Source organism: Delphinus delphis, chromosome 6 (assembly GCF_949987515.2).
Source record: "Delphinus delphis chromosome 6, mDelDel1.2, whole genome shotgun sequence".
In the NCBI taxonomy this organism is placed as follows: domain Eukaryota; kingdom Metazoa; phylum Chordata; class Mammalia; order Artiodactyla; family Delphinidae; genus Delphinus; species Delphinus delphis.
Genome location: NC_082688.1, coordinates 1,623,181 through 1,762,835, shown reverse-complemented (window position 1 = coordinate 1,762,835; position 139,655 = coordinate 1,623,181). Strand labels below are relative to the sequence as shown.

At 59.1% G+C, this 139,655-nt stretch overlaps 3 protein-coding genes and 1 long non-coding RNA gene across 7 annotated transcripts in view; all 4 read right to left on the bottom strand.

The window, feature by feature from the left end:
- Positions 1-15,728, bottom strand: part of UBAC1 (UBA domain containing 1) — a 19,684-nt gene extending 3,956 nt beyond the window's left edge. Inside the window, exons 1-9 of the mRNA XM_060013791.1 lie at positions 15,402-15,728; positions 11,202-11,322; positions 10,316-10,389; positions 6,484-6,591; positions 5,435-5,537; positions 5,050-5,158; positions 4,160-4,379; positions 1,157-1,243; positions 298-436 (exon numbers count right to left, since the gene is read on the bottom strand). Coding sequence (XP_059869774.1) covers positions 298-436; positions 1,157-1,243; positions 4,160-4,379; positions 5,050-5,158; positions 5,435-5,537; positions 6,484-6,591; positions 10,316-10,389; positions 11,202-11,322; positions 15,402-15,539 — 1,099 coding nt within the window. The 5' untranslated portion in view covers positions 15,540-15,728. The remainder of the gene's footprint in view (positions 1-297; positions 437-1,156; positions 1,244-4,159; positions 4,380-5,049; positions 5,159-5,434; positions 5,538-6,483; positions 6,592-10,315; positions 10,390-11,201; positions 11,323-15,401) is intronic.
- Positions 15,729-48,470: 32,742 nt separating this feature from the next.
- NACC2 (NACC family member 2) lies at positions 48,471-118,260 on the bottom strand. 3 transcript variants are annotated; one of them, XM_060013790.1, is made up of 7 exons: positions 80,018-80,140; positions 78,284-78,712; positions 77,764-77,938; positions 54,544-54,708; positions 52,294-52,399; positions 51,901-51,998; positions 48,471-50,436 (listed from the first exon to the last, which is right to left on the bottom strand). In XM_060013790.1, exons 2-7 carry the CDS (start codon positions 78,647-78,649, stop codon positions 49,931-49,933), a joined length of 1,416 nt encoding a protein of 471 aa, XP_059869773.1. In that variant the 5' UTR covers positions 78,650-78,712; positions 80,018-80,140; the 3' UTR covers positions 48,471-49,930. The 3 variants fall into 3 exon arrangements, with proteins under 3 accessions (XP_059869773.1, XP_059869772.1, XP_059869771.1); XM_060013789.1 differs by lacking the exon at positions 80,018-80,140 and adding an exon at positions 118,194-118,260 and having other exon boundaries at positions 77,764-78,712; XM_060013788.1 differs by having other exon boundaries at positions 77,764-78,712.
- A 2,060-nt stretch (positions 118,261-120,320) lies between these two features.
- On the bottom strand, positions 120,321-122,219 carry LOC132426464 (uncharacterized). The gene is made up of 3 exons (XR_011246496.1): positions 122,149-122,219; positions 120,771-121,065; positions 120,321-120,698 (listed from the first exon to the last, which is right to left on the bottom strand). It is a non-coding gene; the product is annotated as an uncharacterized lncRNA (long non-coding RNA).
- Positions 122,220-134,918: 12,699 nt separating this feature from the next.
- TMEM250 (transmembrane protein 250) lies at positions 134,919-139,609 on the bottom strand. 2 transcript variants are annotated; one of them, XM_060013786.1, is made up of 3 exons: positions 139,308-139,609; positions 137,336-137,918; positions 134,919-136,046 (listed from the first exon to the last, which is right to left on the bottom strand). In XM_060013786.1, the coding sequence occupies exon 2, from the start codon at positions 137,857-137,859 to the stop codon at positions 137,416-137,418; it is 444 nt and encodes a 147-aa protein (XP_059869769.1). In that variant the 5' UTR covers positions 137,860-137,918; positions 139,308-139,609; the 3' UTR covers positions 134,919-136,046; positions 137,336-137,415. The 2 variants fall into 2 exon arrangements, with proteins under 2 accessions (XP_059869769.1, XP_059869770.1); XM_060013787.1 differs by lacking the exon at positions 139,308-139,609 and adding an exon at positions 138,241-139,237.
- Positions 139,610-139,655: the final 46 nt, after the last annotated feature.

Genomic DNA, 139,655 nt, shown 5'->3' with positions numbered 1-139,655 from the left:
CGACAATCAGCCAGCAGCCGCTCACACACGGCCCTGTAACCTGCTGGGCGCTGGCCGCGCTCTCCCAGACTAGATAACCCGCTTTAACTGGTTTTTCACACCTTGAACGGAGTCACCGCACAGGAGGCTGTCACACCACGAGCACGCCCTGATTTCCGGGCCCTACAGTGACTCAGGCTGCAGCCGCCCGGGACCCTGCAGGGGCAGCTGCTGGGGCGTGGTGGCTGTGGTATCATCCGGCAACATCTGTGTGGCAGGCAGGGCCCGCCCTTGCACAAGCAGAAAGAAGGCACACACCTAGTAAGATTTTAGGGTTGGTCAGGCCCAGCTGCACCACGGGGTTATCCAGGATGGCCTGAAACAGAGGGCTGTCGGGGTCGATGCCCTTGTCCAGCTCCTCAGGAGAGGGCCTGCGGTCTCCCAGCAGCCACTCGCACTGCGAACACAAGAGCAACAGCTGTTAGCGCCCTCCAGACCCCATCAACCCAAACACTGCAGCCAGGGCTCCTGGTCAGCTCCCAGGGCTGCCCTGACCGGCAGGGGCCTTGACAGAAAAGCCAGCCCAGCCCGGACTCAGCTGCTACACACGCCAGGACGGGCCGCACACAGGAAGCACCAGCCTGGCTTTGCTGGCAGATCCTGGCACCGCAGCAACGTAACGGCTGCAGCTTCTCCAGGCCCTGAACCGGGCGCCAGCTTCACCCGCCCGAGCGTTGGGAGAAGAGGTTAAGACACACACTGCACACCTGGGCTCTGTCGCGGGAAGCGGCCCCGGGCGTGAGCGAGCGCCTCTCGGCTCATCAGTGAGTGAGGAACGGCTAAAGCACAGGCCCACCTCGCCTCCCTGGTTCCTGTGGGCCAGGCTGGCTCTATTCCCGCAAGTGCACCAAGCTGTCGCCCCCAGCCCCTCCCCAGGCAGCTCTCCATCGGCCGCGGGCCGTGTGCACAGGGTGTCACATAGTCACCCACAGGACATGTACGTTTTTCTGAAAGGCAAAGCCCAGAATTTTCTCAATATTTAAAAACTTGCATACTGTTTGAACCATCTACCCATTGTTTCACTTCAGAAGCAAAGTAACGGACCTCACGGGAAGGTGACCCAACACACAGCGCTCAGGACACACGTGGCGTCCCCGGGGCGCGGCCTGGTACTCACGGCGGCGTTCTGCTGGTTGCTGTTCACTCTGAGGGCGTCTATCACTTCCTTTTCATCGAATCCCATCTCCATCAGGGAAACGACGGCCTAGAGGAGAAGCCACAGGCCTCAGTGCCGTGCTCACGGGGGCCCCGGCAGCAAGGCTGTGGGGCTGAGCCGCGTCTCACGGGCAGCACCTTGGCAGGGGATGTCTTAAAGCAACGCCGTGGGGTTTTCTCTCTCAAAACGCCGTTTCCCTACAGCTCTACTGAAACACTTCTTGGTTTTCTGAACGACGGAGGGACGGAGCGGGAGGTGGAAGGCGCACCTGCTCTTGGCCAGAGGCTCGCCTTCCCACCCCAGGTCCTTCTAGGGGTGTCCCCGTGACTGTCTGGGTAGACCTGTCCTCACAACCTCACCAGCCTATTCCAGAGGGCTCGTCATCCAGGACGAGCGTGTCAGAGAAAGGTCACATCAGCAGTTCCCATTTGAGCGGAGACAAGAATGTCAGTGACTTGTGACACACTTTATCTTTAAAAAAAAATGAAACTAAAATTAATTCTGAACGTGTTTAACAAAATTTAAGCTGCAAGTTCAACACATGCTGCTTTCTGGAGGGAACACCTTTAGGACAGAAGTCACATAACGACACATTTCTTCACTTTATCCTTGACTTTTACTCTACAACCTTTGAAAGGCTCAACTCTGCCCAAAAAGGTACAGGCTCCATCCAAGTTTCAAAGGATTCTCTTAATTCCCGGAAGGTCGGACCGTGCCCTTTAAGGGCCTGACGTCATCTTCCCCCAGCTGTCGCACGGATGTCGGCTGGCCTCACGCCGCCGGCCCCTCGGGCCACCATGTGATGCTCGCGCGGCCCCGGCACTCTCTGGCCTCGTGGACACCACCGTGCACTGTGCAGTCAGTCTGGACTGTTTCAAAGCGAGCCCAACAGGAGCAGCAGCAGCTGCGGGCGGATCAGGAAGGGCGTTCAGCTGGAGCGAACGGCGTGCAGTGAGCTCTTCACAGTCAGCACTTTCTGCTTAGGATCCACTTCCTCTGCCTTCCGGGGCCACTTCCTGTCTCCAGGGCCCCGTGAGCAATCGCTGGGCGCAGAGCCCACCAGGCGGTAGTATTTTGATATCAAGGTCACATAAAATCGCCCGGAACCTACTCTGAAACCCAAGGATAGGACGGCCTTTGCCACTGGTTTCAATAAAAACCATCCTCTCTCCAGACTACTGTCTCAGCCCAGGAAATGATGCCCCAGGACATCTGGGGGTGATTCCAGATGCTCCGCCCGCCTGTCTTCCCAGCACTGGGAGAGGGAACCTGCGCCCACAGGCCCTGCACGGTCACTGTCCTGCCTACAGCTGGGGGGGTGCTGGGGGTGGGTGTTAGGAGCAGGGGGTGCAAGGCAGCAAAACGTCTGTTTGGGTCTCAAGTCCAAGCCCTGCTGTCCGGTCCAGTCTCCCCAGGATCTAAACTAACGTCTGGATCCTTACCGGCCCCTCCCCCTGACTGGGACAGGATCAAAGGCCCTACAGCCCCTCAAGCCTCGACACCCTCTTGGGAAGATGAGCACGTTAAGATGGTCAAGAACGACACCCGGAGGGGAAAGGCCTTTAAGTCGGTGACCAAGACCGTGAACTACCCGGCAGCAGCCCTGACGAGGCCCACGCAGGACCTCCACGGGAGAAAGCATGGAGCCCGACAGCACAAGGACCTACCCACGAAGAGGCTGCCCTTCCCGAACAGGGGCCCAAGCGCCAGCCCTGGGCTGGGTTCCCCAAAAGACTAAGCCCACGAGATACACTTCCTTCAGGACCGGGAAACTCGGGACTAAAGTAACACAGGTACTTCTGAACACACAGCAGAACTCAAAAAGGGAAAATCCCGAAGAACCAGGAAAAAGGAACAACAAACTAGCCTCCCAGAGGGTGTGCCCTGGGGGGATGGCGAGCACAGGCCTCATCAGGGCCGGGCTGGGGCCTAACATCACACACAGGACTCCGACCTTGGGTCCATGCAAGGCAGGGGGCTGGAGCTTCAAACCAGGACCCTGAGCAGGGTCTGCATCCCCAGAGAGAGGGGCAGGGGAAGACCCACACCCCAGCGCCGTGGGTCACACTCCGCATGGCCCAGGAGCCCTGCCGGATGCTTAGCACGAAAGCTGGCCCCTGGCTCGGGGTCCCGCTCAACCCCGCAGAAGCAAACTCTGAATCAACCACACAGGGCACCCCACGGCCCGGCCACTGGGGAGTCCCACGGAAACACAAGCCCACAGGTGAGCCCACGATGAGGCATCGCACCCTGAGAAAACCAGGCCACAGGCAGAGTCAGCAGGAACAAAGAACCGGAGCCCTAACGCCTGGAGCAGACAGAGCTGTGATCTGAAAAAAACAGAACAGCCTCGAAATACGAGAAACAGCCAAGAAGGTTCAATTAAAGTTGAACCTAATGACAGAAGAGACAGTGACAAAGAACAGGGCGACGCGAAAGCATCAAACACGAGGTGATGGTGAAGAGGAGGCCGTACAGATGCACTACGGGCAGCTGGCCAAGGACAGCCAGAGGCACCGGGACCCCGGGCCCCTGAACCCCACAGACGCCGGGTTACCTGGTGGCCGGCAGCCTGACCAGCCTCCCCGCTCACAAGACGGTCCCCGAGGTGGGCAGGTGACCCTCCAGTCTCTGGGCAGCACCCCCGACCAACCCTTCAGCTCGAGGTCACTTATAATACGGACAGGACCCGATCGCGAGTTCTTCAGAAGATGCCAGGTGTGTGGACTAACTGTTCAGAGGAAAACACAGCCACCTGGATGCCAGTGAGGAAAACTTCAAGCTGAACCCGGGGACTCAAGGGGCCCCAGGCCTGTCTGCAGACTCCTCCCCCCGCCTCGCTTCCTACAGGGCCGGCGGCGCAGCCTGCGGTTGCCAACGTGGCGGCAGCTTCCTCTGCACGACGTGGCCTCGGGAGCCCGACCAGCACCTCTGCCTGCCCGACCCAGGCCCGTCAACACGTACCCGGGCATCTGCGCGGAACTCCCTTTTCCTCCGGATCTTCTTGAAGATCTCCGTCAGCTCGTCTCTGTCCTCCTCACCCTCTGCGCTGGTCCCGGCGGCAGCGGCGGGGGCGGCCTCGGCGCCCGCCTCTCCCTGCAAGGCCGGGCCTGGAAGCGGCGTGTCTATGGTGGGGTCTTCCGCGTGCTCGATTAGCCACTCCATGGCCTGGGGCACCGACATGCTGCAAGGTAAGATGGGCTCTGTGCAGCACCCCCAGGCCAGGGAACCAGGGCCTTTGTTTCCCCAAGAAAAGCCTCTCGGACTTCATGGCTTCCCTACCACGAGCTGCCGACCCCTGTAATGAGAATCTGGCATGTCTGGAGCCCTGGCCCTGCCCCAGACTGCCCTGAGGCCCCGGCCAGAACACGGAAACCCACGGGCAAAGTAAAGGGAACCAAACCCGGGAGGTACACCCGAGAGTTTGGGTCCAAAGCAAAGAACACAGCCCACTGACCATCCGTCAGTTACAGATGATTTATTTCAGATCTGAACATAAACGAAGGGCAAGTAACTAGGACAGGAAACGACAGGGGACTGTTGAGGACACCGCCACATAAACTTCAGGAGTCGACCACGGCCCTGCTGCGAGCAGGCTTCGACTTGAGTTCCCATAAAACAACAGCCCAGTGAAACGCCCAGAACCATCATCATACGTCACGTTCCCAGTACGTGAGTCGATTTCCAACTGCCCTGAAACACCTGGAGATGCCCAGTCACGTTACTTCCGGGACATGCATTTCAGGTCCTCTTTAAACACTCACACGTATTGGAAACAATTCAATCAAAGGGTTTGGGTCCCACGGGGGACCCCACAAGACCAAGCCTGCCGCGTGTGGCGAGGGAGCACGTACTGGTTCAGCCGCAGGGCCTTCACGGCTCTGCTCTCGGGAAAGCCCATCTCTGTGAGCTGCCGCAGGGCCGCCTCGTCCACACGGCCGTCCTCGTCCTCGTCCAGCATGGCTGCGGGCAAGACACGGCACCGTGAAGGCCTCAGGCAGCGCCCGGCCGCGCGAGGGGTGCTCGCCCGAGCCCCTTGGGGGGCCGCCGCAGTGTCTGAGCACCAGGCGTTTGCAGCAAGTCTCTCACAGCTCAGAAAAGCCGCGAGGGGACCATCGGCTGTCACCTGTGTCAACACGGGACGGCGAGGAGAGCGGTTCACCAAGCCTCCACCCACTGGCCCTTTCCAGGTGCAGGGAACGGCCGAGGGTGAGCGTCCACCCTGGGGCTCGCTCCTACCGTTTGCCTTCTTAAATAATTCCACCGCGTCCGGGTTCAGCGCCAGCAACTTCTGTGCCACCTCGATGAGAGACACCAAGATCTTCCGGAGCTCCGTCTGGAACTGCAGAGAGAGGAAAAGATGCCCAACACAGCTACTTGGATCTGAGATGACATGCCCTGTCCTAAAATTCCAGATCTGTGAGTCACACGATGTCCAGATAACTGAGGAGAACAGGAACGAAGTGTCTCAGGAGGGCGGGAAGGAGAGGCTCTGGCTGGCACAGAGTGACACGGCCTCCCGCCGGTGACACAGACACACCAACACCTGGTGATGTCACTCAGCCCTCCAGCCCACGAGGAAGGCGTCTGGCCCACTGGTCACTAAGTGAGCTGAGAGCCCTCCTTTGGCTTCACTGAAGAAAGGTGACTGATTCCACGGGCTCCCCAGACGCAGGTCTCTAATTTTCACCTGCAGCCGATTCATCTTCTCAAAAAGCGGGGCTGCTGGGACTGTCATTAGAACCCCCCCCCGCCAGCTCCCTCCCCCAACCCCCATAAGTGTCGGCCATCGTGAGAGACACACACACACACAGGCTGGGAAGAGACAGGTGTGCCCGGGTTCCAATGCCCTGATCAACGAGGAACTCTCTGGAAGAGACCCCGGAGAGGGGTGTTCCTGAAGCGAACCAGCGTGAGGCAGAGATGCCCGACTGGCCCTCGGTCCCGGGGGCGGCCGCCCCGCTCCTGCCCGGCCCTCCTTCCGGAGCACTGGAAACACCCAGCCTTGCTAACACAGAACTTTCCGACCCAAGATAAACAAGAGTCAGATTTCCCTCTGGAAGCTTTTTACCAAACTCAGGACAAAACTAACGTTTTTCCCATAGTATCTATCCTTCCAGTCCTGCCTTTCAACGTCTTTTCAAACTTTTTATTTTGAATTAACTTGTTTACAAGAAGCTCCAAAACAGTGCACAGAGCTCCTGTGTCCCCTTCCCCAGCTCCCCAGGGCCTTCGGGAACTCCCGCAGCCCCACGCGGCGGGTGGCCACAGGCCCTGCGGGCACTCACGTCTCTCGCGCTGGTCTGCACCACGGCCCGGTCCATGTCGCAGGAGGGCAGGTTGGCGGTGGCTCGGAGGATAGCATCTCTATCCGGGGCTCTCTGCGCTTGTTTTTTCTGACACAGAAAAGTAATTGGAAAGTCGGAAATGAGTAAAGAGCAGCAAAAGGCCAGACCATGTCTGCTGAGTAAAGAGCTCTAGCCAGGGGAAGCACGAGCGTCCTTGGGAGCTGGAGCCATATACCCCCTGATGAGCAGGGAGGCTTCTGGAGAGTTCTGTGCACGGCCTCAGGGACACACAGGGGACACAGTCGCGGCCCGCTGGCGCTGGAGCGTGGCCGTGCGCGACACAGGGAAGACAGACAGTGTCTCCTGTGGCACAGAATGACCATCACATGGGAGTGGCGGCCGGGCGGGCGACTGCAGAGGACCACGCAGGCTGGCCGGAAACACGCACTCACCTCTGCTCCTTCGGGAAGCCCCGCATGCGACGACAGAAACAAAAAGAACAAAGGAAATACAACTGGGAGAGACAGCACCGAATGCTCAGAGGACGGCACACAGCTGGAAGGACAGCTGGAAGGATGAGGCCGAGTGCGGGGAGGGGGCGGGGCAGGGAGGGGAGCGAGCCGCTGGAGCCGAGAAGCCCAAGGCGAGGAGCCGAGGAGCAGGGCCGCTGTCCTGGCCCCACGCCCTTGGCTCCCGGGACGCTGGGCACGAGGGGCGGCCACGACCCGCCAGGCACAGAGCAGCCTCCCAGGGCCGCTGACGGGGACGTGAGGAAAGCCTGCGACGTGAACGACAGAGACCGAAACAGAAGCCGGAAAAGTAAGAGAGGGTGAAGGAAGGAGAGGAGCTTGAAAAGAGAGAGCCCTGTAACACGGCCCTCGGAGGGCCAGGAGCACAACAGGACGCCGCGACGGGTAACCTGAGAACAGGCGTCTAGCTGGGAAATTTAAACATCTCTCAGAAAGCAGGTCCGACAGCCAACAGGAGGTCCAGAAAGAGAAAAGACAAAACGCGGGGGGGAAATCGACCAAAACAATCCAGAAAACTTCCAGAAACTCCAGCTTCCACGTGCCAGGCACAGCGAATGGGGAAAGACGTGCATCAAAGCGAGCCGTGAAATTCCAGATGGAATCAGGGAGGAGGAAACAGACCACGCAGAGGAAGGAAGAGTAGCGCTGACCGGCTCCCACCCGCCACACAGACACCCTGGAGACGGGGCCAAGACCTCCATCGCGCACGCGGCTGGCGCTCGCTCAGCAGCCACCGAACGCTGGACGCAGGGCCTCCAGACCTCCTGCCCTTCCTTGAGGCTGGAGGGGGTCTGGTCCCAGCGAACCAAGAATAAGTCAAGAGCAAGATGCTCAGCCCCACGGCAGGCACGAGGTGGAGACGACGCTCAGCCCCACGGCAGGCACGAGGCGGAGACGACGCTCAGCCCCACAGGCGGCACGAGGCGGAGACGACGCTCAGCCCCACGGCAGGCACGAGGTGGAGACGACGCTCAGCCCCATGGCAGGCAGAGGCGGAGACGACGCTCAGCCCCACGGCAGGCAGAGGCGGAGACGACGCTCAGCCCCACGGCAGGCACGAGGCGGAGACGGCTCCAAGACACCCCACGGCCCTGCCCCTGGCAATCACGGTTGCACGACCCTGGGCCTGTGGTGGGTGGATTTCACTCTGGGGTTAGGTCACATCACACAGTACGGCGACCTGAAGGACGTGACCCTCGGTGGGCCTGACCTAATCAGGCGAGCCCTGAATCAGGACGGGGCTAACTCTGGCCATCAAGTTTCAAAGCAAGAGGGATCCAACGCGTGAGACCGCCCGCGGCTGGCTCTGAAGACGCCCTCCAGGAGCCGAGGGTGGCGCCGGCTCACAGCCAGCAGGAAAACAGGGCCCCAGCCCTCCAAACCACAGGAACTGGATTCCGCCAAACCCCTGAAAGAGCTGGAAGCAGAGCCTCCACAGAGACTCCAGAGAGGGAAGCAGACCTGACAGCAACTCCCAAGCTCAGGGCCCAGCTGAGCCCACCCGCCGTGGACCCAGTGAGCAGTGCACCACCCGGGGCTGCTCCGAGCTGGCAGGCCTGCGGTCAGGGAACACGCAGACACGGGGGATGCAGGAGGACCCGCACAGAGGGAGGCAGGCCAGCCCGGGCTGCACAACTGATGCGGGTGGACGGACGGAAGGATCTGAGGGGCATCTTCCAGGAAGTGGGAGCGGCAGATGGCCTCACACTTGTGACCCTGTTTTCAGAGGGGTTTATCAATTTTGGTGCAGAATCTGAAATACCAGCGATAAGCCTACAGAGAACAAACAAAACAAGGAAGCAATTACTGACTCCAGGAAAAACAAAATTCTACGTAAAGAAAGGACAGCTAACCTTAGCAAACTGCTCACTGCAGAAGGCAACACTTACATGATAGTAACAACAACGGGGACTCTGAATCTTTGACCAACGTTATGATCTGCCACTCGTGGCAAGAGCTAGGGGGGAGGCTGGGGGAGGGGCTACCCAGACCACCAAGAAGCAGCCAATAGCGTCTAAAGTTGAGAATCCAAGAAATAACAATAAGACGTGTTATTTAGAAATCAGAAAGAGAATCACAGGGGAAAGAATTACAAGTGGTTGCCTTTCGAGTGCGTGACTCAGGACGGACAGGAGGCTACTGACTTTTATTAGAACATCTGTAGTATTATTTGACGTTCTAAATACACGTGCTACTTTGACTTTAAAAATTAATAAATCACAAAAACGGACATTAACATTTTACAATATTACATTTTACAAACACGCACAGAAAAAAAGGTGAGGGCCACAGCCCTGCAAGTTACCCAGAGCCGTGGGGGTGATGGGAACCCGCTGTTCACGGTCACCAAGGTTCACATTGTTGCCAACGACCAAAATGGTAACCCGAGAACCGGATCCACCCAGCAGTTCTGGGAAACAGGGCTGACTCAGGGGCAGGCCCCGACGGAGTGGGCAGCCGTGCCCGCAGCCTGCCATGCCGAGGCAGGTGTGGCTGCAGATAAGAAGGGCCTCCTCCCGGCCGCCTGTCCCAAAGGAGACCCAAAATAGCTCGTTCCGCCACCAGGCCCGGGGCCCGGCCCAGAGTCTGGCCTGTTTTCTCTGGGGTGAATGCTCCCGGGCGTTCTGAAGCGTAAGTAAGAAACTCTACCCTTGGAGCCAAGGAAAGATGGGCGTTCACGTGGCTGCCCCCCAGCACGGCACTGCTCTGTCCCGGGCATCTGGCCTCAGAGCAGAAAGAGGCCTGTTGACAGAGTAAATCTTCCACGTACACATGAGCCTCCCAAACCAGGCTTTCTGCGGAGCGAGCTTCCGGGGCGGCCACTACACAGGCCACAAGCGGCACAGTCTCCCCAGGGCGCCTGCGTCAGAGGGAAGACTCAGCCACGTGGCAGCTCCAAGGACTGACTCCGCGACGGCCGCTGCTCCCAGAGCCTTCGCTGCCGCCCCTGCACCTGCATTCCTTGTTTTGTGGGTGGTCTTTAGCGACTTCCTAACTTTCTTCTGTCAGGACTTGCTTGAGGAGAGGAGGGACGGGAGCTCAAGATTAAACCCGACCCCGAGAACGTGCCGCGATCTCCTCTCTGCAGCCCCCAAAGCAGAGCCGGTCATCAGACCAGCCACCAGGAAAGGCGTCGGTCAACTGGCCAACCGGCCACAACAGAAAACCCCGTGACCGTGCCTCCTGTGACCACGGGACCGGCAGGGTCCACAGACAACCAGCGTACAGATGTTTCTGTTCACGTCTTCAGTGTGGGAGACCTCCCCGCACAGCGACATCCGCTTCCCAGCTCTGACACTCACCTTCTCTTCTGCGGAGACGTCAGCCATCTTGGGGAGCGGGGCTGGAGCGCGCTTCTTGATCAGCAGTAAGACATCTGGGAAAAAAGCGCGCCGCGCTGGTTATTACCTCACATCCACAAAAGCGGCATAAAGGGCGCCAGGTGACCCAAGGACCGAAAAGCAGGGGTCCCCTCTGGGCCCCTCCTCCACGGAGCGTCCACACAAGCCGCAGCCTCCCTCCGGCTCCCACGTCCGCCGGCCCTGCTCACCTCCAGGCTCAGGCCTGGCGAGAACCTGGCTGAGGGTCACCAGAGGGACCCGGCATTCTCGTTTTAAGGGCTTTTCTGTTTTGAAAGTCTGTGAGGTCAGAGCATCTGGTCTCACCCTCAGAGCTAAGCACCTGGGGTGCGGTGAGGCCACAGTCCACATGTGGTCAGCGCCCAGCTGGCTCTGGGCTTGCCAACCAGACGCTAGGGAGGTCTGCAAACGATATTCCAGTATTTCCAGAACAGATTACTTAAGGGAATCCCACAATGAAAATCGTGCTTGCCTCCACACACAAACCTCCGAGTGAATAAATGGATGTGTGTACGTTAGAGCATCTTCCTAGATGTCTGAAACGACCGCCACAGCTGTACTTTCCAGCCCCCAAAATAAAGCCTGCAGCAGCTCTGGGGACCTTGGTTTTGCTTGGAAACAGAATTAATAACAAAGTTCAATTTGGTTTCTCAGACGCGCGCTGCTCGTGCAGCCTCAGGGTCTGCTGTTTTCTTCCAGGGCGCACACTTGTCTCCATAAAGAAAATGAAGCCGTGTCACCGACGCGTCTCCCTGCTCAGCCCCACTCGGGACGTCCTCGCTGCGGGTGCCACGCCCTTGCCCACTCCCGGCCCGCGAGGCGCCCTTACCTTCGTCCTGGACGTTCTCCTCCAGGAGGGTCTTGGTGTCACTCAGCACCCTCTCCGAAGCGGCGTGGATTAATTTGTGGTGGGTCACGCTCTTGGGGTCCTCTAAGCTCCCATGAGCGCACTGAAGAAAAAAACATAGACACTGTTTCAAGACAGCAGGTCAATTAATCACGACAGTAATAACACAGGACCTGACACCCGAAGCCGCACCAGGAATTTACCGGTTTTCTTACTAGCTGAGAAATTAAAGCAGAGGTGACACCAGAGAATCCCTGGCAACGGTGGAAGCCAAAGGAAACGCCACAGCCCCTGGTCCCCGAGGCCAGCACTCGGCCCCCGACCCGCCAAGTGCTCGCCAACAGGCTCACAGCTCCGACGCAGAATGCCCTGTCGGCCATTAGTGGCTACCCGAATTGCTTCCTTAGTCTAGAAATATCTGGAGAGTGATTTAAAAGTGAAGATAGCAGCGCCGTCGTCTCCCAAGAACCTAAAGATTTAAGCATGATTTGTGCGCTTGTTTCCCTCCTTCCAAGGTAAGCGAGAGAGAGCTGAGAGAGACACAGCAGAGAGAGGAGGCCGGTCCCCGGGGGCAAGAATAGGGGCCTGGACACTTAGACACCCACAAAACCCCGAGGAGACACGACTAGCCTCGGCGCGGCCCCCAGCTCACAAAGCGACGGCCAGAGACCTAAAGCAAGCTACAGACGTGGCTGGGGGCCCCTCCTGGGAGCCCGAAGGGGCTCACCTGGCACGTGGCTGTGTCCCACTGCTCAGCGGCCCACAAACCCCAGAACACACACTGAGGGGGCGATGCTGACGCCCATGCTGGAGGGAGGCTGCTGCGACGCTGGGGACACGCCCACCCCAGGGCCCCGGTGCCAGGGTCCTCACAGCCCTCCTCAGCTAAGCGGGGCCGCCTTAGCACCTCTGTCACCAAAGGTACCCTGCACACGTCACTGCTCACCCAGAGAGGAGCTAAGCCTGTGCTTCAGCTCTCAACAACGGCGTTTTAGAGCAACTGGAGTTTTCAGCAATCTAACACTGGAAACAGGAAAAGCGGATCGTAAGGGCTGAGGGCAGTCACAGATGCACACAAAACTGGGGCTGGGGGGGGTTGGGGACAAAAGTGGAATCCAGCCAATAGTAGGACACACTCTGACCATTTATGACAGAGAACACCCCCCGCCCTGGAATCTCACAATGGCTCTGCTCCCAGAAGTACTGCGTGTGCTGCTTCTAATTCTAAAATTTGCAGGCTGGCTGATCTGCCAAGTTCATAATACAGTCTATGAAACACAATTTTCCAAAATAATCCTCATGCTGGTTCCTGAAAAAAACTGTGCTCTGCAGCGCGTCAACAGGCGCCAGGAACAGAGCACAAGCATGAGTCACCCATACGACGCGTGATGACTTCATTCTTTGTTCTCAGCAGAAGCAATGGAGCGAGCGGGGCTGTGACAGCAGAAGAGCCCCAGCAGAGCCCATCGCTGGGGGGGAGGCTCTGACACCCACCCAGTGAAGCGCTTCCTCCCCAGAAGAGCGGAGACTAGTTTCTCTTACCCTTGATGTCACGTGTCATTTGAAGATACACCTTCATGTGATCTAAGAAACGTTCACAGCCGTGCTAGCAGGTTACGTACTGGCCATTTCATGCAGGTTTGCCACACAGAAAACACCTACCACCTCGCAGATGTAACTCTCTTAAAATCATGAACCTCCTGTTACACAAGATGGTTTACTTTGCCCCTTTCTCCAAGCTTGGGCTAGAGACCACCATGGTGGTCCCAATCTATATGATACCAAGAAGGGGAAGGCGACAATAGCAGTCCATTTCTGTAAGAGTTATGATAATAAACCTTCAATAATAAAGCAACTTTATTAATTAAAAATACAAACATAATAAAAAAGTACAAAAAATAATAAAACTCCCAGGAGTACTGTGGGGGGAAGAAACGCACAGTGTCCTCTCAAGGTAGAGGGGAAGGAGGAAGGAAAAAAGAAGGCAGCAGGGGAAAACCGGGAAGGAGGGACAGAAGCGAAGCAGCGACACCACTCAGGGACTGGTTTCCAGGGTGACATTCAAGTCCACAACTTGAGAACTCTCTTTCCTAACTGAAGCCTGCTGATTGGCTCACGGGGCAGCGAACGCTGCCCGCAGAATGGGATGAGCACGGAGGTGGGAGTACTTTCTGACAGCTCTGCTCTGAGTCCCATAATTTATGTCGGCTCTTTGGTTGTGAAACTCCCCTGCTGCTCGGGTCTCTGTACCTGGAGAGATCGCACAGTGGATAAAATTTCAGGTCAAAGCAGGGTAATGCCAGAAAACATCCCAAATGATACATCCCAACAGCAACGGGAATAACCAGTATCGGGAACATAATAATTAGCACCACGTGGAGACTGGCTGTCTCATTAACCCTGAGTGTGCTCCTGAAACCCCTCGGCAAGTGTCCGTGAATCAGAGTTCTCCCTTCGTGCCCCTCCATAAATCAACGTCAGGACAGTTACGCCAATCCTTTACCATCAGTGAGTTTAACTCGGCGCCACACCGATTTACCCACTCGCTTCTCCTGGCCTGACTCGGCAAGTGACACGCCACAGCCACGCGCTTCTGGACTGACAATCTACTTCCGTTTACAGGCATGCCTCGTTTTATCGTGCCTTGCTTTACGTCGCTTCACAGATACTGTGTTTTCTACAAACTAAAGGTTTGTGGCAACCTTGTGCTGAACAAGTCTACTGGTGCCATTTTTCCCAAGGCATTATTTTTTAGTTAAGGTATGTGCATTGCTTTTTTAGTCATAATGCTATTGCACACATAATGGTCTATAGTGTAAACATAACTTTTATATGCACTGGGAAAGCAAAAACTTCGTGCAATTCGCTTTATCGTGCTAGTCGCTTTGTTGTGGTGGTCTGGAGCTGAGCCCGCAGTACCTCAGCAGCGTGCTGGTATGAATGCACACGTTTGTTATGGGCCCACCAAGAGCCTGGTCCTGGCGTGTGAACACAAATCCAGCCCTCAAGGAGCTTCCGTCCTGAGTGGGTGAGACGCAGCGTCTCAGGGAGGTTTTTAAAAAATGTACTGGACAAGCAACGAGCCTGGCTCTAAGCACCTGCGTGCTCGTGGGGCTCCCAGCCTTGCAGCTCACTGCTGTCGCGGTGGTTTTCTAGACGGTGCAGTCACCTGACTGGCTCAGAAGTCAAAGAAGAAAGCAGCCAAGTGTGCGAGCCTGGATCCCCCTCCCCCCTGATGTGAGACTGAGACCGTTATTCACGTCCAGCGTGTTCCAGAAGGGGACTGCCAACCAGAACGCTCCCTGGCCTGTCGTCTGACAGTTACAGAACACCTCCACAGAACCATACTCCCAAGAGGGGCCCAACAGTATTTTATAGACAGTCACTAGAGCAGTCACTGTACGCTTATTCTTGGAGACCACACTAATAGATACATCACTTCTCGCATGGAATGTACACTAAGAGGCTGTGGCCTCTTGGTCCTAAATTCCGACATGGAGACACTAGACGGTGCAAAGGATCGAGTTTCCTTAGGCAGCCAGTTAGATAGATGTCTTGGCCTGCCATACGGAGTCGAGAAGCTTACAGAGGCGAAGCCAAGAACTAGTTCCAAAAACTAGCAACCTAAGGAACTGGACAAGGAATACCTCGTGGGAACAAACTTTAGAAAGTGGCCCTCTCGGCGAGAAGCCCCTTCTCCCGGACCTACCCACGCAATCGCTGTAAAGGCCGCCGGGAAGCAGGGGCGCAGGGACGAGTCCCGCGGCCTCACTGTTTTAAGTGATTCCAGCTACGGAGCACCAGTGGCCAGGGCCAGGCCCCGGCCCCCATGCCAGCCCCGGGAAGCAGCTCCAAGCAGCCGGCTCCGCAGGTCAGGAGAAGGCGCCTCTCCCGTGCGTCCCTACTTCCTCGGGCACTAATTCCCAGCTCCGGGAACCGCACCGCGGCAGCAAGCGCGGATGCTGGAAACGCTAGAGGCCTCGCTCCGGCGGCGACTTCGCCTCTCCCAGCCTGCGCTCCCGACGCGCCCCGCCGCCCGGGCTGTCGTCGGAGTTAAACCAGAGGAGAGCGTAAAACGTCCAGCCTGGGACCCGGCTCGCGGAGGCGCGTGCAGAGGGTGTCGGGGGCGGCCGGGAAAAGGGGCGGAGGGAGGGGGAGGCCTGGAGCCGCGGTCGGCCTTACGTGCTTAAGGCAGCGCTCCTTGAGCTTCTCCACCGAGGTGTCCTCAGTCGCCTCCTCCAGCCACTCGGCGCCGTCGGACGCGCAGACGTGCAGCCGCAGAACCTTGCCCGCGAAGATCTTCTCCTCCTGCACGAACATCGCGCCGCCGTCGCCGCCGCCGGGGCCTGCGCCCGCCGCCCGGACCCTGAAGGTCACCGGGGCGGGCCGGGGGCGGGGCCAGGCCGCCCGCGCGCTCCCTCGCTGGCCGCCGCCGCCGCCCCGCCCCGGCTCCCGTCGGCCGGCCGCCCGCCACTCGCCGCGACCCGAACCGTCGCTGCGCCCCGCCGCCTAGCCGCCGGGGGCGCGCTGTCGCCGCCGCGCAGGAAGTGCGTCACAGGGTGCGTCCGGAGCACGCCGGGAAGTGTGGTTTTCCGGCGGCCGCTTCGGCGTCGCCGCCGCGCAGGAAGTGCGTCACGGAACTTGCCCGGAGCGTGCCGGGAGGTGTAGTTCTCGGGCCGCTTCCTTCGTCCCGCACCTGCGTGCGATTTGCGGTGCAGGCCGGCAGCCACGCGGGAGCCGGGAGCTTGCGAGTCCGTTTTGAGACGGGATCTTAGTGTAAAATACACCCGGATCTTGAACAGTTGGGAGGAAAAGAATATGAAAAATACCTCAACAATGTTTATCTATTGGCTACATGTGGAAATAATAGGATGTATAGGGTTAAATAAAGTATATTGAAATCGATTTCACCTGTTTCTTTTCCCTTTTTAAAGCTCTGGCTACCAGAAGATTTTAGATTGTCTATGGCTGCTGTTGTGTTTCTTTTGGACTGTATTGCCCTAAAGCAGAGTCTCTCTTGAGAGTGGCCCCCAGACCAGCAGCACCTGGGAGCTTGTTAGAAATGCGGGGTCTCCCGTCCCACCCCATTCCCGCTATCAGGGACTCCAGGGTGCTGCCCAGCGCTCAGGCTGCAGAACTGCAGAGGCACACTCAGACGGGCTCGCGAGCACCCACATGGAAGGAAGCTGACCTGTGCACTCAGTACACTCATTTCTGTGGGGTGACAAATATGAACGCTGCAGTTTGGGCCAGACCTAGACCAGGTGACTGACCTGCACTCTCCCATCTCACTCATTCAAGAACGTTTGCTGAGCAGAGATGGATACAGCACAGTTCCTGTTCTCGGAGGCTGGTGGTCCCAGCACCTCACGCCTTCAGCATTTTAGACACACCTCATTTCCCCTATGACCATTGCGACCCTGTCCAAATTCCTTCTGTCCAGTTTAGCCTCCAAGAGCCAAACCCTCTGCTGCTCACCGAAAACATAGTCATGATTAAGGCTAGAGACCAGGATATAGCCTGGGAATGGGCATTCTCACGCAGCAGATACAAGTGCTGGCTGTGGTGCCGACACGGTCTCAAAAGACAGGAGACCATGGGGGCAAGCAGGGCCTGGTGGGGTAGCACCAGGGGAGCTTATGGGACACAATGGCATGTGAGGGCTGAGGAGGAGGAGAGGAGAATAATAGGATGGGCAGAGCCCGAGGAGTGTGCTGGAACGGAAGGGAATGGGCTGAGGGGAGGAGACGGGAGGACGGGAAGGATGGGGCAGGGGGCAAGTGGAGCCGGGTCAGCAGAAGCTCTGCGGAAGCATCTGGCCTTGGTCGTGGGGCTGTGGGGAGCGGCAGTGTGGATGGTGGTGACCGAGCGAGGTGGGGTCGGAGGAGGGCAGGAGGGGGCCTGGAGGCAGGAGGCAGTCAGGAAGCTCCCACGTGCTTGCAGAGGAGTGATGCGGCGTGGGGGTGGGGTCTGAACGGCGCAGGGAAGACAGTGGCAGGAGGACGCGAGGTGAGCCTTGACGGGGCGGGGGCAGCTGTAAACAAGAACAGGGTGAAGAACGACAGGAATGCTTCCAGCTTGGGTCACAGGGTGCAGCCGTGCCACCTCCTGGACGAGGGGGCGCCGCTGAGAAGGGGGTCGAGCACAGCCTTGCACCTGCTGACCTGGGTGCGCAGGGGGACTTCCAGGTGGAGGTGGCCAGGGGCAGCTGAGTGTGCAGGGCTGGAGTCAAGGGCAGCTGTCAGCTCGAGGGCAGTGGCTGAGACTGTGGTCCCCCCCGCCCCGCCTCCACTTTACACAGAGTAGTCTGTGGAGAAAACTGAGGGATAAGGACAACTTAAAGCTCTGGTTGTGGCCCCATGGAGTCCAAAGGGGGGATTTCCAGGAGAAAATGAAAGCCTGTGGGAGAACTGGCGATGCCACCCATGGACTCAGAGAGACTGTCTTGGGGGCCAGGTTTAGCTCCGACTGCTGGGGCGATGGGGGCTCCTCGACAGTGGGGTGTCCCAGCTCTTGTTGGCATCAGTGGCCTCTTTTGTTCCAAAGTCATCTTTTTGCGTGTGTGGGATGAAGGCCTTGGGAGCCCACTTCCTTTCACTATGTCAGTAATAAACGGCCCGGATCCATCAGCAGCTCACGGGGCCTTTATCAGCTGAATCGGCCGGGATTTGCGTGCCCAGCACCCTTCATCCGATGAGTCTCCACCGACTTACCGATTCCTGACCTTGCAGCCTGTGCAAACCCAGCCCTTTCCCTAGAATGCAGGACCTCCTCCCTCAGGAAGACCGCCCCGGTTGCACCTCCTCTGGGGCACCACCTAGCATGCTGTGAGTTGCCCACCCATCTAATGGCTGACCCCGTTGCCAGGGCAGACCCCTGTAGGCTGGACGTCCTTAGTGATGTGTGGACAAAATATTCCTGAGGAGCCTGGGTGTAAATAAGTGTTCTCCCATCAGTGGCACCTCCTCCCCAGAGGAGAGGCCGGTCAGTGATGATTCTCCCCTTGGGGGTGCAGCGGCGGGCCTGAGGCAGGGCTCCCCTCCCAGCTGCACACTCCCCAACCGCATCCACTGGGAGCAGTGATGGGTGATGTCCTAGGACTCCCTGGACATCCTCGGTGGGTTCCTCCTGTTCTGAGCCTCCAACTCCTCTAGTACATAAGGATCAGGCTTCCATGTGTACACGGACAGGGCCCCCTTCAAGGAAGGCCCAGCTGCCCAGCTTCGGGGAGCGGTCAGCAGACGCCGGGCCTTGTGAGGTCACGGCCCCCCCGAGTGGCTGGCCTAAGCAGCGTGTAAAGACCCAGACTCTTCCCGTGAAGGGGAGGACCCGGCCCAGAGCCGGCCTAACCCTGCAGCCTCCCCGCCCCATCCAACAGGTGCTGGTCCCTAAAGCACGTCGTGCACCTGAACTCAGCCTTGCTTCCCAAGACCCCACCTGGCGCACTCACCTGGCTGCCTAGCATGTGTTTATTTAGCGTCTGCTGTGTGCTGTGTGCCACTTCAGGGACTGGGGGTGCAGCAGGAATAGGCAGAGAGAGAGAGAGAGAGCCCACACCTTCGCCCCTTCTGGGAGGTTCTCAAGATCACTGTCGCTCTCAGAAACAAGAAAGGTCGAGTGGTCTGAGCGTGTCCGGCCCAGGCCCAGCCAGGAGTCAGCGAGCGCCAAGGGTTTCCCTGAGTGGGGCAGAGCCAGCCCTGGCTGCCGGGCCCGGTTTGAGCTGGCAGGGCCCAGCCCGCTGTCCCAGCCCGGCCCTGGGTCCCGCCCCGCACTGACAGTCCCCGGGAGTGGCCCGAGCTGCCCTGGCTGGAGGCAGCCAAGCGGATGACCGCATCCCTCCCTGGTCTTCCTACCCCTGCCAACTCCTGCCTGGACTCAGCCCCTGGACCCCGAGCAGGCGTGCCTGGGCCACAAAGCCTGGGGAGGGTCTCCCAGCAAAGAGGGCTCCAAGTCTGGCCGAGAGGGGCGTGCACCCTGGCGTTCTGCTCACCCCAGGGCCGCCCACCCCTGTGAGGCCCAAACCTACAGCCTGGGCTGCCCGGCGCTACCTCGAGGTGGCCACTAGAGGGCGGGGTGAGCCGTGGTCCCGCGAGCAGGTGGACGGCCGGTTCCTGGGGGTCCCCCTCAAGGCCCCTGCAGAGAGCCTGTGGCAGAGGAGTGACTTCTGAGGACACAGCCGCTTGGTCACCATCCTCTCCCCCAGCCCCGGGAGGGTTATAGAACGGGGCCGTGAGGGAGGACTAAAAGCTCTCCAGGCAGCAAAAGGGAGGAAGCAGGGGTGGGGGGAGGAAACTGAGGTGCTCCTACAAGAAGAAACAGCCCCCACTGCCCCTGTGGGTGCACGGGGAGCCCAGTTTGAAAAGCACAGCTCTGGCCCAGCCCCCTGCAGCAGGAGACCCCAGGCCCAGAGAGAGGAGGGGCCCTGCAATGACCAGCTGCAAAGGCCACCTCCAGCACCTCCCAACCGGATGCAGGTGGGTCAGAGGGGGGCAGGGGAGTCTCAAACAACAACAGGAATTCAGGAATTTACCAGCTCCCAGCTCCGGAAGCCACAAGTGCGAGCTCCAGGTGCCAGCAGGGCTGGTTCCCTCCGAGGCCCTTTGGGAGGACGTTCCAGGCCTCTCTCCAGCTTCTGGCCTCGCCAGAAATCCCCGTGGTTCCTTGGCTGGGAAGCACCTCCCTCCAGTTGCTGCCCCTGCCTGCATGGGGGCCCCTCGTTCCAAATCTCCCTCTTGTCTTTGTGTCGCTGCGTCTCTCCTCTTCTCAGAGGACACGAGTCCTAAACCCCGGACTGAGGATCCACCCTAAATCCAGGATGACCCTTGACTGGTTACGTCTGCAAAGACCTGATTTCCAGATAAAGTCATTCTGCGCTTCCAGGTGGATGTGAGTTTGGGGGGGACTCAACCCCCAACTGAGAAGTTGTCCAGAGCTGCCCACCAGCCTCACCAGCTTCGGCTCCACCTGGAGGTCGGTTCTGTCTGGCTGCACCCGCCCTTGAGGCGCGGAGGCCTCAGCCTCCTGGGAAATGTGAGTGGTCCCAAGGTTAATTAATTAGTACATTAAAAATGCGCCTGTGGGGCTTCCCTGGTGGAGCAGTGGTTGGGAGTCCGCCTGCCGATGCAGGGGACACGGGTTTGTGCCCCGGTCCGGGAAGATCCCACGTGCCACGGAGCGGCTGGGCCCGTGAGCCATGGCCGCTGAGCCTGCGCGTCCGGAGGCTGTGCTCCGCGACGGGAGAGGCCACAACAGTGAGAGGCCCGCATACTGCGAAAAAAAAAAAAAAGCGCCTGTTAAGGGTCCGCGCAGACAGGAACGCATTCATCACCCATTTCCTCCGAGTGACAAGTGCATCTCCCTCAATTCCTCAGCTGCTGACTTAACCAAACGATCACCCCCGGCTCTGCCGTCTCCCATGATGTCACAGCTCATGAATATTCTGGTGTCGCAATTTGCTTCCTGAAAGGACAGACTTATTATTTCATCTTTAAGTTTACTGTCATGAATAGTAATTTTCTGGGCCCTAAAATAATGAAATGGTGGTGACAGTTCTGGTTAGCCAGACAGTTCCCGGGGGCCGGTCCCTGCCCCGTAGGGGTCGGGGGGCGGGCGTCAGGCCTTCCTGCCAGTGGCTGCAGATGTGCAGTCAGCCCAGGAGACCATCGCTGAATGATGTTAATGGGCTGCACCCTCCGCTCCTCTGCTTGGCAGTTCACAGTCTCTAAGCAGGCCCACCCTTCTGCTCCATGTCTCTGCGGCCACTCCGTGTGCTGGGCCGCAGGTGCGTCACTGTCTGTGAGCCAGGTAAGAGGGTGGGAAGCTTAGCTGTGGAGTCGGAGTCAGACACATGCCAGTTCAAATCCTGATGCTGTGCGGTCTTAGGCGAGTTACTTCACCTCTCTGGGCCTCAATTTCCTCATCTGTGAAATGGGAGTCTTGAGCTGGGATTTGGCCCCAGGCTAATGGCAGAGCCTGTGTTCTCCTGCCCCTCTCTGCCTCCTCAGGTCTGGAGAGACGGTGACCAGGGAGGGCTGGTCTGAAGTCTGGATCTCCTCTGCATGTAGCAGAGACAGTGACAACCCAGAGATGAACGGGGGGCAGTGCCGCCCAGCAGCTTCCCCGGGAGCGTCCTCCCAGTGCGATTTCTGTCGCTTGATGCAATTATAGGCCATTCCAAGCGCCCAATAAACCGTAGCAATTCACCAAGCACATGTTTAAGTGGAAGATCGGATGTCCTGACTCCCTTCCCTAATTTTTCTGTAGAAGGAGCGCCTCTTCAGAGCTGGGGTGACAGCCGGCGGGTAGGCTCTCTTCAGAGCCGGCTCCTCTCCATCGCCAGCCTCCCTGCCCCCGGCCTGTCATCAGACGGACCCCCAGAGGCCCCCACCACAGCCGACCCTGCCGATTGAGGGGTGCCTCCTCCAGGCTGGCCACCAAGGAGGCCCAGCCCTGCACCCCAGGCCCATCTCCTCACCACCCTGGGCTTTCTCACCCTCTGCCCCGCAGAGCCCCCTCCCCAGCTTCTCCGGCCCCTAAGACTCAACTCCAGCATCCTGGCTGGCCCCCACCAGGCTGGGGTTCGGGCCCTGTGGGTGTCCTCCCCCCAGCTCATGTCCTCTGGGATCAGAGCTCAGGTCTCCTGTGTCCCCACATTTACTTCTGCCCCTGTCCCCTGAGGACAGGTCATCTTGCTTCCGGGACCCCAGCCCCTTAATCAGTACTCCTGTGAGATCAGGTGCTCGCCAAGTTTCTGTTTGTTTTGAATGAAAGAAAGAAAGAATGAATGAATGAACTCGTATCGGAGGGTTCACCCTGACAGAGGTAAATACTGTGGTTTACAAGTGTGGTCCACTAATAGAACGCCTGCCTCATGGAGAATTGTGTCGCAATCGCTATGCAGAACAGTGATACAGACAACGGGTAAGGAAGTGGGATTTGACCTCCAGGGACCCATGGTGCCTTCTGCCGGCCACCAAGGTGTTGCCACGCAGGCCCGGGGGCGGGGCTAACGCGTAAGGTCAACACCCTGTGGGTTGGCCGCTTCTACGGGGCTCAGACGGTGGTGCTCTCACCCTCCCCGTGCGAAGCACAGCCCGCTGTGGGCAAGCACGAGCCGACGGGTGGACAGCTGCGCACACACGTGGCAGCAATGACGCCCCCGCGAAAACCGCTGAATCAGGACCGGAGGCGTTTTACTGTAACCGGACGTCTTTAACTGTCCCTGGGAATCTTGTCACCGAGGATCTGAGTGGCTGAGTCCGCCACACGCCCCGCCCCCGAGGCTCAGCTTCCGGAAGGCTGGGTGCTCTTTGCCGAAACGGCATTTGCGAGACTTGCAGCTGGGTTTTCACGCGGGCACCGGCAGCCCTGTAGGGGAGGGGCTGTCCTTCAGGGGGCGGAGCTGGCTCACACGTGTGGTCAGTAGCGTACCCCTCGTCCCCTGTGACAAGAGCAGTGAGCTCCCAGGGGGCCTGGGGGCCACACCATCCCCGGCGAGAATGTTGGTGTAAGGGGGTCTCGGGCCAGGCGCACACAAGAAAAGAGACCCGACCTCCCCTCCCCCCTGTCCTGCCCTCGTCACGGGCGGACCCCCGGTCCCAAGAAGCCCCGGTGGCCGAGGGTGGAGTCAGTCAGGAGGGGCAGAGGGGGGCCGGAGGCTTCCCAAGGTCACCGCGGTCGGCGCTGAGCGATGGAACCCGGCCCCCTGAGGGCTTCTCCAGCACCCCTTTCCCCACGAGGAGCTGGAGCCGCCCTCCCGAGCGCAGCCTCAGGAAGAGACACCTCCCCACCCCTTCCCAGGGGAGCCCTGTGGAGCCAGAGGCGTCTCATTCTGCCTATTTCCACCAGAGCAAGGAGCAGGCTGCCTGCAGAAGGGGCCCAGCACCTTCTGCTCCTGGACCCAGTCCAGAGGTTCCCTCCCGGCAGTCCAGGTGCGGGGTCTCTCTCCGAGGTGCTGAAACACTCCCATGGCGCCGGCCGCCCTCCTGGCCGCCGTTGTCCCTTTGACCACAGGCTGCCTGTCTCACCATCACTCCTCTTCAGCCACACTCTTCACCATCTTTATCTTCTTTTCATTTATTTTTTAAATTGTGGTAAAATACACGTAACATAAAATTTACCGTCGTAACCATTTTCTAGGGCACAGTTAAGTGGCGTTAAGTTCGTTCACCGTCCACCTCCAGGACTTCCTCGTCTCCCGAGACTGACACTGTGTCCTCATTAAACGCTCACCCTCCCTCCCCTCACCCGGCCCCTGGGCCCCATCATCTACTTTCTGTCTCTATGGGTTTGACTCCTTTAGGGCCCTCACATGAGTGGAATCACACAGTGTTTGTCCTCCTGTGTTGGGCTCATTTCACTGAGCATAAGGTCCTCAAGGTTCATCCATGTTGTAGCCTGTGTCAGGGTTTCCTTCCTTTCAAGGCTGAATAATTTCCCTTGTACGGATGGACCACATTTTGCTTATCTATTCCTCCTTCAGTGGACACTTGGGTGCTTCCACTTTTGGCTATGGTGAATAACGCTGCTCTGGACATCAGTGTACAAATATCTCTCCAAGCCCTGCTTTCAAGTCTCTTGGGTACCTACCCAGAGGTGGGACTGCTGGGTCATATGGTAACTCTTTGTGAGATTTTTTTTTTTTTTTTTTTTTTTTGCGGTGCGCGGGCCTCTCACTGTCGTGGCCTCTCCCGTTGCGGAGCACAGGCTCCGGACGTGCAGGCTCAGCGGCCATGGCTCACGGGCCCAGTCACTCCGCGACATGTGGGAACTTCCTGGACCGGGGCACGAACCCACGTCCCCTGCATCGGCAGGCAGACTCTCAACCACGGCGCCACCAGGGAAGCCCTCTTTGTGCAATTTTTTGAGGACCTTCCATACTGTTTGCCACAGCGGCTGCACCCTTTTCCGTTCCCAGCGGCAGCGCACGAGGTTGCCAGCTTCTCCACATCTGTTTTCTGTCTGTTTGACAGAAGCCATCCCAACGGGCACATCCTCATCTTCTCCCCCACCTGGTGTTTTTTTGTTTTGCTTCGTCTTGTGTTTTTGCAGCAGGAACTGCTCCGAGGCAGGCAGGAAGATGGCTGAGAGCACAGTTTTGGAGCCAGAAAGGTCTGGATCCAAATCCTCACCTCGATGCTCAGCAGCTACGGGGTCTGAGATGGCGGCCAGGGTGAAACGAGAGATGGTCGCCTGCAAGGAGCCCAGCAAAGTGCGAGTGTGAGAGCTGTCGGCATTAGTACTGGGCGGCTCGCACAGGTGGCCAGGAGCCGGGAAGGCGTGGGGCGGCCAGCCCACCGGAGGCCGGCAGTGCTCAAGACTCTACCAGCCACCCGTGTCCTCTGAAGACAAACACGGGGGCCCAGGGGTTGGTCCCTCCACGTGAGCCGGGATCACGGGGGCGGCTGGTGGGAGGCCCGGGAGCCAGAGAGCACGCGGCTACGTGGAGGGGGCCGTGGCCGCTGCCCCGGGAGCGCCTCATTTCCCTCTCCCGGCACCCACACTAGGCGATGATCTAACACTTCCCAGTCCTGAGATAATAGCCTCTGAAGACACACAAAAGCGCTGACGCTTGGGCGCCCCTGAGGCAGGAAGCATCCGGCACCGCTTCTGGGAACACGAGACGTTTAAGCGACTTCCTTGCTGAATATTTCATGATTTATATTAATGGCTTTCTGGTGTTTTTCATAACAAAACTGTCCACAGGTTGATGGGTTAAAATGTGGTTATTCCGGTCACTCTCTCTCCGGACGCCCTTCTGAGCGCCAGCCCACTCTGCCCTCCGTCTGCCTGACTCTTCTCCCTGAAGGCCCGAAAACGCCACGTGTCCTAAACGAGGTTGCCCTCCACCGTGATGGACGCCACCCACTCGTTCACGGTCCTGCACGCCACAGAGCCTCAGACACACAGATGGAGGTGTGCGTGACAGCCCTGGGCCACAGGGAGGATGGTGGGTGGGGAGGCTGCCCTGCCCCCCACCTGCGCAGTGTCCTGGGGTCTGGGGCTGGAGGGACCTGCACAGGCCCTGGTCCAGGCGTCCAGCCTTTGAGGCCACGACTCGCCCAAGGTCACATCTTACCCGAGAGCTGCCTGGCACTCCCCAGGAATACATTTTTTTAAATGAACTGAAGTCCATCCTCTATCAGGTTTCCTCAGTTTTCCCCTAAGTCCCTGTCCTGTCCCAGGACCCGCGTGGCAGTTGGTCCTCGTGTCTCCTGGGGCTCCTCTGGGCTGTGACGGTTTCTCAGGCCTCAGCAGCATTTGATGACCTTGACTGGCCGAGGACTGGACAGAGACCCCGTAGACTGCCTCTCCGTCAGGCTCTGTCTGATGTTTTGACCGGACTGGGGTGGTGGTGACTGGGGAGACCTCGGAGGTGAGGTGCCCTTCTCACGCCATGGAACCAGGGGTGCAGGCCATCACCATGCCCTGTCACTGCCGAGGTGACCCTGGTCACCGGCTGAGCTGTAGTCAGGTTTCTCCCCGTACATCGCTCCTTCCCTCCCCCTGCATGTTTTATCCTCTGGAAGGAGTCTGCGCACAGCCCACTCCTGGGGGGGTATCCTGCCCCCCAGCGTGTCTGCACGTATTACCTGGGGCTCTGCACGGAGGGCTGCCCCTGGTCTCCCCTTTCTGTGTCTGTTCAGCCGTTTCTCTACGGCCGTGTGCTCACGCGGACTCTGGCTTTGCACTTTGGAGTACACACTGCATTGCCTTCCACTTCACTGTCCCAGCCTTGGCCCCGGGGGGTGGGGTGCGGCTTTCAGGGCTCCTGTGTCCTTTACCATACTCCACCGACGTGGGTCCTTTTCTCTCCCCTGGGAATTTTTTAAATATATATTTAACATTGTGGTAAAGTACACATGACAAGATTGACCGTGTTTAGGGTCCAGGTCTCCTGCGTTAAGCACGTTTCTCACTGTTGTGCCGTCATCCCCACATCCGTCTCCGGAACTTTCTCATCTTCCAAAACGGACACTCTGTCCCCCCTAGACGCTCACTCCCCATCACCCCCCGCACCGAGCCCCGGCCCCGCCCCCTCCTTTCTGTCTCTGTGGATGCGACTCCTCTAGGGCTTCCTGTGAGCGGATCCTACAGGACCTGTCCTGCTGTGCTGGGCTCACTTCACTCGGCACGACATCCTCCAGGTCCATCCATGCTCCACGGCGTCAGGATTCCCTCCCTTCTAATGTGGAATTGTCTGCACCCTCACTGACCACCACGGGATCTGTCACTTCCCAGGAAGGCACCCTACCCTTGGGGGAGGGGGGCAAGCCTGAGATGCAGGCGGAGGGGGCCGTCCCGGACCCTCTGATCCCCCAGGAGAGCCCGGGCTGACCTGCTCCGCACACAGCTGTCATCAGCTCAGCACAGGTGTCGCTGAGGGGGGCTGGGCCTGGGGATGGGGCCACTGAGGAGACTCCTGCACCCTCATCCGGGGCTCTCAGGGCGGGTGGTAGTGGCCAGGCCCCAGCTCTCAGGCTCCGGGGACCCCATACCAGCCTTGGCCCCGTGCCCCCCCGGAGCAGCCCCTAGCCCCCATGGTGCCTTAGCGTGTCTGGAAAGTTTCCAAACCCCTATCGTAACATCCCACAAACCAGAGCTTTTGAGAGCCCCTGAGAGGCACCATGCAGATACACCGCCGGCAGGCATGATTTGAACGAAACAAAATTAATTTCTTTCCGGGAATGAACGACCTCTTCCAGAGGCGTCTCCCCACAGGGGCTCGCCTGCCCGAGAGGTGCCCTGGGTCGCCCCCCGCCTCCGCGGCTGAGACCCCAGAGACCCCAGCCTGGCTCTGCAGCGTCATCGCCACGCACCCCTTGCGAGAAACTCAGGCTTGAAGGTCTGGCCCGAGGACACACTGAGGGTGACCAAGGAGAGCCAGCATGCTGCCTCCGCCACCTCGGCTGACACACAGGCGGCCTCAGGCCAAGCTGGGCGTCCCCAGGGGCTCTCGGCCACCAGGTAAGGGACTCGAACACAGTCCTCGTGCTGGTTGTCCCCCCTCCCCACCCCCCGGGGCCAACGTACACTCAGGGTGGCCCTCCAGGGGTCTGCCCTCCACAGAGGGCTCACCTCTGACAGAGGCGCCTGGACCGGAGGCCGCAGGGGCCGAGCCCCGCCAGCCGATGCCTCTCTCCGCCCAGACTTTTGTCTCCCCACCTTTTAACTAGAGATGAGCCTGGCCCCGCCTCCCCGGCAGGCTGTGGGTGGGGGCGGATCCCAGGAGAAGGATGCGGGTGCGCCTTGGAAAGGGCAGAACGTCTCACAACGTGAAATCAAAACTGAGCGAAGGCCCAGGCCACCAGCCCTTGTCCCGCACCAGAGCCTTTGGGGTGCGCCGGCACTCAGGCTGGGTGGGGCTTGAAGTGAGGCCGTCCCTGCACGCGGGGGCCCCCTGTGACGTGGGGTGCGAGAGTGGAGCAAGTCTGTGCAAGACCAGGGCGCCCCCCTGCCACGTCTGTCCAGGTGGACAGTGAGCTGGAAACTGGGGGCAGGGCGGGCAGAGTGCCGTGACCTCGTGACCTCGGGCCCACACGCGCAGCTGCACCCACAAATCCCTGCCACTCACGCGGCACCACTCCTGCCTCGGGGGCCAGGCCACTAAGAGGGGGGGAAACTGAAGCACAGAGGGGGGCTCCTTAAGATGAACTGGCTAACCTCCCGCCCCTACTCGCCCCCGGTTCCTCCAGCAACACCAGAACTTTCAGGGAGGGGCGGGTTTCTGAGAGGCCCCACCTCAGTCAGATGATTCTGCCATGAGGGGCGCCCCTGCCCCTCGGAACAGTCACGAACGAGCCCACAGCCAACCCCATTCTCCCTCCCCTCCCCCGCCCCGGCATCCCTGGAGTCCGGCCACTGCGGACCACACGCGCTGCATTGAGAAGGGTCCCCGCCGAGGAGGCACTGGGAACACGGCGTTCCCTTGGTGCCCGGCCAGGCAGCCCGCCTGCCCTCCCTCTCCGCAGCCCCCGGGAGGGCCCTTGCAGCAGGAGCCGCTGAGTTCTCGGGCACTGCCCACCTCCAGACACGCTCCGTGCGTGGCGCAGGCCCCGAGGACGCCCGGCCTGCCTGTGAGCCGAGGAGGTGATGGAGGTGGCTCCCACCTGCCCTGGACAGCGGGGCGCCAGGAGCCCACCCAGCCGCCTGGGCTGCACTGGGCGGTGGTTCCAGGTCACCCCTCCTTCCTCTGGGTCTGGCCAGCTCGGGTCTCAGGGCTGACCCCGGTTTGGTGCTGGCTCTGCCCCCTTCTGCACGTCTCAGGTTCTCGCGGGGACACTGGTCATTTTGAGTGTCCAGTGCTGGGCACCCGCATGTAACCATCCCCAGGCCGTGCTTGGTAAGCGCTGTGGGGTTGTTCCTCCCGCACGGGGCTCCTCAGGCAGCTGCGGGCCCAGCACAACCCCGCGTGCCGAGGTCTCTTCCATCTGCCCCTCCCAGGGCTCCTCTCCATCTTGCTCCCAACCCCCCAGTCCTTGCATCCCCCCTGCAGGCTTGTTCCTTCCCCGGCCCTGGCTCATGGGCACAGAGCCTTCTCCACAGCACCTCCTCCATGAAGCCTCCCCAGATTGCTCCTCCAGCATCACCTGGCCGAGGTGGACCTGGCTTGTCCTTCCAGGGCTTAGAGGACAGGGCTGCCTCCCAGAAGCTCACCCTACCTGTACTCACCACGACCCGCAGCAGCACTGCCAGGACAGAAGGTGCGTGTGGAGGTTGTGGTGTGGGCTTGTCTGAGGTCACCAGACCCTGGCTGGCAGAACTGGGACCTGACCCAAGCCTTACTCAGGCCCTGAATGTGGGGTCAGTCGGCCTGACCTCTGTAGGGAGGATTCAGGGCCGGAGACCGGAGGGCCCCCGGCTGCAGCCAGCCAGGGGACCCGCAGGCGAGGGCTGCCAGGCCTCCTCGTACTTGGGGTGGGCTGGGAGGCGAGGGTGCGGTGGCTGGACAGGAAGGGCCCAGGCGTTGGGGAGAGCGGCTGCGGCTCCGTCGTGGCCCGCGAGCAGCAGGCAGCGTCGCGGTCTCGGCCCGAGTCCCCTCGGCATCCCGCCCGGGCCGTGGAGCAGACGCCTCCTGACGCCCCCAGAGACATTTGAACTCCCTTCCAGCCTGGGAGACCCTTGGAGTCCCTTCAGGCCCCGGCCCAGCCACCACCCCTCACAGACGCCACCCTGAGCTGGGACGGACCAAGATCTGCACCCCATCCAAGAGCAGGCAGCCCGCAGGCCCCCTAGGAAGGGTCCCTACCCTTGTGCTCTTGTCAAAGCCTGAGCCGCCAGAAGCACAGCTGACCACCCCCCGGGGAGCGAGCGAGGCTTGGGGGGTGGACGGAGGACACGTGGGTCGGGGCCGAGGGACCACCGCCTCCTACAGCTTCCCAGCAAGGTGACCCTCCCGGCTCCGGCTGGGTGCACAGCAGAGGCTGGAAAAAAACTTTCCAGCGAGAAATTGCCTGTGCGGGTGACCCCAGCCAGTCCACTCTCACCCAGGCCCCTCACCACGGTGGGAGGACAGGCAAGCCCAGCCCAGGCCAACCAGGAAGGGGGATCGGGCTGGAGCTGGAGGGACCCCACCCTGGCTGTCTCCAGCCCTGGGACCAGGGTCCCCCGCTGCAGCTGACCCTTGGCCTGTCTTCCACCTCACGCCCAGGTGGCCTCCGTGGTCTCTTGGGCCCCAAACACCTGCTGGGAGCTGCCCGGGCCGACGCCTCTCCCGGAGCCCCCGAGACCCCCCCGAAAGGGCCCTCCTGCCCCAGCTGACGCCTGCAAGTGACACCGGAGTAGTAATTCCCGGTTAAATAGGCACAAAACTGAGGACTGCGGAGCGATTACCCAAACGGACTGGGTATTGAAAACAAACACCCGGTTAGCACCACTTCTGCCGGGTGCACGTGGCCATACACGGGGACAGGGCGGCCACTGGGCCATGAATGTGGAAACCTGCTTCCTTGGGGTTGCGGGCTCTTCAACGAGGCTGCGTCTCAGAGCCAGCAGAGGGGAGAGGACGGCTCCATGCCTGATTTATCGACAGGAAGGCTTTGCAGTCCTCCAGATTAATAAAAATATTTAATAAAGAATCAGGATGGTTTATCTGTCATGCAAAGAGAATCACATTGCCTATATTTTTATTACTGCAAACTTGGAAGCGGGAAGAACTGATGATATAACCTACTGTATAAATGGCAAAAATACCCATTCTGGTTATGGGCTCCGCTCCACAGTCTCCCTCTGCCCTATAGACATAACGTATTCGCTTGCCTCTTCCGGCTGATTTCCGCGTTGTACCGTTTAATATCACCCTGCTCTCAGCAGCACAGGGAAGTGATTAAATAAGAAATAAATTTGGCTGTCATTGCGTTCAAAATCAAATCAAGGATCATTTGTTACCCCAAATGAACCAGTTCTCCTTCCCTGCCCATAAGTAGGCTGCTGTTTGCCGAACCATTTAGAAAAGTATATATAGTCAGCTCGGCGCATAACGGCTTGTACTATAATATGATCTTCACGGGGCCGCCTCGCTGAGCTGCTGGGAGAACACATAAACAGCTTTTTTAGTTTAAAGTTATAGGCCTGAGACTTTGCAGGCTCACCTCAGATCCATCTGAGTCTCGCTGGGAGAAGCCCATGGCAAATCCTGGGGGCCCCCGGGACCCCCTCTCCACTCGTACCACCTGCCCTGGGAGGGAGGAGGGGCCGAAGCAGGTCCTGGGTGTGCACAGCCTCACCCGAAGCCACCCTAGTGGGGAGGAGGGGCCTGGGTGCTGCTTTGGGAAGCAGGGCCTGGACAGGGGAGCTTGCCTCAGGGCTCCCGACGGGGAGTGCCGGAGATGTGAGGTGAAGGGCTGGCCCACACCCGGGACACTTTCTCGGGCTGAGTTAGGTCTCTGGCTTGGGCGCCCACCCGTGGCTGAGGAACAGAGGGGGCTGCAGGACACAGACGGAGGGGCCGAGGGGCTGGAACTTGGGCCTGCCCCATGGTGACCTGTCCATGGTGCTCAGTGGGCCCTCCTGCGCAGGCAGGGCACCAGGAGGCGGCTTTTAGAAGGGCTTCCAACAGAAACAGTTTCCCAGGGTCTAGTGTTGAGGGACCAAGTTTCAGGAAATGCACTAAGCCCTACTGCTGCGTCTCCAACCCGACGATGGCAGAGAAGAACCGCGTGAGGGTGGCTGCAGTGCACCTCGGGCGGTGGGCGTCCCTCCCACCTAGGCCCAGAGGACTTGTCCAAAGGCCAAGAAACCCGGCCAGGAGCAGGCCTGTCCCCCAGCCCAGACCACGATACCCGGGCTGCCCTCTTGGTTAAACTGTGTCTGATCTCAAGTCGAGGCCGTCTGCTGCTCAGGCATCAGAGGGTCTGAGACACCATCACCCGTGCGGCCGTGAGACGCTCACTCACACCCCTTTTCCTGGCACCCCGGCCCCTCCGAGGGAAAGCCGGGCACAGAGCCTGCGGAGGGAGCATCGGGTGTACCTGAGGGGCAGCGAGGCTAGGGAAGGTCCCCTGCGGCCCCCACCTTGGCCCCCGGGGCCCCCTGAGCTGTAGTGGGAGTAGCGTCCCTGCCTCGGCCAATGACAGCAGCAGGTAAAGGTGGGAGAGGACCCCCAGGTGGGGGGGACTGAGGCCCAGAGATAGGCAGGAGTGCTGGCCCTGCCGCGTGACCTTGAGCCCAGCACAGCATGGGGAAGGCGGGGCGATGGGAGGAGGCATTCCAAGATGGGAGGAGGCTCCCCCTCCCTCCCGCGCCAGGACGTTAGCTGTGTGGGTCCCGGGGCCTGGGCAGTGTCCCAGCGGGCCAGGGCACTGCGGCTCCGGGCAACAGGTCAGCGACAGGACCCTGGCAGGGGCCTGCCAGCCTGCCTCTGACCTCCGACCTGACCTCTGACCCCTCCCCAGACTGAGCCCTGCATCCCACTGGACCCTCGCCTGTGTCTATCGAGCTGCCGGACACGCAGTGACAGGAAGGTCTGGGCAGCCCACCCAACCCCGTCCTCTGCCTCCCGGGGCTCGGGGACCCGCCGGCCAGGCCGGGCGCCGGGGGGAGTCTGGTGCTGGGCCCGTCTGGAGAGTGTCCGCGGCTCTTTGCCAAGTACAGGGAGGTTAATGCCTGCACCTCGTTAATGGCTCGCTGTGCTATAATGTTCAGCATAAACTTAAAAATTAATTGCCTCACCTTCCGAGGCATCTTTAACTGCTCCTGAAAGGAGATATGGCTAATACATCGCTTTAAAGTCAATTCTCGTTAGAAGATGATGTTGGACCAAATTTCTTTTGCTGGCTCATTATTTCACACTTTCCCCTCCCTTGCAAAAACCTCTGTACGCGCGTTTTGGCCTAATTTTTTAAATGCTCAAAGGAGAACAGCCAAGCCCTGGGCCTGGGGCTGGATCTGCGGGTGTGGGACGGGCCGTGGGCTCAGACCCCTGCCGGCCTCGGCCCGGACGAGAGTGTCGGGGGCAGACTGACTAATGTCAGCCCCCGGGGACCCTCCTCCTTTCCAGGGCCCCGTGGAGTCCGTGAGGGTGTTGAGGCATGACCCCTAGGTCGTGGGACCGGCAGCCGCCTCCTATGGCTCTGGCGCCCAGGCAGGGTCCGCCTGTCTCCCCCAGGACCTGAGCGCCACGTCCAGCTCCTCTGGGCCTCACTGTCCGACACTTGCAAAAACTAACGGGCACATCCTCTCCTGGCTGGGAGCGGGGGGGCTCTGCAATCGTCCTGTGCTGGACACACAGGAGACGTGGGCCTCAGTGGACCCTGCGGGGTGGCTCCCCAGTGACCTGGCTCACAAACCAGGGGCCCCAGGAGGCGGGCGCCCAGACACACTCAGGGAGGGACTGCAGGACCAGGCAAGGTGGCCCTGGCCCCGAGTGCCTGGCCAGTGGCTGGAAGTGCTACAGGGTCCACTGTGCGGGGGCGGGGCACATCACTGGCTCCTCCCGCCATTGGGCAGAACCCCCTCCGTCCCTCCCACCCAGGAGACGGGATAGGGTGATCGTCACCCCATTTCTGATGGTGGAGAAACTAAGGCCCAAGTGGGGCTCCTGATGGAAGAGCCAAGACTAACAGGCCCAGGACCCCCATCTGCACCTCACCTGCAGCACCTCCCCCAGCCCCAAAAGCCACCCTCCTGTCTTTTTTTTTTTTTTTAAACTTTTAAAATTATTTTTTGCGCCGCGCGGCATGTAGGATCTTAGCTCCCCGACCAGGGATTGAACCCGTGCCCCCAGCAGTGGAAGCGTGCAGTCCTAACCACTGGACCGCCAGGGAAGTCCCTGCCTTTCCGTCCTAATATGACCTGTTCCCACACATGTGCACAGTCGGGGGCACACCTGGAGCCACCCACACTCTCTCGTTGAACCCTGAGCCCCTGCAGTTCCCCACCCCCTGCTCCTCGCTCTGCCTGTCAGCCCCCAAATGTCACCTCGGAGCCAAGGCCGAGGGTCCCCCGGCCAGAGAGGTGGGCACCGGCCCCTCCTCTGGGCTCCTGGCTGCAGCTGGGGGCGAGGGTACCAGCTGCCCCAGGTTCCTGCCTAAAGCAGGTTGATTTTTATTACCCAGAGAGCAACAAATCACTCTCTGACAATAATCGGGATGAACAGACACTTAATTATGAGGCCACGAGACAGCACGATTATTAATTTTAAATTGTGCAACTCATTTCTGAAGACTGAGCCTGAGAGCTGCCACGGGGCTCCTGGGGGACTGGGAGCAGCTCGGAGGCTGGGGGGCTCCAGTGGGGCCCCAAAGCTCCTGCCAGCAGAGGGTCTGAGGAGACGGGGTCTGCAGGACCAGGTGTGGTCTGGGCACCGGGGGAGCCAGTGGGGCCTGGGCTCTGGGCCCCCAGAGGCTGCCCTGCCAGCAAGTACCTGGGTCCAACTGGGGCGTGGAGGCTGCACCTTTCCCAAAAGGATGGGGAAAGCCCCTTCAGCACAGGAGTGGTCGGCCTGAGCTCCCAATGAGAAGGGCCCCGGGACTGCACCCCTTCCTCTGGCCAAAGTGGGTCCTGGTATCAGTGTCTGCACAGGGAAAGGGACACCCCAGAGAACCCCAGGCGCTTGTGACCCTGATTGGCCACCAGGGGCCAGTGGAGGGGACCCGAGAGCAGACCAGGGCTGCCGGAGGGCCCGGGGCCCTGGCGCAGGGCTGACCTCAAGAGGCAGCCTGTCCCCAAGGCTCGGTGACACCTGCCCCTCAGCGCTTCCCAGATTTACCGTCTCCCCAGAGCTCTGGAATTCCCCCTACGGTGTCTCCCGGCGAGGGGGTGGTCCCAGATTCCTCCTGGGCCTGTGGGGCCTTAAGGACTGCAGAGGCCCCTGGGGGGACCCGGGGGGGCTGGAGCTCCGTCACGAGGCTGCAGGGCCCCGAGTGCTGTGGGGCCAGCCCCCCCAGCCAGCTCCCCAGGGAGCCCGGCGGGAGCCCGGTGCCAGGCCGGCAGCTTGCGTGAGCCGGCTGTGAGCCAAGCTGGCGGCTGGCAGCGCTTGGCGGGCGGCACGGAGGAGCGGGAAGGGTTGTTTGCAGACTGCGGACGACAGTTTCCCAGCTGAAACCTCGCTGGTTAAACAGAAGAAGGGAGCAGTGCCCACAGCAGATCCCCGCAGGCAGAGACAGAGGGCGGGGCCAGCCTGGGCTGCGGGCCGGGCATCACCGTGGGAACCTGGGAGAGATCTGGGGGCCTTGGAGCCCTGTGGCGGGGTTCCCCCAGGTGGACTCCCTGGCGGGGGTGGGCTGACCACCCCGTCCTGGGAAGGAATTAGAGCAGGAATTAGACCCCTTTCCTTCTGGGTCCCAGGAGCGGCCCCCATGGCGCTGCACGGTGGGTGGGTGGGTGCCCGTTGACCCCCCCACCCTACGCAGGGGAGGGGGGTGCCTGGGGGCCTCAGTCTCCCTGAGTGTTCCAGCCCCTGTGTGTGTGTGTGTGTGTGTGTCCAGGTGTGGAGTGGCTCTGCTGCACTCAGACTGCCTGGGATCCCGTCCGAGCACTAACCTCCTTGGCAATGTTGGGGGGATGGGAGACCCCCTGAAGCTCCCTGGGGAGCCCAGAGGGTGTGGGACTCCAATGTGGGGTGGGGGGTGGAGTGTGGAGCAGAGGAGGAGGCTGGGAGGCCAGACCACAGGGAGTGAAGGGTTAGCAGCACAGACGGGCGTTCCTGCCCAGGAGGAGCCAGATAAAATACAGAAGACCCAGTTAAATCCGAATTTCAAATAAGCAATGATTTTTTAAAGTATAAAGTATAGGTACGTCCCAAAACTGCGTAGGACCTACTTATTCTAAAACAATTATTTCCTGTGAGTGTGAAATTCAGTTTTAACAAGGTGTTATGTATTTTCACTTGATAAATCTGGCCACCCTAGCCAGGGGAGACAGACGCTCGGGGCGCCCACCTTGCTGCAGGGCAGACCCCCAGCCCACAGCTTGCCCCTGCTCAGGGGTCCTGCTTGGTAGACACCGAGGGCGGCTGCCCCCCTCCTGGCTCTCCGGTTCCTTCACCCCACGGTCCTTTCTTGGAGGGACCAAGGACGAGAGGCCAGCGTCGAGCCAATCAGCCCCTTTCACAGAGGAAACGCTGGACCTAACTCTGTCCCTGGAAGCCCCACTCCAGGTGTCTGGCGCCCAGCACTGGCGGACCCGCTGCAGGCCTCAGGTAGGTCCCGCAACCCCAGCCTCCCCTCCGGGCCACCCACAGAGGCCGCTCCTGTCCTCCTGAAGCAGGTGATAAATGTTCGCTTTTAGGGCCAACTGATAGATTATTAGAGATTATTAACAGCGCGGCTGCCAGTTACAGGAAGCGCGGTGCGGGGCGTTAGCCTGGTGGAGGTCAGAGAGCTAGTTTCCTCCGGTGTGGAGCCCGGAGCGCCCTCCCCTCTGTCTCAGGAGGGACGAAGTGACCAGATTTATTGCGGCCACAAGAGTTCATCAGGCACTTAGCGGCTTCCAGCCCCTGGTGTGAGGGGCAGTGCGGGGCTCTGGGGGCTGAGGTGGGAGAGTACTCCCGGAATTGCCCCTGCCTCTCCCATGGGGCGGGAGGGGGAGGGAGAGCCGGGGGAGGTAGGTGCTGGGGGTGTCCTGCTCCCCCCAGTGGCCCGTGCTCAGCAAAGCTTTGCTCTCCAGGCTCCGTGTCCACCCAGCCAACCCCCCACAGGTCCCCTCCCAGGCCCATCTCCTCCTGGCCACTGCGTGTCCCTCCCCGTCCCCTGCCCCCCCCACCCCGCAGCCAGCCAGCCACGCAGAGGGGCCTGAACCGAGTCCCTTTCCCTCTCTGAGCCTCGGTCTCCTTTCCTGCAAAACAAACTAAGTGAGAGCTGCTTCTGGAGGGTTCCATGGCTTCCGGCAGGCCCGCCCAAGGGTGGTAACTGCCGCACGTGGGGCTCAAGCACGGGAGCTGTGCTCAGCTCTGGAGTGAGGACGGGGGGACAGGGCTTCGGAAACCGAGGGTGGGAAAGCCGCCCCCTTCCCTACAAGCCCTCCTGAGCGTCCCTGCAATTAAAGTGGTGATTGGACGTGGTACGGCGCACCTCCATACTCTGAGAATAATCAATGGGTCTTTAATTTCCGGACAATAACGCTCTTATCAAATCTAAATTTCATGTGCTTCTGGAATCCTGAGAGTGTTGCTGCCCCACCGTCCGCTCCACTCTCAGTACAAACGCGGGAGCACGGGACTCAGAACAGCGACGTGCACCGAGGTGCTGGGGTTGACGGCACAGCTGCCCCTCCTGGGGGCGGCCCCTCCTTCCGCCCAGGCTGGCCCGCGGGTGGCCCGGCCCCAGAGCCAGCTGAGAAGTCTGACGGGAGAGACGGGTGTCGCAGGCCCAGCCTCAAGGCCACAGGAGCGTCCCGTCTCTCCAGGGCTGAGGCTCACTCGGCCACCAACCCAGAGCGGCTGGATCTGGGCCCCATCTTTGTTCAGGCCGTGCCTTTGCCCTCACCTCCTTCGGAGCCGCTCTGGGGCACTGCCGGCAGGAAACCTCTCCCGACCCACTGGCCACTGCCCAGGTCGCCCACGGACCCTCTGCCCCTCCTCACAGGTGCCGGGGTGTCTCTGGGACTTGTTACGGGTGTCCGTGGGCGCTGGACTCAGAGCCCTGGGTCGGGTCTTGGCTTCTCCTCCAAACATCCATGTAGCTTAGACCCCTCCGTAAAGGGGACAAGACGCTCACGTCCCGGGTGGCTGAGGGGCTTGGGGGGGTGGGGGCAGCTTCCTCTCGCAGTCTGGCGGGCTGTGGTTCAGGGGTGGACGTGGGCTTGGGGGTGGGCCCACTGCGGACTCTGCAGTCCCTCCTCCCCTTCCCCTGCTACCTGGCCGCCTTGCCTCCACTTTGGTGGCCTGGCCTGCCCCTCAGGTTTCTAGAAGTTGTCCTGGAAGCCCCCCCACTGCGTCCCGGTCACCCCTGGTCTGCAAGGGGGTCAGGCAGTCCCTCCTGGGATCAGAGCGCCCTGGGCCAGCCCCGGACTGCAGCACACTTCCCCTTCCTGGCTCCTCCCATGATAACAGTGTCCCCTGCGTGGGCCAGTCACCTCCAGCCCTTTGTTTTGACCCCGAAGCTCTGGCAGAGCAGATCTCTCATCAGACACGAGCTCAATTAGTGCAGAAGCACATCCCACCTCCACTGCGCTGCCCACCTGGGAAGCAAAGTAACCCATTGTCCCCCTGGTCACAGCGTCCCCTGGGGTCGACAGGACCCCCACCTGCACTCGCGAGGCACCCCACCTGCGAGGTGGGCCCCTGTTCCGGGGAGTGTTGGGTGGAGGGTGATGCCCGGGCCAGCCTGACTCAGCTTCCCATCTCAGCTCCGTCACTCACTGGCCGCGAGGATTTTTGTTTAAATTGTGATAAAATACACAAAACATAAAATTTACCATTTTTAACCGTAGTAACCTGAACGACTCAGTGGCATTAAGTACATTCCCTGGGATGTTGTGCAGTCAACACCACCATCTAGTTTCCGAACTTTTCCCCCCTGGAATGAGACCCTGTACCGTCAAGTAGTCACTCGCGTCCTCCCCTCCCTCCCTCGGCCCCCGGCAACCACGCATCTGCTTCGCCTCTCCTGGGCATTTCACACAAATGGAATCATACAATATTGGGTCCGGCTTCCTTGACTCATCCTGTGTTCAAGGACATCCACGGGGTAGCGTGAATCAGACCCTCGTTCTTTTTTACGGTTGAATAATATTCCACTGTGTGGAGGGACCACGTTTTGTTTATCCTTCATCTGTTGATGGACAGGTGGCTTGTTTCTACTTTTGGTTCCTGTGAACACGCTGCAGTGAACAACGGTGTGCGATTTTGTTTAAACATCTGTCTTCAAGTCTCCGCGGTGTAAGCCTTGGAGTGCAATTCCTGGGTCCCATTGTGATTCTATGTTTGGCGTTTTGAGGAAGTGCCAGGCTGTTTTCCACTTTGGCTGCACTACTTCAGTGTCACCAGCCGTGAGACTGGAGCCAGGCTCTGGCAGCCTTGGATTTTCCCATCTGTTAAACGGAAACCATCACCTCTCTCTCTCGGGCGTGTGAGGAAGAGTGAGATGGGGGTGGTGTCCGCCACGTGGAAGGCCCTCCGCACGGGGCCCTGACGCGGGGGCCACAGTCCCTGTGCGCCTGCAGAGCGCTAGCCTCCTGTTCTTGAACGTGCTGGGCTGGTGGCCCCAGTGGACCCTGCGTCCCCCTTGGCCAGCGAAACCGTGAACACTGGAGCTCCTGTCTGGGGGCAACTGCCACGCACCAGCCACTGAGTTTGGTGCACCGAGTAGATGCTCTATAAATACTGAGTGGAGGGGTGATTTCTCCTTTCCATGACACCGCAGCAAGATAGAAACTGTTCTCTCTATTTTACAAAACCTCACACAAGTGACTTAGAAAGTCCCCAGCCAGGGGATGGAGCTGGGAGCCTGTCACAGGCCCGCCTGGCTCCTGAGTGCAGGGCCTAACATCAGGTTGTTCACTGCACGAGGACATCTGGCAGGGGGGATGGATGGAGCAAGTCTCCTGTCCCCATTCTGTCCCCTCCATCAGGCACCCGGAGATCCGCACAGAGGCACTGCAAGGTCTGGTGGAGGCCTGGGCAGGTCCTGGGGGGGCCCACACCTTGCCGGGCCTACCCGGGAAGCTCCGGGCCACCCCCTGCCGGGCCACCCCCTGCCACAGGCACAGCTCATCTCTGACGCAGGAGTAAGTGGAGGCCAGACGCAGGCCCGAGAGGGCCTGGACCCCAGAATAGCCCAGACCCAGCCTCTGTAGGAGGCCGGCTTTCCCTGGATTCTTGGTACAGAATCACCAGCTGAAATCCCCAAGGGCTCTGAGCGTGTGTGTGCTGGGAGCTGAATCTCTGCTTTGCCCTCACAGAACCCCCCGGGCCAGCATTCACTGCACACACACCGTGCACCAGGCGCCAACGTGCGCCCTGGGAGCGCGGCCCTTTGAGGCCCCCAAACCCCGAGAGGCGGCCTCAGCACAATCCCATTTTATGGAGGAGAAACCCGGGCGCTTACCGAGGCCAAGCAGGGAATGAGCTCGGGACCCCTCCACCCCTCCCAACCTGGGGTGTGGGCGGGGCTGGGGTGCCCCCCAGGAGGCACTGCCCCCACCCCGCCCCCTCCCTCCTGGAGCCCCCCCTGCCCCGTGGGCATTTCCTCGGAGAGTTTCCCATGTTTTGCAGAGCTGGATGGCAGCCTCGTCCTCACGGTAATTGACTGCTCTCTAATCAAATTGATTTCCATTCCAGGGAGGCCTGCCGGGCCCCTCCATTCCAGGAACAGTATTTTGAGCACCGACGTATAATCAAATAGCAAAAAAGCAGAGGGCACCGCGGGCCTCGATGCCAATCGTATAAAAGCTACATGGCCCGAGCTTTTAGGCCTAATCACTTCTGTGTTCCCACTCGGAGTGGGTCTGCAGCAACGCCCCGGCCTCTCCGGGTGGGGTCCGAGTGATCCACTTTCCCCGCCCCTCAGCCAGGCCGCCTTGCCGAGGCCAGCCTCCCCTCTGCTCTGCCCACTGCTCTGACTCCCTTCCCCTCCGGAGGGGCTCTGCCACTCGGTCTTGGAGGAACCTCTGGGGCCCAGCACTGGGGAGGCCGCAGAGCCGGGCGCGGAGTCAGCTCCAGCTCAGACTGCCTCTGGGTCTGCAGGAGGGGCAGGTGGAGGTCCTGACTCGAGTGAGTGCCCAGGGCCCGGGTGGAGACAGAGCCCAGCGCCGAGCTCCACGGCCCGCTGTAGCTCCCGGGAGCCCCGCAGCCAGTCCCTGAGCCCAGAGGGGCCCTTCCCAGCCCCGACCTCTCCATGCTTCTCCCTCACCCCGCCCCTCAGGGGGCTTCATCTCTCCCCAGCTGGGGTGGGCCAGTCCAAGGCCCGTGTGTCCCTTGTGGCACAGGTGCCCTGAGGCAGCGCCTTCGCTCGCCCCCCCCTGCTCTCAGACCTCGGGGTTGGATGCCTGGTGTGGCCGGCAGGGGCTCTGGGGGCTTCCATGGGGCAGGGCAGGGGTCAAGGGCATGGGCCTCCTTCCCACACCGCTGGCCAGCTGTGTGCTATGGCCACGCCCCTCTGCAGGCCTCGGGCTCGTCTGCTAGGTGTAACGGGGAGTGTGAGCATAGGTGACGGTTTCCTTGTCAGGGACGGGGTGACATGGATTTGGGGACCTCCTGGAACTGATGGGAGCCCTGGGGGCTGAGCGGCAGTCCTCAGGCCCCCACCAGAGGGACTGCTCAGGGACAGAGCTCTGTAACAGATGCAGTGTTGCCCTCAAAGCATCCCTGCTGACCCTTGGCTGAAGCCCCAGCCTCCCTTCCGGCACTTCAGCTCTGATCCCAGAAACTGAAAGCAGAATGGGTGCAGGCGTCTGTGCAGGGTCCCAGCTGAGACGGAGCTGCCCCACACCCTGGGGCAGAGGGGCGCCACGTCCCTCTGAGTCAAGGTCCAGATGCCCTCCCTGGCCCTCGGCCCTGACCCTGTGGTCTCATCGGGCCTGTCCTGCAGGAGGAGACGGCTCATGCCTCCCGAGGTCCCTGCAAAGCCCCCACTGGTGGATCAGCCTGTGGTGACACTAAGATGGGTCTGGGGCAGCCCCTCCCCAGGACCAGCCAGCCCTCCACCCGCCTCCGGCAGGCAGCTCCGGGTCTACGGAACCAGCTCCAGTGCAGCCACGTAAGTAAGGTGGTGGGGCCCCGGCCCTACAGTAAATCCTGCCGCCGTAGTTGGCAGCCCAGTGGGGAGACTCTTCCCCGGAGGATGGGCCTCGGCAGGCCGGGTCCTCCCTCCCACCTGAAGGGCCCCCAGCTCAGCAGACTGGGATGGCCGGAATCTGAGTCTGGGAGGAAGCCGCCCGGCACGTTTCTGCCGTCCTGGGTGGGGGAGGACCGCAAGGCAAGTGGATATAATAGTTCAGAGCCTCTGTTTGGCCATCACCCACCCCCCCCACCCCCAAGAGAACACCGCCAGCTGGGGGCAGGCCAGTAGGCCTTTACACGAGAGCTCCTCGGATGCACAAGGACAAGGTAACCCCCCCTTCAGAAAACGGGCAGAGGGGTGGGAGACACCTCACCAAAGTCAGGGGTCGGTCGGTCGGTGGCCAGCAGACGTGAACGGGGCCGACACCCCGAGATTTTTAGAGCGAGCAGAGTGTGCTTTGCAGCCTAACTGATATGGCGAAAGTTGAAACCCCCCCCCACCGTCGAGCCCCGGTGGTGGTGAGAAGCGTGCCCCCCCCCCCGCCCGCCCCGGGGGCTCCCGGGAGCCCAGCCTAGAGGAGCGGGCAAGGATGTGTGGCCCGCAGCAAAAGTCTGGGACCACTGCTGGGGACCCTGCCCGTCCCCTGCTCCACCAGCCCCAGGTGGGCGGGCGCCCAGGGCAGGGGCTTCAGCTCTGGGCCCTCGCCCCCCACAGGTGTCCCGAGTGGACCCCCCTTGCGGTGGGGACGAGGCTCAGGCCATGCACGCCACAGTCTGACTGGAGTGGCGGATGGACAGGTGGCACCTGGTGGTGGGGGAGCTGGTTCACCCTCTGCTGGTCCCGGCTGAGCCCATCCAACCTGCCAGCCTGGGGAAGCTCCCTCCCCTCAGCTAGGGGTCAGCCCAGTGAGGTCAGTCCAGGCAGGGGCCTGGTTCAAATGCTGGCTTTTCCCCCCTTCCAGCTATGTCCAGGTGACTTCATAAACTTCTCTGAGCCTCAGTTTCCCTGTCTGAAAAATGGGGCTGTGGTTGGCTCACTTCACAGGATTGTGGTGGGACTCCAGTGAGGCCCTGCATGGGCAGTGGGCGGGCAGAGGTCAGCCGGGGTTAAGCTCCATCCACCCCTGTGAGGCCCGAGGCATGCTGGGCGGAGACAGCTGAGGAAGGAGACCCAGACCACAGGTCCTCTGGAGGTCAAGTTCCCCACTCCTGCCTCAGGGGCTGTCCCCAGGGGGGCTGCCTAGGGAATCCTGCCAGGAGGCCAGCTTTGAACACCTGCCATTAGGAGTGACTTCCTCTCCCCCCCTTCCCGAGTGCAGCCCCCAAGCTGGGCGCCATGACCTCTGCCTCTGCCCCTGCCCCTGCTCCAGGAGAAGGGAGGCTGAGGGCCTGAGTGGAGTGAGGGCCAGAGATGGGGTGGCTTAACCAGCAGCCGGGGCCTGTCTGGGGTACAGGTGCGGGGCACCCTGGAACGTCCTGGGCCAGGAGAGCTGCCTGCTGGCGTGGCGCCCTAGCCGCCCTGCGCAAGGGGCCCTGTGCTACCTGGAACCGGTCCAACCGCGGAGAGTCCACGGGGCAAACCTGGCTGGCTCCTTGCCGGGCCACCCTGTCCTTACCTGATGGAACCCGGACAGAGCCACATACCTGGGCCAGCCCCGCCCTCAGGCAGGAGGGGAAACTGAGGCCCGGAGCCCAGTGCAGGTGGGCTCTGCCCCCGCCTGGTCAAGGCCTCTCCGCTCCCTACCTCTGACCGCCCTCCCTGGAGAATCAGGCTGCCTTTCCTGGAAACTGGGGCCTCCGCGGCCCTCCCCGCGAGGCAATGCGCCATCCATCTCCCAGCCCCACTTGTCTGGAGCTGTTAGTAAATTACGGTCCCAGGAGGCTGGGACCAGCTTCCCCTCCGCTGCTTCTCTGCTCAGCGAGGCCCGCTTCCAGAGGGTGGGGTGGGGGGGGCGGCTTTGGGTCTGGACGAGACCCCCAGCACCACCGCAGGACAGACTCCTCAGGCCCCCTCCCAGCTCCAGGCCTGGCCACTGGCCACAGACACCCCAGGGAAGCCCAAGCAGCCGGCCCAAGGGGGGAGATGGCCACGTGGTCTGAAACCCCCACTCTGTCACAGCAGGAGTCCTGTTGACACAATGTCACCGAATCCACCTTCTGCTTATCTCCACCTCCCATGTGCCCTGACCTGTGTGGGGGGGGCCCCAGGTGGCCGAAAGGTCTCAGAGCTGGGTGCCCCGGGGCAGCACAGAGGCAGGCACCATCCCTCCTGCCCTGCGGGCTCAGGACCCCACCCCCACCGGGCTCTGACCCTTTGTTCCTGAGGACAAAGGGCTCCCGGCAGAGCCTCCGGGTCCTGCTGACTCCGCACCCCCTCCCAGAGCAGGACAAAGGGGTGGGATGCAAAGGTTCTGATGCCTCAGCCAGTTTCTGTGGAGGCTACAAGGGCAGGGAGGCTGGCTGAAGGACGGAGGCTGGAGGGGACAGAGCCAGGCTGGCAGGTGCCTGAATCCCCTCCTCCTAGGACACCGGGAGGCTCGCATGGGGAAAGCAGCTGAGCTGGGCTGGGCGGCTGGAGCCAGAAGAACCGGCAGGACCCTGGGTCCAGAGCGGAGCCCTTCCTCAAGATACCCACCTCCCCACCCCCACCCGGGCCCCAGCTCTTCCCGCCGCCGGGGGCTCGGGGCCCGCCTGAATGGGGGCGTTTGGGGGCCTTCCAGGGGTGCAGCCTGTGGCCCTGAGGTTGGGTGTCTCCACCAGCCCAGGTGCGAGACCCGGAACCCACTGATTCCGCAGCTCTGAGGTCCCGGGCAGGAAGGGGAAGGGGCTTGTACAGGCCCAGCTGGCGGGTGAGCCGGGCTCCGGGCAGCAGGGCGCAGCTCTGAACACAGGACCGGAAGCGCTCGGCCATCGGGGCTGGGCCCTGGGGTCGGCAGGCGCGCCTGGCTCTCCCCAAGCTTGCCCCTGTGTGTGATGTGGCCCCTGCAGGAGGGGGCGGATCAGGGCGACCCCAAACCAGCAGACCCACTGCTGCAGGGGCCCATCGGGAAACCACGCCCACCCGTTTTAGACTCTGTGTCTGCTCCATGCTGGCCATGGCTCCAGGGGACCCTGTTCTGGGAAAGTCACACGAAGCAGACCTACAGACCCCTGCCCCTGGGGGAGGCAAGGTAAACAAGTGAGCAAATAAATCCACCCCTAGCTTGGGCACAGCAGCTGCTACAAAGCCTGAGAAAGCAGCAGAGGCCGGGGATGCTTCTAGAAGCAGGTCAGAGGTGAGCCTTCTGGACAAGACCTCGCAGCACAGAGCAGATGAGGAGCCCACCATCCAGGTGTCCGAGCGTCGGAATCGCGCGTGAGGGCCCCAGACCTGACCCGTGTCTGTGGGACACACTGACGCAAGGCCTCATCCACCGGGGCCCAGGGGAGCCCAGAAAGGTCCTATGGGTACAGCAGAGGAGCGCAGGGGGGACAGAGCTGCCAAGCCTGAATCAGAGAACCCCAGCCCTGGGCTGGCCTGGAGGGACGGTTCCAGGGACGGTCAGGGGATGGAGTAGCCTGGCCTGGCCCCGGGGCAGGGGGCAGGGGTTCCAGTCGAGCCAGGTGACCTGCTCCACCCATGTGCAATTTCCCCCTCCATCCACCTGGGGGCAGACCTAGCCCAGGAGCAGGGGAGGAAGGGGAGGGAGGCAGCCGCACACCTAGAGTGGCAGGCAGGTGAGCCAGGTGAGGTGGATGCCCCAGTTTGCAGACAAGAAAAAGAAAAGGAGAGCCTCACCAGTTCACCCGGAGCTCAGGGCCCTCCCCCAGGCACTGGACCTGAAGGACATCCTACCCACCAGCCCCCCTTCCCTTGTAAGATACTGGGGGGAGGGGGAGGTAAGTGGGGCAGGTGTGGATGGTGGGCAGCGAGGCTGGGGATGGCCCTTCCCCCGCCCAGGGCTCCCGGGTCTTGAGGGTGTCCTGGGATGGTTGACCACCCTGCTTCCAACAGCCCACCCCCTCCCTGGCTTCTCAATGTCGCCCCCCAACACCACTGGGCGAGCAAAGTGCAGGCAACCTGGGTTTGAACTGACTTTATTATTCTGTAAATGTGAATTTTACAAAGCGCTTTACAATGAACGATCACATCCTTTTGTTTGTTTGTAACGGATTTCGCCTCCTGAACCGGCTCTGAGCACACTGCAAGCCCTCGGTTTCCTGGTCGCTGGCGGATGTTGTCTTCTGAGTTACGATACGGTGTCAGCCGTGGCGAAAAAGCAACAGTCTGGACTCTGCCAATTAGCAGCACGGAAGAGAGGGAGGCGCCGGAGGAGCAAACAGAGGTTTCCTCCTTCTTCTTCAAAAAACAAAAAACAAAAAAAAAGAAAAGTAAAACAAACAAAAAAAGCCAGCCTCTTCTGCAGCTGAAATGGAACTCAGTGTTACCGTGAAACAGGCCTCCTTTATACAGCACAGGACAATTTATTGATTTATTTTTAACAGTCGTGAGTTACAGTACTACATAGCCGCTCCACGGACTCTTTACAGCAACCGTCTCCTTGTCAAAAGTCTCTTTTTCCCCAAACATTCCGTCCAAAGGATGAATGGTCTATTTGCACCCAGTGCCATCCAAGTGTTCAAGTCAAAAATATTTATACATTTTATATTTAGTTCTTTTATTTTTTTTTGCTAAAAATAGTATTGCAAGTTTTGGCTTCTTTTGACATAAAAATTACAATCATCTGCAAAACGCTAACAGGGAAGCACTGACCAGAATTCCAGCAGGTCGTCCGATCTGAACGCTTTAGACTGCGTCACTTTCCTTTCCGTTTTTCTCAAATAAACAAAACAACAAACAAACAAACGGAACCCACAAACCCTTGCTAGGTCAGAAACACCTTGTACCGAGCCCCCCGTGGTCTCCGGCCACCGGCGGGTGACGCGCCCGGAGCTGGCTGGATGACGTAACGACAGATTCATGCAGCAGCAACATTTGGAAACAGTAGTTTAAAGCTCAGGACGGCTCTGAACTCTCAATTCTGTGTTTAGGGTTTACTGCTGGCAGAGGCAAACAGAGGTTTTCTCTGAGTTTTCAGTTGGTTAATGGGCCCTAGGCCTTTTTCTACTTGCAGCAAGATATTTCCATAAAGATAACCCGTTGGAGGGGCATCCAAGCCGTCAACGGCTAGGGTGGCGCGCACGGGGCCAGTGCTGGAGGGTTCCGGCCATCAAATGGGGACAGGTCAGGGCCGGGCACACAGCAGACCCCTCCCAGGGCGAGCCTCTCTCTGCATTCCTCCTTCCTCTAAGGCCGCCGAGGAATGCGTTTTCACGGAGGAGAAACAGGCCCGGCTCCGGGACAGCGGGCAGGGGCCAAGGGCTGCACCTCAGAGGCCTCTCCCCTCGCCTCTCGTCCACATTCAGGGGCAAGGAAAGCCAATCAAATCAAATGCAAGGTTAAGCAACCACAGAGGACTCTGGGCGAGACCAGGCACGTGCAGAAAGCAAGATGGGATTCAAGTACCAAGGCCGCCGGCCCCGTGGGCGGCCCCACCGAGCTCACAGTATGTCGCATCTTCCCGTCCCTTCTCCTGGACCTTTGCACTCGTCCCAGCTGCTTCCCCGGCACACCCCGGCCGCTGGGGAGGGCAGGAGAGGGCAGGCGGCCGCTGGAGCTCAGGCCAGCCGCCCGCCACAGCCGCTGGGACGGGCCCAGTCCTTCTCTCCTCCAAAGGCGCTGACAGGACTTAGCTCTATGTAATAGTCTCTACGTAGTTATATGCGTATTGCTAATAGTCAAGCTTAGGGATAAAGGCGCAGACATCCCATAAATACTGAGTGGCTTGTCTCTCGGTCTACAGGGTCTGGGTGAGTCAGGATCACGCTCACAGGACAGGAATTAGTCGTCTTGTAAACAGAGGAGGGGGAGGGTCTGGTTCTCTTAATTGGTTTTCCTTGGGAAAAATGATCAGAAGATGCTAAGGCACTCTGGAAGGCCCCTCCGAGCCCAGGCCCGCCGCCGCCCACCCCGAGGAACATTCAGGACGCAGAGGGAGCGCCCCGGCAGATACAGTCATCAGCCACGCCCGTCTGCAACGCTCCCAACCCACGTCCACCGCGGGACACATTAGTGCAAAACGCTCGGCCTGGCCCGCCCGGGGCGCAGGGAGAGCTCAGAACCCATTCACATTTGATTATTATTAAAGTTTCACCTGTAGCTCTTGCCTTCCTTACCCAGAACAACAAAACAGACGGCGATTATAAACAATGAAAGGACAGAGGTCACGGGACATTGTGCTAGCCTGAGCGGCGGTGAGGCCGTCTCAGGGAGGCCGCCGTCTCAGGGAGGCCCCCGCCTCCCCCGCTGGACCAGCGGCACCCCTCCTCGTCCTGGCCTCGGGTGAGGGCCGTGCCCACCTTGGAGTGGAGGAGAAGGGAAGAGCGAGCCCTTCTGTCAACAGCCAGGACGGGCAGCCAGCCCCCAAAGGTCCCCAGGGATGGTGGAATGAAAGTGCAAACGTGGGGCAGGGACAGATGAGGGGACCTCCGTCTGGAGCGGGGGACGGTGGGGTCTGCCTCACGCACCACGCCCCGCCCCACAGCCTCCTGACAGCTTAGGGGGTGTGGCCTCCTCCCAACTCCAGGAGGACTTGGTCCTGGCCCCTGGTGGGCTGTGGGCCTGGGGGGGGCCCTGCCAGCTCCAATCCCACCTGGGCCTGAGACAGAGGAGGCCCGCCTCTGGGCCAGGTGGTTGGTCCGAAGCCCCAGCAGGAAGGAGCTGCAGCCCCTTGGGCCGGGACCACAGGGCTCGGCCCTCCCTGCGCCAGTGCCCACCCAGGGTCCCCCGACCCCGGCCCGGAGCCATCAGCGCTCTCTGGAGGCCAGGCACCTGTGTGGCCTGGCTGGAAGGCGCCCCCGCCCACCCCCCCAGGTCTCCCCCAAGGGCCCTCCACAAGGGAGGGCTGCAGTCAGCAGGACGAGCCTAGCCCCCCGCTCTGTCCCCAGGCTGCCTCCCGCTGGGACCCACACGAGGGCGGCTCCACTTTGCGGGTCAGGAGGGTTGAGCCACGCCTGCCCGACAGGGGACGAGACGGGGGGGGGGGGGGGGGGGGGGGAAGCAGCAGGCCCGCTCAAGTCTGGGGGCGGGGTGTGCCTCTGGCCAGGCCTGGGGGCTGCCTGGGACTCGAGGGGAAGGCAGCCCCTGGACGTCTGGACACGAGCACTTCGGACAGCCTGCGCCCCTCCCCGCAAACAGCAATTAAACTTCACAGTGAGCTTTCCAGCCTCAAACCAACACTTCCACGCCCCCGCCACCCCGCCCGCCATGCATTCCAGAACCCGTGCACCTGCAAATCGCCCCAGCTCAGGCCTGTGCCCACCATCCACCCACCCACCCACCGCGTCAGAGGCGCGCATACCCCAGGGCTCGGAGCACATCCGGGGGAGCCCAGCACCGAGGGGCCTGGCTCCAGCCCCATCCCAGCCCCCCGCTCCCTTCCTCCGGAACACACCCTGGCTGCACTTCAACAGGAGGTGATTGGGACCTGGCCGGGGCGGGCAGGGGGACATGGTATCCAGGTGGACCCACCCCCAAGCCGTAGTGGGTCGGGGCAGGGACCCCAATCCTCCCTAATTTTTTTGCTCTTTTGGGTCTGAAAGTTTCCAAACCATACATGAAATAGATCTGAATTAAGACGAAAACAAATAAACAAACAAACATAAACCCAACGTGGCTGCGGACTGCGTGGGCTGCCCCGGGGCAGCGGCCCCACCTCACAGGATGGTGGGCGGGTGGCCGGGCGGGTGGCCAGGCTGGAGCCAGCAGGTGCCAGGGCCGGCAGCCCAGGCCCTGGGTCCCAGGTGGACCGAGGGTCCATGGAGCCGCAGGGGTCGGGCAGACCCCATGGGCGCGGGGCAGGAGAGCAGACGCAGCCCAGATCGCTTCCACCGCCCACAGTGACCAGCACAGCCCACCACTGTGCCGTCACCACCGCCCCCGCATACGCTCACACACGCTCCGCACACACACCCACACCCCACACGCACGGCGGACCCGGCGGGCCTGAGCCCCGAGTCTCAGGAAGAAGGGAGAACAAGGAGTTTGGCCCCTGGGGGCCCAGCCCTGGCCCGTGGTCCCGGAGGAGTGGGGGGGTCCCCACGGGAAAGGAACGAGGGTCCCGAGACACGTGCTCCCGCCCCACAGGCCCCTGGCTTCGCCCCAGGCAGAGGGAGCCGTGGGGGCAGGAGGCCGGGCACCAGGGTCTGGCGGCCTCTCGCCCCCTCCCCGAGCAGGGGGAGGGAAAGCTACAACGTGGAGACTAACCTCTCGAATATCAAAAAGGAGCCCCGGGACCTTCCTCGCAACTAGGTCGCCAGGGGCCTAATCGTTTACAGTATAACGAATGCATTTGTTTCCTTCATGAATTTTAAATACAAGCAGAATAAAAATCACATTTTTTTCAGGCAACAGTAGCAGTTCAGTAGGTAAGTGGCTTGACCACATCTGTCTGTATTAGTAACGCATGCAAGCAGCTTCAGTACCCGCCTTGGCGCCCCGTCCGGCCTCGGGCCCCTACAAGGTCCCTGCGTACGGGCCCTCCGGTCTCCTCCCTGCGGCCGGCGTCGCGGGCCGGCTGCTGCTGGCGCTGCCCTGCTCGAAGGGCTGCGGGGGGCTCTGGCCCTCGGCAGGCAGCGGCTCAGGCGCGGCCACCTCCTGGACGACCGAGCCGGCCCCGTCGGCCTCCGAGCCGGCCTCGAAGGTGGGGTTGGCGGAGGTGCCCAGGTCGACATTCACAGCGTCAGTTCTCAGAGCCACGATGGCGGCTGCGTCGCCCCGCCGCTCGGCATAGATGCGCTGCTCAAACACCTGCGCGGTGGCGGGCGGGAACTCGGGGTCCAGGGGCGCGCTGGCGGCCGAGGAGCCCATGACCGTGCGGTACATCTCCACGCCCTCGGGCAGCATGGACTTGATCTTGGGCAGCCAGCGCTTGCGGACGCGGCGGGCATTGGTGCACATGTCCGCGGCGATCACGTTCATCTCGCTCTCCTTGAAGCTGGGGGCGAAGTTCTGACAGTACACTGCAAGGACAGGGCGTCGGGAGGTGGCGTGAGCGGCCACCCACCCGCAGGAATCCCACGATGCCGGCCCTCCGCCTCCTGAGGGGCCGTGGGACCGAGATACCCTGGACAAGCCAGGGGGCAGAGCACTCTGGGCTGGAGAGGCCGCCGCGGGGCCAGTGGGGCAGGCCGGGCACCTCCAGGGTCTCCTCCACTCTGTTCCCCTCTGGCAAGGGAGACCACAGGGCCACTGAGGCCCCTCCTGGGTCAGCCTGAAGACCAGCGGTCACCTTTCTCACTGCTGGAAGCCCCACCCTGCTCCTCTGGGACAGCCTGGGGGAACCTTCAGGGGAGGGGCAGTCAGAGCAAACAGGACCCCAGCCTGTGGCTCTAGCGGGAGCACAGAGGGCCCAGGGGGCTCTGGCTCCTCCGGACCACTGGCTGGCAGTGCGGCCTTGGGTGGGCCCCCATCTCTGGACCTCGCTTTCCCACTCTGTCCCACCCACCTTGCATCCTTGGTCAGACAAGCCTTTGAGAATCCCTGCCCTGGTGGAGTGGGAATCGGGGCAGGGCCTGGGCGCCCACTCAGCTGTGAGGCTCGGGTCTCTCTGGGCCCGATCAAAGGGCTGGCATGGAGTGAGGAGGGGGCCGGCTGACACCTGTCTTCAGCCCAGTCCCTGGCCCGGAGACCCCAGCCCAGCAGTGGCATCATCACCCGCAATAAGAACGATATGCCCTCTCCCCTCTTCTCCTCTAGGAGCCTCACGACCCAGCTCTCCGAACAGCACGGAACCCAGAGGCGGGGCCCCCAGGGTGAGCCCCCTCCACTGCGAGCCCTGCTCTGGGGCAACACCAGCTGCACCCCCTCTCCGCATCTTCCCAGAGCCGCTGCCGGCACCCCACCCGTGCTTTGGGACGCGATTACTGGCTGCAAAGGCCCCTCTTTGCTCTAAAACAGAATTAGCCTCACAAGAGAGATTTTTTAAGCCAGAAAACTAAGACAGTGTTTCGCGTGCCGACAGCTACAGGAGGACGTGCTCTTGGCTGGCCCGTGCCGGGCACCGGTGGCTTCCTCCTCGTCTGGGGGGTGCAGGGGGGGACGGGGGCGGCGGTCTGCCACCGAGATGGACCAGACTCCGCCCCCACGGGCCCGGCAGCGGGAGGCAGAAGCGGGCCGAGCAGATGGCAAAGGCTCAAAATAACCCCAAAATGTAAATAAGCGGTTTTGTTCCAAAAGGAAAATTAGATCTATTTCACATATTAAAATAGTTTCGCAGCTGAATTCATCACGCTTGGAAACCTACCAAGAATGTTAACACCTCGAGACCGGGCCCCCGCGAGCTGCTCTTTTCTCCCCCTCGACCCTGCGGCCCGGCTTGCTCCTGGGGAGAAGCCACCTTTCCCAGGCTGACTTCCGAGGGCCTGGGGGCTCCTGGAGCTCCTCGAGATGCCTCCCCACCCCCGAGACCCCAGTCCTCCTCTTACATTTCACAGCGTTCAGGACGCGGCTGTCCAGCGGCTTGCGGCTCGGGTCACTGGTGGACGAGCGGATGCCCGTGCCACAGCTGTTGGCTAGCGTGTTCCTGGAGGGAGGACAGGAAGGGGGGCAGCGTGAGGCCGCCGGCTGGAGGGGACGCACGGGAACGGGGTCCCTGCCTGCACGCCCCACCGCCCCTTAGGGGAAGGAGCCCCCCCAGTGGCGTGGAGCCGGTGTGCTGCTTCGCTTTGCGGGGACGGGGGTCCACAAGCCCTCCCCAGACCCGGGTCTGGCCGACGGCCTCGGGCTGACACCTGTGAGGTCGGGAAGGTGGGGGAGCCTGGACGCACGGCCTCATCTAGAGAAGATTCTAGAGACCGCAGGGCCCGCGGGGGACCTACCTGTCGAAGAAGGTGGCGAGGAGGCGCCGCAGCAGCACCTTGTGCTTCACCCCCGCGCACAGGTGGCAGTTCATCAGCTGGCCACGCGTGATGTAGACGCCGGAGCCTGCGGCCGCCACACACAGAAGGGAGGCCCTCAGCCCCAGACCCAGGGCCACGGGCGGCCCAGGGGCTGCTGCGGCCGGGGCGGGCGGCCCGCGGGTGAGGCAGGGTCTGGGGCAGCCCCCCTCCAGGCCTGGGACCCCACGCTCCAGGCCTTCCCCGCTGCACTGGGGCCCTGTCACCAGGAGCAGGCAGCCTTGGTCACACGCCTCAAAGGGCTGTCCCCGAACTGCCCTCCCAGCCTTGAGGGGATGGCCTGGAGCCGACCTGCGTTTGCGTTTGGGAAACACTCATCTTGCCTCTCAGTTCTCCCTGAACACCGAAGAGCCGTGGGCAGTGATGGGAGCTGGAATCATGGAGGTCGGGCTGCAGCTCCCCCCTGCCCAGCACGGACCTCTCCGGGTGCCGGGACGGAAGAGCCGGCCCAGGGCGGAGACGGGACCGGGGAGCCCCGCAGCGCTCTTCACCCCGCGGTCTGGCCAGGCCGGGCCCCCGCCAGGGTTCAGGCCAACGAAGGACAGGGAGGACAGGAGCCTCGGGGAGGCCTGTTTACCCTGGACGCTGCCCGTGGAGAGGAGCTTCTGCAAGAGTCAGCCGTCGTGAAGAACACGGGCGCCTGCAGGGCCCCATCCGGGCCTTTGTCTACGATCTGACTGTTTACGGGGCACGTGCTGAATCTCCTCATGGGAAAACATGAACATGGTTCCCTTCTGGGCGGCGGGGGGCAGGGCAGAGATGCGAGGACCCCTGTGAAAGCTGCCACTCCGGCCTCGGGGGCCCTTCCCCAGCTTAACGTTTTGTTCCCCACGAGCCAGGTCTCCAGAGAAGCCCACAGGCATCGGTTAAGAAGCACGTGGCTGACTCTAGATGGAGACCACCATTGGGCGTCTCCGGCCACGACACACCCAGGGTCCCGCAGGGCCTCACCCCACCCAAGGTCTGCAGAGGCTCAAACCCAAGGGCAGGGCAGGTCACCCTGAGCCACACGGGCCGGACGGCCCCCTCGCTGTGGGGAGATCTGTAAAGGGGGGCTTAGAAGGAGGCCTGGGGCCAGGTGGGGCCTGGCCAGGGAAGGCGGCCGGCCTGCACCCTTCCCAACCCCAAACTGATAGACAGGCCTCCCTGGGGACCACACCCATCCCCAGGGCCCCGAGAACCCGGTGTAGCCTGACGCTGGCGCTCCCTGAACAGAGGAGCTGGGTGCTGCTTGGAACGATGCCAGGCAGCAGGGGCGGGGGGCTCGGGCATGGCCGGGGGCATCCCCACCCCACCCAGGTCCACCCAGACCAGCCAACACCGCCCAGCTGCCCTCCTGTCGGCTGAAAGGCGAGGCCGCCTGCTGAGGCGTGGTTCCAGAAGGGGGGACAGCTCAGGCAGAAGGAACCCCATAACGTTGCCCAGGCACGGCAGGCGGGTGCCGGTCAGGAGTGATGGCCCAGCAGCTCACGGAGGAAGAGGCAAGGCCCCATCAATTCTCATCTTCCCGCCAGACAGCCTTAAAAGTCTACAAGGAGGGACTTCCCTGGTGGTCCAGCGGTTAGGGCTCTGCGCTCTCACTGCCGAGGGCCCGGGGTTCAATCCCTGGTCGGGGAACTAAGATCCCACACTCCTCACAGCACGGACCAAAAAAAATCTACAAGGAGCTGTGAGGCCGAATGAATCCCAACACTGAGAAGATAAATATTTCCGACAGGCACGAGCCCTAAGGGGCTTTGGACCCCACCGTGTTGTTTGTTTTTACAGAAGAAACAAGTCCATTGCTGCCTGGGAGCTGCCTTTTGGAAGCTCTGGTCACTTACCCCTGGAAGGAGGCAATTGGACACTTGGGGAGCTGGGGGTGGGGTGGGGTGGGGGGACTAGTAAACTGCAGGGACTTGGTTTTATCCCCGACCTAAATTAAAACACAATCATGATTGCAGTCCTTGCCAATCAGAAGCCCGACCAGCCCAGGGGATTCAATTAAAATGCTAAATTAATTCAATTGAATAACTCCTCTTAATGACACATTCTTCTAAAAGGAAATTAGAGGAAATTTAAGATGTTCTTTTTTTTGACTGACTGGTGATGAGTCCATTGTTCACAGCTCCGAAGAAAAACTAAACGGCAGGGCAGCTGCATACAATAGACAGGGTGGGGGCGAGGCCTCACCTGCCACCAGCTCCAGCTTCTCGCCGGGGTCCCCCTCGGAGTAGAGTTTGGGGTGGCAGCGGTACCCGATCTGGCTGATGAGGCTGGCGGGCAGGGCCACCAGGTCGCGGCGGATGAGGACGCAGGAACGGCTCTCCAGTGGCACGGGCTCCGGCTTCTCTTGCACTGTGGGCCCAGAGGCCACCCAGTCAGGGACACAGCAGAGCTCCCCTCCCGCCCACCCAGGCCCGGACCAGGCCTGCCACATGCCCACCCTCCCCGCCCAGCAGGTGCTGCCCCTGCCGGGAGGACCCGAGTGAACCAGAGAGCAGAGAAGGCAGGCGAGGGACTCCCAACCGGCCTGGGAGGCTTCCAGGGTGGGGATGTCCAGCAGGCTGAGGCCTGCAGGGCGAGCGGGAATGAGGGCTCAGGGCTGGGGGTGGGGGCAGGGCGGAGGTTGGGCAGAGCCGGGGAGGGGAACAGCTCTGTACGGTCAACCGCTCCCCAGCCTGTCTCCTCACAGCAGCCCCCCTGCACGCGGGCACCCCGCCCCCAGAGGCTGCACCACGCATTCCTGGCCAAGAGCAGCGCCATCAGTGTTCGCCACCAGTAAAGCCAGGCGGTGGCGGCCGGGCAGCACCGGCTCCGGGCCTCCGGGCCGTCCGGGGAGGTTCCTGACAAGCCACTACTGGGGGCCATCCAGGGACCCCCAGGCGCGCCAGCACCTGCAGCTATGATGGGGCGGGAGGATGGGGAGCGGGGGAGGCCCCCTCGGAGTCCCCGTGTCACACCCTGAGCCCGAGCACCACGCACGGGACACCCAGCAGAGCATGGCCTCGGTCCCGTCCCCCCGCCCGGCCTCCTAACCACCCACCTACCCACGGGCCCTCTGCAGGGGCTCAAGGCTGGGCTGGGGGTTCCCTCTCGGGCTCATGGGGTGGGTGGCCAGTCTATCGGGCACACCCAGGTGCCTCCCCAGGCGCTGGGAGGCCGAGGGCCTGCCCCCTGCTTGCAGGGAGTGCCCAGCCCTGAGGGTTCAGCAGGTGGCCAGGCCGGGTGAGGGCAGCGGCCACGTGGAGGCCCCCATGGTGGGCAGGACCCCACCTCACCAGGCTCGGCGTCCCAAGACCCTACAAGCAGGCCCCCACTTCCTGCCCTGCGCCTGCCCCCCGTCCCCTCCTCATTTTCCTGCCCGGCGCCAGCAGCCCAGGCAGCATCACATGCCCGGCCCCCACTGCACGGTCAGCTGGAGGTCTGTACCCGGCCGGGCTCTACCGCAGGCCGGCCTCCCCGTTCAGGCTCACACACGGCCACCTGTCCAGCACTCCTCACCCGGCGGCCCGCACTCAAGCCATCCTGGCCAGACACAGGGCAGGGGCACGGCCTCCCTCCTGTGTCCCCAGCACATGGCGATCCTGGGTCACTCCTGGGAGGGCCACCTGCTCCCGGCAGCTGTCGTCGTTGAGAAATCACAGCTGCTCCAGGGCGGGCCCACGCCACACACCTGGCTGAGCAGCAAGGCCTGCAGGTGAAGGCCCCAGGGCCCGTCCCCCGGGCACCCACCCGTCACGTGGGCACCCAGGCAGGGTCTGCAGGTTGGAAAGGCTCCGGGCTGCTCTGATGGCCACCCGGGGCTGGGTTTTCCTTGCTGAGGACAGCGGCTCTCATTAGCAGCCTCAGTGACCACTGTGGGGGAGAGCGCACCTGCCAGGGCTCAGACACCCAGAGGGCAAGGCTGGGCTGGAAGCCCTCCTCCAGCAGCCTCAGGGCAGGGGCTGAGTGGCAGAGCCTGTTGCGGCGGGTCCAGAGGCCACTCCAAGATGGTCAGAGGCAGCCCCTTGGGCTGGCCGGTGTCCCATCCCCTCTGCACTGACACCCCTTTGGGGTCACAGGGAAATTCTGCAGAGGCACCTAAGTCTGGGGGAGGCCAGGTGGGGCTGGGAGAAGGACCTGGAAGCCCTTCAGGAGGGGGAGGTTGGCAAGGAAGGGTGCCCAAGCCCCAGACCTGGCACCGTGTGAGCATGGATTAGCCCCTAGTTATCTCTGCACCAAGCTCTTGTGGGGAAAAGGTCAGGGCTGCCCAGTCCCTGAAGGGCCAGCATCCCCCAAACCACAGGGCGAGTCCCGCGGGAGAAGGCAGGATGGTCAGTTCCAGCCCCGAGGATGGGTTGGGGACCCACCTGTTGCTCTAGCCTACCCGGCCTGGGTCTGGAATCACCCGCTCCGGAGTCAGCCCCAGTCCCCACCAGGGGACCCCCAGACCACCCCTCCCCCTGTCCCCTCGGGGCTCAGCCGGTCCTAGGGAGGCACCTGTCAGCATGCACAGGGTGAGGGTGGCACGCGGTGCCTTCGGCCTGGCAGCGGCCAGTTCCAGTTCAAAGGAGGGAGTTTTCCTGAATCAGCCCAGCCCTGGGCGAGGCTGCAGCACAGCTCAGGGCAGAAGTCCGAAGGGTGGCCGCTCGGGGGGTTCGGGCAGCATTTCCCACCTGGCATGTTTGGGGAACGCTGACAGTGGGTGGGGGCAGGTCAGCAGAGAGCCGCCAGAACCTTCCAAACCCGGAATTACCCAGGGGCTCAGGGAGCACAGGAAAAACAACCCGGATGATATTTTAAAACATAATTACCCGCCCCTCCCCTCCCCCTCCCCCTCCCCCTCCCCCTCCGCCAAGTCTGCTGTGATTACACTCGCAGACGCAGACTCGGGAGCAGGGCGCCTCGGGAGCAGGGCGCCTCAGGAGCAGGGGGAGCAGGGCGCCTCGGGAGCAGGGCGTCTCGGAGCAGGGCGCCTCGGGAGCAGGGCGCCTCGGGAGCAGGGGGTGCAGGGCGCCTCGGGAGCAGGGCACCTCGGGAGCAGGGCGCCTCGGGAGCAGGGGGTGCAGGGCGCCTCGGGAGCAGGGCGCCTCGGGAGCAGGGCGTCTCGGGAGCAGGGCGCCTCGGAGCAGGGCGCCAGCGCTGGCGCCGTGGCATTTACATAAAGAGCGCTCACCAGCAGACATAATCCCCACGTACAACTCCTTGGCCTCGATGTTCCTCCAAACAGCAGAAGTTGTCTGCGCTCCACACGACGCCCGCCCCCCCAGCCCCAGCACGGCTCCCCGAGAGCCAGAGGCTGTCAGATCCAGAAGAGCCAAAAGAACCACTTCTATTTCTGCTCCGCCATGTGCCGGATACTCTGCACCCGCTAAAAATACCAGCAGAGCGGCGGCTCATCTGGAAAGGTGCTCCGAGCTGCTTCACGTGCCCCCGGCCCTCCCCGCCCCGAATTACCCCCCACGGCCCGGCCCGAGCTTCCACCGGCCTCCTTCTAGGGAGGGGTGCCGAGTTACAGACAGGTTCTGGAAACGCAGGAGAGTCTGTGCACCATAGTGACGGGGCCGCTCCAGTCTCCCTGGCGGCCTCTGGCGGGGTCACTCCAGTGCCTGACGGCAAGGGTGATGGGAGACCCCTCGGGGGGCTGTGGGCAGGGGTATGGCAGCCTGCAGAGACCCCTCGGATCACACCCAGGTCTCCCTGCGCACGGGGGACCCGGCGGCCGCCTGCATCGTCAACGGCCCCGGTTATAACCCTTTATAACGTTGGTTTCTAGGATCGTGGGCTCCAAATACTTAGGCCCCGTGAAATGTGGAGAGAAGCGCATGAAAGCAATTAGCTGTTTGTATCGGGGGGGTGAGCAATCCCTCTGTGTGTAGGGAAGGTGAGTCACGGTGGTAAAGGTCCCGATGGAACCATCTGGAACAGCAGCTAATCTGGGCAAACGGGCAGCAGGGACAGAGGCAGGCAGAAGCCTCCCTCAGACCACAAGGGCCGAAGAAGACACCAGTGTGTTCAGAGGGTGCATGGTGGGCCCTGCAGGGTCTCTAACTAGAGAGGAAGAGGGGTCCAGGCTGTGCCTTCGAGGTCCTGCTGCCCCCACCACGACACCTGCCTGAACCCAAACAGGGGAGACATCACACAAGGGAGGTGAGCCCGACACGGACGGACACAGCCTGCAGGACCCACTCGTGTGAGGTCCCTGAAGGAGTCAAACCCACGGAGGCAGGAAGTGGACGGTGGGGCCTGGGGCTGGGGTGGGGGGAGGGGAGCAAGTGTCGAGTGGGGACAGTTTGGAAGATGAGAAAGTTCTGGAGGTGACGGCGGCACAAGGTGCACGTACCTGGTTCTGTGCACTCAGAAGTGGTCTTAACAGTAAATCTTATATCAGCTACACTCTACCACAATAAAAAAAAATTTTTTTTTAGAAGAATGAATGGGGGACTTCCCTGGTGGCACAGCGGTTAAGAATCCATCTGCCAACGCAGGGGACACAGGTTCGAGCCCTGGTCCGGGAAGATCCCACATGCCGTGGAGCAACTAAGCCCGTGAGCCACAAGTGCTGAGCCCGCGTGCCGCAACTACTGAAGCCCGTGCGCCTAGAGCCCGTGCTCCGCAACAAGAGAAGCCACCGCAATGAGAAGCCCGCGCACCGCAACGAAGAGTAGTCCCCTCTCGCCACAACTAGAGAAAGCCCACGCACAGCAACCAACACCTAGCGCAGCCAAAAATAAAAAATGAATGGAAGGAGGGAAACCGGGAGGGTCACGTTGACCTCAGTCCTGAACTTCCTCAACCTCCTGAGGGTCAAAGACTGGGAATCTGAAGAAATCACTGGACCCTCTCCTTGGGCAACACACACCAAGACACCCGACCACAGGATGCTGTCATGTCCAGGAAGCCCCAAAGGGCCCCTGTTCCCGTCCCCAAATCCATAGTGTGTCCTAGGGAGTCACCATCAGAGACAGCATAAGCAGCCCCCGCCCCCGGGAGCCCCGGCAAGGTGGGTGACCACCGGCAGGTGCCCAGCCGCCCTGGTCCAGCCGCAGTGTAGCTTTGCTGAGGTTGGGTGGGGCGGACAGGGGACAAAAAAGGTGATGCCCACTCCACGGAAGTGTATGCCATTTGTTCAGATGGCAGCATAAGAAACCGAACCCCTAGTTCTTAATTATATAGAAAAATACAACTGAAAACCAAATGGAAAGAAAAATGCTGCACCACACCACCCGACACCGGCTCCCCACAGTGCACAGTGACCAGGCCTGCCAGACACACAGTGCGCGGTCCGGAGACAGACCCACACACGTACGCTCGGCCGGTCTGTGATAAAGATGCAGACGTACCCAAAGAAGGAAGTGACAGTCTGCCAACAAACGGTGCCAAGTCACAGGTCACACACAGGCACAGACCCATGAGCCGAACCTCACACCTTACGCGAAGATGAACACGAGTGGGTCTTAGATCTAAACGTAAAACGCAAAACTACAAAACTTTCACCAGAAAACCTGTGATCTTGGCTTCAGCTAAAAGCCTAGACATGACTCCACAAGCACAATCCCTAAAAGAAATTAAATGAGAAACTAAACTTCATCAAAATGAAAAACTCGTGTCTACAAAAGACGAGAAGACAAGCCAGCTACCACCGACCGAGGAAAGATCTGCAAACCATGTGTCTCCAGGGAGGTCTCTCAAAACTCAACAGGAGGAAAACGAAAAGCCCAATTTTAAAAACGGGCCAAAGCAGAAAGTAACACACCATCGTAAAGCAGTTATACTCCAATACAGATGCTAAAAGAAAACAAATGGGCGGAAGATCTGAACAGACACTTCGCCAGAGAACACATAGATGGAGATGCTCGACGTCCTGAGCCGTTAGAAAAATGGAAACTAAAGCCGTGCTGAGATACCACCGCTCGTGATTAGGACGGCTCAGTGGGACCTGGGCGCAGCACGTGCCGGCAAGGACACGGAGCCACTGGAATGCTCGTCCCGGTGGTGAGGACACTGGAAACCACGCGGCAGTTTGTTATAAAGTTAACCGTATGCACAGCTGAGCCAGCAATTCCACTTTTAGGTATTTACCCAGGAGAAGAAAGAGATGAGGGCTGGACGCGACGAACCCCGTACAGAAATGTCCACACCCGCTCTGCTCACAGATGCCCCAAACGGGAAACACCCAATGTCCTGCGTCAGGGGAAGGGACAGCCAGGAAGCCATCCACGTGACAGTCACCACAGGGCCGCAAGAAGGAACAAATTATTGATGCACAACTTGGATGGATCCCAGGTTCACTGCGCCCAGCAGAGGGGCCAGTGTCCGGGGTTATCTCCCGGGCAGGTCCGTGTGTCGGACACGCTCCAAAGACAGAACCATGGGGACAGAGAACAGTGGCCGCCAGGGGATGGGGTTGGGGGGTGACTGTCGGAGCAGCACGGTGGAGTCTTGGGGCCCTGGGGGTTGGTTGACGGAGCTGTTCTGGGCGGTGGACGCTCAGGCCACACCACCCCATGCCAGGTGGCCGCCTGGCCCTCCCCAGCCCCCTCCCGCTCAGCTCCGGGTGGCCTCCACTCGTGACAAACGCACCACGGGTGGGCGATCTAGCCCATCTCTGCAGCTGCCAGCTCAGTGCCAACCAGACTGGCAGTTTTGAAAGGGCCACACCCGTGAAGGACACCTGTGCACTGAACACACCTGTATCAGCATCCCAGGAACAGGGCAGGTGGTGGTTCCTACAGATGCACTTGGGCCCAGGCGGCTGGGGGGGTCACCACGGGCATCATTCTGTCTTTTCCGTGACACCAACGTAACTGTGATACACCACCGACTGTAAGATGCATCCCATTTCTTGGATCTAAAACGGGGGCACGAAATGCATCCAAGAGCCAATGCAATTTGGCATGTGGGGTAAAAAATAGCAAAAGTCTGGCAGGGAAAAGCCAGTAAGAAAGAAAAATAAAGGTGGAAACAGAAACACGCGGCCAAGAGCCGGGAGGACCTGTGTGTAAACCCCGGCTGCCAGGACACAAAGGGACACAGCGGGTCTCCAGGCCCTGTGCTCAGGAAGTTACAGGCACAGCTGCTGGGGAAGACGCAGGGCCGAGAGACCAGACCCTGGACGGTGCTCCAGCAGGGCTTTGCGGCCATTCGACCTGGTGACTGGCCCCGCGGGCCACGGCTCAGGACACTCGCAACTCCCTCTGGGCAGCTCCCCCTCCCACTGAATGGAAGCCCATCCCAATGAAACCTGGTGCTGTCCCTCCCCAGGCCCATGGTTCTGGGTTCTTCTGTCTCCTGCGCCCAAATCTGGCCCTAGGAGACCCCACCGGTCCCCTACCTGGTCTCCTCACCCCCACCACAGCGATCCCGGCAGCTCTTCTATCGCCAACCTGACCACGTCCCTTTTCTGTTCTCCATCGTCCTGTCCGGTGCTGACCGTGAGAAGCTCGCAGCCTCCCTGCCCACCCGTGGATGCCTCTGGGGACCAGAGTGGGAGGCGGAGGGGCCACGTGGGAGAACGGCTTTTCACTGTATGATTGTTCTACATTCTTTAAGATAACGAGCACACGTTAGCTACACAAAAATACATGCACTGAACTTGTAAAATACCCCGGAGACGCCCACTGTGAGGAGGAGGCAGTAGCCAATAGTGGACTGAGTCCCTCGGCAAGAACAACTCTAAAAGCTGCATTAAAAGAAGTCGCCCAGTCGAGAGTGTCATACTAAGTGAAGTAAATCAGAGAAAGTGGTATCATGAGGTACCACTTATATGTGGAAACTTAAACAATGGTACAAATGAACTATTTACAAAACAGAAACAGACTCAACAGACATAGAAAACAAACTTACGGGGGCTTCCCTGGTGGCGCGGTGGTTAAGAATCCGCCTGGCAATGCAGGGGACATGGATTCGAGCCCTGGTCCGGGAAGATCCCACATGCCACAGAGCAACTAAGCCTGTGCGCCACAACTACTAAAGCCCGCATGCCACAACTACTGAGCCTGCGTGCCACAACTACTGAGCCCACGAGCCACAACCACTGAGCCTGTGCTCTAGATCCCGTGAGTCACAACTACTGAGCCCATGTGCCACAACTACTGAAGCCCGTGCGCCTAGAGCCCATGCTCTGTCTGCAACAAGGGAAGCCACTGCAATGAGAAGCCAGCGTGCCACAACGAAGAGTAGCCCCTGCTCGCCGCAACTAGAGAAAGCTCGTGCACAGCAACGAAGACCCAACGCAGCCAAAAATAAAATAAATAAATTAAAAAAAGAATGTGGTGTCCCGCGTATGGGCTGGACAAACACCGAGATTTGGGGCCTGCTGAGGAGGTGGTGCTCTGGGGAACACCCAGGCTTTCAGCCGAGACCTGGGAACAGCCAGGGCCCAGGAGCAGGGCAACCGGGAACGTCCAGCCTGACTTACTCCAGGAGGTCACATCACTGCTTGATAAATCCGACGGCCATTCAGGCAAACCTCTAACAGGTTCCAGACCCTCTCTGGAGCAGCTCTGCTTAGAGCTTCCAAAATGTCTTCACACAATGTGAAGCATTCAATAAAAAATTACCAGCAATACAAGAAAGCAAAGCCAAATGATTAAAAAAAAAACCCCACAATTTACAAAGAGACATTAGATCAGACCCGTGGGCGATCTGTAACAGGTTCAACAGGCAGACACCGCGTTTCAAATAACTACTCTTAATTTGTGCAAGAAATGTACAAGATGGAGAATTTCACCAGAAAACTAGAATCAATAAAAACAATCAAATCCTAGAAATATGATTGGTTGAAAAGGAAATTAAACAGAGCACATGAGAAGACTGGTGAACTGGAAAATAATTCAATCCAAAACTTCCAGGTTAAAGCAGCAGAAGAAAAAAGAAATAGAAAAGTCTTAAAACAGAATAAAAGTCACCTGGAATTCCCAGGACGTGGTGAATGCACACCATGTGTGTCACGGGAGCCCGGGAAGGAGGGCGGGTGTGTGTGGGAAGCTATAATGACCCAGAACTCCAAACTGATTACAGACATGAAGCCACATGAAGGAAGTTATCCCAGATAAGAGGGCGAGGGTAGGGAATTCCCTGGTGGTCCAATGGTTAGGACTCAGCGCTTTCAGTGCTGAGGGCGCAGGTTCAATCCCTGGTTGGGGAACTAAGATCCTGTAAGCTTCGCATCAGGTGAACATCAGAGAGAAGGGTGCCAGGGCAGCTCTGCTGATGTAAGACCACGCAGACTTCAAAGCAAGAAACTCTCCTGGTGCTACAGGATATTTCATGATGGTAAGAGGACCAGGTCACCAGGAAGATGAAACAAGCCTGCAATTGACAGGCACCCAAACCAACACTTCATAATAACAGGCAGAACTAAAAGGAGAAATGGCAAACCTATAAGCCTCCCTGGAGATCTGAGCACCCCATCTCTTGAGCCAACATAAGAAGATAAAAACAGATCTGAAAGAGTATGCAAGATTTGATTTAACTATTGGTGCACCATAGTTTTTGTCTAGTGCCTATGGGACATTTGCTGGGGCCCAGAGTCTCAAAAGACGTCAGAGCAATGAAGTGACCACAGGAAATTTAATTCAGAAATTACAACAAATAGATGACCAGAAAATCCAAAACATGTTCGAAAATTTAAGCAACACACCAGGACATAACCCAAGGGTCAAGAAAAGAAAAATCACGAAAGCACTGGGAAATATGTTTGACTGAATGATGATGGAAACACGACATATTAAAATGGGTTGGGTAGAATTAAGCTGTGCGGACCAGGAAGTGGACAGCCCTGAAGTGCATATATTTCAAAAGGCGGAGAAATCAATCGATCAGAAAACTAGGAAAAGAATAGCAGATTAGGGCTTCCCTGGTGGCGCAGTGGTTGAGAGTCCGCCTGCCGATGCAGGGGACGCGGGTTCGTGCCCCGGTCCGCGAGGATCCCGCATGCCGCGGAGCGGCTGGGCCCGTGAGCCATGGCCGCTGAGCCTGCACGTCCGGAGCCTGTGCTCCGCAACGGGAGAGGCCACAACAGTGAGAGGCCCGCGTACCGCAAAAAAAAAAAAAAAAAAAAAGAATAGCAGATTAACTCAGAGGAAGCAGAAATAAATTGAAATTAAAAAAATATATATATATGTAAGTACAGTTGACCCTTAGACAATGTGAGGGTTGGTGACCCGACCCCCCTGAGCAGTCGAAAAGCTGCATATAACTTCTGTCTCCCCCCTAAACTTAACTACTAATAGCTTACTGTTGACAAGAAGCCTTACATGTGCAGTCAGTTCACACACATTTTGTGTATGTATTTGTACTGTATTCTTAGTCAGCTAGAGAAAAGAAAATGTTAAGAAAATCATAAGGAAGAGAAAATACATTTACAGTACTAGACTGTATTCACCGAATATCTTAAGTTTACATCGTCTGTTTACAAGACGAATCACCTGTCTCTCAGTACCTGCATCAATATTGTCTTATAGGATATGAACACTGTGGGTATTATACGTGTTCCCAGCAGTAGACATCAAAACGGAAATGTGAAAAAGAAATGCATATTTATTTACAGGGACTGTATTTATTGCAAAAGATCTGTGTATAAGTGGACCCGTGCAGTTCCAAGGTCAACTGTACACATAAGAGAGAAAAAGCCAAAAGCTGGTTCTTTGAAAAGACTAATATGTTGGAAAAATCTCTAGCAAGACTGAATGAAGGATAATGAGGCAAAAAGACACAAATTAACAATATTAACTGTTAATATTATATTAACGTGACACAGCAGAGTCTGCAGAACAGGGGCTGGCAAACTTCTACCATAAAGGGCCAGAGGGTCGTCAGTCTTTTAGGCTGGGTTCTGTTGAATGTCCTTCGTTTTTGCTTTTTCTCCTTTACACACCACTTTAAAAATATAAACAGCATCGCTAGTTTGTGGGCTGTACCAAAACAGGCCATGGGGCAGATCTGACCCAAGTCACAGCCTGCCACTTTCTTCGATAAACATTAGGAAGATTTTAAGAGGATATAAGTAGTAGATTCATGCCAATAAATCTAAAAATTAGATGAAACCTATAAGCTTGAAGAGAAACACAACTTACCAACACTGACACAAGAAAAAGAAATTTGAACTTGGACCTAATAAAGACATGAATCTAATAAACACCGTCCTGCAAAACACTCCAGGCCTAAGTGGCTTCACCTGGGCATTACTTCAAATATTTAAGAAATGGACTAAGGTTATACAAACTCTTCCAGGTCATTTTTAAAAGGGGGGAAGGGTGATAATTGTCGAATCATTTTATGAGGCCAGATAACCTTGCTAGCGAAAAAGGGAGAGATTACCTTAAAGGAAAATGAGAGGGCACCCTCTCTCGTCCACATAGTGGCAAAAATCCTAGAGAAAATATGAGGCAATATGAAAAGCACGGGCTTGTCCCACGCAGCCGGTGGCCCAGGCGCTGGGTCCAAACTCCCGCGCCTCTGATGTGGGTCTGGGGTACCTACACTGGCGCCCACACTGTGTGTGCCTTGTGTGGGTGGGGGGTATGCATTCAACAGGTTTCCCAATGTTTAGGCTGGAGCTCTGTGGTGGGCAGGGGGGCACCCCCGGCAGAAGCAGGGGCTCCGCGCTCAGGGTCCGGCCAGATGGGAGCGGTTCCTTCAATTTAGCAACTGCTGGACACCTGGCAACCCACCTGAGGCCTCCCTCTAGGAGATGAACACTGACTGGGGGTGGTCACAGCTCCAGAGAGCCCCCCCAAAAAGGGCAAAAAAATTAGGCAGTTGAACCCAGAGGGATGTAAAAAGGATACCACATCACAACGAGGTTGAGCTTATTCCAGAAACACAAGGTTTTTTAATATTCGAAAAAGCAATTTATAACATTAACAGAGCAGAAGAGGAAAACTATATGACCATTTCAATATTTAAAGAAAAGGCTGGGGCTTCCCTGGTGGCGCAGTGGTTGAGAATCTGCCTGCCAGTGCAGGGGACACAGGTCAAGCCCTGGTCCAGGAAGATCCCACATGTCACGGAGCGACTAAGCCCGTGCGCTACAACTACTGAAGCCCGTGCACCACAACTACTGAAGCCCATGCGCCACAACTACTGAAGCCCATGAGCCTAGAGCCCATGCTCCGCATCGAGAGAAGCCACTGCAACCAGAAGCCCTCGCACCACAACAAAGAGTAGCCCACACTCACTGCAACTAGAGAAAGCCCGCGCACAGCAACGAAGACCCAATGCAGCCAAAAATAAACAAACAAATAAATAAAAGGTCTCATTAAAAAAAAATAATAATAATCCACCACCTGCCAATGCAGGGGACACGGGTTCGAGCCCTGGTCCAGGAAGATCCCACATGCGCGAAGCAACTAAGCCCACGAGCCACAACTACTGAAGCCCGCGTGCCTGGAGCCCGTGCTCCACAACAAGAGAAGCCACCACAATGAGAAGCCCACGCACCGCAACGAAGAGGAGCCCCCGCTCGCCACAACTAAAGAAACCCACACGCAGCAACGTAAGACCCAATGCAGCCAAAAATATTTTAAAAATCCCCTTTAAAAAAAAAAAAAAGTAAATCTTGAGCCCCACATCACACCACATTAAAAAAAAATCAATTCCAGATATACTTACTACAGAGAGAAAAGCCTTAATAACAAAGCAGGGGAGTCTGAATCTTGACTGTTAGAAGGGAAAACAGACGTAAGGAAGAGAGGAGGCTGGGAGAAGCCTAGGACATTGAGTTAAATTTGGAGATACCAGTACAAACTCGTGATTTTTAAATATATAAATTCCTAGCTCTGACTACTAAAAGGGTATAAAAACAGCACCCTAGTAGCAATAAGCAAACGTAGCACCCAGATCTTGGTTCCTAAATACCATTCCCCACTCAGAGGGAAAAAAGCTGACTCCAGGGCTGGGGAACAGAAAGCATAAGATGAGCCTGGGATATTTTGCTGAAAAAGACAACATGAAAATACTTAAAAAAAAAAAAAAGTAACTTTATACTAACACCAAATAAACAACAACAATAAGTGAAGGAATAAAATAAAGAAGTAGGGGGTCTGGAGAAGCTCTTCCCTACAAAAGACCACCAACTAATAAATGTAGGAGTTACGGAGTTCTGATCACCACTTTGCAACCATCAGAGTAGTGATCGATCCAGGCAAGAGTCATCAACAAACACTAAAAGCGTTGGGTGAAAGGCTAATGACACACCTTCTCTTCTCACAGTGACTCTACCTGGCAGAGATCACCTTGACCAAACGACCTAAGGGGCCAGCACCAACACTGAGCCAGACCAGGGTCGTGGCTGGAGAAGGACACGGCATTGCTCCTGTGGAATTCCAGCAGAAACGCACACCAGGCACCCAACCCAGCAGACCCAAACAGAGGGACCTTCTGCAAAACAGCCAGCCCATGTGCTTTCAAAAGGAAAGTCTCATGAAGGATAAAGGCTGAGAATCTATTCCAGAATAAAAGAAAAACCAGAAATGCAACGTGTGATTCTGAACTGAATACTGGATCAGAAAAACCCACATGACCACAAAGGACAATATTGAGACAACTGGAGGAATTTAAGCATGGAAATTTAAGCATCGTTGATTATATAGTAGTGCTGGGTCAAAACTGAATTTCCTGGGGACCTCCCTGGTGGTCCACTGGGTAAGACTCCGTGCTCCCAATGCAGGGGGCCCGGGTGCGATCCCTGGTCAGGGAGCTAGGTCCTGCACGCATACCGCAACGAAGATCCCACGTGCTGCAGCTGAAGACCCAGCACAGCCAAAAAAAATTTCCTGAGTTTTGAACACTGTCCTGTGTTTATGCAAGAGAATGTCCCGTTTGTGAGCAATGCTCAGTATTTTGGGGTAAAAGAGCATAATATCTGCAACTTGCCTTCAAATGGTTCAGAGAAAAAAAAAACAAACCTATACTTAAAAAAAGAAAAAGAACGACAAAGCAAAATGTGGCAAATTCTTACCAGCTAGTGAGTCTGAGGCAAAGGTATACAGGAGTTCTTTGCGCTTGTCTTGAAACACTTCTGTACATTTAAAATGATTTCAAATCAAAAAGACAACTTTAAGGTACACAGAACATTACACTGATCTGGAGGTAAAGGAAGATTCCTTTAAACAAGATATAATAGCTATTGATAAAGAGAAAGAAGTTAATACACTTATTACATCAAAATCCTATTAAGAAGATGGCAAGTTGCAGAGTGGGAGAAGATATTTACGACACTTGTCTGACAGAAGAGGTCTATTTGGAGTACAGAGAAGCTCACGAAAAGTTGTGAGAAAAGGACAGACAACTCACTCTACAAGTGTGGGAAAGAAGATTTAAATGGGCACTTCACAAAGGAAGACAGATAACCTGTCGAGAGTATGAAAAAACACTCAAAATCATTACTCGTTATGGCAATCCCACTTAACTCCACTATGAGAGACTCAGGACAAGACTGCTGGTGCTCTACATCCACGATGTCCAGCACCTGTTACAAAATTAATAGATACGTGAAGAACCACAAAAAGGGGATCCCAAAGAGGAGAAAAATCAGTGGGTAGAAACACACCGAGAAATAACAAAGCGGACAGCATTAGCAGGCAAAGGCTTTAACACCAGCTAGAAAATACCATCAGAACTTTAAAAAAAATGGAAAAGCAGGAACTCAATGAGGGCAGAAACGGAACATACAAATAAGAACAAAACGGAACTGCAGAAAAGATCGGCAACCATGAAGAAACAGCAATGGAAACGACGCCATCTAAAGCCTAAACAGAAAAAAAGGCTAAAAACTAATAAATAAACAGAGCCTGGGACCTCAGGGACAAAAACATGTTTAATTGGAGTTGTGGGGGGAGGGGCACAAGACATTTGAAGGAATAATGGTAGAAACGCACACGTCCAAAAAGCTCAATAAAATGTAAGCAGAAATAAAAGCTGCCTGAAAAGAAAAGACACAACTCGTACAGAGAAACTCAGAGAAGAATGACTATGATTTCCCGAGGAAAAACTATGCATTTCAGAAGACAAGAGAACGTCTACTGAAAGCAGACGGTAACAGTCAGCCTAGGATTCTACATCCAGCAAAACACCCTTCAAGAATGAAGGTGACAACTGTACAATGAAAACTGACTAATTGTATTATACATAAACTATACTTCAATAAGGCAGATTTTTTAAAAGGTGATATAAAGACCTCTTTGTGATTTTTCAGAATCCACTACTAGTCCATCACTAGGTTGAAGGAAATTCTTCAAGCAGAAGAAAAATAACACCAGGTAGAAACTCTAATCTATACGAAGTATGAGGAACTGGACGAGGTAAATATGTGGGTAAACATAATAGGCATTTTTTCATATTCTAAATTTCTTAAAAAAAAATTAGACATCCACGTGGAAAAAAAATCAGAACCTCGATCCATGTCTCACACCTTATACAAAAATTAACTCAAAATGGGCCACAGACTAAATGTCAAACCCAAAGCCATAAGACATCTAGAAGAAAACACAGGGGAAAGAATTCTTATAATCTTGTTAGGTAAAGAATCAAATATACCACCAAAAGCATCATCTGTAAGAGAAATTACTGACCATTTAAACTTCATCAGGGGACTTCCCTGGCGGTCCAGTGGTTAAGAATCCGCCTTCCAACCCAGGGGACGTGGGTTCGATCTCTGGTCAGGGAACTAAGATCCCACATGCCGTGGGGCAACAAAGCCCGCGGACCACAACTACTGAGCCCGCACGCCGCAACTAGAGAGAAGCCTGCTTGCTGCAAAGAAGAGCCCTTGTGCCACAATTAAGACCCGACGCAGCCAAAAATAAGATTTAAAAATTTAAAAAATAAACTTCATCAAAATGTTAAAATGTCTATGAAAGACTCTAGTAAGAGAAAGAAAAGACCAACTGCAGTCTAGTAGAATATGTTTATGAGTCACATATCCAACACAGGACTTTCACACCTAGAATGTATAAGGAACACACCATATCAACAATACTCAATATTCAAACCACCCAATAAAAAGAGGGCAAAAGACTCGAAGAGGCACTTGACCAGAGCAGGTATACAGATGGCAAATAAATACACAAAGGGTGTTCCACATCATTAGACATTAGAGAAATACAAATGAACACTGCAGTGTGACACCACTATAGACCATGAGAATGGCTTTTAAAAAAAAGACAAACCCAAGTGCTGACAAGATCATGGAATGACAGGAACTCTCCTGCTTTGCTGGTGGCGATATAAAGTGACAGAACTATTTTAGACAAGAGTTTGGGCAATTTCTTATAAAGTTAAATATGCACTTACCATGTGACCCACTATCTCATTCCTAGGCCAATTTACCAAAAAGAACTGACAATTCAAGCGTGCACAAAAACCTAGACGCCACGTTTGCAGCAGCTCAATCCATCACCACTAAAAACTAGAAGTAAACCAAAGGTGCTTCGACTGGCAACTAGATAAACCCATCGTGGGAATACTATTCAGCAGTCCAAAAAAAAAAAAAAAAGAACCATGAACTCACACAACACGAATGGACCTCAAATGCATTCAACCAAAAGGCCACACGCTGTGTGATTCCACTGATGAGACAGAAAACAGACCAGTGGTCGCAGGAGTTGGGAGAGAGGAAGAAAAGACTACAAAGGGGCCGCAGGGGGGTGATAAAATGTGGGAGGTGACGGCTCTGCATCTTGATTATGGAGGTGATCACATGACTATATACATTTGTTTAAACTCAGAGAACAACTTGCCCCAAAGAGTAAATTCTACTCTATTTAAATTTTAAAAGTGACTACAAGTGGAAAAAAGACAACTGTCGGTTTCAAGTAAAAACAATAACATCACCATAAGGCTTATAGCCTACGAAGAAGTAAAATACGTGACAACAATTTCACTAAGGACCGGAGCGGGGAAATGAAAACACACAGTTTTGAAAGTCTGAGTTCCACAGGAGGGGGGGATATACCTGAGAAGGTTGATGGGATAAGTCAAATATTCATGAGTCAGCTCCAGACGACCAAAGTATGGTGGGGGTGTGGGGGGGGATGTCTAACCACTGGGTCAACAGCAGAGCTAAAGAGAAACTCTGGAAAAATTCAATCAGAAAGTGGTGGAAAAGAGGAAAAAAAGAAAACATGACTAATAAAAAACTAATAGTGAGATGACAGACCTGAACCTAACCCCCTTGAAAATTACACTAAATGTAAATGGTTGAAAGATTCCCAATAAAAGATGGTCAGACCGGATAAAAAAGCAGATCTCAATCATGTGCTATCTATAAGAATTGAGCTTTAAGACACAGGTAGGTTAACAGGAAAAGGGTGAAAACAGCCAACACCAGGTAAATAGTAAACATAAGAGAGCTGGCACGGCTATATTAATACCTGCATAGATCAGAAATGGATAAATTCCTTGAAAGACACAAATTACCATGGCTCGAACAAGATGTGAGAGAAATCTGAACAGTTCTACATCTAAACTAACAGAATGTATAATTGAAAACCTTCCCATAAGGAACAAAAACAACAACAAAACTGCAGGCCCAAGTGGCTTCACTGGTGAATGAATTCTATCAAATGCTTAAGAAAGAAATAACATCAAACTTACACAAACTTTCAGAAAATTAAGGAGAAGAGACATAAGGTTAGCATATCCTCCTACAAAACCAGACACAGATACTACAGGCAAACTACGGATAATTAACCTTCATGAACTAGATGCAAAATTCCTTAAGAAAACATTAGCGAATTGAATTCAGCAATATATAAAACAATAAAACATAATGACCAAGTGGGACTTATCCCAGGAGTTCAAGGGTGGTACAACATTTAAAAATTAACTGATGATGGGCTTCCCTGGTGGCGCAGCGGTTGAGAGTCCGCCTGCCGATGCAGGGGACGCGGGTTCGTGCCCCGGTTCGGGAAGGTCCCACATGCCGCGGAGCGGCTGGGCCCGTGAGCCATGGCCGCTGAGCCTGCGCGTCCAGAGCCTGTGCTCCGCCACGGGAGAGGCCACGACAGTGAGAGGCCCGCGTACCGCAAAAAAAAAAAAAAAAAAAAAAATTAACTGATGCAATACACCACATCAGTAAAATTAAGGAGAAAACCCACATCATAATTTCAGTAGATGAACAAAAAAGCAGTCCCACGTGTACGTGGATGTTCACAGCAGCCCGATGATAGCGGCCACACACGACTGCCACTGGTGGCATGTCCACGGCATGGGAGAACACCACAAGGACCAAGGACCCACACTCAGACCACACGGATGAATCGATCTCAAGATACAGTAAATGAAAAACGTCAAACATAGAAGACTCCGTTCTGTGTGATCCCACTTAAGGAAAAATGATAGTGATGGAGAGCAACGGGGGCTGCGGTGGTGGGATGGGGTGGGGAGGACGCGGGGAAACATCTGAGGGAAGTAAATTGTTGTGTATCTTGACCGTGGTACTTGACTGATTACAATGGCCAAACTCATCACCTGTACACTTGAAACTGGCACATTTTATTGTGTGTAAACACTTTAATAAATAAAAAAGACGGGGAGAAAAAGGTGGGACTGCCCACCCAGCACAGGCAAGTCTCAAACTCATTCTGCTGACGAGACAGCCGGACCAGAGTGCAGACAGCCTCACTCTGTTTACGTGACGGACAAAAGTACCCAGAGGACAGAAAGCGGATCCGAGGCTGCCCGCGGCTGGGGGTGGGGGAGGGGATGCCAGCAAAGGGGCGCAAGGGCCTCCAGGGTGACGGACACGCCCTCCATCTGACGGTGCTACTGGCGCCTCGCCCCCATCTCAAATGGGTGACTTCACGCCCGTGTCACCGAGGTATGTAAGTTACACCTCAATAAAACTGGTTTAAGAAGAACTCTCAGGGTGTTTGGGGGTGTGAGGGTTAAACGTGACACTGCATGGAAGCTGAGGCCAGGGAGCCAGGGGGCCGCGCCTGGAGGCCCTCAGGGATGAGCCCCGGATGGTGCCTGGGGTGCCCGGCCAGCCCTCAGGGCAGCCTCCGGGGTATACAGTGGGACAGACACATTGGTGTTGGCACCTCCTTCGCCTGGCCTGAGCTGCCAGGATGCTGCCTTAAAAGAGCGGGAACCCCCCGAGCCTGGGCAGGCCGCCCCCACCTGGGCACCACTGTAGGCAGGCCAGGGGTTGCGCTGGGCTCTAACGGTGAGGACGCGCCTGGCCCAGGGCAGGAGGCAGTGTGGGTGGCGGGGAGTGGGGCTTGCAGAACCCATCCTGACTGCTCCCTCTCTGTGGGACCCCCAAGCGACAGCTCGTGAGCTCTGAGCTGTGGGTGGGAGCAGCCGCCAACCCGGCTGCCCAGAGGCTCTGCTGGAGGGACGCCCTGCCGTGCGGAGGGGGGACGCTGCAGGCTGGGCCCGCCCCCCGTAAGATGGGACAGCAGCCGCGCTGACCTCACAGGCCGTGCTGGGAAGGCCTGGCCCGGGGCGGGGCTCTATCCTCCGGCGTGCAGCGGCCACCTGCAGCCTCTGCTCAGAGCGGCGGAACCCGGGAACAGACATGGTGCCGCGTGCCAGGACCCCCTCCCGCGCACCACCAGGGTCCGTCCCACGTCCAGGCGTGGGGCAGCGGGCAGACCCGGAGGGGAAGGGAGAGCAGGGCCACACAGGGCCACCAGCTCACTGCCCACCAGCAGGGCACCCCGCGGCGGTCCCCTCCTGGGAAAGGGTGAAGGTGGAGGCTCGGGGCTGGTGCGTAAACACCTAGGCGGGCCTGTGGCTCAGAAGCCCATAGGGAGCACATCCGCCTGCGGGATTCAACATCTGCCCAGTGAGGGGGGTGGGCCTGGAGGCCAGAAGGGGGTCGGAACCGCAGAGACCAGGGGAGGGGGCCCGGGTTGGCGTGGGAACCTCCCCTCCATGCCCTCTGTCGTCTCATCCCCGCACCCCTCAGCCTCACTCCCGGGGCAGCCTGCCCTGACAGTGGCCCCCCGCCACGATGAAACACCACGTCAGGGTCCAGTCTGGTGTCTCTCTGTGTCCACAGCAGGCAAGGGCAGGGACTACGCCCATCCTGGCCACCACTGCTCACAGCCTGTGGGTACAGGTGTGCCCAAAGAGAGTGAACAAGTAGAGACCATGCGAGCGGGCCCCTCACGGCGCGGGGGTGCCCTCTGTGCCCTGCCCACCCCCGGAACCAAAACCAAGCCCCCCAGACCTGTGCTGCCTTGACGGGGCCGCCCCTGGCTCCTGCCCCACTCTCGGCTAGAGGCTGATGTGCAGAGAGATGCCCGCCGGCTCTGGGCCCCGCGGAGCTGAAGCGCGAGCTGCCCTGAGCCCCGGGGTGGGGGGCTGAGCCCACTGCGACGTGGGGTGGGTCTGATCGGCCCCATCATGGTTAGGGCCTTCCCAGTGGCACCTCTCCTAACCTAACCAATTAGGAACCACCCAATATCCTCCAACAGGGAAGTGGATAAATCAACCACGGCATCTCCACGAACGGACGATGACACAGGACTTGGACAGAATGGAGGAACACACAGCACGGACACGGGAAACCACGCGGGGGCTGCTGGGGGGAGGGGTCCAGAGCCCATCCGCTCATCTGTAACATTCAATTCCTCGATTTCCCACAGGAAGCCCATCACGTGGGAGCTGCTAACAGCCCTTCCCGGGGATGGGGGTGGGGAGGGGGTCTCCAGTGCAGGGCGCTGCGCCCTTCGCTTTCCTGCACACGGCGTGCTGGAGAGAAGACCCCTGAGGGCCACTCAGGCCACCCCCTCCCTTGGCAGGTGGGGAAAGCGAAAGGAGAAGGGACTCCTGAGAACCCTTATGCGCCAGTTCACCTTAGAACCTTCCGGATTCCACCAGCTCGAGAGCCCTGCCCAACCCCTGCCCAGGCCCCGGCACGGGGCACCTGGCTATTCGGCTGCCCACGCGGGGTGTGAGGATGCCCCCTGGCCAGGCCAGGCCAGCACAGAGGGAGCCCGGGTTACGGGAAGCCAGCGCCCAAGGGGCAGCCAGCCTTTGGGGACGGGCCCCTCTCTGCCTGCCCGGCCCCCACGGACCCTCCCCCCAACCCTCTTCCCAGCGTGCCAGGTGCCCAGTGATGCCAGCGACGTCACTGCCGATAACCTAGATTTTAACCAAGAAATCACACACCCCCTCCCTGCCCCACTTACGGGCTCAGGGAGGAGAAAACCCAGACCGGAGCCTCCCAAGTCCTGTTGGAGACAGGCTCCCAGGCCACCGCCCCCAGTCTCGCAGCTTCCCTCCACCCCGTCCCACCTCCAACGCTCCCAGGGATGTGGGATGAGGGGCTCACAGGCCTTGGCTGACCCGTGCCCGGCCCCAGTAGGACCCAGCAGCTGGTCTCAGTGCGGGAGGGGCTGGTGAGGAAGCCCAGACAAGGCAGTGGGGCAGCTCGGTCTCCCAAGCCACACCCCACGCTGTCCACGGCCACCTCCCTTGGCTCCTTGGAAAATCCAAGGGTGCAGGTGAGGAGGGGGTCCAGGCTCATGCAGCCAGAGGGGCAGGTGTCCTCAGACGGGCTACCGCCCTGCACCCACACCTAGCAATTCCAACACCTGTGGTGTCTCTCACCGTCTCGTACACACCAAGGCCCGAGGCCACACTGGCGGGAAGGGGGCCGTACAGGGAGGACCCTGGGGTGACACGTGAACTAGGCTCCTCTCCTGGTTCGGCACTGCACCACCAGGGACCACCGTTGGGCAGCCCCGCCCCTGGGCCCTCAGCCGATTCTGTCCTGACCCCTCCATTGAGCCCTGCCCAGCGGCTGGCATTGGGGGGGGGGGGTGTGGGCGGTCCTGCAGGGTTTGCCCTGAGCCCGTGTAGCCTGTTTTCCTGGGGGAGGGGCTTGGGAGCCACCCCAGCTCCCTCTGGCCCAGTCTGGGTGCCAACGGATCTTTCTACCCCCTGGGGGCTGTCAGGGAGATGGCGGGGTCAGGCAGAGGAAGCTGCACACGGGTGGTTCCCGGGGTCCCGGCCCGGCCTAACCCACACCAGAGCTTGTGGGTTTCTTGGTGTCAGGAACACCAAGCCCTCCCCGCTACCACTAAGAGGAAGACACCCAGTCCAGACGGAGGTGGTCTGTGTGCCAGTACCCTGCGCAACTCATACAAATATGACAAAACACATTCAGATAAAGTCATGAGCCCTGGGAAAACCAAGGCCCAGGGCCCCTGGGGGGGCTGCCCGGGGCAGTGCCTCCCCCGCAGCTCTGAGAGGGACCCTGAGAAGGGCCCACGTTGGCCAGACCAGAGACCGAAACCCAGCCGCCCAGTGCCACATGGGGATCGGCTGTCCCAACGGCCCGAGCTGGCCAGTGCACCAGGCTCCCTCCGCTCCTGCCCCCCAGGACTGACAGACCAGTGCCCGCCTGGAGGCGGAGGAGTGGAAGGGGGAGGGAGAGGAGGGGCAGCGTCGGCCCCATCGGGGCGCAAGGACGTGGTGGGTCTCAGGGGCGGAAAGAGTCCCCAAACTGCACTTTGGGGCCCCAGCTCTGGGATGCCACTTCCCCCTGGCAGCGTGCATCCGGGCCAGTCACCGGACACGGGCCCCGCATGCAAATCAGGACAGGCAGCCGGCCCAGGCACACAGCCAGTTTTCGGGGAACACAGAAGGCAAGAGGACACCTGACCTGGGGCCTCAACTACGGGACCCTTCACGCAGCAAATGCTGAACCATCTCTGGCGACTGTGATGCAGTTTACAGGCAACACCAGGCATCGCAAATCAGTGCGTGTTGGGCTTATAGATCCCAAATGCGGGAGTTCCCCCCAGAATAAGTTGGGGGGCAGCACGTTCAGTTCAAGAGGCACTCTCTGGCCGGCCACTTGGTGCTAGCCCCAGGGAGACGGCCGCGACTGGGAGGGGCCCAAGGGACTCTCTGGCCTCCCTGAGTCAGAGGGAAGGCAAGAGCACATGGGTGGGGAAAGGGCTGAGGTCAAAGGCAGCGAAGATGGGCCTGCTGGGGCAGGCACCTCAGCCACAGGGACGCTGAGGCCTCAAGCAGGTGAGTGACGAGTCTGGGTCACACACTGCCCTGTGAGCCCTCAGGCAGGTCCCTGGTCCACTGAGGCCCTCAGTCTCTTCATCAGTCGGGTGAAAGCCAGGGCTCTGTCCCACACGCTACGCTGCGGCTGAACTTTCCCGTGGCCTCTCATCTCACCCAGGATGAGTTTAGAGTCCCTAGCTAAGGCCCTGCAAGACGGACCTGGGTCCTGCTCCTGCCTCGGGTGTCAGCTCCTGCCAGCTCGTCCAGTCTGGGCTGTACAGGGAACTGTCCCTGTACACCTGCAGCACAGTGCCCCCGGACGTGTCCGTCTCCCTGCCAGGCTGTGAGGGGCCCGGGGTAAGGCCAGGTTGGCCTCGGTGCCCACACAGGAGGTGCTGGGAGGTCCACCGTGCCGGCAGGCAGGCGGCCGAGGTGGCGGGTGGGGATTACCTGCGTAGCTGCCCGCGGCCTTGACGTACATGTGGCCGTACTGCTCCTCCACCATGGTGTCGTAGGCCTCGTCATCCTCGTCATCCTCTTCGTTGTGGTAGGAGGTGGGGCTGTCGGTGGTGGGCAGGCTGCTGGCCCCCGGGCTGGTCCGCTCCCCCTGGGAGTACTGCGCCTGCTGGATGCTGGGGATGAGGGTGGCCAGGCTGGGCACCCCGTAGTAGGAGACCCGGGGCAGCTTGAGGGGGGCCGTGCCTGCCGCCACCGCGGGGCCCGTCGCCGCTGCCGCGCCGTCCCGGGCCCCCGTCTCCAGCGGGCGCTTGGGGGCCAGGCCTGGGCCCGCGGCCAGCGGCAGCTCCACGGCTTCGTGCTTGACGCGGGTCAGCAGCGGGATGGGCACGGAGGGGGACACGACGTAGGGGGGCGCGGCGGTGACTGGCTGCAGCTGGTTGCAGGGGCTCTGGGGCTCGGAGCTGGCGTCCTCGATCATAGCGGTCTGCGAGTCGCAGTGGGGCGAGCTCACCTTGAACATGAGGTCCGTGCCGCGCTCCACGATGTGCTGGATCTGCAGGAAGCCGGCCGTGTACATGACCACGAGCTGCTCGCTGGCTGCCATGGTCAGCCTGCCCGTGTAGCAGAAGGACAGGATCTGCTGGAAGCAGGCGGGCGGCACGGTGCCCGGCAGCTCGAAGGCGCTCTTGCTGTTGCCGCTGAACAGGTCGCGGAAGTAGAGGCTGCTGGCGGCCAGGACGGCCCGATGGGCCTTGAAGGCCTGGCCCTTGACCACAATGGACACATCGCAGTAGAGGCCCAGCAGACGCTGCTCGTTGAGGCAGCCGAGCACGGTGTTCCCGAAGTTGGGGATCTCGATGTGCAGCATCTGCGACATGGCGGGCGGGGGCGGCGGGCGGGCCTCAGACTCTCAGTGCGGGAGCGGCCGAGCGGGGCGCATCTGCGGGAGAGAGGGCGTGGGGCGCCGCCGTCAGGGTCGGGCTCCGGACGTCCAGCGGCCCACTGGCAGGGCTGGGCCCCGCACCACCCTGCTCTGCCACAGTGCCCAGGCCCCCCTGCGGGGCACCCCCAGACCCTCCAGCCGCCACGAGCCAGACCAGGTCTCGCCGCAGACCCGGCCGATGGTGGGACCCTGGCAGGGCCGTCAGTGCCGCCCAGGATACTAGAAGCCCCAGCTGGGTTTCCAGACGGGGTGGGGGTGTGGGGGCCCCCTGTCCTGGCAGAAGACGAGAACAGGCCTGCGGGCGGCGGACAGACGGGAGGACGGGAGGACGGGACGGGGCGGTCCACCCACAGCACTGGAGGGGCGAGGGCGGCAGGCCCGCGTCTGCATAACTCTTCTCCCAGGAAAAAGTTAGCAGCAAAGGAGCCCCTTGCCGCCTGTCCCCTGGGAGGGACCCGAACCCGGAGCGAGAGGCAGGGCACCGCGGTGTGTGTGGCGGGGGTCTCGTGGCGGGCGGCTTCTCGGAGGCTTTGCTTTCGGTTTGCTTTTCCCGTTTTCCCTAGAGCAGCCGTGCAGAGGGCCCGCCAGGGGGGGCATTCTGCCCCGCCGGCTGAGAAGCCGCCCCTTCGGCCCTCGGGAGAGGCGGGCAGGAGTGGTTGCCCAGGGAAGTGAGCTGAAGCTGGGAGAACTCAGCCTCTCCGCCGCCTCTGCTCGCCCTCCAGGCAAAGGAGACCTCGGGCCAGAGGTGCTCCGAGCCGCGCCCGGCTCCCCCAGCCCGAGCTGCCTCGGGGACCCGGCTGCCAGCCCAGGAGTTGGGACCCTGTCGCAGCCCCACCTGCGCGCCCTCCCGGCCCCCCAGCTCCCGATGCCGGCCGATCCCTGCTGGCTCGCTCCCAGCCCAGGTGACTAAAGGGGTCGTGGGGAGACAGGGGAGGGCCGAGCAAGGGATTGGCCGTGGTCGGGATGCTGCCGGCCCGCGGGGTCTGGGGATGGGGCTCCCGCGCTGTGGAGCTGGTGTCCGACTCAGAGAAGCGGGGCCGGGACGGACGGGCCGGAGAAGGCGCCGGCCCAACTCCGCGCAGCCGGCGCCCGTACAAAGGGCCGCTCGGTCCCGCGGGAGGAAAGTGCGGGCGGCCGCAGAGGCGCCGGGCGGCCGGCGAGAGGAGGGCGGAGCGCCGGCCCGGCCGCCGACAGGAGTTGAGCAGGTGGGCGGCCGCTCGGGGTGGGGGGAGGGCCCGCAGCGCCCCCGCTGCGGAGAAGTTGCCGGCCTGGCCGGTGGCACCGGCGGCAGGGGAGACCTACCTTTGGCCGCTGCCGCCGTGGCCCCGGCACTGCCCGCTCAGCCTGGCAGGGGCAGGCTCGCCCGCACACCGGCCGCCCGCAGCCGCCAGCTGCTCCGGGAATGCAGCAAACGGAGCGGGAGCCCTTGGGGTGGGGAGGGCGAGAGGAGCTGCGGGGGGAGGAGGGGGGAGGGGGGAAGAGGAGGAGGGTGGGGGGAGGAGGGGGACAGAGAGTCTCGGCTGGGCCGGGCCGCAGCTCAGCTGCACCCAGCCCGGCTCTCCGGGGCAGCGCACAGCATCTAAATGAAGAGGCCGGATGCAGACGGACATTCAGGCAGCTCTCGGGAATGAATAGCCGCCTTTGATTTGGGAGCCGAAGTAATGCCAGCTCCCAGCCCCGGCTTTAAAAACAGTGGAGTGTTGGTGCCAGAGGAATGCACGGCTCCGGGTGTTGGTACAAGACAGACTTTTGATGACTCACTGCAAATGCAAACAAAGATGGCAGCAATACTGTACTGTGCGCGGAGAGACGCTCGTGGTGCCGCGGCAACCGAGACGGCCTGGAAACGTATAGTGCGGTTCTGCATATGAATTACCCAGTAAACTACCACCCTGCCATCCAGTACAGCCCGAGTGTCAAAGCATTTAAACTATGCCAAACAGTCTGCAGGGCTGGCAGAGCGGCCTAACTCCTGCAGTGCAGGCGGGGGGGGGGGGGGGGGGGGGGGGGGGGGGTGCCGGGTGGGGGCCGGCGAGGGGGGCAGGGAGGCCAGGGGGTCGGGGCAGACAGGGCAGGAGCTGGGTGAGCAGGGGAGGAAAAGAAGGGAGATGAGAAAATGAGGCAGAGAGAGGTGAGAGCAAGGGGCCAGGGAGGAAGAGACCCAGCTCCCCTTCCCCCGGCGCCCTGCAGGCCCCAGTGCCCGCCTTCCCCCCTTCTTGGGGTCCCAGAGCGGCAGGCCCAGCTAGTCCGGCCCCAAAACCCCAGGTAATCACCCTGTACCCCCACTCCCCAGCCGGGGCAGCTCTCTTAAAGAAGTACAACTTTGTGATTACAACCGGGGGCCAGGCCTGTGGTGGCCAGCGACCAGGAGCCCCCGAAGGACCCGCCCTGGTCCCTGATGGACCTGCCCCGGGGAGGTGGCAGCCAAGGCACCGCCCCCAGGTTACCCGTGTGGCCGGGCCATTGGTGCGGGGTCCACAGTGTCTGCCGTCTACTGAACCTCTCCTGGGCAGGGGCGGCCGTGCTGTGCACACTGCCTGTTTGGCTGCAGAGGATGTGGGACCTCGTTCTAGGCTCAAGCCCCCACCTGCTGGACAGCGTGGGCCCTGGGGCAAACCACTGGCCTGCCCAGCCTCAGTTTCCCTGCTTGCCACCAACTGTGGCAGCCTGCAAGAAGGGGCAGGGTTGAGAGTGGAGATGGCCAAGGAAGGTCTGTCTCCTGCAGCGCCCAGCGTCGTCACCATCAGGTGATGCTGGGGCAAAGCGGGGGTGGGGGGGTGGGCTACAGGCAGCACCCCTCCCACCGTCCCTTCCGAGGCATCCGGAGAGAAAGAAAGAGCCATCTGGCGCCTCCCCGTTCACACACCGTGGGCTCAGCTTCGGAGACCAGATAAAATGCTGCGAATGGAGAGACGGAAGAAGTCCAGGTGTAGGGAAGCCGCCCAGCGAGCAGCGGCCAGCGGAGGCGGCTTGGTGCCTCCTGCACAGGGCTGCTGACAACTGGAGGGGTGGGTGACGGCAACACAGGCCCGCACGCGGAGCGCTAACAGAAATGGTCCCCGCTCGGCGCTCTGGGGACCCGGGGGCTGTGTGGGGAGAGAGAGCGGGGCTTGGCCGGCCTTCCTCCGGCTCGAGGCCCAGGTGGGGCGGCCATCATCTCAGCACCACCAGGATTCACATCCTGGCTTGGCCTCGGCCACCAGGTGACGGACCGAGGGCCCTTACGCACCGCACTCTCGGGTCCACGTGGACGCCCGGGTCTGCACACCTCCCCTCACCCCCACTGGGTAGCCTTGCCAGGCCCCCCAGACTGGGCTGTGTCATCCTGGTGGTCCCCCTTTCCTGGGGCCCAGGAGAAGCCCACTAGCTCCAAGATGAGGGACTGGGGCCTCGGGGGGTGGGGTGTGCGTGTGCGGGCACAGCCCCATGTGCCTGCCCAGCCACAAAGGGGGGCAGACTGGGCACACACGGAGCCAGTGTGGAGAAACAGAGGGACACTCAGAGGCCCAAGGACAGTGGGGCCCGTGATGGGTAGGGAAGGGCAGGGGCCAACCCTGGCCTGGGTGCAGGACACCCAGCCTTCCACCGCCCTCCACGAGCTCTCCCCTCCGCTGTGCTGCACCCAGGCCCTCCCTGGGTGGAGGAGAGCGACCACCTTCAGGCCCCTGTTTCATTGCCAGCTCCGCAGGGAAGTCCCCCAGGTGCCACGCGGGAGCTTGCTGAGGCTGGGAGAGTCTGTCCGATGCCTGACGGGCGTTTCACCCAATGCTGGGCACAGCCAGGGAGGGCCGCAAGAGAGGGGCTGTGCGGCCCAGGGACACACAGCACAGTGGGGAGGGCCGCCACGGGGCCCCCGCACCCACCACCGGGAGCCTCCCAGAGAGTGAGGTGGGGCCTCCTGAGCCAGCTGGGGGCTCTCGTGCCGTGAGAGGGGAGGGGGTGAGCAAGCCTGGCTGGGGTGGGCGGAAGCTGCAAGGGTGCGGTGCGCACCGGCCCCCAGAGGGTCCCAACTGCCCAGGGCTGGGCAGGGAGCAGCCAGCTTCTGAACTGAGAGCGGGGGCCAGCGAGGTCTGCGGAGCCGACCCTTCCGAGAGCGGCTCCTGGGTTCCGCTGGGTACCACCCCACATGCCGGGCCCGGCGTCAGCCACCTCAAGTGCAGGTCCTATGGCCTCCAGCAGAGGACTCCACGTCTGGGATGCCCGCCTGGGAGGGGGGTCACATTCGCCCTCCGATGGTGACCACGGGGTCGAGGCAGACGATGTTATTAGGAAAGCGCTCGGCTAGAGACGCACACGGCTAGAGACCGGCGCCCGCCTAGGCCCCGTCCGTGCTTCGTGGGCCTGCCCCCGGGGCTGCGGCCAGACCGTTCACCCGGAGAGGGGACCATCCCCCCCTGGAAGGTGACGGAGCCGTCTGGCCCCGGGGATGGGGACAACCAGCCCTGTTGTTGCCGTGTCCTCAAGCCACCTGTGCGGGTGAGGCCGCCGCCCCACGGCCCAGCCCAGGACAGCCCAGCACGAGCTGGTTTCAGGTTGCTTTCTTAGAAGCCTCGGCCGGAGCGAGAACAAAGCTGAACTTTAGGAGAAAAGAATAAAATAAAGGCTTGACTTACACACCCAGGACTGTGAAAGCAGGACGTGCCGAGGGCCGATCCTAGCGCGGTGGCCGGAGAGGAGAGGGGCCGGGGCCTGAGCTGGCCTCCCTGCCCAGCCCCACACGACCTCCTTCCCCCTCTGTGCCTCTGTTTCCCCACCCCTGCTACCCAAGCAGCACCACCTCTTCTGTTTCCCTCCACAGCAAGACCCCTGTGCCGTCCACTCACGGAAGGTCCTGAAGAGCCGGGAGGAACGTCCGAGATCCCATCTTTGTTCATCCCGGCCGTCCTCAAAGCCACGGCACCACGGAACCCTCCCCCTCATAATGCCCTTCAGAATGGAACCCACTTTGGGACATAACAAAGCCAGAGTCCAGCCCCTGCAGCTGTGCTAGCCTCAGGGGAGAGGCCCGTTCCACACAGACTCTAGACCTCCCCAGGAAGAAGGGGATGGGGGGGTCTCTTCTCTGTGGACCCTCCCTTGGGAACGGCTGGGATTATGGGCTGTCCACCAGGATGCCTCCCAGCCCCCGGCGGGCCACGCACCCGCAGGTGGCCGAGAGAAGGATGTGGGGCTATGAGCCCCCAGAGCTGCAGACACGCATGCACACAGGGGCCAGGGGGCGTCAGAGTCCAGCCTCCCCACGCACCCCAGATCCTCAGGGGCCTGCTACGGCAGGGGCGCGGCGTTTAACTTCTGCAGAAGCACCACCAGCGGGGGAAGAGGAGGCGAGACAAATTAAACTAAATTAAATTAAATTAAATTATTTTGCAGGATTTAATTTCACCAACCTAATAAGCGGACTGGACCTCGGCAAACGCACAGCCATTAAACACACACCGCAGGGGAAGAAGGGGGCAGGTGCGCCAGGGAACATTCCGGCAGCAGAGAAAGGAGCCCCTCTCACCCCCAGCACCTAGCCCCCAGCCGGGGGCCCATCCCCGTGGCAGACCCGCTGCCCGGCCGCCAAGCCCTGCCATCTCGGGACCTCGGGAGAAGCCGGCCCGGCAGCAAGGCCACCTCCTAAAAGGCAGGGCGCTCCGGAGCTGCCTTTTAGGCAGGGCCGTGTCCTGCGGGGAGGTGGGCAGGTTACTGAGTCAGCGTGAACACACGTGGGCGCGTCGGGGCATCAGGAATACCGCCCAGGCTGCCCCGCGGAGGCTGTCAGGAGAGCGTGGGCGGGACGGGGTGTCACTCTGGACAGCAGCCATCAGAGCGACGGCCTTGCTTTCCGATTACGATTACGGCGCAGGCTCCAGTTACCAGGCTCTCTGGCACCCCCATCTGCAGTCCCCCGTTCGTGCTCTGGCTCTGCTGTGAGCTCTGCTCCTCCGAAGGGCAAGGGGGAAGCGTCTGGGGGTTGACCCTTCGGAGGTCCGGGTGGCTGTTTGAAGCAAGGCTGCTCGGCTCGGGCGTGCCAGGCCCCCTGAAAGCTGGGCGAGGCACCGGCCTGCTGGAGCCTCAGGTCTGCATTAAACTTTTAATACACCACAAAGCAGGGCTGGGCTGTCAGGGGGCCGGGCTGCTAATGGAAGGCCCCGGGCAGGGAACCAGGGCTCCAGGGTGGGGTCTCAGCTGCTCGGAGCCCCTCCCCACGGTCCCGACGTGTGTGCTCGCCTCCCAGCCCCACCCCCTCCAGGTGGGTGCAGAACAGGAGGCTGAGGTACCCAGAGGATGAGCTTCCTGCCCAGGCCTCTGGCCTGGGCTGCACCCAGTCACCACCCTCCCCAGCTGCCTGCTTTCAACACCCATGATCCCGGGCAACCGAGGTCATCAAGAGGGTGGGGACTGACCCTGCTGGGCAGAGGGACGCTGAGGCCTGGACTTGCCCCGGGCCTCCAGGACTCTGCTGCAGAGGTGAGAATTCCACCTCAGCCTCTGCGCCTGGCTGTCCTGGAGTCCCCTGTGCCCAGGGCAGGGGGCGCACAGGCCTTCGAAACCTCAGGGCCACTCGGTCCCGGGCTGTGGCCACACCTCCAATACACCCCTGCCCCCCCCCCATCACCAGCTCACTGAGCCCCAGCCCGACTGGCAGAGGCAAGACGCCTCCGGTGTTCAGCCAGGCACCTGGGCAGCCTCCACCCAGACCACAGCCTGGACCGGCATCAGGCATAAAAGCCGGTTTTAACTGCACTAACGAATGTTTGCCTAGAAGCTTTTTTTTTTTTTTCCCCAACCAGAGAAGGGCAGCCTGCGAGAATCTGCAAATTCAAAGATGTGCTTATCACTCCGTCCCCTGCCGCCCTGGAGGGAGCCACAGATGCAGGGCTGGTCCTCAGAGACAGAGCACACACCTAAGTTCCCTGCCGGCCCTCCACACAGCACCTCCAGCCCCCCGAGGGCCCAGGGCCCTGGGTGCCACACCCACAGCCTGGCCCCATCAGCCCCACTGGCCGCAGGACCGCGGGGGCTGGGCGGGGGCTGGGTGGACGCCCTCCCAGAGGGGACAGCGGGCCCTGCGTCACACAGCACGTGGCCCATGCGGCGGGCTCTGAAGAGGGTCCAGCCTGGGGGTCTGGGTGGCCCAGCTCATCCCATGGGCAGGGGGGAAACTGCAGCTGGGGCTCCTTCCGACATGCCACCGCCCACCAGGCATGACTGCCTGCCACCGCCACGCCAGCCTCTGACCCTCCGCTCAGATATTTCGTGCGGAGAGGGGGTCGGGAGCTAAACAAACAGGGCGTGAACCTAAAGAAACAGGAGCGGCCGGCCCAGAGGGAGGGCAGCGGCCCCCATGAGCCCACCCGCCCACCCTGCACCCACCACGTCCACGGATTAGCCATCAAATGGTTCCAGAAGGCTTGGGAAGAAGTAAGCAGTGTTTTGAACAGAGCCCACAATCTCTCTCGCCCGTGTTTATAACTCAAATACCGTAAGCTTGAAGAGTGTGCCCCTCGGGCATCGTCTAGTAACTTAAAAAGGCAGACCCATGCCTGCAGACGCCACCCTACTCCTCCCTCGGAGGCTGAAGCTGGGTCTCCCCCGCCCTGCACCCAGGCTGGGGGCACTGGGGGGCCGGCACTGAGAGCAGGGGCTGCCCGCGCCGGGCAGCTGGGCCCCTGGAGCCAGACTCGCCCCCCTCGGCCCTACAGCACCTTGCTGTCCCCTCCGAGGGCTGACGGGGGTCCTCGAGGCGGCCAGGTCCCGGGCGGCAGGTGGAGGGGGCGCGCGTGCCAGGCCCGGCCGGTCACCCAGCTCATTAGCGACGGCGCCTCTGCACACACTCACGTCTTTAATATTCATAGCTCTCCTCATCTGCATATCGTGCCATAAATAGTCGAGGTGAGACACAAAGCTCCCTGCATTTCTAATTATGCTTAAAAATCTAACGTAAATCAGACGACACAGAAATACCAAATCAGCTGCTGGGGTGGGGGGGGCACATAGGCTGAGACGGGTCACGGCACACCAGCTCCCACCTCCAAGCTCACGCCAAGGTGGTTGCCGATGGGCGCCGGCCCAGGGTCCCCCCGGCCGGGAGCTGGGCGGCAGTGTCCCAGGCCACTCCCTAGCCAGCCTCACCCCCGCGGCCCTAAAGAAAGAGACAAGTGGGGGCAGGGGATATGCCCGCGGCACCTCAGGGACCCCGCCGCTCCTCCCCTGGGGCCGGCCAGCCTGTCCCACCTTCTCCCGAGGGGCTCCTGCCACCGTGCCTCCTTACCCTCCGCACTGGGGGACACCCAGCCACCCACCCCACCCAGGGGCCCAGTTCCTGGGCTCCCCTGTATCCACATTTAACCGGCTCTCCAGAGGGATCTGAGTCCACAGCAGAGGAGAATCAGAGCAGATGCGCCCCCAGCCCCAGGCAGTGCCCGACTCTGGGGATGGGATTTGGCAGGCAGGAGGCACAGCCAGAGCGCCAGGCCCCTGAAGGGCGTGGGGACAGGACTGGACGTGACAGTGGGCCCCTGACCCCCGAGGGGGCTCCAGCCCTGCACGGGCAGGAGAGGCCCGCGTGGGCCTCGCTCTGCACTCGGGTCCAGTCCCCCCGTCTGTGGGGAGACACAGAGGAGGGGCTACAGAACTGAAGGCTCCGGGCAACTCAGAGCCCAACACAGCACCAACCCTCACGGGGGGGCACCAGAGGGGCATCCGGGGCCCTGGTGGGCGGCACTGACACCAGACCTCAGGGTCCCTGGGGGCTGAGGTGCAGCTGGGGCGGTGGGGGCACCTGGGGGCAAAGCTGCTGCCCAGGGAGCCCAGGAGGTGCAGAGCCAACAACAGGTGACCCGGCCTGCATCAGAGCACACGCCTGTCTCCATTTCTTCAAACAGACCCCAGCACCCCTGGCCCCCATGTTCCCAGGCAGCCCCGAACACTAGCGCTCAGCACATACCCTGCCCAGCCCTGGCCCCAGCCCCCCCAAATGCAGCCTGGAGTCAGGGCCCCTGGGCTGGTGCACCTCTGCCTGTCCTGGGGTGCAGAGGCGGGGCCCCCAGAGGGACCCGCAGGAGACACAGGCCCGAGTGACACGGGGGTTACCCCGCTCTGCCTTTAGAGAGAGACGCAGAGATGCCTGCTGCCCACATCTGCCTGGCATCACGCCCAGACCTATTTTTAAGCCCATTTACTAGAAATCCCACAAATTAAAGGAAATACAGATAATGCAGTAAGAATCCTGGGGGCCAAATAAAAGCTGCACATAACTGTCCTCGTGCTCCAGCGTGAGAATCTCAACCACAAAACCAGATCTCCCCGAAGCACCCCTGCGACACGGACACGTCCTGGGTGAGGAGGAAAGTCCAGCATGCAGGCTGAGGCCGCCAGCACGGCCATAAAAGGCAGTTACCGATATGAAAATAAAGACCATGAATACAAACACCCGACTGGACGGCGGGAATGCCGATCGCCGGCAGCTACTGACAGCATGCTGGGTGGCGTGTTCTCTCCTAGAGGCGGGTCCAGGCTGTGGGCAGGACCCCCCTCTCCTCCTCCCGTGGAGGCAGCTCCTCTGTGGGGCAGGCTGGGGGGGGGGGCGCCAGGTGGGGACCAGGGGACCGGGGGCCTCCCTCCCAGCACCTGGCCGCGGCCACAGCTCTGTCGCTTCCGCCCCCCAACCCACCGAGTTTCACGTGGTTCCCAAGACAAGCCAGGAGGTGGGGGCTACGGAGACCCAGATCTCCAGAAACCGAGGCCCACGGAGGGAACCAGCCAACTGGGTTTGCCAGGAACGGGGGGGAGGGCTCCGTGGGCGCCCCGGGAAGGGCCAGGCCCCCCAGAACAAGCTGGTTGGCTGAGGTGAGAGGTTGAAAGGCCTCACACGTGGTCCCCCAGGGTCAGGCCCAGGCCTCCTGGCCTCCAAGGTCAAGGGCCGTCCTGTAGGCTCACAGGCTCGCCAAGGCCTCAAAGATGTGATCAGGACAGAGGACAAACAGTCAGATCGCTCCTGGGTAAAAAGCATCAAAGGCGCGTCTGGGTGGGCACCAAGCCCCTGCACACCCTCAGGAGCCCCGGGCATGTCCGCCCCAGCCGTCCCCTGCTCGTTCCACCTGCCAGGTATCCAGGTATCCGCTATCCAGCCACCCCTCCACCAGAACCTCCCCCTCTGCATCTTGAAGCCCACCAGCCCCAGACACACCGGGCGCCCTGAGAGGCTGTGGGTGTCGGCGGGTGTGCACAGGTGGAAGGGGAGCCCGCGATGGGGAGGTGCGTGTGTGCATCTGTGTGTGTGTGTGTGTGTGAGAGAGAGAGAGAGAGAGAGAGGGAGGGAGAGAGATGTCCCTGATCCCTTGGCCGGAGGTCATGCGGTTCATCCTGAGCTGTCACTGGGTGGGGATAAGGCCCACCGGTCCCGCCACATTCTAGGATGGAACAGACCCTCCCCTCGGGGGCTCGGGAAGAGGAAGCAATGCCAGGTGGTCAGCTCTGCCCCAGGCCTGCTCCCCTGTCCGCCCTGGAGGTGCAGGAAGCCACAGCCACACACTCATATCCCGCCAGACGCTGGGTGGTCTCCTGCTGCCTGGTGGGGTGGGCGGTGCTCCCGACACGCCAGGCACACTGAAGTGGGTCACGGGTACCCCCAGCCACCGGGACCACAGCGAGGGCCCTGCGACCGACACCGCTGAGTACTGGGAACTCGCCTCACTCAGATGCTTCCCCCGCTCTACAGAGCACGAGGCTGGTCCTCACGGGGACCTGGCCGTGGAGGCGTCACCTGGGAGCCCAGCCTGCAAGAGAGGCTGGTGGCAGAAAGAAGGGCAGAGCCCCTGCAGCACCTGCTCCAGCAACACCACCCCAGCCCCTGGCCCCGACGCCACCAGGTCGGGAAAGGCCGGACAGAGCGGCTCTACCTGCCCCGTGACGGGCAGGCAGCCGGGTGGGGGGCAAGCTCACGGGACACGCAAACGTCAGTTCCGGGTGGGTGGGCGACGGTTCACAGATTATTAGAAACTTGGAAATTCAGCAAAATATCGACTGCTCGACCCTTCACCATCACAGGGGCTGCCCAGGGGATTATCCAAGGACGAGGACCACTCTTCTGCCCGTGCTCCACCCGGGCTCTGTCCAGTGACATGCACACTCATTCATTTTTTTGTCCCGGAAAGATGCAAAGATATCTCTCCATGGAAGAGACGCCCCCAAAGGTTACGGGTTCTGCCCTGCAGGACATCAGCCAGTTTAGGGTCGGGCCTGGCAGGTCCAGGACATCCCCCCCCCCTCCCCAGGGGGCCCACCCTGCCGCTTCCTTCACGTCGACGTAGACACAGCTCTGACATGCACTCTCTCTGTATCTGTACGAGGGTCCTGTTTACAACCTTTAAACAACTATACCTGACAGGTACCCAGGTGGACTTGCCTGCAGGAACAGTCCGAGCTGGTTGGTGGCAGTCTGTCAGTCCACCTGTATCCTAACGTGTGGTTTGGGCCACGTCCCTTTTCTGCAGTGAGGACCAGGGATGGGCAGTCACCGGGACCACTAGGCTGGTCTCAGCCACGCTGTCCAGAGCACCCCAAGGAGGCGGCAGCGAGTGGGGAGACTCTGTAGGGAGGGTGACGGGGTCCAGTCTATCCCCACCGGTCATCTATTTGTCTATCTGTCAATCAAGGAAATAGCTCATGTCCCCTGCAAAGGAAAACATCTCTCGGAGACAGGGAGAAGAGACATTTTCCGTGTTTATTTCTCACCCATGGCTGAAGCGGAGGGCTCCCTGTGTCTAGACTCGAGGGAAGCCCTACCTTCACATTGAGGGTGGAATTTTTTCTTCCCTCTGAAGAGATTCCATGAATTACAGACTCTGAAGAGCTGCGTCCTCGCGGGCTAAGAGACGAGCAGCTTTATAAGTGAATATTTTCAGAATTCCCGGAACATCAACGTAACTTCTAGTATTTTAAATGACCTAGCATGTGAAGGGGAGGGGACCCTTTTCAGAGAAATCACTAGACCAAAAAGCACTTCCATGTAATACCCCAAATGCCTGCAATCAGGGGAATCCCGGGCAAATCAGACTGCTTTGATAATGGGTTAAAAAGACAACACAACGTCTTTTCCCTGATTTGTAAATCCGGCACATATTTTATTTTCAAGATCTAGATGTGTTTTCTCATGAGCAAAGGAGTTAATCTGAATCTCCTAAACTCCATATACTGTTTCAACCAGAGAAGCTAGCGTCTCTTTTCCATGATGCTCAAGGCCATGGAAACTATAAAATTATAAAGTCAACTATATTGAAGAATGCTGACAAGCTGATGTCAAAGTCAATTGTGACCATGGAATACTGGAATACTGCAGTGTTGCTTTAAAACCTCTGTCAGATAAACAACACAAAACAACAATACAAAAACAAACAAAACAAGACCAAAAAAACCTGTCGGACGATTCTAACGTCTTTCATCTAAAAACGCACAGCACGTAAATAACACATAAAAACACTCAGCACCTAAAAAATACTCAACCGGCTAGGAATGGGGGGAACTTCCTCAATCTGATGAAGGACATGTGTGGAAAACCCACAAGTAACATCATAGCCCCTGGTGAAAGACAGGATGCTGTCCCACTAACCTCAAAGGCAAGGCAAGGAGGTCAACATGGTACAAGTTCTACATCTGAGTGAGGGAAATTAGGCAAGACGATAAAATAAAAGACATATAGTTGGAAAAGAAAAAGAAAAACTATCTCGATTCACAGATGACATGATCTTGTACGAAGAAAGTTCTAAGGAATCAACCCAAAGACTATTAGAACTAAGAAACAAGTTCAGCAAGGTTGCAGGATGTAAGATCAATAGACAAAAATCAAACGTATTTCTACACACTTACAATGAACAATCTGAAAATGAAATTCAATAAGAAATTCCATTTATAATGACCACAAAAAGCATACAATACCTAAGAATAAATTGAACAAAAGTGGTGTAAAACTTATACTTTGAAAACTACAAAACTTTGTTGAAAGAAACTAAAGATCTAAATAAATAGAAAGGCATCCATGTTCATGGATTAGATCTAATATTGCTAAGATGGAAATACTCCCCAAATTGATCTACAGAACAAATGCAAACCTAATCAAAATCCCAGCTGACATCGTTGTAGAAATTGACAAGCCAGTTCTAAAATTCATATGGAAATGCAAGGGACCCAGAATAGCCAAAACAATACTGCAAAGGAAGAACAAAGTTAGAACACTAGTACCTCCCAATTTTAAAACTTACTACAAAGCTACAGTAATTAAGAGAGTGTGGTATTGGTATGAGGATAGACATTATAGATCAATGGAACAGAATTGAGAGTCTAGAAATAAATCCATGTATCTATGGTCAACAAGGGTGCCAAGACCATCCAGTGGGGGAAAAACTGTGTTTCAACATATGGTGCTGGGACAACTGGATATTCACATGTTAAAGAATGAAGCTGGACTCTTACCTCACACCATACACAGAACTTAAAGTGAATCAAAGACCTCAATGTTAAGAGCTAAAACTGTAAAACACTAAATCTTTGTGACCTTAGACTAGGCAGTAGATTCTTAAACACCAAAAGCACAAGAAAAGAAAAAAGATAAATTAGAATTCACAAAAATTAAACACTTTTGTGGTTCAAAGAATACAACAAAGAGGGCTTCCCTGGTGGTGCAGTGGTTGAGAGTCCGCCTGCCGATGCAGGGGACACGGGTTCGTGCCCCGGTCCGGGAGGATCCCACATGCCGCGGAGCGGCTGGGCCCGTGAGCCATGGCCGCTGAGCCTGCGCGTCCGGAGCCTGTGCTCCGCAATGGGAGAGGCCACAGCAGTGAGAGGCCCGCGTACCGCAAAAAAAAAAAAAAAAAAAAAACAGAATACCACAAAGAAAGTGAAAAAACAAAAAATGGGAAGGAATATCTGTAAATCATATTTCTGACCACAGACTTGTATGTAGAATATATAAAAAAACTCTGACAAACTCAACAGTAAGACAAATAACCCAATTTTAAAATGGGTAAGAGACATTTCTCCAAAGAAAATACATAAATGTCCAATATGCATATGAAAAGATACTGAACATCGTTAGCCATTAGGGAAATGCAAATTAAAACCACGATGAAATAGCATTTTACACTCACTAGAATGGCTATAATAAAAAACACATTAAAAATGCAGGTGAAGATCTGGTGGGATTGTAAAATGGTGTAGCCGTTTTTGGAAAACAGTCTGCCAACTCTTCAAACGGTTAAACACAGAGTTATTACATGACCCAGCAATTCCACTCCTAGGTATCTACCCAGGAGAAGTGAATACATATACTCACGCAAAAACTTGTGTCTGAATGCTCACAGCACCATTACTCGTAACAGCCAAAAAGTGGAAGCAACCCAAATGTCCATCAATGGAAGAATGGATAAACAAAATGTGGTCTATCCACATGATGAAATATTGTTTAGCCCTGAAAAAGAATGAAGTACCGTCATGCTACAACATGGGTGAACCTCAAAAACATGATGCTAAGTGGAAAAAGCCAGACACAAAAGGCTACATGTTGTATGATTCGATTTACATGAAATGTCCAGAACGGTTTATGGAGACATAAAGTTGACCAGTGATTGCCTAAAACTAGGAGTAGTGAAGTTAGGGAGGGATGGAGGAAATGAGAGTGACTGATGAAAGTCAGGGGGTTTCTTTCAGAGTGATGAAAGTGTTCTAAAACTGATTGTAGTGATGGTTACACAACTCTGAATAGACTAAAAACTACTGACTTGTACACTGTATGGGTAAATTATATGGTATGGAAGTATATCTCAATAGAGCTGTTACTTTTAAAAAACACACTCATGGCTTTTTGCCCATCTAGAGGGGTGGGATAGGGAGGGTGGGAAGGAGACACAAGAGAGAGGAGATATGGGGATACATGTATCTATATATAGCTGATTCACATTGTTATAAAGCAGAAACTAACACACCATTGTAAAGCTATACTCCAATAAAGATGTTTAAAAATAATAATAATAAAATAAAAAACACAGACACAGGGCTTCCCTCGTGGCACAGTGGTTAAGAATCTGCTTGCCAATGCAGGGGACACAGGTTCGAGCCCTGGTCCAGGAAGATCCCACATGCCGCAGAGGAACTAAACCCATGCGCCACAACTACTGAGCCTGCACTCTACAGCCCACAGGCCACAACTACTGAAGCCTGCACGTCTAGAGCCCATGCTCCGCAGCAAGAGAAGCCACAGCAATGAGAAGCCTGCACACCACAACGAAGAGTAGCCCCTGCTCGCCGCAACTAGAGAAAGCCCGCGTGCTGCAATGAAGACCCAATGCAGCCAAAAATAAAGAAAATAATTTTTTTTAAAAAAAGGAGGACTTGTACCCTTCTTAAAAAAAAAATACAGATACATCAAAATAAAATTTTTTAAAATGTTCAAGTGACCCACAGGAAGGCAAGGAAAAAAAAACCAGAGAAACAATCAAGAAGAAAAAACAGAATCAAAAAATAAAATGGCAGGGCTTCCCTGGTGGCACAGTGGTTCAGAGTCCGCCTGCCGATGCAGGGGACACGGGTTCGTGCCCCGGTCCGGGAAGATCCCACGTGCCGCGGAACGGCTGGGCCCATGAGCCATGGCCGCTGAGCCTGCGCATCCGGAGCCTGTGCTCCGCAACGGGAGAGGCCACAACAGTGAGAGGCCCGCGTACCGCAAAAAAAAAATAAAATAATAAAATAAAATGGCAGATTTAAGCCCTGACATATCAATAATTCCATTAAATGTAAATGGCCTAAATGGACCAATTAAAAGACAGAGATTGGCAGAATAGATTTTTTTTTTAAAGACTCAATTATATGCTGTCAACAAGAAACTCACTTCGAACATAATGATAAAGGCAAGTTAAAAAAATATATATACATATATATATGGCTGAATCACTTTGCTGTACACCTGAAACTATACACTTTGCTGTACACCTGGAACTAACTTGATTTAAATCAACTATATTTAATAAAACTTTGAAAAATTAAAAAATAAAAAAGGATAGAAAAAGATAAATCATGCAAACTTAAAAGAAAACAAGGGTTTCTGTATTAATATCAAATAAAGCAGATTTCAGAGCAAAGAAAATTATCAGAGACAGAGAGGGACATTTCACAATGGTCAAGGGGTCAATCACCAAGAAGACATAGCAATCTTCTGTATGTACCAGACAACAGAACAGCAAAATATATGAAGCACAAACCAGTAGAAAGAGAAAAGAGAGTTGGGGACTTCAAAACCCTCTCTTGAACAACTGAAAGAACTAGAAAGTTAATCAACAAAGATACAGAGAACTGAACATCAGCTAACAGGATCCAAAAGACATTTACAGAACCATCCACCACAAAACAGCAGAATACACATTCTTTCCAAGTGCCTATGAAACTTACACCAAGATCCTGGGCCAGGAAACAAACTTCAAGAAATTTAAAAGAACCGAAATCATACAGAACGTGTTCTCCAACCACAGCGCAATCAAACTGGAAATTAATAACAGAAAAGTAAGAGGGAACTCTCCAAACACTTGGAAACAAGCAACATTCCTCTAACTCATCCATGTGTCAGAGAGGAAGTCTCAAGGAAATCGGATTAAAAGAAAATGAAAATGCAATATATCAAAACTTGTGGGACACCACTTAAGAGCTGTGAGGAGAATTTACAGCACTAAGTACATGTGGTTCTCTGAGATCAATCAAACTGACAAGCCTCTAGCAAGAGTGACAAAGAAAAAAGACAAAAAAGACAAATTAATTACCAATATCAGAAAGGTATTGGGGGTATCACTACAGACCCTGCAGATGTCAAAAGAATAATAAGGCAATAATAGGGACAACTTTAACACATAAACTTGACAATCTAAATTAAATGAACCAATTCCTAAGGGAGGAGGGGACTACCACAATGAACAGAGCATTCAAATAGTCTTATAACTATTTTAAAAATTGAATTTTTAGTTTCAAAATTCTCAAAAAAGAAATCTCTAAGCACAGATGGTTTCCCTGGAGAACGCTACCAAACATTTAAAGGAAAATTAGCACCACATATATACAATCTTTTCCAGAAAACAGAAGAGAAAGAAACACTTTCCAATTCATTTTATGATTTATCCCAATACCCAAACCAAAGATGATACAAAGAAAGAAAACTACAGACCAGGGGTCCTTCGTGATATAGATGCAAAAATCCTCAACAAAATATTAACAAACAGATTTTAACAACATTTAAAAGGAATTATATACCATGACCAAGTGGGATTTATTCCAGGGATGCAAGCTGGTACAATAGCTGAAAATCAGTGAAACCACATGAAAATATCATTCAACGCATAAGAAGGATTTGACAATATTCAACATCCATCCATGATAAAAACTCTCAGAGAATTTCCTCAACTTGACATAGAGCATCTACAAAAATCTTACAGTTAACACTTTCTCCTCAAGATGGGGAACACAGCAAGGATGTCTGCTCACCACTCGTACTCAACACAGTGTAAGAGGCAAGAAAATGCACACAGATTGGAAGGAAGAAATAAAGCTGTCCCCGTTTGCAGGTGACAGGGTTGTCTTCGTAGACAGCGTCACAGGATTTAAGATAAACTGTATTTCTGTGTACTAGCAATGACTAAAATTAAGAATACAATACCATCTACAATCACTCAAAAAAAACATACCGACATGTAAATCTAACAAAACACGCACAGGACTTACATGCTGAAAACTACAAATTGAAAGAAATCTAGGTCTAACTAAATGGAGAGACATACCATGTTCATGGATTGAAAGACTCAACACAGTAAAGATGTCAATTCTCCCCAAATTGATATACAGGTTTAACACAATTCCTTTCAAAATTCCAGCAAGATTTTTTTGTAACCACAGACAAGATTATTCTAAAATTTATATAGCAGGGCAACAAAACTAGAATAATTAAGACCATTTTGGAAAAGAATTACATGGGAGGAATCAGTCTACCTGATTTCAAGACTTACTATATAGTTACAGTAATCAAGACTGTAGGGGGGGGACTTCCCTGGTGGTGCAGTGGTTAAGTGTCCGCCTGCCAATGCAGGGGACACGGGCTCGAGCCCTGGTCCAGGAAGATCCCACATGCCGTGGAGCAGCTAAGCCCGTGCGCCACAACTACTGAGCTTATGCTCTAGAGCCTGCGAGCCACAACTACTGAGCCCACGAGCCACAACTACTAAAGCCCGCGCGCCTAGAGCCTGTGCTCCGCAACAAGAGAAGCCACCGCAATGAGAAGCCCGTGCACTGCAACGAAGAGTAGCCCCCACTTGCCGCAACTAGAGAAAGCCTGCGTGCAGCAACAAAGACCCAATACAGCCATAAATAAATAAATAAATAAGAAATGGTAATTAAAAAAAAAAAAAGACTGTATGGGGATAGACAGACGGCTAATGAACAGAATAGATAACCTTAAAACAGACCCACAAATATGCCTAACTGATGCTTTACAAAGATGCAGAGCAATCAGTGGAGGACTGCCTTTTCAGCAAGTGGTAGTGGAGCAACGGCACGTCCAGAGGCAAAAAAAGTGACCCTCAAACTAAACTTCATGCTGATACAAAAATTAACCCAGAATGGATCAGAACCTAAATGTACAACTTGAAACTAGAAGAGAGTATAGGAGAATATTTTGGGGATCTAGGACTATGCAAAGAATTCTTCCATAAGGAAAAACTGAAAAACTTGATGACTTTATCCAAATTTAAAACCTCTGCTTGGAACCCCCCCCCCCCCGCAGTGCAATAATGTTAAAAAAAATCTGGAACAAGACAAGGATGCCCACTCTCACCAATTCTATTCAACATAGTATTGGAAGTCCTAGCCACAGCAATCAGACAAGAAAAAGAAATGAAAGGCATCCAAATTGGAAGGAAAGAGGTAAAACTGTATGCAGATGACATGACACTATATATAGATAACCCTAAAGACTCCACACAAAAACTACCAGAACTGATCAACAAATTCAGCAAGGTAGCAGGATACAAGATTAACCTACAAAAGTCTGTTGCATTTCTTTACAGTGAAAATGAAATATCAGAAAGGGAAAATAAAAAAACAATCCCTTTGAAAATCACATCAAAAAAATAATATACTTAAGAATAAACCTGAAAGACTTATATGCCGAGAACTATAAAACAGAGGAAACTGAAGATGATTCAAAGAAATGGAAAGATATCCCATGCTCTCAGATTGGAAGAATTAATATTGTTAAAATAGCCTTACTACCCAAAGCAATATACAGATTCAATGCAATCCCTAACAAATTACCCATGACATGACATTTTTCACAGAACCAGAACAAATAATCCTAAAATCTATATGGAACCATGAAAGACCCAGAATTGCCAAAGCAATCCTTAGGGAAAAGAACAAAGCTGGAGGCGTACCCCTCCCAGACTGCAGACAATACTACAAAGCTACAGTAAGGTGTTGGCACAAAAAACAGACATATGGATCAGTGGAACAGAATAGAGAGCCCGAAAATAAACCCATACACCTACAGTCAATTAATCTTCAACAAAGGAAGCAAGAATATACATTAGAGAAAAGACAGTCTCTTCAGCAAGTGGCATTGGAAAAGCTGGACGGCTGCATGTAAATCAATGAACTTAGAACACTCCCTCACACCATACACACACACACACACACACACACCTCAAAATGGCTTAAAGCCTTAAATATAAGACACGATACCATAAAACTCCTAAAAGAGGACATAGGCAAAAAATCCTCCGACATAAATCATAGCAATATTTTCTTAGGTCAGTCTCCCAAAAAAAGGAAAAATAAGTAAGTGGGACCTAATCAAATTTATAAGCTTTTGCACAGCAAAGGAAACCATTAAAAAAAATGAAAAGACAACCTACAGAATGGGAGAAAATAAGTGCAAACAATGCGACCTATAGGGGATTAATTTCCAAAATACACAAACAGCTCATATAACTCAGTAACAAGAAAAACAATCAAAAAGTAGGCAGAAGACCTACATAGACATTTCTCCTAAGAAGATACACAGATGGCCAATAGGCACATGAAAAGAGGCTCAACATCACTAATTATGAGAGCAATGCAAATCAAAACTACCATGAGGTATCACCTCACACTGGTCAGAATGGCCATCGTTAAAAAGTCTACAAATAATAAATGCTGGAGAGGGTGTGGAGAGGAGGGAACCCTCCTGCACTGTTGGTGGGAATATAAATTGGTGCAACCACTGTGGAGAACAGTAGGGAAGTTTCTTAAAAAACTAAAAATAGAGTTGCCATACGACCCAGCAATCCCACTCCTGGGCAATATAGCCAGACAAAACTATAATTCAAAAAGATATACATGCACCCAATGTTCACAGCAGCACTATTCCCAATAGCCAAGACATGGAAGCAACCTAAGTGTCCATCGACAGATGAATGGATAAAGAAGATGTGGTACATACATACAGTGGAATATTACTCAGCCATAAAAAAGAATGAAATAATTCTTCATTTGCAGCAACATGGATGGACCTAGAGATTATCACACTAAGTGAAGTAAGTCAGACAAAGACAAATACCATATGATAACACTTATATGTGGAATCTAAAATGTGATACAAATAAACTTATTTACAAAACAGAAATAGACTCACAGACATAGAAAACAAATTTATGGTTACCAAAGGAGAAAGTGGGTAGGGATGGGTAAATTAGGAGTTTGGGATTAGCAGATACAAACTACTATATATAAAATAGATAAACAACAAGATTCTACTATATGGCACAGGGAACTATATTCAGTATCCTGTAATAAAGCATAATGAAAAAGAATACGAAAAAGAGTATTATAGTATCTTGTAATAAGCCATGATGGAAAATAATATATCACTTTGCTGTACACCAGAAACTAACATATCATAAATCAACTATACTTCAATTAGAGAAAACTCACAGGAGAATATCGATAACATGAAAAGAATTTGCAGCATGTTAACTGAAGACACCAAACTGTAAAACCGAATGTATGCTCAGAACCCAGTTTTTAAAATAAATGACATACATACACATGTGCGGGAAAAAAAAGAGACAACTGGCTAAAGTCATAGACACTTCTCATGAAAGAGGACACACAGATGACACATTAGCACATGAAAGATGTCCACCACCTTTAGCCATCTAGGAAATGCAAATTACTACAAACAGATGCACTACAGACCTATCAGAATGGCTGAAACGAAAAACAACGAGGCACCAAACGCTGGCAAGCGTAGGGGAGAAGGACCGCTTGCAGAAACAGACCCGGGCAGTTACCGACTGTCAGAGGGGCGGGAGAGAGGAGGTGGGGGGCTACGAAAGGGCAGCCCCAGGGGCTTCCCGCAAAGGGTCCACCGCGTCTCTCAGTATTATCTTCCTTAATAGCAGCTGTAATAAGATATAACTCAAACACTATAAAATTCACCCATTTCAAGGGCACTTCACTCCTTCCTATGGTCAAACGATACTCCGTCACAGGGATGGACCGCTTCTGTTTATCCATCCATTCTGTACTATTCACAGCAGCACGTGAATCTATAATTATCTCAAAATACAAAGTTAAAAAAAAAAAAGCAAGGGAAGAGATATGGGAACATATGTGTATGTATAACTGATTCACTTCGTTATAAAGCAGAAACTAACACACCGTTGTAAAGCAATTATACCCCAATAAAGATGTTAAAAAAAACAAAAGCAACTGTGTGGTATATCAACCTAAAATTCCCGAAGTCCTCATTTACTTTAACACCCTACACTGATATTAAATTTAATTAACTACAATGTTTAGATAGATGGATGATTTGTAAGGACAGGATCCAAACACTGGTCGGTAAGCCGAGCTTTAAAACACACACTCTGCTTCCCACGCGTGTTCATCAGATTCCATGTCCACGTTCCCGGCCACTTTAACAAGGTGTGAGAGGCACGTGTGTGTGTTGGGGGGATGCTGACAGCTGTGCTCTGGGTTCGCCTGATGTGCTAAGACGTTTACGTAAGACAAGCAGGTCCCTATCGTGTCCCTCCTATCACCTGCAGCCCTCCTGATCAGGGAGAAGTTAGTTACGGGAGTTAAAAGGCGCAACTAATAAAATGGGGCTACTAGCAGCGCGGCTCACACCCAAGCACACCGAAGGGTGTGTTTCCTTATCACGGGAAAAGAGGCATTCTGCCCTAAAGTGAAATGTCTGGTTGCCCCAGCACGTGAAAGCGGATGGGGAAGATAAAAACTAGGATGGACACAGGGAACGCTGTGGGGGGTGCATAGAGAGGAATCTTTATTTCCTTAGGTTTATAATACCTGGACATGACGAGTCTGAAAAGAAGCCGTGAAACGTTAAAATTTGGGCAAAATGTGCTTGGTTTTGATGGGCTTATTCATAAGACAATGTTTTTAAGGTGCCTATGGGTCCTTTACTGCCAAGCATTATATTTTGTAGAAGAAGAACCTGGTGTCGCGTGAAAACGGTGAGCGGTGCTGGTGTGTCGCGTCCGCATCGCCGCGGGATGAGGAGACCTGGGTGCTTCACCACCACCCTGACCGCGCATCCGATCGCCCCAGGGTAACTTTCAGTACTTTGCACTAGTCACATCCTTGGTATTTTTTTTTAATTAACATCCTTCTCTCCCCAAGCAGTTAAGGTTCCTTAGAAAGGTGTTACTGATTTCTAAGATTATTTTGTTAAATGCGTTGGGGAATGCTGGATTTGATGTCCTGCAGTTCTCAACTCCACGGGAAGAACTGCCCAGGAAGAGGCGTCAAGTCCAGAGCCAGCCTTCCCGGGCTCAGCTTGGCCCATCCAGTGCCGTCCACGGGAACAGAATCCTCACGTGTTCCCTTCCAGGAGCTCCACGCTGGCCTCCACCCTCACCGTCCATTTATGCTCTTAACTCTGGGAAACAGCAAGCAAACCCTCATGCTACGATTCTGCCTGATGCCCCTGCAGGATGTCCCTGCCTCCAGGCTGGCACTGCTCGCTGCCCTGTGAAAGAAGCCGACCCCATCTGGTCATCCACAGGCGGCTTCTGCTCCCTGGAAGCTGCAGGCCAGAAGGGGGCTGTCCACAAAGAGGGTCGCACTTGCCCACGTGCACATCTCCTGAGGAGGCGCCCCGCGTGGGCTCGCCCTCAGACGGCTCCTACCCGACTACGGCAGGGGGCCAGGTCTCCAGATGTCTTTAGGTCCACGAAGTGATGGGCTGCTGCCCAAGGTCCATGCTGACCGCAATGACCAAGACCTAACTGTGGGGCTGGTCTTGGAATATTGGGGAAGAAAACCCTCCTCTTCCATCCCAACGCGGCTCGAGCCCTCCAGGCAGCAGATTCACTTCTGCAAACTACACAAAACGTTCTGTACACTGTGTGCCTTCTCCCCAAGGCCTCAGAATTCAGAAACAAATACTTTTCCGGAGTCTCTTTCCCTTTCACGGCAATGTAGCCATCTGCAGCAGTTCCATGGGAATCTGGTCTCTTTTATTCCCTGACGGAGCTGATCCTGCAGCCGAGCCGGAAGCCGGGGCCACCGCTGGCAACACGCGTGGGCTCCCAGGCTCTGGGGGGAGACCGGTAAGAGCAAAACCCCCCCTCTGCAGTGAGCGAGCTTCTTGAAGACGGACCTGAGCCTCCCTGTGACATGCAGAGAAACTGACCAGCTCGAGTAGCTCCCCCATGCCGCACAGCTCCGGTGCTGTCCTCCCCAGGGTGCCCTCTTCCCGTGGCGTGTGATGAATCAGAACACAAAACCCGCTTTTAAAAACTATACTTGGAAATTATGATCACAGAGGGATGCTGAGTGATTATCAAAAACTTGGAAATATGGTAAAGGGTGACTGTGCCCTTTCCATGTCACAGGAGGGGCTGGCCAACGAGGCCACCGAGACTGTTTCATTCTCCAGGGGACTGTAGGTACCTCTGCCTGGTTTGCTCTCTGATATTGATTATGTCCCAGACGTTGTGACCTGCTAGCTCTCAAACAAGGCTGTGCCCAGAAGAGATTCAAGTGATGATTTCTGCCCAGGAGCAAAGAGCGTTGCCCAAGGGGGCTGGTGCTCCTGCATGGGGGACACCCAGCAATTGTGTAACTAACTGAACAGTCTGAGTGCAACGTTCTTTCTTCAGTGGCTATAAATACACTCAGTTCCTCAAATGCTCTTTGATCGAGCTTTCCCGCTCAGACCATGAAATATTACTCAGCCTTAAAAAGGAAGGGAATTCTGACATGCGTACGACAAGGATGACCTGGAGAACATCGTGTCCAGTGAAATAAGCCGGTCTCCAGAAGACAAATCCTGTGGCATTCCACCCACGGGAGGATCTAGAGAAGTCAGCTTCATGGAGACAGTGGGGGCCAGGGGCTGGAGAAGAGGAGGGGCAGTGCGAGTTTTGTGGGGACAGAGCTTCAGTTTGAGAAGACGGGAAAATTCTGGAGAGGATGTGGTGATGGTTGCACAACGATATGAATGTACTTAATGCCACACTGAACTATACACTTAAAAATGGTTCAGATGGGGGCTTCCCTGGTGGCGCAGTGGTTAAGAGCCCGCCTGCCAATGCAGGGGACACGGGTTTGAGCCCCGGTCCGGGAAGATCCCACATGCTGCGGAGCAGCTAAGCCCGTGCGCCACAACTACTGAGCCTGCGCTCTAGAGCCCACGAGCCACAACTACTGAAGCCTGAGAGCCACAACTAGTGAAGCCCACACGCCTAGAGCCTGCGCTCTGCAACAAGAGAAGCCACCGCAATGAGAAGCACGCGCACCGCGACGAAGAGTAGCCCCCGCTCGCTGCAACCGGAGAAAGCCCGGGCACAGCAACGAAGATCCAACGCAGCCAAAACTAAATTAAGAAAAAAAATACATCAAACTGTGCGCTTGAGATCTTTGCCCTTTTCTGTAGGCTACACGGCCAAGTGTGCTTAAGATATCCACTTACATGGTAATAAAAGGTAGGCGGAAGCAGCGTGAGAACTGAACAATGAATTTAAATATTAGTTTGTACTTCGTTACGCAAAGGTGTGCTTTTTATTTATTTTTTATTTATTTATTTATTTTGTTGTTGTTGTTGTTGCAGTACACGGGCCTCTCACTGTTGTGGCCTCTCCCGTTGCGGAGCACAGACTCCGGACGCGCAGGCTCGGCAGCCATGGCTCACGGGCCCAGCCGCTCCGCGGCATGTGGGATCTTCCCGGACCGGGGCACGAACCCGTGTCCCCTGCGTCGGCAGGCGGACTCTCAACCACTGCGCCACCAGGGGAGCCCTATTAATAGTTTTTTGATCATAAAATTTTCAGTGCTGCATATAAAAAAATCCATGCACAAGTTTTTAAAAATATAGTGTCGAGGGCATAGGGGGCAATGCCTACCCACAGACACTGTGTCCACAGGCCCAAGGCCCAGGCATGTGCCCCACCCTGTGGTGGGGCAGCCCGGGTCTCCCCAGGACCCTCACTCCCCTAAGTCCTGAATCCAGAAAACCTCAGGTCCTTTGACCTCAGAATCCAGTTTCCTTGAGAAGAGCAGACATGTGTGTGGGGCGGGGCGGGGGAGGGGAGGCTCCCTAAATAATCCCAGGGCTGGTTTCAATGGCCTAAATTCCCACGTCCTGTGTCCTCTTTTAATTCAAGTTCAGAATAAATGCCATTACCCCATTTTACAGATTGGGAAACTGAGGCTCTGGGTGGGGCAGGAACTTGCTCACTGGCCTGAGAACTGGAGCCTGGGTCTTGAGAGTAGACAGGAGACCTCTTCATCCACAGACAGGACTCAGGACAAAATGCTCCTGGGCCAAAAGCAGACACCAGGGAGAGGAGGACGAAGGCCCTGGGCGTTGGCCACAAGGGCTGAGCAAAGCCCCGAGGAAAGAGCCACCACGGTGGGTGGGGTAGGTGGGGTCACGGGTCCTCAGGGCCACAGCACAGTCCCCTGCCTGGTTTCCTCTGCCTCATCCGGGGCCCCTGCGAGCGTCAGGGGAGCTGCAGGGGAGGCTGGGGGTGAGCGCTCGTGAGAACCACCTGCCCGGGAGGCCTGGAGAGCCGGGTGCCACCCTCGCCAGCAGCCGGCACTGTCACTGCACACTGCAGCCGCCGTTGCACCCCTGCGATTCCCTAACGGTTCCCCTGGGAGCACCGAAGGTAAATATGTTAATTCGACTTCAATCATGGCTTTTTAAAACAAAGTGCACACTACACTACTTTAGGGCACAACCTGAAAACTACTCATGCGTGTGCCTGAGCCTCCCGTCCCGGGCGAGGGGGACCCCGAACGTGAGGGGGCCGAGGGGGCAGGGGGCCCAGAGGGAGGCCCACCCGCCCGATCCCCAAAGGCGAGCCGCAGCGGGGGCCTGAGCCCGGTGGCATCAGCCGGGGTGCCGCCCCTCAGCTTCCAGGCAGAGGACGCTCCCTACCAGCAAGAGGCCCGACAGCCAGGGCCAGGCAGGTGGAGCAGGGTCTGCAGACCCCGGGCTGCCCAGGACCCCTGGGAGGGCCCAGCTCCCTGGTTCCTCAGCCCGTGACCACATCAAGGCACAGCCTGGAAGCGGGACCCCAGGCCCGCCCACCTCACCTCCGTTTCCAGCCTTGTGGGCTCTACAGCGGCCCGCAGGTCAGCCCACCGAGTGGGGTCTTAGACAGTGTTGTTAAGGTCACGGTCAGTGCAGAAGTGGCCCGGCCCAGACTGCACGGAATCAGCTGACAAAGGACACTGGTGCCCTTGCTCGTTGTAGTTTTCAGGGGGTGGCGCAGGTGGGGGCTCTCCTCTCCAAGCACCCGGGAGGGGGTGCCCTCCAATACCCCAAAGCAGAAAGGGCCCGGGGAGAGGACGCCAGCCAGACGCCTGAGCCAGGAGGCCTGTGGGCGGCACAGACTCTCCAGCATCCCCGGGGTCCGCCAAGCACCCTACGCACCTGGGGTGTCACATGTTTCCAGACGGTGCACTTTGGGGTGAGGGGGCTGGAAGGCAGTGAGAGAAACAGACCAGTTCCCAGCACTAGTGTTAAGACGACTTTAAGGATAAGTAACCACACCTGTGCTGTTCATCACCATGACGACAGCACTTCCGGGCCCTCCCGGCACCCGAGGTCCCACTGGTCCCTCTCTGTCACAAGCAGCTGTGACTGTGGCCCCAGGAAGGCCCCGTCTCCACGTGGGCCTGGGCAGGAGCCAGTGCCCTGCTTCTCCAGCTGCATGGGGGCAGCGGGGCCGGCCTGGGGGCCAGCAGCCCCTCCAGGAGGCACGGGGACGAAGGGAGGTGCTGGAAGAGGCTGACCTAGAAACACTGCAGCCCGGGGTCACGGGTCTCCAATAGTCTCGGGGAAAAGAAACAGTCTGTTCACACGTGTTCGTATGTTCTGGAACCAATGAGGGACACAGGAAAGAGTTCCCTAGAAGAGAGACCAAATCAAACTCAGAACTGGGATGGCCACCTCGGGACCCACCAGGCTCCCAGGCCGCTGGAAACCCAGAGGGAAGGGTGGCCGGGGGGGATGCAGGCCGGCCAGCTCCCAAGGGACTACCTTGGCCCACCTTGTTAACCAACGCCCTGCAAGCATCACTCCCCTGGCCGCCCGGACCAGCCGAGGCCAGGGCAACAGGCCAGCACCAGCCCTTCGTCCTGCCCAGGCCGGGCAAGTGCTCCCCCCGCTACAAGCCGTCGGGAAGGCGGTGCCGGGCACCCGCGTCCACCGCGGCTATAACAAATTCCCTCGTGAGGTTTCTTGGAAATCAGTGGCTGCAATGTAATCACAGCTGCCGGGACTCGGAACGAGCCCGCTCGGGGGCTCTGTGCAGTTAAAGTTATTACGAAAGCTCAGTTAAGAAACACTGAGGAAGGGCTTTCCTGGTGGCGCAGTGGTTGAGAATCTGCCTGCCAGTGCAGGGGACACGGGTTCGAGCCCTGGTCTGGGAAGATCCCACATGCCGTGGAGCAACTAGGCCCGTGAGCCATGGCCGCTGAGCCTGCGCGTCTGGAGCCTGTGTTTCCGCAACAAGAGAGGCCGCGACAGTGAGAGGCCCGCACACCGCGATGAAGAGTGGCCCCCGCTTGCCGCAACTAGAGAAAGCCCTCGCACAGAAACGAAGACCCAACACCGCCAAAAATAAATAAATAAACAATAAATAAATAAAATTAAAAAAAAAAAGAAACACTGAGAAAGAACTGAAACCTTCAGGAATACCCGAGAGCCAGGGGAGGGGCGACCCCTCACCCCCACCCCACCCAAGACGAGGACACGCTGCCCCTTCCTGCTGGTCCCTCGTGTGGCCATCCTCACCCAGGGTCAGTCTGTCCTGACCCAGCTCCGTCCACCCGGATGCACCTGGCCCAGGTAGCCGCTGCCACCCGGGGGCTCCGGCTGTCTTTGCCCCACCACAGCCCACCAGGGCAGCACCCTGGAACCCCAAGAAACCCACAAGTGGGCACAGCTATCACCACCCCCGGCTCTGCTCTGTGACTCACCCCTCAGGCCCCTGTTTCCTCACATGACATGAGCGGGCACAAGACGCTCTCCAAAGACGCTCGGCCCTGGCGTGGCCTGACGGCAGCTCTGGGCCATCGAGGCAAGACCGTGACCGCCTGGGATTCCCTGCAGAGGGCGGGGCCGTGGGGGTCTGATGAAAGGGAGCAGCCAGCGGGGCCATCCCAAGCCTCCCCCTTGTGGCCTTGTGCCCATGGCTAGACCTGCCTTCTCCCCGGTGCCCGTGGGGTGCCCTCACCCAAAAGGCATGGGGCAGGGCCCTCGGAGTCACGCCGAGCGACACACAGAGGAGCCAAGCTGAGGCCTCGTGGGTGCTGCGGAGCAAGGCCCCCAGGCAGTGCCTCCCCTTCCGGCACAAAACCCCACTCCCGGAGCCCCCGGTGGGAGGAAGGCCGGGCCCTGCCCACACGCCTAGAGACAGGCCAGCGGGTGGAGGGGTCCCGGACCGCTATGCCCAACACCCGTCAGCGGCCAGCCGGCCACTGCAGAGCCCTGGTCCCACCATCCTCGTGCAGGTGAGGCTGGCTCGCAGGCAGAGCGGTCCCACCGGCCACTCCCAACCTGCAGGTGTTTCCTCCTGTCCTTCTCCCTTTCAGGCCGACTGCCTCGACCCTGTCAAACCTCGGAGCCAGAGGGCTGATCCTGTGTGTTCCGAGGCTGCGAAACTCCTACCACTCCTCCTACTCCATGAGACGTGCACGCTGACATGAAAGTCATCAGACCAAACCCCCGCCACGCCCTCTTTCCGATGGAGAACTCCATGCAGGCAAACAGCCTTTCTGGCGCTGGGCTGGACACCTCACAACCCTCTGAGCTGCAGAAGTGGGGCCATCCCACCAGACAGGAGGCCTGGGCGCTCCAGCCATCCCCAAGAGAGCGGAGCCAGTGGCCAAACAGCCCGGCTGGGCGTTCTAGGGGACCTGCACAGGAGGTCAGAGGGCGGGGGGCCCAGCCTGAGATCAGGAGACACGGGGACAGTATGGCAGCTCCTTCCAAGATTGGGGAGGGGGCAGCAGCCATGGAGAAAAGGGAACAGGGGCAGGTAGACACTTTGGCCTTCACCCCTCCGCTGGGGTGAATAGGGTTCCCCAAATCCATGTCCACCTGGAACCTCGGAATGTGACCATAAGTAAACCAAGTTCTCTGCAGGAGCAATTAGTTAAGATGAGGTCTTAGAGGATTTAGGGTGGGCCCTGAAGCCAACGACTGGTGTCCTAAGAAGAGGGAAACCTGCACACAGGAGAAGCCGTGCGGCCGGGGGCTGGGAGAGGCGGGAGGGAGCTCGGCCCTGCGATGCCTTGACGGGGGGCTCTGGCCTCGGAACGGGGGAGCGTACACCTCTGCTGGTTCAGTCGGCCCAGTTGGCAGGGCTGTGTCTCAGAGTCCTAGGAAACTCACAACCCCTGGCCTGCTGACGCCGACCTTGACCCGGGATCTGAGGGAACAGGGACCTGCTGGTTTTGGACAGATCTGATCAGACTCAGACAACACCTGCCAAGTACCAGGATGGCCCCGGTGCAGCCCCAGGTCGGGAGATGGAGGACACACGGGAAACGGTGCTAGGGAAGCCGCTTCTCCCCACCCCCGCTTCTCCCCAGGGCTCATCGTGGGCAGGAGGGGGCCAGGCTTGGGTACACCTCCTACTTCATCCTCACAGAGCCCCACAGCCCAGAGGAAGAGTGGGCCGGGGGCCAGGGGCTGTGACAGCAGCAGCCCAGAGCCCAGCTCAGAGCTTCTCCATGGGGGACACCGGAGGGACGTGGCCACTGACAGCCAGGACGGGACCCGCCTTTCTGGGAGCAGCCGGTGCTGATGAGACCCGACACCCCTCGCCACTCAAGAGCCTCCCGTTCCAGGGCCAAACACCCAACTCCCCCCCCAACAGGGTCCTGTGCAGCCCACCGCTCACCCCTGCCCCGCACCCCGTATCCTGCCCTGCTCCCACACACAACCATGGCCGCGACCCCCAGGCTGGGGTTGCTTTAGAAACACACAGCAGACAAATTCCCCCAAGTGACTGGACAAAATCCCCACGGGCCACCGCCAGCCGGCAGGACAGGGGCACGGCCGCAGCGCCGCTGTCCGAGACGCGCCCAGACCGGGGGCCTTCTGCAAAACTGGCCCGGGCTCTGGGGGCAAGGTCACGAGAGCCAGGGAAAGACCTCAGATCCTGCAGCGGCTGAAGAAGCCTAAGAGACACAACGAGACTTGGATAGACACGAGCACATCCGTGTCCACACAGCGCCATTCACAACAGCCAACCGTGGAAACAGCCACGTGTCCTCGGACAGAGGAAGGATACACCCAATGGGGTCCATCCACGCGGTGGACTAAACTCAGCCTTAAAAAGGAAGGAGATCCTGACACAGGCCACAGCAGGGACGAGCCTCACAGACATCATGCTGACCAAAGGCCAGACGCAGAGGACAAATCCTGTGTGATGCCACCCGTGTGCGGCCCTAGAGGAGTCAAACCCACAGAGACACACAGTGGGCGGCGGGGCCCGGGGCTGGCGGGGGGGAGGGGAGCGAGTGTTTAATGGGGACAGAGTGTCAGTTTGGGAAGATGAGAGAGTCCTGGAGACGGATGTGGCGACGGTTGCACAACCATGTGAATGGACTCAATGCCCCTGAACTGTGTGCTGGGAAGTGGCTAAGATGGTAGGTTTTACGTGCAAGTAACTAGAATTTTTTTTAATTAAAATTTTAAAAGCAGACCTGACAGGTGCCTGGGACAGGAACTCCACAGTGACCCTCTGGCTGTACAGGGCCCAGGCATGGGAGCCATTGGGGCCGTTCGGTGACCGCTGGAGCTGCGGTGAGGCGGGCAGCGGGCAGCCCTTGTTTCAGTGGGTCACCCAGCAATAAGGTCTGGAAGAAGTTCTGTGTTCGGTACGCGTAGTTTCTCTGTAAGTTTGATATTGTGCATCTTTTAACCCTTTCCTCAGGCATCAGAACTAGCGTCCCCAGCTGCCAGCGCTGGGCAGAGGGTAGGGGCACCTCCACCACACTCAGGGCCTGTGACGGTGACAGCGGGGCCAGGAGGCTGGAGGAAGCCACGTCACCGTGCCCCCACCCCGGAGAACGGGTGCCTAGTCCTGGGTAACGCCCAGCCCCTGGGGTCCACCCCAAGTCCTGGCCAGACGTCCTGAAAACCCTGAGAAACGAGTCTCTGAACGTGGCGGGGACCCCCCTTCTGAGCTTGAGCACTGAGCAGCAAATCACGTCGCCTGTCCTCCCAGGAGAGAAGCCCCATGATGCCAGGCAGCGGGGGGGGACAGAGGAGCCCCCCAAGCAGAGCTGGGGGCCAACTCCCAAGGAGGCCTGGTGAGGGGACTTCCCACTTTCCCTGGGTTACCGAGAATGTGAAGAAAGGCCCAGCGCAAAACTGCACGGCAGCCTCCCAGGCCCTCAGGCCCTCGCCCGGCCGGGCGGTCGCCTGCACTGGGGCCACACTGGGGCCGCTGGGCTGGCAGAGCCGCGCGGGAAGAGGAGTGCGGGGCACCCGAGGACCCAGCTCCTCCTCCAGGAGAGACCCCGAGGCCCACGCCATGAGCCCCCTGCCAACGCGCCCCCTCTCAGCCCCGCCACAGCTGCCTGAGGTCTCGGTCCGGGAATGGCAGGGCCCCCGAGGTCTAGAGGCACAACGCCCGGGTGCCCCGCCTCACCGCCTGGACGCCGTGGCCTCCTCCAGACCCGTCCTGGGCACCCACCTCCTCCTGAGGCATCTCCGCTCTTACTTTCTCTTTGCCTCCATTTCTTGGCCATTTCTTCTCACGTCATGCCCTTATTTTTCTTCTGCGGGACGGAAGAGACACGGGGAGGAAGGACTTGGAGGGCCGCGGTGGCCCCAGTTTGCGCTGCAGTTTGGGGTCCAGCCCCAACGACTCCGCTGAGACCCACCTCCCTCTCCTTTCCAGGCTGCTTCCCGGGACAAGGATGGGCCGCTAAACTGGGTTATGACAATTAACACAAATTCTGCCTCCTGTCCCCAAACTTATGTAACCGCAGACACTCTCGTCTCAGGAAAATCCTCCTCTGTCGGTGGCCCCATTTCCCGCCCTCGACCCCGGCTTAGCTCCTGAGCCAAAGGTCCTTCCAGAACTCCCAGCCTGCGCTGGCCCTTTATGCCCGCGGTCCAGGCGCTCGTCGGGCAGTGGCTACTGTCCATACGTCTGGCTGTCCACCCTCCTGGGCAAGCACAGGGTGGAGCCAGACGGCCAGCAAGGCCGCCCCTACTTCTGAGACGGCCCCTCCCCTCCAGGCACTAAAGGGTTTCTGCGCCCACCTGGCCACACCGGGTTGACTAGGGTCCCCCCAGAATTCATGCCCATCTGGAACCTCAGAATGTGACCTTATTTGCAAACAGGGTCTTTGCAGACGTAATTAGTTAAGATCTTGAGATAGGAGTGATGTGTCTACAGGCCAAGGAACGTCAAGGATCGCCGGCACCGCCAGACGCTGGAAGAGGCCAGGATTCTCCCCTACAGCCTCCAGACGGAGCCAGCCCTGCCCACACGTGGATTCTGGACCTCTGGCCTCTAGACTGTGAGAGAGTAAATTTCTGTTGCTTTAAGCCCCCAGGTTTATGGTCATTTGTTACCCAACCCCAGGAAACTGATCTCACCCCCGCCCCCGTTACATGCCAGGGCGACTGCAAGGCTCACGCCCCTTCCAGCCAGTCCTCTCCACCAGCAAACAAACATCGCTGCCCTCCTGGAGCTGAAGGACCCCACGGAGAACCCCCAGAGCAGTGTTCACAAAATAGGGGGGATGCACCACCCTTGGTAAGGGAGGGAGCCACCTTCAGACTCGAGGAGGGGGCAGGTGTGAGCGGGCAGTCAGGGCCCCACGCCAATCCCACCACCGCTTTCCCACGCGTCTGCCGGGCCCGACATCGCGGCAACACTCACTCAACAGGTAGCACAGGGACCACTGGCGAGCCTGGGGGACGCGAGCCTCCAGCCCCTACCCTGCCCGGAAGCCTCCACTGGGTCCATCCTGCCCCACTGCTCCCCGTGTCCCCCCCCCCCCACCTCCTCCCAACGCAGACAAGGGGCGAGGGATGGTGTGGAGGAAGGGGACAGACTCGGCCCAGTGTCCTGAGACACGGCCAGGAACCGACGATGGCTGATGGGCCGGCCATGCAGGGGTGTGGCCCCGGAGGGACCCGCCCGTGCCGCACACCCCAGGCACATCCCCATCCCGGCAGAAGGTTTCCCGGAGAAGCCAGCGGGCAATTTGCATAATATTCTTTGCAAGTTAATATCAGCCTCTGATAATGATCTCGGCATAGCTGGAGCGCTGAGGCGGCTGTTACAACACTAAGTAATCATATTTTAAATTATGTTTCCCTTTATAGAAAGGTGTTGCAAAAACACACAGACATGAAATCTGTTGCAGCCCCCTGCCAACCACCTGACCAGCTTCCCAGCGCCACGGCTGTCACTGCAGCACGGGGGCTGGCGAGACCCGGGCCGCCCGGGCCAGCCCCGCGTCCCACACTGCCCGGGCCTCACCCGGGCCAGGGGTGCGTCCCAGCAGGGGCACCGCCCAGATCTGAACCACCACGGGCTCCGGCCACGGTCAAGGGTGAGTCCGTGCAGAGAAGTTAACGGAGCACCTAGGGCTTGCTCTCATCGGGGGTCCCAACTCCCCTGGGGGTAGGTCAGGGGGGCGCTCCCCATCCCCACAGCCCCCAGCCCCTGCCTCGGGCTGGAGACTCCAGTGCCCACGCCACCAGACTTCCAGGCGCGTGTCGTGTGGCGGACGCGGGATCCTGAAAACTCAAAACCATCGGCGCTTCCAGAACTTCCCTGTTGCAGCCCCTTACCCAGCAGCTGGACTCGGGGACCCAGCCCCGGAAGGCGAGCTCATCCTTGACCCCTGCACACCCACAGCCCGACTGCGGCCACGGCACACCCTCCCGCCATGGGTGAGCCGGTCCTGGCATGGACGCAGGTCTGAGCACACGGCCACACTCGGTCCCCCTGGGGGCGCCGCAGGAGCAGGGCCTGCGTGGACGGTCACCCACAGGGATGCAGAGAGGACCGAGGCCAGGACCCGGAGGAGACAGGGGGCCCACGGCCGCCACCAAGGGGAGCCCCTTCTCTCCTTTTCTCTTCATGCAGGAGCGGGGCCCACCACTCAATCTCTATTTTCTTAAAAGCTTTCTTTTTTTTATTAAAAAAAAAAATCCAATTATAGCACAAATCTCTCAGCAGGGGTCAGTGTGGAATACGAATAACTAAAGTTAATGGACATGACACAGGCAAGATTAATGCCTAAAGGGTTTCAAAAGTTGTATGATGCAGATTTCATTAACATTTTAATTGTAATGTATCTTTTTAATCTTCTCTCACCCTAATGGCTTTACATGGCCAAAAAAACTGCTGACAACAACAAAAAGTATCAATATACAAAATTTCACAAAGGCGCTTAGCAGTGCAATGGAAACTAAATTAAAGGAGCAAAACTATGTTAACACTGTGATTTTAACAGCACAAAAGGCGGCTGCTTCTCCTTTCTTGGTGCAGAGACTGGGATGGGCGAGTTAGGAAGACAGGCAGATGCCCAGGGCTAGGGTGGGGACCCAGGACAACCCGGGGGCACAGGGAGCAGACTTCCTGCAAAGACCACCGGCAGCGCGGGAACGCCCGGCCCCTTCCCCACTAGCTGGACTCCAGGCAGTGTCCAGGAGGCAGAGGGAGGGAGGCCCTCTTCCAGAAAATGCCGCCCATCTCTGGGGATGGGGAGGGAACATCTACGGGTGTCACCATAATGAAGGGGGCATTTTGTGGGGCAAGGGCTGTGGGTGCAGACGAACTGGCACCCCGCCCCCAGCCCACAGTGAGGGGCCCTCGGTGGCTACAGCCTCCAACTTTCAAAAATGGCGTCTCAAGACATACACTTGGCCCAGACTACCAAGTATCCAGGAGATTTTTATTTTCAATCAACAAACACTCCTGGAGCACCAAACCTGTGCCTGCTGCTATATCTGATGCTTCGCCCCAAATCGAGGACCTGGGGGCTGGGCCTGATGCTGGGCCTGGGGGCCAGCCAGCCCTGGGCCTGGGACACAGCCCCACAGCCGGCGGCCGGGCTCACTGCTCACCCCAGTGACTATATATGGGCACTTTCAGGCCCCTGCGGTCCCCGCCCCCAGCCCTGCTGCTTCCCAGGCACACAGGCAGACACGGGGCGGGGCCCAGGAGCTCCCGGCCCATCCATGGCCATGTGCCCTCCTGGATGCCAGGGCCCAGGGCCAAGAGGGAGGGGGAAGATTCCTTCAGAGAGACCCAGAGCCAGCCTCTCCTTTCCGTGGGACCAGAGACCAACACCTCAGAGAAAAGTATGCCTCCATCCGCCCTGGAGACCGAGAAGCAGCCTCCCCTTAAAGGGGCATGAACCCCTCACTGGCTCTGGTCCACCTCCAGGGAGGGGGCACCTCCACAGGGCCCCCAGGCGGGGCCTGCTCACCTTGGGCCTCGCAGCAGTAGCATCACGACACACAGGCCAGGGTGGGGCTCAGAGGGGGTACGTTACCCACCCAAGGTCACAAAGCCTTGAGCTGGATGTGACCTGAGAGAGACCTCCGAGGTCCTGCTCCCAAGGGCCTCCTTGCCCGGACCCAGGTCCAGCCAGCGGAAGCTGGGGGCGGGGCAGGCCCCAGAGAGCCGGCGCCGCATGGGATTCCAGCTCCGTTTCTCCTGCTCAGACCGGCTCCCAGGCCCGGGCAGGGGTGAGCGGCCCCCACTGTCCATGTCCTCATGGGGGCTGCGCCACTCTGAGGATGCCAACCACAAAGGCAGCCTCCAGGGAGCTCGGCTCCCACGTTCACGCCCCAAACACCTCTGTGCCTACCCCACCTGCTGAGACCCTCCCCCACAGGGCACCTTCTTCCAAAACTTGAACTTTAAATGACAAAGGCCGGAGGCCAGGGCAGAGCAAGGCCAGCTCCCGCGAGCAGGCAGCTGCAGGTGACAGACACAATGAGGGAGCCGGGGCCAGCCGGGAAGCATACTTTGCAAATGATCTCATCGAGAGCCAGGCCTGGTGAGAGCAAGGATTTGCTAAAAGAGAAACAGAGGTCGCCAGGATCCCTGGCTGCTCAGAGGCAGGGTGGGTGGCAGTGGCGCCTCGGGCCTCGGCCTCGCTAAGGGGACTGCTTCCCCCGGCCAGCGGGCTGGGTCCCTGGAGCCCAGGATGGCTGGGGGGGGGGGGCTCGGGGGGGCGGGGGGGATGTAGCCTCCCAGGCACAACCTCGGTGGCTCAGGACACAAGAAAAGAGGGAACGAGGCTGCGGCGGGCAGGGGAGGACACACAGGCTTCACCCAGGGCCACGGCGTGAGGGGGTCGCTCTCATCTCTGAACTGGGGCGAGGACACCAATGAAGATGCTGGCTCTGGTCCTAAATTCCGGCCCCACCTGGAAGTACCCGAGGGCCAGACGGCTCACCTCGGGGAGGACCAAGGGGATGCCCGGGAAAGCGTGCTGAACGCAAATGAGGCGTTCGGAGAGGCCTGGGCAGGGTCTAGAACGCGGACGGGCCAGGCAGCGCTCTCTGCAGACCCGGCAGGCGGGCAGGCAGGCAGTGAGAGGCCCTGAAGCCCCTCACCAGCCCCCAGTCGGACCCCAGCCCCAACCAGACTTTACAAGCTCCTGAAGTGGGGCTGCCCACAGCCAGCAACAGCTCTGGGTCCAGCCAGGGACCGGCGGCCCCTGTCCCTGTGGAGGGAGACACCCCTCCAACTGTACCGAAGACATTGCTCCCCTTCAAAAGACCAGGCCTGAAGGCCAGGTTCCTTGGGCCGGGACACCCCTCGGGGACACCGGCCACGGGAAGGAGCCAGGCCCAGGCCAGCTAACACGATAGATCCTCAGCTGGAAGGCAGCTTGTCTTGTCCCAAGAACGCAGCCCGGGTCAAGTTCCCCAAGTGCGCCTGTTACACGGGGGTCTGCAGGCTCTTGGGAGAAACATGCTGGAGAATCAGGAGCGAAGGGCCGTGATCTGGGCCGCAGTTCCCGCTCAAACGGCTCAGCAGACGTTCCCCACCCTGACCCCAGCCAGGGCAGCTCATCTCACCCCCCACACCCCAGCAGGACAACAGAACCCAGGGAGGGACCAGGTCGGAGAAGAGCCAGGCGAGACGGGACAGGGTCACCCGGAAGGGGGCAGATTGGCCATGGGCCGCAGGGACAAGACTTGCTTCCCCGGGGTGGAGGGAATGAGGCCTCAGCTGCCTGAGACTCCCAACCCTACAGATGGTGAGTGCAGTGGATGGTACCGGAAGGCCCAGGGCCTGGAGGGAGTCCGTGTCCGGTGCAGCCCATACCTGCCTCTGCATTCCTGGGAGCACAGACCTCAGAGGAAGAGGCGGGGGGTGGAGCCCTGGGAACATCCTTGAAAGGGTCAAAGCCACATTTCTTACTTTCTGTCCCAGGAGGGGTCCCAGGCCCACCCCAGCCCAGGCTGCAAGTCAAGCACGCTGAGCCCTAGAGGCAGAGGTGCCCGAGGAACGTAGGCTGTGAATGTCAGCTCAGCACTTACCATCAGCACCGTCTCTCTTGTATGAATAATGCATCTCACGTTTTCGTTGGAAAACAGAGAGAGGCTTTAAGGGTTCTGTTAAAAGTCACCCACGAGCCCACCTCCCAAAGACGGGCTCTCTTGAGTGTCCCAGCACATCCAGGACAAAGAACCCAGACGCACTCCGGGCAGCCAGGGTGGCCTGGTGTCCCCGTGTCAGAAAATGCACAAGCTTTTTCTCCTGGTCCAAGATTCTGCAGGAGGCTCGGAACGGCTGCAGGGCAGAGGCCGGCCGGAGCCGGCTCCGACTCAGCGCGGTTTCAGACACCATGTCCGGCGCCCACCCCGCCTGGGTGTGACCACCGAGAACCGATCTCTGCCACTGAGAGGGGACGAGGGATATCCTGTTCTACTGCTGTGCCCCTTCCAGCCAGCTCACCGAAACAGCAGGGGGCCAACCACCCTGGGTCTCCCCCTCCCATCTCCTTCACTCAGGCTCCAGCCAAGGTACCAACAAACGGTGGCTTGTCCCACGGGAGAATGCCAGCGGCCTCCTGGGAGGGGTGGACACCACAGAGGGCCACGGGGAGAGGGGGAGGGGGATTGTTGGAAGGTGGAGGGCAGTGCCCGCTGCTTGACCCTTCACCTAACTCCTTGTTTCCTCATCTCTAAAATGGAGCCAACACTTGAAGATACCTCTCCTGGGCTCTGTGCGGGGCTTAGACGACACCCCGCACGGAGTGCTGAGAAGCACCTGCGCCGAGACCAGGAGAACCGCGTCCTTTGTCATCAGGGCAAACTGGGGGGGGGCGAGGGGAGAGGGGTCTGGAGCTCAAGAGGGAAGCGGAGGGGAAGGTGGGGGGATGGGAAGGGGAGACCTGGAGAGAGACCCGGACCAGACCAGACGGGTACAGGGGTGTGCGTGCAGGGTGCTCAGAAGACCAGCTCTACCAGATGGCCAGCCCACGGAGGGTGCTCTCCCCCCGCCCAGCCCCCCACTACACAGGACAGGCTCAGCTAGAACAGACAGCCAGGGGACACATGGCTAGGTGCCCAACAGGTCCCTCCCTCGGACGGCCCAGGAGGGAGGGGCGTGTCCCCGGGGCCGTGTCCCCAGGCCGAGCCCGCGCGGGTTGCCCACCCCAGAGGGCTGGGCTCCGTCCGTCCGGTCGGGGGAGACCTAGTGTCCCGAGCGCCCCGAGAAACCCGGCAGGAGAGGAGACGCTCGGAGCCCGGGTCCCCGCTCGGCGGGGCGGGGCGCGGCCCGGCCCGGGCGAGCGCCTCCCCAGGCCCGGACGCCGCCGGCCAGCTCCGCGGGCGGCGCGCGGCGCGAACTTGGGCACTGCGGCAGGCGAGGGCGGGCGCGCCGCGGAGTTCGCGGGAAGTGCGGCGGTGGGACCCGCGGGCGGCGCGAAGTTGGGGTACCTGCGGGCGCCGGCCCGGTCCGGCCTGCAGTAGGAAGTGCTCCGGCGGCCCGGCGCTCCGGCTCACATGGACTTTCTCCGGCCGCGCCCAGCACCGGGCCGCACCGCGGCGGGCGGGGCGCGCGGGGGAGGCGCCGCGGGCCGTTTAAAGGGACAGCGCGCCGGCCGCGCGCGCGCACTCGCCGCCCTGGGGCGCGCCGCCCCGCCGCCAGGTGGGCGCCCTGGGAGGGGCAGGGGCGGGGGGATCCCCGGCCCTGAGGTCCGGGGTTGGTGGGGGTGGGGGGGCGGCCGTTCCGCGCCCCCTCCGTGCGCCCCCTCCGCAAACTCCTGGCGTGCGACTCTGCGCCGGGCACTGAGCCGGGGCCGGACGCGGGAAGGGCAGGGGCGCCGACCCACACCCTCTCGAGGTGTGGAGCCCCCGGTCCTGGGGCGCCTCCTCCCCGCGGCGGCCGCGCTTGCACGGGGCAGGCTCCGGGATGCTGGGCCAAGTGGTGCCGCCGGCTGGAGCGGGTACGCGGCCTCGGCTGCACCGACGCCCCGGAGGCCGGAAAGCGGGGACGTGGGAGCGCCCTTGGGCGAAGCGCGCGTCGCCGGCGCCTCCTGCGCGGATCCCGGTAACTGCGAGCTGCGTAGACGCGGCGGGGTCTGCTTTCAGGCCCGGCGTGATCCGGCCGCGCTGGCCGCTAGTGACTGCCGCCCCCCGCCCCCCGTGGCTCCCGGTTTGCTCGAGGTCACCCTCCTGTGGACAGAGGTGAGGTTTTAAAACAAGTGCGCAGAGATAGAATCAGCCACAAACCGGAAAGGACCCACAGAAGGCCCCTCAGTCGCCCCACCCTAACCTGAGGCCTGGGGTCAGGACAGGCTGCAGTGGTCCTCCAAGACTAGAGACCTCCTGGCTCCCTCACCCCTACAGGGTCCTGGCAGGAAAATGGGGGTGGCACCAGGACAGTGGTCCTGAGCATAACGTCACCAGGAGGACGGGGTTGATGTGAAGAGCAAGATGCCCCCCCACTCCCCCCCCCCCCCCCCGCTGAGCACATTCTGGGCCCCTTGGGGGTCAGGGGCTGGGGCTAAAGCCCTGCAGGACAGTTGACCAAGGTCACTCCTAGGACAGTGCTCAGAAGCCTGGTCTAAGTACTTCTGTCCCCAGTCTCATGGTAGGTCCTTGACCTTGGTCGTGGACTGACCCCTGACCCGCAACGTGAGGGTCTGCACAGAAAGCTTCCACCCACCAGCTCACTCCTGCCTTGCCCTCTGGGCGATGGGTATGAAGCCTGAAAGACTCCCTGGGCACACCCCCAGAACCCCACTTAGATCTAAGCTTGTCCCAGGTCCCACCCCCCCAGCGCAGCGCACGCCCCAGCCTGCAGGGCAGTCTGACTGTCCTGAGGGGCCTCTACAGGTTGCCGGCACAGTCCCGTGGATTGGCGTGTGGTCCCAGCCCAAGAGGTGCACGGAGAGAGTGACAGGTAACGCCACCTGCTCAGCTTGGGGACCAGCTGAGGCCCTGGGCCGGGAGGGAGGCCATGCGTTGGCCTAGGGCAGCTCAGCAGCCCCAAGGTTGCAGCTAGCTACTAAGTGTTATTTAGGATCTCGGGGCCCTGGGAAACCGGGGCTTCTGCCAACACCACCTGTGAGCAGAACATCTAGCTGCTTCCAGGCAAGGGGTCAGGACTCGAGAAGCCCTCCACGAGGCACCAAGGTCCTCCCCTGCCCAGGGCTGGGGCCACCGTGTGGATGGCGTCTAGAGGTGAAGCTGGGCGGGGTGCTGACTGTTGTACACACTCCCGGTGGGAACACACTCGCCCGGGGGGCTGGTCGCAAATCTGCACGTTCCAGTTGTTTTCCTCTCTTGTATTTTCTTATTAAAGAGATTCTTTCTTCTTTGATGAGGGACATTTGGAAAGTGTTGATAAGTTTTTAGAAGACAACAGATAACCAGAAACCCGTCCCAAGGATAAGGGGCTTCGGTGCAGTTTCCCTGTGCATGTGTGCGCGTGTAAACCACACTTGCACACTTTCAACGCTACCGCTGAATACCTACTAAAATCCAGGCCTGTGCTACACGTTCTGTGTGTCATCTCACTTAATTTTCACAACAGTTCTATAAAGCTGGTTCTCTATTCCTGTTTTGCTTACGAGAAGAATGCAGCTTAGGAAGAAAATGCAGCCGGGCTGGGGGTCCCTCACGCCGGGCCCCCCAGCAGGCAGGGTGGGGCGCGGTCCTGCAAAGCCCCCTGCCTCCGCCTGTTGACCCTCAGGACTCTTAGACGGTACAGACGATTCGCCTGGGCCGGCTGGTGTACAGGCCTGGCAGCGGCCCCAGCCCCCTCTTGCGGGATCTGATTAGCACTGCAACCCCCCGAGATGCCAGCGAGGGTTTTCTCAGCTCGGGGAGGCCTGGCCTGGCCTCTGGTCCTGAGCTTTCGTGGCCTGCAGCTTGAGTTTCCCCCTTTTATCCAGAGAGCGTCAGGCTGGGGAAAGAGGGTAGGCACAAGAGGGAAATCTGCAAACAAACTGCTGAGCAGGGTGTCGGGGGCGGGGGCTCGGGGTGCACTTGGGAGCAAGGGCTGGTCACCTGTCTGTCCTTCCCTGGACGGTGGAAGCGTTTGGTAGCCGGCCAGGTGCTGCTTCGGCAGTCCTGCAGGTGGCCGAGTGCTCAGCGGAGGCCTGTTGGAGCAGCGGCCGGATGGAGCCGGGCTCCTGGGGAGGAGGGACCTGAAGGGACGCCTTCCTCCTCCGGGCTCCCCGTGTCCACACCAGTCAGCTGAGACCGCTGCGCCGTGCACCCGGGCTCCGCTCACTCTGCTCTTGTCCTGGGCTCCGTGTCGCACGGGGCGCCCACCCTGGGGGCTGTGGTCATGCAGGGATCCCTGAAATCGAATGCAGACGGGCGGGTCTGCCCCAGTTGGCCTCACCAGTTCTGGGAAGAGGCTGCTTCCTCCACCCAAGGCTCATCTCGAAGACGCATTAAGACCCATGAAACACACCCAGCCCAAGTCTCACTTAGCCAGGCGCTTCCCCGACCTGTCCACTTGGGTGGCTGATAGATGTCTCAGTGTGACACGGCTGAACAGACCCTGACTGTGCCCCAAAACTGCCCCCCGACACGCCCTTTGCCTCAGCAAATGACAGCTCTTCCTTCTGGGAGCGCCATCCTTCAGCAGCTCAGGCCAACCTTGGATTCTCCTCACTTTTCTCACACCCCAGTCCTGACAGCTCTGCCTCAAGGCTGTGTCAGGAATCCTACCGCTTCTTACCGCCCCCCGCTGCTACCTTCCTGCTCCGGCCCCCCCGTTCGCAGGTCACTGCAACAGCCCCATAACTGGCCTCCCCGTCTGCCCTCTCTCGCCCCTGCCTGTGTCTGTCACCACGTGGCAGCACAGAGATGCTTCTAAACATGTCAGATCATGACCTTCCCCTGCTCAGGTCCCTCGGCGGCCCCCATCTCACTTCTCACTCAGAACGCAAGTCCTTACAGTGGCCGGGACCTGGCTCCTCATGCTACACTCACCCCCGCTTGGTCGCTCTCCAGCTCTAGCCCCACTGGTTTCTGCATGGGTCCTCCACATGCTGGCATCCTTCTGCCCCAGGGCCTTTGCACCTGCTGTTCCCACTGCCTATACCTTCTTCCCCCAGTGTCTTTGAGGCTGACCCTATCACTTCTTTTGGGTCTCTGCCCAGATGTCCCTGGACCGTGGGCCTTCCTGACCCTCCCATATGAAAGAGCCAGTTGGGCCATCGCCAGTCGGCTCTCCCTGACCCAACCCTGATACTAATCCACTCTGACGTTCACAGCCCCCGTCTCCCCCTCGGGCACAGGCTCCCCGTCTCGTCCACTACCCCGGCCCTGGGGGGTACCACACACAGACAAGAGGCCCACGGACGTCTGCAGAGTGTGAGTGCCTGAGGGGTGCTGTGTGCTCACTGACGAGGGGCCGGGACCTCCCACCCACCTGCCTGAGTTCTCGGTGCCACTTTCCCATCCTCAGAGTGTCCACGGTGCCTGGTCGGCAGGAAGGGAAGGAGCAGGCGGGGAACCCCGGGGTCAGACCCTCGGCCAGGACTGCGGGGCTGAGAACAGACTCCAGCGTCAAAACCGGCAGAGCGAGAAAGCAGTGCTTCCCCACGAGGGTCCTGTCGGCTGCCCTGCGTGAGAGCCAGCAGCCCAGCAGAGACAGCGCCTTGGCCCAGGTGGCCCAGCGAGCAAAGGGAGGCTTGTCTGCCTCCTGGCTTGACCTTTGCCAGTGGGACACGGAAAAGCCTGGGGTGGCATGGCCAGCGTTTACGTCCTCAGGGGAAGCCTCTAGGTCTGGGGCAGAGGGGATACCTGACTCCAGGTCCAGTCCCTCCTTGGAAGCTGCCCCCAGGTGGGGGCTTCCCGGGCCTTCATCGGGAGGGGCTCGTGGGGGGTTTTCCTGCAAGCATCGGAGCATCTGTGTTCCCAGCAGGGGTACAGTCAGCGAAGACCCCCACCCCACACCAGGCGACTGTCAGGAAAGGGGTGAGGCTCCCTTTCCGGCTCCGAGAGGGGCCCTGGCCACCCCATGAGCGGCCGCACGCCAGCAGCCCACAAAGCGCCTCTTTGTTAGGACACCGCTCCGTGCCAACCAGGCCATCCACTCGCGGTTGGGCTTTGAGCAGGGCCCCCGCCCTCCCCTAGACCCGCAGAAGTCAGGCCCTCCAGTTTAGCTGCGTTTCTGCCCACCCCGTCCCCGGCTCGGGGTTCATCGAGGCCAACCCCTCTCTTAATACCAATCCTTCGGCCCACCTGAGGAGCCCCCCCAGGAAGTCTGCCAGGACCCCAAGGTGGTGACCACCCAGGCTTGGAGGGGAGCATGGGACTGCTCCCCATCACAGCCTCTCAGGGCGATGACAGCCCGGGACAGCGGGCACGGACCTCCCCGGCCACCCAGGGCCCAGGCTACCCACCGGCCAAAGCCCTGCACAGGCCGGTCAGGCTGGGCACCTCTCCGAGGAAGGCCCCAGCTGCCCTCCCGAGGAAACCATCTCTGCTTGGGTTCCTGGCGGAGCCTGGAGATCCCGTTTGCCCGCAGGGGCACATTGTGTGCGGATTCCAGCACAAGGGGCGGGACGCTGGGGAGGTGTTGGCTGGGGCTGGCGAGTTGAAGGGCTCCCCCGCCCCCGCAGATCCTCCGACAAAGCGGCTGGCAGCCTGGCCTCCTGGAGATAAGCCCCCCCTGGCCCTTGGCCCCCCCTCCACTGCCTCTGCTGTTTCTCTGGTAGCTATTCTGGAGAACCAGGGAGACCCCTGGGGAAGGGCCACCCCCCAGGTGTCCCTCCACTCCCCTCTGGGGCCGTGCTGGGCCGCGGGCACCTGTGGGCACTGTGGGCACTTTTTTTTTTTTTTCCGGTACGCGGGCCTCTCACTGTCGTGGCCTCTCCCGTTGTGGAGCACAGGCTCCGGGCGCGCAGACTCAGCGGCCATGGCTCACGGGCCCAGCCACTCCGCGGCACGTGGGATCCTCCCGGACCGGGGCACGAACCCGCGTCCCCTGCATCGGCAGGCGGACTCTCAGCAACTGCGCCACCAGGGAAGCCCCTGTTGGCACTTTTCAGTGTCATTGCTGAGCTTGCTCTGAAGCCTGGTGTGGCCTGCAGTGCCCAGTGGCACCTGGCTCTGCCTGCCAGGTGCCCGTCATCCCCTGCAAAGCCTGCATTGGGGGGCATCCGCCTACATCAGAACTGGGACCAAGCTTGTCTTGCAGTGAATCTGGGGACAGACTCCCAGGGCTCCAGGCCCCCAGCCAGCCCATGTTCCCCTGTGGGTGGCAACTGGACCCCATGGAGGGGATGTGGTTCTTAAACTTCTGTGCATCCGATGGAAAAGTCCGGTTGTACTGCAGACACGGGAGCTGGGGACTAGGGTGATGCCCAAGGACAAAGTGTGGGGGGGAGTGGGGGTAGATATAGTGGAGAGAAAGGCTGGCGAGACCCCACTTTGTGTCTCTTCTGTGATCAGTGACGTCCCACCAGGCCACTCCGCAGCCTTGGTCCTCTTCCTACCCACGCACACTGTCTTCGCAGGACCCAGGCTGCCTGACTGTGCAGGCTGCTCCCCCTGTGCCTGCGGCCACAGGGCCTTTGCACCTGCAGTTCCCCTGCCTGGGACACCTCCTCTCCAGCGTTGGCAAGTGAACTCCGGCTGGTTCATCCTTCAGGCCCGGGTAATTCACCTGGGCCCTCGGGGAAGCCATCCCGACCCCCCAGCTGGCTCTCACAGTTCTGGGCCCCCTCCTCGCGGCTGAACTGCTACGCTTGTGAGCAGATGGTTTAATCAGGAAGAAGAGACAGGACTTGCTCAGAGGGAGGCTCCGGCAGCCTGGGTGGGCTGCAGGCGAGCGAGCAGGTACCTGTCTCCAGACATCAGGTCCTCCTGGAAGTCCTGCTCTGTGTCAGCCCTGGGACCCTGGAGAACGTGATGGGCCAGGGCTGCTCCCCTGGGGCTGCTGTCCTAGTCAGGGAGACAGACAGCTAAAAACCCCCAAAATATCACGGACTGAAAAGTGCCGTGCACACAGTGAGGTACTACTTCATCCCTTAGGATGGCTAGAAAAACCCAGAAGCAAAAAACCCAGAAGATAACCAGCGCCGGGGAGGATATGTCGGGAGACGAGGGTGCAACGCTGGTGGAAACTTAAGCGGTGCCGCTGCCGTGGAGAACCGTGGGCCGTTCTTCAAAAAATTAAACGTGGAGCTACCGTATGATCTGGCAACCCCCCTCCTGCGTGTGCACCCCGAAGAATTAAAAGCAGGGTCTACGAGAGACGTGTGCACCTGTTCACAACAGCCAAAATGGGAAAACAGCCTGGGTGTCCACAAAGAGATGAACAAAATGTAGTATATATGGTACTTTTGATGGAACATTGCTCAGCCTTAAAAAGGGGTGGAAATTCTGTACAGGCTGCAGCACGGATGAGCCTCGAGGACATTGTGCCGAGTGAAATGAGCCCAATGCAGCAGGCCAGGTCCTGTAGGATCCACTCACAGGAAGCCCTAGGGGAGTCACATCCACAGAGACAGAAAGGAGGGGGCGGGGCCGGGGCTGGGGGTGGGGGTGGGGCGATGGGGAGTGAGTGCGGGGGGGGGGGGGGGGGGGGACAGAGTGTCAGTTTGGGAAGACGGGAAAGTCCTGGAGACGGATGTGGGGGTGGTTACACGACAATGTGAATGTGCTCGATGCCCCTGAACTGTATTCTTAAGAGTGGTCAAGACGGTGGATTTTATGTTATGCGTATCTTCCACAAGAAAAAAACAAAGGGCCGTGCGGGGCACTGAGAGGAGGAGGCTGTTGGCTGAGGAGACCTGGGGTCTGGGGGGGCAGGTGGGCAGGGCCGAGGGAGCAGGGATCCAGGTACCACCAGGAACAGGCTCCGAGGGGGCGGGGCCAGGCGGCGAGGGGCGGGGCCAGGACTCTGCCTTGTTCTGACCCGCCTGCAGATGAAGAGGTCTCCTGGCCGCTGGGCAAAGGAGAATGTTCTGCTAGACCCGCTGGGGCCTCTCCCGGGGTCCAGGGAGGGCTGAGGGGCATGGACTGGATCTGGAGGGGGAGCCAGGAGGACCGAGGGATCGGGGGTGCAGCGCTCAGACTGTTGCTGGGAAGGTGGCCCATGATGGCCATTTCCCCAGATGGGGAGGTGGGAGAACAGTTTGGGGAATCAAGCCCCCCGTGGAAATGACGAGTAGCAGTTGTTGCTCCTGTGTCGAGGCCCTGGGGAGTCAGACCAGGCTCAGCTGGGGGTCAAAGGCTCGGGGACGGAGGCCCCGCTGTCACCGGTGGTCACATGATCTGCCCTGACCTCTCGGCATCTGGCCACACGGCTGACCCTCCCTCCTCCTCCAAACACCTTCTAGTGGCTTCCTGAGCCACGGCTGCTGTCCTGGATCCCCTACGCGCTGTGCTTCCCCTCTGCCCTCCACCCCAGGCCCCGATACACAAATCACAGAGTGCAGGGCCCCAGGTGACAGGTGTGCGTGTTAGGGTCTGAGGTGCGCTTGTCCACGCTGGGGTCTGTGGGGAGCGTCCTGGGGCCGGCCTGGCCTGCCCTCCCTGCTGCAGGACCCGAGCCCTTGCCTGGGACTCACGGGCCCTGCCAGCTGTGCGCCCAGGGTACGCGGGGGATGGCTGGGAGGCTGGGCCGGGGAGATGCTCTGGCAGCTCAGACCCCAGGCAGACACACAGAGTTTGGTGTCTGCACTTGAGACAGCAGCTCACGCCCCGGGGCTTCCACCTGAGGCCGGCCCAGAGTGTTGGCCCCAGGATTTGGATCCCGGTCTGGTCCTGTGAGGAAAACCAAGTGCTTGGGGTCTGAGGCACATGCGACTAAAAATCATTCCTTCTCCGGGGTGATGGGGTCCACACAGGGAACTGAGGGGAGGCCCACAGGGCGTGGCCATCAGCAGAGCCTTCCCCGAAGGGCAGGGGCCGGACTCGCCCCCAGGTGCCCAGGGTCAGCTCTCACCCGGCCCGCTCCCCAAGGTGGTACTCAAGGGGCTGAATGCTGCTCCGGGCCCTGTGAATCGGGGCCTCCGCGGGGGGAGGAGGTGACATGTCCAGTTGACCCCATTGGCCTCTGACCCTGCTGGACCATCATTCCCGTGCCCCTGGCTACACATGGGCCTGGCACCTCCTGGGCCTCTCCACGGGCAGCCTCACCTGCTCCATCGGGGGTCATGAGGTTTGGGTAACAAAGTCCACGTGGCCATCCCTGGCCCTGGGAATCTTCCTCCAAAGCAGCGGCTTCACTGAACTCCTAACACCTCACCGTGGGCTGGGGTCATCCCTCGCCCTGGGCTGGGGGGGTCCCCACGGAGCCCTGCACTTCTGGGAATCGAGTGCCCAGCAGCAGTGCCCCCGTGATGGCCGAGTCACTCTCTGAGCCCCTTCCAGCTCTGTCTGCTCCTGGGCCCACCAGAGGCATGGCCTGACCCTGGGAGAGGGGCGTGGAGGGGCGGTGCTGCCCAAGCTGCCTCTGGGCCTCTGGGGATGGTGTGGGGCCTGGCCAAGGCCCGGTGGGCAGTGGGGAGCCCGAGGGACACCCCAGCGCGGCTCCGCCCCTCCTGCCGCGCCTGCCGTCTGGCTCAGGGACGAGCTGAGGCCTCCTGCCTGTTTCCCAGGTCCCACGGAGGGGCCGGGACCCACTCTCTGCTTAGGGGGTAGGCACAGAGAAGGGACGCACAGGGTCCTCTGCTCTCCAAGCCCGACCCAAGTGAGACCCGCCCACGCAGACCCTCAGGGAATCAGGGCAGAGAGGGGAGCCGTGGCCCAACGCCCACAGCAGGTCACTGACAAGCGTGGCCCTGAGCCGGCAGGCAGGAGGATGGATGGAGGTGAGGCCCCTGCACTTTGAGGCACTGACTGTCTGTACCTGGGGCGCTTGGGATGGCAGGGATGACCGAATCCAGCTCTGCCCTTCAGTTTCACGGCCCCAGTCCCTGCTGGCCATTGCCATCCCCGTGTCATCTTTCTTTTACCCTGGGAAGTTCCGGGCAAGGACCCGGCAGCTCAGATCCGGGCTGCCAGAGCGGGGCGTCCAGCCTGGGGGAGGGGCGGGTAGGTCTTTTGGTCACCAGATATGGCCTTAGCTCAGGCCTGGGCTTTGTGCTAACAGCCAAGTCCCCATCTGTCCCTGGTCCCATCGCCGCCGGAGCCCGAGTCTCACCACGGAGCTCCCGCCTCACGGCCGTGGATCTGCCAGTGTCCAGGGAACGAAGCCCTATGGGCACTTCTGTGCAGGAAAAGCCGATCCCGGGAACTAGGTGCCTACAGAACCACAGGAAGGGGGGCTTCCCTGGTGGCGCAGTGGTTGAGAATCCGCCTGCCAATGCAGGGCACACGGGCTCGAGCCCTGGTCTGGGAGGATCCCACATGCCGCGGAGCAACTAAGCCCGTGCGCCACAACTACTGAGCCTGCGCTCTAGAGCCCGCGAGCCACAGCTACTGAAGGCCGTGCGCCTAGAGCCCTAGAGAAAGCCCACTTGCGGCAACGAAGACCCAACGCAGCCAAAAATAAATAAATAAATAAATTTATTTAAAAAACCCATAAAACACAGGAAGGGCCAGGAGGGAGGAGCCGGGCTGAGTATCGGCCACAAAGAGCGAGGAGGCTGAGGGTGCAGAGCGTGGCCACCTCGCCCTGTGTCCATGGGGACCTGCCTGCTCCTCTCACCCCTGCCCCGACCTGAGCAAGCCACTGGGTCGGGGGTAGCCTGGCCCCAGGCAGGCTGCAGGGGTGCCGACACCTGGAGATGGTGCCTCTCTCCCTGACAGCCTACCAAGCTCCCTCCTCTTTAGTCTCTACAGTGGGAGGGGGCATTTTACTCACAGCTGAAGGACTGAGCAGGCACTGGGTTGAGTACCGTTTATCTATCACGTAATCCACCGCCCTTGCCCTTCCAAACCCCAGGCAGAGCGGCGTTCCTTTCCTTCTGTTAGTTCCCTTTACAGACCGGGCAGGAGTGCCCACCCCTTTCAGGTCCTACCTGTGGCTCCAGCACGGGTCTGTGATGGGGGTACAGACTGGCTTCGGAGAACCGGGGATCCCTAAACACCCCTGGCAGGGACCCGGTGTCAGCACACAGACCCCGCTCCAGCCTGGAGGCTGAGTCAGGGCCCAGCGGGGTGGACAAAGCCAGCAGGTGTGAAGTCAAGCCTGCAGCTCAGGGCTGGGCCCCTGTTGGGGAGGGGATCCAGAGGCCCACCTCCTGCCCTCCTGCTGTCTTACAGATCAGCCCCCAGCAGCCGGGCCTGGCAGTTCCACTGAGGGTGGGGTCCTCATTTAGGGGCAGGAAGTTGCCGAAGGCTACTCTGGGGATTAAGCCTTGCTCACCTGGCCCCAGACTCCTCCCCGAAAGCCCTTCTCTGGGGTCAGCCTCTGCTTCCACTGGACCGTCTTCTCCAGCTGGGAGCCTTGTCCAAGAGCGCACCCACAGCTGGGGCGCAGGAGTCCGGGACTGCTAGGGTGAGGCACCGCCTCCCAGACCCCGCGTGGCCTTGGGCTGGAGGTGCAGCTGGGGGTGGGGCACCTGTCTGCGCAAGTGCCTCTGGCCCCTTCCCCATCCCCTCCAGGCCTCAAGCGGCCCTGCAGGGCAGGTGCACCGGCCAGAGTGAGGGGCCTGCGGTGCCCCGGGCCGGCTGAGGCTCCTGGGCAGGCGAGTTTGGGTCCCTCGCACAGAAGGAAACTGGGTGAGTATTCTGGTTTCTCGTTAGAAGCTGCAAACCCGTGGCTCTCTCTGCACGTGAATTAGGGCAGCACCGTTTTGGTTTCTGGATGCCTCCCCTCGGTTTAAATTGGACGCTCCAATCTTCTTCCTCTTTTGTCCTAAATTTCCCTCTAACATTTAGTGCAGCTGTTAAGCAGCTGCTCGCTGCTCCTGCTCCCGAGAAGGCTGAGGGCCAGGCGGCTGCGGTGACTCACCTCCTCTCAGGAAGGACAGCAGGGTCTGGCGCGGAGTCATGCCAGGGTGGGCACGGCAGCTTGGGGGGCAGTCAGTGCCTCCATAGGATGTAGGTGAGAGCGGGCACAAGCTCCCCAGGGAGGAGGAGGACAGGATGCAGACAGGACTTGGGAAAGGCTTCAGCCGCTGCAGCTAGAGACACCCAGGTGAGACAAGCAGAAGGATTTCCGGGGGCCAGGTCCTAAACAGTGGGGCCGCCTTTCCAGGAATAACTCAGCAAAATGCAAGCACCCATGCCCGTGGGCATTTCTGGAGGGAAACATCCCGCCCCTGAGACCCAGCTTACAGAGGCCTTGAGTGACCCCGGACACCGTCGTTGAGAAAGTAGAGGGCCTACTGAGTGCGATCCCTGGGGATGCAGGGGCACCTATGGTCTGAGTGTGTGTGTGTCCCCCAGGTTCATACGTTAAATCCTAGGCTCCAGGTGATGGTATTAGGAGGTGAGCCCTTGGGGAGATGACTAGGTCATGAGGGTTCCACCCTCAAGAATGGGATTAGTGTAGTGACCTCATAAAAGAGGCCTCGGGCTTCCCTGGTGGCGCAGTGGTTGAGAGTCCGCCTGCCAATGCAGGGGACGCAGGTTCGTGCCCCGGTCCAGGAGGATCCCACGTGCCGCAAAGCGGCTGGGCCCGTGAGCCATGGCCGCTGAGCCTGCGCGTCCAGAGCCTGTGCTCCGCAACGGGAGAGGCCACAGCAGTGAGAGGCCCGCGTACTGCCAAAAAAAAAGAGGCCTCAGAGACTCTCGCCCCCTCCACCACGTGAGGGCTCAGAGAAGACGGCGTCTGTGATCTGGGAAGCCGTCCTCATCAGACATCGACTCTGCCCACTCCAGGACCTTGGACTTCCAACCCCGCAAGTGTGAGGACAGATGTTTGCTGTTTGCGAGCCACCAGGTCTGCGATATTCTGCCCTGAAAGGGCCGAGACAGGACAACCCCATCCACTCACCGCTCATTCCTTCGACCACTGCGTGCAGAGTGCCAGGTCCCCTTGAGAAGGGCCTTCTACAGGCTGTCCCCTTGGGACGTGTCTCTGAGGTCAAGACCAGGGCCATCCAATCTGCACCCCCCAGCAGGGCCTGCAGTCCCCCCCCGGCTTCCGGCACCTTCCTGGAGAAGGGAGCCAGGAGAGCTCGGCCACAGGCCGGTCTGGGTCGCAGGGGACATCAGAGCCCGCTGCACCCTCTTCTGCAGCCCCCGCCCCGGGAGGAAATGCTGGCCTTGGGCGGTACTCCCCAGAGCCCTCTCCCCGCCCCACTGGGAAGAGCCGTGTCCAGCAGCCCCGTCCACTCGGGCTGTGAGTCCAGACTCCCCTTATCTCACAGGAGGAGCTGGTGGTGGAGAGAAGCAACCCCTCCCTCCCCAGGGGCAGGGCGCAAGGCCCTTCCCCACGTGAGTGGGCTCTGACAACAGTGACCAGCTGACCCCAAGCAGGAAAGGCAAACGGAGCCAGGACACCAGCCTCCCAGCTGAGTACAGCCCACTGTCTTCCAGGAGGAGCACGTGGATAATGGCCATCAGGGGCCTCCCGTTCCCGGGGGCCCGAGCCCCCCAGCGCTCTCCAAGAGCACCTAGAGGGAGCCCTGGGCGCAGAGGGTGGCAGGGCCGGGACCCATCCACCTGCCCTGCTCAGAGCCTGGGTGAACAGGGTAGGGCCTGAAACTGAGGACACACACAGGCACGTGCACGTGTACATACGCACACACAGGACTTGGGACGCACCGGCCAGCCGCATGGCAAGAGGAGGGGGGTGGGTCAAAAATGGCGGCAGCCGCTCCGCAGTGCGCCTCGGTGGCCCGTCTGCTCGGGACACGGGTGGGTATCGAGCGCGGGCTGAGTCAGCCCAGGCTGTGGATTAGGAAGATAGTCGTGTTCACGGGGCACTTTTAGGCATTGAGGGAGCTGGGGAAACAGGGTCATCGCAGTACAATTGGAAAAACATACAAATAATTCGTGCTACCATTACGTCACCATGCTGTGGTAACGACGAATTCCCACTTAAAAGCCGGATTTCTATCATCGAAGGGCTGCCCACAGCCACAGGCGGCAGAGGCCCTCTCGGTTCTGCAAAGCAAACTCCACAGGTGGGCATCCGGGCAGCAGCCCAGGCCTGGAGGAGCCAGAGCTGAGCGGTGGGGCCAGGGGGGCCCCCGGGCTCATGGGACAGAAGGGACAGGGGTGCTCCGGGCCGGAGCGAGGCCCAGCGCCGCCAGCCAAGGTGGCAGCACGGTGGGGGGAGGGGAGAGGGCGCAGGCACACACCGGAAGCAACTGGAAACCCTTCTCTGGTCGGGTGAATCCCTTCACAAGAGCAGCCGGTGGTCAGAGTGGGCAGCAACATTCCTACCAGCGGGGCCCAGGTTGTATGTGGGAGCTCCCCGCACACCTCGCTGTGCCCGGCCCTGGGCCAGACCGTCCGCCTCCCCATCTCGGCCTTGGCCAGCCGGTGCCTGGCTCCTGACCCCAGTGAGGGCAGGAAGGTGACCTCCACTGCAGGACGGCCGGCTCCTTCCGCACGCACAGGAAGGAAGGGCCCACAGCCCTGCCCAGCCTCCGGGGCCCTCAGCGCGGGGACGGGCCTGCTCCCGGGGCCCCTAGTCTGCACTGAGTCTGCATGAACATCCATGCAGCGTGTCAGCCAGGACTGGTCGTTGGTGTCTAGGGAAGCAGAATGGAGCACTGTCCTGGTCCCCTCGGGTAACGAACGAGGGTCAGACCCTTGCTTTGGACTCCGAGGCTTTTGTCTGAAGAAGACACTCTCTAACCAACCACGGTTGGCAGGGGTGAACTGCGGTGTCCAGAGGGACAAGCTGGCGGGGGGCGGGCGCGGCTGCCCCAGGCCCCACCCACTCTGACCACACGGCCCTCCAGCCCGCACGTCCCCCACTTCCCGGGATGCTCGCCCCACTTCCATGGCCCTCCCTGTACCGGGGATGCTGAGGAAGGTCCTGCATCTCACGGGACCCACAGAGCTGGCACCTGCCTGCCCTGGGCTCAGGGCCTGCCCCAGCGTCCACCTGGGCCGCCTGTCATTCGGGGCCCTTGGGGGTCCTGGCTTATGCCCTGTCCCCTCTGGCCCAGGCTGCTCCCATCAGCTGGCCAGTCCGCACGGGTGGCAGTACCCACTCTTTTCAGCCTGTGCCTGCCCCGGGGCTCCGGGTCACCTGGGTCAGGGCGGCAGGTGACCACTGTTGGGCCAGCCAGAGGTGGGGGAACTCTGTCCGCCCTGGGCTCCTGGGAGCCTGCACGTGGCCAGGTTGGCATACTTGCCGTCTCTTAGGAGGACGAGCTGCCTTCCTGGCTGTGGTGGCCGTGCCCGAGCACCCTCCCGTGGGCCTCTTCTGCATCGGACCGTGGATGTGCCTGTACGGGGGCGCCTGGCACACCGCCCGCCCGCCCGCCCGCGCAGGCCCTCCCGGCATCAGTCTGCCACCCCCACCCCCCGCCCCGGGTGCAGTGCGGGCCACACAGCGAGAGCCACAGCAACCCTGCCTGAGGCCCCGGGTGACACAGCTGCCAGCCTTCCTGGGCATGTTGCCCGGCGGCGGCTGGGGGAGGGGCGGGCCCACGAGCACTGAATCAGCTGCTCCCGCGTGGCCCTGTCCCCTCCAGGGCAAGGATGCTGGTGAGGCGGGGGGAGGGGATGGGGGGGTGGGCCCTCCATCTTTGGGGAGCTGTCAGGCTGCCGGGGATTTTCTGGAAAGCCGCCCCTGCAGGAGCCAGGCCTCCTGGGGGATGAGAGGAAGGACCTTCCCGGAAGAGGGCCTTTTCCAAACAACACCAAAAAGGGAGAAGGGAGAGGACCGGCCTGTGCCGAGGGAAGGAAGCGCTGAGTCAGCAGCAAGCCCTGCCATCCTCCCTCCTCCAATCAGGCGCTGGAGCAGACAGGGACCTCTCAAGGTCAGGGAACATCAATGTCCACAGGCGGGTCCCAGCGGACGGCCCTTCCTCCGCAGCGGCCCGGGGGTCAAGCTCTGGTCCGGAGGTGGGCTGTGCCCGCCCTGGCCGCCCTCGGCGGGGGTGCTGCGTCCCTCCCGCTGGGCTTGCTCCCAGGCAGGCGGGGCGGTGGTACCACCGGGGGACAAAGAGGGCATCTTCGAGGGCACCTCGTCCACCCCTGCCCGGGGCCTGGGCGGCACCTGGACTTTCTCAGAGAACCGTGTGGCTTCTAGAAATTCCTTCTTGCCATTGCCTCCCTCCCACTGTTGGCTCACCTCCCACCGGCAGCCCCTCCCACCCTCCGGGCCGGGGTCCCTCAGCACAGGGAGGGCCGGCCCCACGGGCGGGCCAACAAGAGGCCCCCACACCCGGTGCAAAGGAGGCCACCACGAGGCCCTGTTCTTTGTTGAAGGGAAGCCCCTCTCCCCTCCTCCCCGCCCCCACCCCACCGCTGCCGGCTTCTGCCCCAGCCTTGACCTCCTGCTGCCCGGGATGTCCGCCCCCAGATCTGACCGTCCTCTCCCCAGGCCGCCAGGCTCCCAGTGCCCCCTCCGACTCTCCCAGGCCTCGCCCCGCCCCCAGCTCTCGCTGGGGCACTGCTCGTCCCCTCCCCTGGCCAGCTCCCTTCTCTGTGGTCACACTGCCTGCCCGCCCTCCCCCACCCTCCCCGACTCCCAAAATCAAGGCCCGGTGTCACCACCACCGTCCAGGTGCTGTCTCCCCCCCAGCAGCGGCGCTGCTCCCGGGGTCCCCGGGCTGAGACCCCTCTCTGGACGGTGCCCGAACTGGTAACTAGGGCACAGTCTGGGCAGAATGCCCCTGCCTCCCTGCGGTGGCCGGCTCAGCGTGCGCTCTTTGAAAATGGTGACTGTCCCCCCAGGGGGACATGGGGTTCGTTCAGCCCGGAGGACGGGCTGGTGGCTCCCGCACCAGACGGTGCAGACAGCACCCCCACCACACACGAGTCCTGCTGGACAGCGCCGGTCTAGAGACCCACTGAAGAAAACGCTCCAACCTGCGCAAAACCAGGGGAGGCCAGGCCAGGAGGCCTGTGGACGCTGCAGAAGGTGGGCAAACCCGAGGCTCCAGCGCGGCGAGAGGACAGATCTGGGGCAGTGCTGCCCACTGCCAGCCGCTCCCAGTGAAGCCAGCACGCCCGAGAGTGGTCTCCCGGCCGGGAAGCCGCATCCCCACCCGCTCCTCGGCCAGGCTTTGTGCAGCAAACTGCCCCTCCCAAGGGTCCTCTGCGACTGCTCGAGGGCCAACTGCCCCTCCCAAGGGTCCTCTGCGACTGCTCGGGGGCCAACTGCCCCTCCCAAGGGTCCTCTGCTACTGCTCGGGGGGCCAAGGCTTTTGCGAGGACTTTACCAGCTCTGCCACCACAGGCTGAACCCCAAAAGGACTCGGACTGTTTTTTTCTGAAACGTCAAGTTCCACAAAATTCCAGAGATAGCAGCTACGCCGCTCTGTCGTGGACCCCCAGCTCTTCCGGGGCCACATTTCTGGCCACACTGGCTGCGTGGAAGGGCATCACCCTCATCATCACGTGGGAGGAAGTCTTTGCAAGGGAGAAACGTGAGCGTCCCCTGCACAGAAGCCAGGGAAGCCTTTCCACGATAGAGATACTAACTAATAACCTGTCACTCGTTTTCCAATTGCTTTTTGGTTACACAAGGATTCCTAACCTTGGTTTCCTTCCAGTTTTTCTCCTGTGGGTAAGCGTCTCCCCATCCGGCTGCCGTCCTGGCACTTGAGGGCGTCATCTGTCTGATAAGGACGATACACACTTGCCTGTTGGTTGAACTCAGCCCTCCTGGACCTCACCAGGCCCCCCGCTTGGCCAGCGCTGACAAATTCTCGCTGCCTCCCCAGCCAAATCCCCAGGACAGGCTCCAGCGGTGGGGCCCCTGGACTCATGGCAGGGTGGCCCTACAGCCCATCACACTCCTTCTCCAGCATGGCAGACGGCTGCTTTGCAAGGTTCGGATCTGACTCGTGAAGAACGGCATCTGTGGCATTTGGGGCTGCTTATATCCTTTAAAAAAGGTATAAACGTTTTGAGCTTCAAACAGTCACGCTGTCAATGTGTTAAAAAAATAAGTTTAATGCAGGTGGCTCACTTCATAAAGAATTTCACAGGCACTCAAGACACCAAGCAGCTTTGTGTCCACACCACCGTGACCCCCCTGCTGCCCCAGCCCCGTGGACACGTGCCCACCTCAGAGGGGGCCTCAGAGTAACGTGAGTCAACTAACACAGAACAAAGCTTTTAGGAAACAGCATGATTTGGTGCAAAACGTCCTCTGCAGCGCCGAGAAGTGGGGTCCGTGTGGGTCGGCTCCTTGCCTGCCGTCCAGGTAACCGGGAGAGACTCACCCCCCGATTCCCTCGGAGGAGCCGTCCACTGACCTCGAGTGGACAATCGTCCGACAGAAGCTGGCTACAAATTAAAGAGCACAGTTTACAGCCAAGTGTTTTTTGCCTCCTTTACCTGATTTGGCTTTTTTTTCCAGTGGCACACAACTGCCCCGACAGCTCCCCCTGGCCACTGGGGGACCCGGCCAGGCAGGGTTGAAGGGGCTACCGCCCGTGCCTGCGGGTGTGGGGACAACTTGGGGTGAAGTAGCATCGGCCTCCCTGTCACCCTCAATATGGGGCCCTATGTCCCGCCTCTGGCTGTTGTCCCAGCTGAATTATTCAGTGCCCCTCGCCTGCCCACAAGGCCTGCGGCTACCCTGTCCCCATCTGATGGAGGCCACGGTGAGGGGTCTGGGCAAAACTGGCCCTCTGGTATGTTCTCTCTGCAACCGGAAGCACCCCTGGACCACTGGTTCTTTCCTGGCCCACATTCATTTTTGCTTTGTACTCCCAGCTGCTCTAACAACCGCCGAGGCAGGGACAAAGGGGCCGCCGAGCTCCTCACTCGGAGGTCCAGCCCTGGTGCAACCCTGATTCCAAGAGGTGTTTCTTCCAACAGACACGTCTCGAACCCGGACGTTCCCTGAGGGGAAGAGACTGAAAGCCCCCTGAGGCCAGAAAGAGACTGAGTTGCCTCCCCAGAAATCCACACTTGAAGAGTGGAGCCCTGGACCCGGCACTCCCCTGGGCTGGCCCCTGATCTAGGCACTGACAGGCAAACCGAGGTGCCGCTGAAGCCCGGCCTGGGACTCAGGACCCCCACGCCTCTCAGGGTAACAAATGGAGGAGCGTCCGTGGGCTGAGTGAGGACTCGGTGGCCCAGGGCACAGTGAAGAGCTTGGTGGCAGTGTGGTGCACCAGCTGGTGGAGACTGACGCTTCCCCAAGGCTAGGGCGGGGGGCCGGGCGTGCACAGGAGGGGGCTGTGCGGCCAGGAGGATCGCCCCTCCAGATCTGCACCTGGGTAGCACACCCCTCCCGGGGACCTCCAACACCACTGGTGACACCATTGCCCTGGAGAGGGGACAGGGACACAGGCTCTCCAAGTACAGACTGGACCCATACCCGTCCCCCTCGCCCCCCCGCCCCGGGAATAGCTTGGAAAGTGCAGGCTGGAACCACAAGCAGGTGGCGCAGGGGACACCGCACCGAAACCACACACAGAAAGGGTCTGAGCAAAGGCCAGCAGGAGGGAGGGCGCCAGTGTACCCTTCACAGAAGTCTCAGCCCTTTCCTGAGCCAGACACGCAGGCGCCGGGGCGGGGTGGGGGGGTTATGCCTCTGACACAGGGCAGAAAGGGCCCCAACCTACCGCGTCGAGAAAAGCGCCCACTGCAGGTGCATCTACGGCCGGGTCACCGGAAACCGTCCCCGGAAGAGCCCGCGGCGCCCTCACATGTCCACGAAGACCATGAAGCACCAGCCCAGGCCCCCGACCAGCAGCATGGTCACGTGGATGCCGTAGACCAGCAGCTCGTTGAGGAGGCGGAAGTCCACGCGCCGACGGCCCAGCAGCAGCAGCAGCGCCGACAGCTTGAGCTGGAAGCGCAGCAGGACGCGCACGCCCAGGTACTGCAGGCAGAAGAGGGCGGCCAGCGCGCCCCACAGCGCGGCCGTGAAGAGGCTGCAGCTGAAGTAGAGCAGGAAGCGGATGAAGCCGTAGAGCCAGCGGGCCCGGACGTACACGTCGAAGTTGTTGTACTTGGTGCGGGCCGTGCGGGAGGCGCGCGCCGGGCCGCAGGCGGCGTGCAGGCAGGTGGTGTGCGGGCCTTGGAAGGAGCGCGCCCGCCGGGGGATGGGCATGACCGGCATTGGGCCCAGGGCGGCAGTCAGCATAGGCGTCGCGGGTGCCTGGGCCTGGGAGGCCGAGGCTGAGTCCCGGGGGAGGCGTGGGCCTGCAGGGAGAGCGACACGGAGAGGAGCCAGGTCAGCCGGGACATCAGCCAGCGCGGGGCCGCAGGGAGACCGAGTCTGGGACTTGGGATCCGCTCACATCCCCCGGGGTTACTCTTTTCATAATTGCTACCGAGGACACTCCAGAGGGAGCCCCAATCACGTGGGAACCAAAATTCCACCAGCGACACCGGGAAGAAGGGTCAGGACAGTGGCCGCAGGCCCCCTGGCAGTCAATGCCAAGACCCACGAGAAAGGGCCGACAGTAACCCTGGCTAACCGCCCCCTCCCCCAGGCTCGGCGAGTCCCCTTCACTGGACTCACCGTCCGGCTTTGATCTGGGATGCCCATGCCTGCCTGCGCTTCTGTGGCTGCTTTATCCAGGGCGAATAAGTCCCCGAGTGGCAGCCACACAACAGGACAGGACGAGGGAGAGGGTGTCCACAGGGCAGACGGGGGCCGTTCTCTTCAGCAACTTGACAGGCCAAGTGCTGGGGACCAGGCAGCCGGCACCGGGCTCTGGGCTCCCCTGCGGGGCCTGAACCCTCGTGCTGTCGTTCACCAGGAGTGACCTTTGCCAGGTCACCTCACCCCCCGAGACCGTCCCTGCTCCGCACAACGGGGATGTCGAGCGCTGGGCTCGCAGCGGTGCTGTGGTTATAGGCAAATGGAACGTTTCCGGGCAAGTGTTGCCCGTGCCTGGCGGAGAGGATGGCGGCCCAGGGCCAGTGGTGTTGTCGCAGGGCACGGGCCCTGTGGCTTGGGCCGCCACAGGAGAGGAGAAACGGCAAGTGGTTCTCTAGTTCTGCCTGGCAAGTGTCATTTATAGCTCGCCTGAATCGTGGCTGGAAACACAGAACTGGGAGTTCGGGACGTGTAAAATCGGAGCAGCAAAGTTGGTTACAGGCTCCGGGGAGGCACTGCCGAGGGCATCTGCGTCCCATCGCATGGCTTGTAGCCTGAGGGCCTGCAGGGGGATTTCTGCTAGCTCCCTCTCCGGCCGCCCACGTGGTGCTCTGGCCGGAGGCGGAGGAGGGGGAGGCCGGGCGCGTCCACCCTCCCCTGCCCACAGCCCCAGCCCTTCCCACAGGCTTCGGTCTGAACGCGGTCTGACAGCAGCTAATGGCACTCAGATGTCGATGCTCCCTTCACGCGGCGGAGTCGCGCCTCGGGCGGGCCGCTCGCCATCCTCCCATCGCCACCTGGCCGCGGGCAACGCATGTGCGCCACGGGCTTCCAGGTCGGGGCCGGGGCGTCCGCGCGGCACCCACGCGCTCGCTTCTGGGGGGTGCCGGGCCCCAGATCCCGGAGGCAGGGCCGACCCGTAGCGCCCCCGGGAGCCGCCCCCGCCCCGCCCGGGCACCCCCGCCCGGGCACCCCCGCCCGCTCACCGGGTGCCCTCTCAGCGCCGGCGTCCCGAGCCGCGCGGCCCCCTGTCCGTCGGGGCTCCGGGAGCAGGGCGGCCGCATGGTGCCGACGGCGCGGCCCGGACCCTCACGCGTCCCCGCCCGGGGCCGCCCCGAAGGGCCAGGGGCTCCCGCGCCCGGTGGCCGGCGGCGTTTGGCCTAGCGTGGGAGCCGTAGCGCCGTCCCTCTGCGGCCACCGTAGGACTTCCCTCACGCCCCTCCGCCCGAGCTGACACGGAGAGCGCCTCCCTTCCCCCAGCTCCGTGCCGACACCGAGCGCCCGGAACTCGGCGCTTCCCCTGGGCGTACGTGCGTGCGTGCGTGCGCGCGCGG

Bases quoted from the DNA above. Each gene is read 5' to 3' on its own strand.
- NACC2 (XM_060013789.1), bottom strand. From the start codon at position 78,649: ATGTCGCAGATGCTGCACATCGAGATCCCCAACTTCGGGAACACCGTG. The intron at 52,400-54,543 runs GTGAGGCCTCGC...TGGCGGCCGCAG, and splicing joins GAAGCTGGAGCTGGTGGCAG to GCTCCGGCGTCTACATCACG. The intron at 51,999-52,293 runs GTAGGTCCCCCG...TCCTCCCTCCAG, and splicing joins CTCGCCACCTTCTTCGACAG to GAACACGCTAGCCAACAGCT.
- TMEM250 (XM_060013786.1), bottom strand. From the start codon at position 137,859: ATGCTGACTGCCGCCCTGGGCCCAATGCCGGTCATGCCCATCCCCCGG.